This window comes from Crotalus tigris, unplaced genomic scaffold (genome assembly GCF_016545835.1).
Source record: "Crotalus tigris isolate CLP2741 ecotype Arizona unplaced genomic scaffold, ASM1654583v1 scf7180000024427.8105951120:4207309, whole genome shotgun sequence".
NCBI classification, from domain to species: domain Eukaryota; kingdom Metazoa; phylum Chordata; class Lepidosauria; order Squamata; family Viperidae; genus Crotalus; species Crotalus tigris.
The window spans coordinates 3,322,606-3,427,752 of NW_024100595.1; the positions used below are offsets into that span (position 1 = coordinate 3,322,606).

General features: G+C 43.9%; 1 protein-coding gene across 2 annotated transcripts; it reads left to right on the top strand.

Annotated features, from left to right (window-relative positions):
* The first annotated feature begins 2,912 nt into the window (after positions 1 to 2,912).
* STX1B (syntaxin 1B) lies at positions 2,913 to 74,014 on the top strand. 2 transcript variants are annotated; one of them, XM_039330489.1, is made up of 10 exons: positions 2,913 to 3,236; positions 50,663 to 50,737; positions 58,606 to 58,705; positions 59,988 to 60,062; positions 63,166 to 63,239; positions 65,495 to 65,603; positions 66,602 to 66,675; positions 67,615 to 67,752; positions 70,295 to 70,405; positions 73,720 to 74,014. In XM_039330489.1, exons 1-10 carry the CDS (start codon positions 3,207 to 3,209, stop codon positions 73,780 to 73,782), a joined length of 849 nt encoding a protein of 282 aa, XP_039186423.1. In that variant the 5' UTR covers positions 2,913 to 3,206; the 3' UTR covers positions 73,783 to 74,014. The 2 variants fall into 2 exon arrangements, with proteins under 2 accessions (XP_039186423.1, XP_039186422.1); XM_039330488.1 differs by lacking the exon at positions 73,720 to 74,014 and adding an exon at positions 71,287 to 71,886.
* Positions 74,015 to 105,147: the final 31,133 nt, after the last annotated feature.

Genomic DNA, 105,147 nt, shown 5'->3' on the forward strand with positions numbered 1-105,147 from the left:
AATAAACCCTGGAGGATGGGTTTACATCCTGAAACCTTTTGCTTGCTTTGATGAACAGGTTTGACAGGGAAGTCATTTTTGAAAGCCTTCAGAAAAAGGCAATCGGTCCTTCGCTGTTTGAAGCAGTGTATTTGAGTGGGGTTTTTTTTGCATTTCTGTCACTTTATTCTGGTCCCAAACTTACAATTTCGCTGTGCATTTTGAGAGGGAGATGGAAGAATGAGGCAAGCCGTCCCCTCCCTTTGGTCTGCATGTTTCTTTTATCATTTCTGTTTCCCCATCCATCTTCCCTGTGATTCCTTCGCACCACAAACCTCTATAGTGCCTTAAGATGAGCCAGGCTACAGGTAGTCCTCGACTTACATCCATAACTGAGCCCAAAGTTTATGTTGTTAAGTGAGACATTGGTTGAGTTTTGCCCAATTTTACAACCTTTCTTGCCACGGGCCGCACAAACAAGCAAAGCCCCATCCGTGGGATGCAGGCAGCACACAAAACTACACACCCTCCGGTCCGTGGGAAAATCTCTTCCAGGAACCGGTCCTTGGTGCTCAAAAGGTTGGGGACCTTTGATTTAAAACACATAAACCCATGGCCTTCAATATGTCTGCTATAAAGCATCCAATGCCAACATCAATAAAACTGTTTTTAGGGCATCTTTCAAATGCACAAAGTGTGACATAGTACAAGCTTCAGAAAGAGAGGGAATGGCTGCAGCTGTAGGAACATTCTTCTTTCTGGTTGGTTGATTATATGCTTCCATGTTGGGGGCAGCTCTTAAGAACCACATAGATGTTCTCTATGACAATCAACTGTTCCCGATCTGATGTCAACCTCAGATTAGTTAAAGCCATATTAATATACCACAGTCATAAACTTAACCTGGTAGAAATTAGGCGAAGTGCAACACTTTTAGCAAGGATGTTATACAGCTGTGAATTTTAAACCAGTTCCAGTTCCAGTTCATGCATAAGAGCATAGAACATGGAAGGGCAATTAATTTTCCCAAGGGGCCACATGAGAAACTGGAACTCTTATGGAGGGCTATGAAAGTGCATAGGCATGCATGCACATACATAAATTAAAAAATGTATATAGCAGTCTCCTTCAAAATAAAAGAAATACATTTGTATTGCATGCATGGTGTACACTTATTTACATTTAATTTCTAATTTCCAACTGACTTCACACAGGCTGGATATGGACAGCCAAAGGGCAGATGTGTCCCGAGGGTGATGAAAAGCCCAGGACTGGCACGGAGCAAATTATATAGTTGAGCAGTGAGGCTACCATGACTTAACCTGTGGCTAAACTATTTCGATGCAGAAATGGCTCTAACTGGCCTACTAAAACATAAGAGTAAGAAAATATTCATGATTAATTCCTTATAACCACATTAGCTTTAGGAGCACCAAGTAGCTACTTTTTCCTTGTAGTTGAAAGGAGGTGCAAGTAAGCTTGAGGTGTGATGTGTAGTATAATAGAATAATAGAATGACAGAGTTGGAAGGGACCTTAGAGGTCTTCTACTCCAACCCCCTGCTCAAGCAAGAGACCCTGTACCATTTCAGACAAATGGTCATCCAATCTCTTGTTAAAACGTCCAGTGTTGGAGCACCCACAATTTCTGGAGGCAAGTCGTTCCACTGATTAATTATTCTGTCAGGAAATTTCTCCTTAGTTCTAGGTTGGTTCTTTCCCTGATTAGTTTTCATCCAATGCTTCTTGTCCTGCTTTCAGATGCTTTGGAGAATAGGTTGACTCCCTCTTCTTTGTGGCAGCCCCTTAAATATTGGAACACTGCTATCGTGACACCCCTGGTCCTTCTTTTCATTAAAGTGGATATACCCAATTCCTGCAATCGTTCTTCATATGTTTTAGCCTCCAGTCCCCTAATCATCTTTGTTGCTCTTTTCTGTACTTTGTTGCTCTTTTCTGGGTTAGAACTCATCCTGTAAAATCGTTCTTTCCCCAAAAGTTTTGTCCAAAACAGTAAGGAATTGTATGCATCAGAGTCAGCCATTTTGTGGAAGAACAGGAGAAAACTTCGTTCCTTTTCTACCAGTTTTAAATGTATTTTTTTTGTGGACTAGAAGCTTGCAGGTGCATTTTCAAAGCTGCCATAACACTTGGAACCGAATACAGTACTTTTAATTACAACTTTCTTGGGTTTCAGATTTGCACTGGTTGCCACCAGTTCACTGTACCTTTTGGAAGTGGATAAAGTGGGAGTAACCAGTATTGCAGTCCCAGAGGAGATCAACCCCGACTGCTCTTTAGAAGGCCGGATCCTGAAGTTGAAACTCAAATACTTTGGCCACCTAATGAGAAGGAAGGACTCACTGGGGAAGGGCCTAATGCTGGGAAAGATTGAGGGCAATAGAAGAAGGGGATGACAGAGAATGAGGTGGCTGGATGGAGTCACGGAAGCAGTAGGCGTGAGCTTAAATGAACTCCAGAAGATGATAGAGGACAGGAAGACCTGGAGGAACGTTGTCCATGGGGTTGCGATGGGTCGGACACGACTTCACAATTAACAACAACAACCAATATTGCTTCTTCCCTCCCTCCCCCACTGATATTTACAGGCATCAGTTAATTACTTCCCCATTGCTGCTCTGTGGGACTCAAAGGGTTTCCTCACCCAAATTGGTTCTGCAACTTGGAAATTAACGGGCACGGTGTCATCTTGGGAGAAACCATTCAGAAATCTTCTCCAAAACAAGTACTGGCTCCTCCTGCCCGGGTGAGGTGATTCTTGAAATTTGTGGGAAAGCAAAGCAAACCCAGCTTACGATGCTTCCCCCCCCCCCTCCCTCACTTCTGTGACAGACTACAACTCCCATGGCCCCTTGAGTGGGAGGGAGCATGCTCAGCCTCTCGGCTCGGCTCCCCCTCCCTCCCTGCCTGCCTTTCTCTCTCCCTCTCTCTCTCTCTCTCTCCCTCTTTCCTGCATTCTCCCACCCTGCCTTGCTGCATCAGCATCAACCTTTCTTCATCCTTAGAGCCTCGTTGCCTTCCCAGCTTGGCTGAGCCGGGAAGCTCCGTGGATCCATCCCTGCAAGTCCCCGCAACCCCCTCCCGCTCCCTCCCCGCCGCCTTCTCCCCCCTCCGCCTCAGAGGGGCCCTTCCCCACCGCCGCGTCCGTTTGCCGTGCCACAGGGAGCCTGGGGGAGAAGAGCCCACCGACGACCCACAGGAATCGAAATGAAGGACCGCACTCAGGAGTTGAGAAGTGTAAGATGCAATTCCATTTCCACTCCCCCCTTACCTCTGGCTCCTATCTCCCCCCCTCCCCGTACCAAGATGGAAATGGGGGGTGCTAGTAACAGCTTCCAAGATCTGTCTCATCCCCAAATGCCCGACAGGAATCCTCCGATTGAACCTTCCCTAATAGTTGAGGGTGGTTTTTTTTGGGGGGGGGAGAAGGGGCCACTCGGCGCCTCTAGTGTGACGGCAAGGGGGGGGGAATTTAATGCTCCTCCGGGGGAGTTCAGCAGAGGCAGAAGTCTGCCTGGCGTCCAGCAGAGGGGGGGGGAGGGGAAGGCAGGGCTTGGGAACCAGGGATCATCTTGGAGGTAGCCAAGGGAAGGTGGCGGGTGGCATCTCTGCAGGGAGGAGGTCTCCGGGCGGGAAGAAGAACGCGGATCCTTTGTATATCCTCCAGAAACATCTCCGCCTGCCTCTGCTGCCGATTTGATTTCTTTCTCAGAAGTCAGGCAGACTCTGGATGGCGAAGTAGCTCCTTTGGAAAAAAAACAAAAAAAACCCCTGCCGCTTCCCAGCCAACAAATGTCTTTTTTGGGGGGGGGGCGCGAAGCGCAAAGGGTCTACAGCTAATTTTTATAGGTCATTCCATCTCCCCAAGAGGAGGGGTGCGGAAGAGAAATGAACAACCCTTTCCCCTCCCCCCCCGCAGGAAGTATGGGGAGGAAAATAACTTTCTCTCTCTTCCCTCCCACCCCCCCTCTATAGTCTTGCTGGGGAGAAGACTGAGACATCCTCTGCTCCTCCCCCCCCTCGCCCCCCTTCCCCAGGCTGAAGGTTGAAGCCAATTGGCAGTGATAGGTGAGGTTTTTGAAAGAGAGTCTTGAGAAGGGGCTGTTCTCCATCCTGGTCTGTTCTCCATCCTGGTCTGTTCTCCCTCCTGGCCATTTTTTTTTCTGATTAGCGTGGTTTGAAGGCTCGGTGATACCTCGGGAAGGACAGCCCTACCTTCAGTTTATGAGACAAACCTCGTCTACATGAACATCCCCCCCCCCCCCGCTGCCGCCTTAGCCTGCTTCCTCCCACCACCCATCCACCGATTTTTCAGGTTGGCTGTGAGGGGATTGCGGCTTGCATCTAAGGCAGGAGGTAGCTAGCTCTTTTCTGCCTTCAGCAGCAAACTGAGCAGATATAGAGTAATTCCTCCAAGACATTGCAGTCTGGGTTGTAAAGTAACACAACCTGGGGGTTGGGGGAGGGAAGGAAAGAAAAATGAAAGGCTACCTTATGATCGAGGCAGGCAGAGTGGGGTGACGGGGAAGATCCTTCGATCTCCCACTGGTTAGAGATCTGGAAAAACAGCAGAACCCTTCCTTTCATTTGCTCACTCCCCCCCCCCCAACATCAAAAGAAACTCTCAATCTGCTGCACCGCAAATTGAGATATTTTGGGTAGTGATGTATTCCGGATCTCTTTTAAGATCAGTTTAACTGTCTCTGGGTTTTTTTTTTTTCTTCTTTTTCTTTTGTGCACTGATGGAATATGTGCCTTTTTTTTTGGTCTGGGGGAATGGGTGCCAACAGAGAATGTATGTTTTTAACTCTCTGCAGAAGGTCTGCTTGCAGGAAATTAGGATTGCATACATTTTCCCCCTCCATGCGTTCATTAGCGCCTCTTTGCTTTTAAAAATCTAGCTATTTCCCCCCCCCCTCCCAAAAAAAAGGTAATTTGGAAGGTAAAGCCTCTTTCAAACAGTTTAAGCATTATTTTGTTTTGTCTTTGGAGATTAAGGGAGATTTTTGCAGACTGAGTCTGCCGGTCCCATTGATTTAAGGTTTGAAAAAGTGAGAGGGAGAGAGAGAGAGAGAGAGAGAGAGAGAGAGAGAGAGAGAGAGAGAGACTGAATTGCGAAACAATTCAGCTGCAACTCCTGTGACACGGTGTTTTTTTCCCCCTTACCCACACATGTGGGTAAAAATCTTTCCTTCACTTCCCCCCCCCTTGTACTTTTTCCCTCCCCCCCTCTAAATTTGTGCTAATCTCTTGAGTGAAAGAGAGGGAGGCTCACACATCCCTACGCACAGGCAGACAGACACACCGAAAGAGTAATCACCATGCCACATGCTTTTGTCTTCTGCAGAGGCAACAAGAGAAAGCACACTTTTCCACCCCCATTTCTTGTGTCTTGTTTAAACAATGGGGGGGGAGGGAAGAAGAGAAGAGAGAATTCAGGGCAGATGCTGCAACAATAAAAGAATCCTGGTGACTAATGTGTGTATGTGTGCGTGGAGAGTGGAGACACACATACACACATACAGTATCTAGGTAGGGCTCCTCCCTCCCGCTTTTTTTATTCTGGTTGGGTTACAAAAATGTTGATGCGCGTGTCAAAGCTCAGTTCTGGGGATCTCTTTTTGGGGGGGGTGCTCTTCTGTGGGGCGATGGGGGGCATGCCCCACTTCACATCGGCTGTGAGTAGCTAGAAAAAGAAGAGAAAAGCTGCTCTTCCTTCCCCCGTCCCTCAAATGCACCTCTCTGCCTTAGTCAGCCAGTGAGGAATCCCAGCGTTCCCGCCTAGCTGGGTGAGAAGAAATGGGGAGATTTGCTTTATCGTTGGTGCATTGTGCGTTGTGCAGTGGGGAGGTGATGATGGAGGAGATGGGTTTTGCTGCAGGAGCCAAAGGCTTATGTGCATGAGTATGTCTCTCTCTCTCTCTCTCTCTCTCTCTCTCTCTCTCTCTCTCTCTCTCTGTCTCCCCCCCACACTTACAACACTTTGTGTTAATAGTGTTGGCAGTCAAATGCAGTGGGAGAGAAAGCATGCCAAAATACACAAGAGACAGGAGACATGGGGAGTGGGAGAGAGGTTGCTCAAAGTGTGTGTGTTGGCAAACAAGAGGATACAATCTCCCCAGATCTTGTGGTGGTAGGGCACAGGGCATTGGAAGTGGGGGGGGGGAAAGATCCATATCCCCCCCCAACCAGCCAGAGAGTTTGAGTTTGTAAAAGTCTGAATATTTGAGACACCAAAGAGGGGCTTGCAGGCTTCCTTGTCCCCCCTCCCCCCGCTCTTTCAGACTCCCACAGGATGATAATGTTCCAAACAGAAGAAATTAGTTCTCCTTTCCCTAAAACAGCGGTTCTCAACCTATGGGTCGGGACCCCATTTGGGGTCGATCGACCATTTCACGGGGGTCGCCAAGCAAGGCTGTCCGCCATTTTTTCCCCCTTTTCCAGTGGGTGCCTTACCTCCCTTGGGCTGGGTCAGCTGGTGGCCCAGCCGCTGGTCGGCCTGCTCCATCTCTGCCACTTGCCAGCTACGTCTCAGCCGGCGCAGGGGGCGGCACCACGCATGCGCGGCGCTCCTGGGCAGGGAAAATCCTTGACTTAATGACCAGTTTAGTCCTCGACTTACGACCGGTTTAGTCCTCGACTTACGACCGGTTGGGGGTCGCGGCATTAAAAAGGTTGAGAACCACTGCCCTGAAAGGACCCCAGCCTGTAAAATCCAACTTGGCTTTTGTGTTATTTTTTTATTTTGTCTCTTCTGTTGCTTCATCAGAAAGTAGCAGGGCAGGGGCTCTTAAATGCTTCTGAAAGTCTCTCAGCTTTGAGCTCTGGTACGTCCCTTAGAAAAAGTAAACCCACATAATGGGGCAGCCGCAGGTTTATTTTCATAGGTGTACTTGCAGTGGACCAGACACGTCTTCCTGACCCTACTCTCCCTTCCCACCCTCCGGCAACCCCAGAAGTGACTTTCTCTGCCACTGTTTTATTTATTAAGGTCCAGCAATGTTCATGAGACCTTTGTCCCCAAGGTGTATCACCTTGAATGAGCACACCTGGGACAGCCGCCTTTGGAACCTGAAATGTGAGGAGCAAGGCCCAGGTGTGAGGGAGAATCAGGTGGCAGGTGGAGAGTGAAATGAGATCTTTTTTTCTGAGAGTCTTCAGGAAGGACTTGAAGGTGGGATGTTGGTGTCTGATGTGGCAAAAGGCTCAGAGAAGACAGTGTGGAGGAAGGAAACCAACTGGGGCCTGACTGGATGGGCTTACGTCAGTGGTTCTCAACCTTTTTAATGCCGCGACCTCCAACCGGTCGTAAGTCGAGGACTACTCAACCGGTCGTAAGTCGAGGACTACTCAACTGGTGCAGCACTGTTTGCAGAATGGGACTTTTGGCGGGCTCAGCAGGGCAGAGACAGCCTGGACAATTCCTATTGGCTTTTGAAAGCCAATAGAATTAGACTTATTCAAGAGAGTCTATTTTATTGGCTTTCAAAAGCCAATAGAATAAACGGGAGTAGCACAGCTAAGGAAAAGGGGAAAAGAAAATGGCGGACTGCGTTGTTTGGCGACCCCCATGAAATGGTCGTTCGACCCCAAATGGGGTCCTGACCCACAGGTTGAGAACCACTGGCTTAAGTGATGGAGAAGAAAGATGGGTGAAGGTGGAGTTGAAGCCAGATGACATGTGTGATGCGTGTGTTTTTCTTCCCTTTGTAAATGGCTGTCTGTGGAGTTTTATTGTCATTTTTTGATGCATACCATTCTCCTCAATCACAGCAACCATAAATAGGGTGGACTTTTGCCTTGCAATTGTCAGAGGCTCCTGTGAGATTGTTCAGGAGGCTACAAAGTTGATGGCACTGCCAGCAAGGCTGTGTTCCCAGCACCTTTCAAATCTCATCTGACAAGAAGGCTCAGGGCAAAATCTTTGAGGTTAAAGGAAGTATCTTCCTGGACACAAAGAGAAGAAGCCGTTTGAGGTCTTAAGGAACAGATCTATTGGTGAGAATTGAGCTTAGGGGCAAAGAGATAGCCAGCACTGATTTAGATAGGGGCAGTGTTGACTCCAGCTGGCCAGCTCCAGCCACTAATATGATGGTAATCTTTTTTTTTTTAAAGCAACCCTATTGATACAGTGATATAGTTTGGATGCGCTGTGGTACAAATGGCATCTGGCTTAGTGGGCCACCAACTGCAGCTGGTGAAGGGCCCTCCTATCTGTTCTGGTGTACTCCATCCAGACCTTTAGAATAAGTAGCTTGAAAGAGCCCTGAGTATGACGGAGAAAGCGAGAAGAGATTGGTATGGAATAAAACAGGGCTTTTCAACCAGTGGTACGGGTACCACCTGTGGTACATTGGCACCTGGCAGGTGGTGCACGACCATCCTAGAAAAGTGGTAGCAGGGGAGGGGAGGCAGCACCGCACAAGCCTGAGCGAGAGATGGCTGGAGCTGCAAGGCTGTCAGGGCTCAGCGGAAGTGCCAGGATCAGTGTCGCGTGCTTCTTTAGGGCTGTCAGGACTCAGTAGAAACGCCAGGATCAGCGCCAGGCTCTGCACTGATCCTGGTGCTTCTGCTGAGCCCTGAAGAAGCACCAATCAGCTGGAAAGCAGCACTGATTCTGACACTTTTGCTGAGCCCAGAAGAAGCGCCGATCAGCTGGAATGTTGCAGCATCTCCAGAGTCTTGTGATTTACATTCAGATGCTTGGCAACTGATTCATATTTATGATGGTCACAGTGTCCCAGGGTCACGTGAAGTGACCAAAACCTGCTGCAACCACCCAGTAGACGGGGGTAATAAAAACCAAACACCCCCCACCCCACCTCCGCTGCCAATCCTCAACAGAAATGCTCAGAACAATGAAAACCTCGGACAGGAGGAAGAGCGCCGCTGGGCACTGTCTTGCTCGGCTGTGGCTTGGGGGGCACTTTTTTCAGTGCCATTGTAACTTCGAACAGTCACTAAGCGAACTGTTGTAAGTCGAGGACTACCTGTACTTTATCACTTTTTTTTTTTTTTTTTTGGTCATCAAGTTTTTGACACCTTGCTAGGCGACTGGTGGCACTCAGATGTTGCCATATCCTAAAAGTGGTACAATGGGTGAAAAGGTTGAAAAGCCATGGAATAAAAGATAATGGTACCCAAAAGAAGGAAGAGTTAAAAATTGCAGGCATCTCTCTAGTTGACCAAGAGTTTTGTTCTGGGTAAAGTAAGTATTTAATTTTTAACTATAACAGATCAATTGTTATATGGACCATGGGTGTCTCTGAAGCAGTGATTGCTACTATATAAAATATGGTAACACACCATTAAGATGGGGAAATAACGAGACACACTCTTTGTCTGCCTCATTCTTGAGGCTCATCCATCACCCCAAGCACAGACAGATATTTTAATGAAACGTCTGTAACTTAGATCTGAAATGTAGTAATTCAAAATAAGCCCATCATCTGTCATTCCTTGAGAGTAGAGGAGCTGGATAATTTTGTTCAGACTGCATTTTTAGGAGCAAGAATCTCAATTGCAGGTTGGGATCAGTCAAATAGCATAGTTCTCCAATGGTCCAATTCCTTTTTCATAAAAGAATAAAAAAATGCATATTTTAGGAGGAAACATGTTCATACTGTGTGCCATGTTTAAAAATATACACCTGGGGGGGGGGACAATATAGTTATATCTGGATGCAAGCTTACCTGACATCAAATCCTATTATTGCACCCTTTCAAAGCAAGCCTTGTTAACTCAGATCTCAATAAACACACTAAGATTGTACTGCAAAAAAAAAAAAATCCATCTTTAAGACAAATTGAAATCCAATTAGTAAAACGGGTTTTTCTAAGGTAACAATGGCATGCTGGGCAAAATTCAGAGTTCCTTTGAAGAGGGGATATAACGAAGACCCAGCTGCTTTAAAAGGTAATTCAGGGTGTCCTAGGGATATGCCTGATGGAAGAATTTCTCTAACTGTGGCCACAGGATGGGCTGTATGAAGATAGGAGATGAAGGGCTACCTGTTGTGGCTACCTATTTTTCTCGCTGGGTAGGGAAAGCAAATCAAAATGTCTGAGCAAAGATTCTTGCATCAAGAATCTTTTTATTGGTACAAAGAGGGAGATTGTACCAACCCCCCCCCCCACAGATAATGTTACAGAGTTTCCTGTTTCCTTATTGTGGAACATCTTCCTAGTTCTTCAGGGACAAAGAGTCTAGGCCAGCGGTTCTCAACCTATGGGTCGCGAACCCATTTGGGGTCGATCGACCATTTTATGGGGGTCGCGAAACAACGCGATCCGCCATTTTCCCCCTCAGGGGGCGGCACCGCGCATGCGCACCGCGCATGGGGGGTGCCGCGCATGCGTGCCGTGACGGGGTCGCCGTCACACGAAGATTTAGAATCGCTGGTCTAGGCCAGGGGTAGGCAACCTTGGCTCTTTTATGACTCGTGGACTTCAACTCCCAGAATTCCTGAGCCAGCATGGCTCAGCTGGGAAACCTCTCCCTTTCCCCTCAGCATGGCTGGCTCAGGAATTCTGGGAGTTGAAGTCCACGAGTCGTAAAAGAGCCAAGGTTGCCTACCTCTGGTCTAGACTGAAAGACATTGAGTAGAAAAGCAGAGAAACTTCCTCAGCATATCTCCTCAGTTTGTAGGCCTCAGAAGCCCTCTCCTCAATTAAATCTTGTTTGGTTCTCTTCATCCATCAGAGCTATGCCATCCACTTCACAAAAAGCATTACCACCGCAGGGAATGTCCCCTTCTAGATCCCCATCAAAATACAATTTATCAGCAGTTTGAGGGATACTCCTAGCCTGAGATCCCAAGTGCTCTTGTTTATAAAATGAATACAGGCAGTCCTCTACTTACGATTGCAACTGAGCCCAAAATTTATTTATTGTTAAGTGAGACATTTATTAAGTGATATTTGCCCCGTTTTATGGCGTTTCTTGCCACAGTTGTTAAGTGAATCACTGCAGTTGATAAGTTAGCAACATGGCTGTTGTGAATCTGGTTTCTGCTTGTCAGAAGGTTGTAAATGGTGATCACATGACCTTAGGCACAGCAATGGCCATAAGTATGAGTCAGTTGCCAAGTGTCTGAAGTTTGATCACATGATCGTGGGGATGTTACAAAGGTTGTAAATGTGAAAAATGGTCATAAGTCACTTTTTTCAGTGCCGTTGTAACTTTGAATGGTCACTAAATGAACTGTTGTAAGTCAAGGACTACTTGTATGTGTCACTCAAATGGAATTTTTATTCCCCCTAGGTGACTGCCAACCCAATGGCTGTCCTGAAATTAAGCCAACAAATCCTGGGCTGTTTGTTTGTCACATCATAGATTATAATTCAACTTTAGGAAGATCAACCTATGTGAGATTTGAGCTCTCCTACTTACCTTTCTTTTTCTTTTTTACTGCATAATCATGGGTGGAAGCCTGAAAACATTTGTATTTATCACCCCCACCACCCAAAATGTGATTAACATAACTATTGTTATGAGATTCTGAGATGTTAGCTTGTTCTGAGAAGCCACTTTAAGGATCAGGTGTGATTTTTAAAACAGTTTTCAGTTAAAATGGAGTGAAGTTTCTAATCTTAGTGGTCTGTCTCGGAAAATGTAAGAAGCTGACTTTGGTCTATGGGTTTTCTTGTCAACCAATGGTGGAACACTAGATAGAAACCAAGATGATGGAAGGGTAGTGTGAGAAATGTAAAATAAGAATTGGAGAGAGGCAATGTAGTTAGTAAAAAGAAAAGAAAAAACACAGGAAGAGTTCATCCTGTAGGAAAGGTCCTCGACTTAATGACCACAGTTGAGTCCAAAATTTTCTGTTTTTAAGTGAGACATTTGTTAAGTGAGTTTTGCCCCGTTTGATGACTTTTCTTGCCACAGTTGTTAAGTGAATCACTGCAGTTGTTAAGTCAGTAACCCAGTTGTTAAGCGAAACTGGCTTCCCCATAGATTTTGCTCATTGGAAGGTCGGCAAAAGGGGATCACGCTATCTTGGGACTAAACGACATGTTGTAAGTCGAGGACTAACAAAAATGAGGTTCTGCGCTGTGGGTCTCATTTCTGACATGATTGACATCTGATTTTAACAGTTCCCTCCAGCTTTTGTTATCACCAGATGTTTATTTAAGCCAGAATTGGTGCAAGGCGGGGCAAGGCAAGGATACACAAAACTCAGTGTAGTTTGTGGGAATTCTTCAGAGCTTTTCTGAAGTGCACAGTTATTTTAGTTGTGTAAAAAAAAAAAAAAAGCAGTTGATGCCTTTTGATACAGACCAGGGTCAGGCTCAAGACTTGCATTTTCAGAATTTAGCTAGTTAAAAGGGAAAGAGTCGCTTGCTTGAGATTCTGAAAAACCGCTGCTCTTTTTTTGGGGGGGGAAACAGCTGGGGTGGGGGCAGTTCAGTGGTATAACCCAGACTCTGTTAAATGCAGCTTCATAAATTCCTAGCCTTTATAGCTCACCTGTTGCCCAGGATGAAAGTTAGGCTGCATCCGCAGACCTTTTTCAGGGGTAGGCAACCTTGGCTCTTTTATGACTCGTGGGCTTCAACTCCCAGAATTCCTGAGCCAGCCATGCTGAGGGGAAAGGGTGAGGTTTCCAAGCTGAGCCATGCTGGCTCAGGAATTCAGGGAGTTGAAGTCCACGAGTCATAAAAGAGCCACGGTTGCCTACCCCTCATCTAGGTGTTGATCCGATTTTGAGTCACTGGCTTCAGCAAGATTGCTGCTGCTGCTGCATCATGTGCCTTTTGTGCAATAGTGCACAAATGTTTGATCATTCTTTGCTCAAAATCTGGGAGAGTTACCAGGGTGATTGGAGAGCAGAGGATGTGGCCTGCAGCTTGCCATCTGGCCATCCCTGCTTGAGAAATCGGCGGGTCCTTCTCGAGGAGCATTGCCACCAGGCCTTTGTCTAACTGTAAACCAAGCAAAGAAAATTGCCCTCCCCCACAACTCCCCAGCAGAATTCTTTGACCAAAAGCCATGCGTGGCTATTTATTGCATATGAATCTGCTAAGAAGTCTTGGTCTCTGTGTCACTGATCTGAGGCAGCTTCTGTGGGCCAATGTCACGTTGTCACCGTGACTTTGCTGTCATCCTTGGTAATATGCCCAATTCCAAAATTCCTTATTTTGGAAAACTCTCGGCTTCCAGTCCTTTGTCCTTAAAGCAGACTGCCTCAACTTAACACAATCTAATCTTCCATCCACGTAGCCGTTGGCCGTCCTGGTTGCGAATCCTGAGAACCTCAGTCTCAGGGTATCTAAGAAAGCTGCCTTAAGGTTTGACACGTGTCTCAGTCCTCCGTGTCTTCCCTTCACAAACGCCTGCATATTTTTTGCAAATGCCGAAAGCTATGCCCCAGTGTCACGTGACCTAGCAGAAAAAACAAAGACTATAAGCAAGAATGCAATCCAAATAAGGGCAAGAAGAAAGTTATTTGAGGGAGAAGTAGCAGTCTCGTGCTTATGGTTATTTATAGCCGTATTTTCTTTCTTTCACTCTACCTAAATGCATGCAACAGTGTTAGTTGTACCTAGACAAGCCAACCTTTGCTCATGAACACGGATTTTTCTTTTCTGTAAAGAGTTATCTCCTCTGTTAATAAACTCACTGTATTTGTAAATACATTTCAAAGTCTGGGTTCACCAACCCCCTCAGAGTGTCATGAAATCTGCTTAAATATGAAGCAGTCAGGCTTTTCCAGGAGCAGGTATAATTTTAACTGGAGCTTCCAGCATTATCTGGAAGCTTTTTTTAAAAAAAGAAAGAAAGAGAAAATATGTGATTCACCATCATCTTTCCCTATTTCTCTGACTGTCTGAACTTCCCCTGAATTCCTGCTCTTGGGAAAGCAATAAAAGCTTAGTGATCCCTGAAAGACTAACAAATGCATACTAAAAATGAATAACGTGTGCCATGTTAGAGGTTGTGTTCAGTTGTGTAGATGCCCCAGCCGTCTCTGGTTTTGCTACAATACGCTGGAGAATCTTCGAATTTTTTTTTTCTTTTTCATTTGGCAAATGAAGTTTCTAGCTTTCTGGTCTCTCTAGCCCTCTGTCTTTTTTCTCCATGCCAACAATTCCTTCAAACTTGATTCTGGCCCTCAGATAAGGGCAGACTGCTTGATAAGCAAATGCAATGTGTCGTGGTACCAGCGCATCTGAGTGTAAGCTCTGTATAGGGCCATGTTGTACTCAGGAAAGTGGCAGACTCCAAACTAAGAATGAATATGGAACTGCCACCTGTCAGAGAAATTATGTGTCCTGAGCAAAGGGTGATGAATTGTAATGCTAAATTAAGGTTGCACTTTAACTTTTGCCTGAGGTTTTTCCCCCTCTTTCCATCCTCTGAGAAGCTGAGCATTATCTAACTAATATCTAACTATCTAACTAATATCTAACTATTATCTAACTAACTATCTAACTGAGCATTATCTAAACTAACCAAAGAGAGAAGCAACCTAGAACTAAGGAGAAACTTCCTGACAATTAGAACAATTAACCAGTGGAACAACCTGCCTCCAGAAGCAGTGAATGCTCCAACACTGGAAGTTTTTAAGAAGAGACCGGACAGCCATTTGTCCGAAATGATATAAGGGTTTCCTGCCTGAGCAGGGGGTTGGACTAGATGACCTCCAAGGTCCCTTCCAACTTTGCTGTTGTTGTTATTATCTTGTATTCATTAGACATGAACCTCAGTCAACTGAACATTCAAATTGGCTGACACTGATGGTTGACACGGGTTGCTGCCAGCATCCTAGGTATCAACCAGGTACCTCCTTAAAATGTAAGATGTTCTGAGTAGCACAGTTTTTTGTAACATTGCTGGAGTTATTGCAGAAGCTGCAGTTTCTTGATGTATTTTGCAAAGTTTTTGGACATAGTTCCCAGTGCCCCGATGACAATGGGTACCATTGTTATACGTTTTATCCATAATCGTGCAGTTTCGATGGCCAGGTCGTGATATTTTGTAATTTTTTCCAGTTCTTTTTCTACAAGTCTGACATCTCCTGGTACAGCTGTACGCTTTGGTTCTCTACAACTGCGATATCTGCTGTGTTGTGTTCCAAATGGCGATCTGTCTGTATTTGAAAGTCCCACAAGATCTTCACCCTCTCATTCTCAACAATATTGTTGTTGTTGCTGTTGTTGTTATTGTTGTTGTTGTTATTATTATTATTATCTTTTATTCCAGGGCTAGTCAGCCTGTTGAGGCTCCAAAGCCCTTAGCCCCTTTTTAACAGATCCCAGGGTCTTGGGAACCACACTTGGTTCATGTCATTGACTTTCAGTTCATTTATTTTTTAATAAAAAAGCAAACTAGATGAATTAACCCTGCCCTTCCAGTGAGATCATCCAGCATCATCAACACATCTACTGTTGGGTGGCTAACAAGGAACCCCTTCCAGAGAGATGGGGGATAGAAGTAAAGAAGCTCAAACAACAGAGTTGGACACCTGGCACGGACTCTTGACTAGCAGAATAAATTATGCAACGAAGGCCATTTGCATAATTTATGTAAGGGGTGCAATCGAACAGACTCCTTTGTGGAAACTCCTTGGCGGGATATGCACCCGGGCTTGCATAGCTCCTCACCAATACCGTAGGTTATTTTTTTGCTTCCTTCTTCCTCTCATCTCCAGAATCCCTCCGCTATCTTTTTATATCCCTTTAAAGTGGCCATCTTCCCATGCTTCAACAACATTGGCAGCCCCAGGTCCTTCAAGACGAGCCCAACAAGAACATTTTAAGAAAAAAATGGGGTGCGCTGCCACCTTCCCTTCCCCCCTTCCCATTTCAGTGGATAACATTGGATCAAGGCTGTTTTTGATATCACATTATGATTTCTGTGCTTTGCGGGCCAGTTCTTCCAAGCTGGCTTCTTCAGTTCCAAAGAGAGAGACTCTTCGTGTGTAGGATTACTTCTCACTCCCCACTCTCTTAAAAATAAGATACCTTATTTTAAAGAAATGAAGCTTTGGCTGTTGTTCAACGGAGGAAGTTAGAAGAACGAGGCACCCGTGGTGGCATTTCAGATATAATTGCTCCTCTTCTCTCCACCCCCCCTTCCCATCCTTGCAAAGGAGGCACAGGCACCCAAGATGGATATTATATTTGAAAGGAAGGAAGGAAGGGAGGGAGGGAAAGAATAGATAAATGTCCTTATGCCCTCTCCCCAAAACACTCCACATTTGGGTGACAGTATTTCTGTACTTCAGTCTTTCTGTCTGGAACTTATTTGTTTATTTGTTGGCAACTATGCAACTTTCAATACCGTGACTTGGGGAGGCTCACAAGGATTAAAAACATTATTGTAAACCATTCCAACCAGAATAAAAATGGCCCGTTGGGAGCGAGATGAGGGATAAATTAGAACAACAAATTAACACAGTCAGGTCAATATATCCTACTCGATATACAATCATGGGCAGAGGTAAAATCCTGGCACAGAGTCCGAGAAATGAGTCCGGTGTTGAAGGGCAGCAGGACTGGGGCTCCCTAGATTTCAGGGAGAGCGTTGTCCTAGTGCAGGGCTTTTCAACCTTTTCACCCATTGTATCACTTTTAGGATATGGCAACATCCGAGTACCACCAGTTGCCTAGCAAGGTGTCAAAAACTTGATGACCCCCCCCCCAAAAAGAAAAAAAGTAATAAAGTACAGGTAGTCCTCGACTTACAACAGTTTGTTTAATGACTGTTCAAAGTTACAATGGCTTTCCCCCCCCAGTTCGAAGTTACACCTGCCTGCCCACCCAGCGGCGCTCTTCCTCCTGTCTGAGGTTTTCATTGTTGTGAGCATTTCTGTTGGGGATTGGTAACGGGCGTGGGGTGGGGGAGTGTTTGGTTTTTATTCCACCCTGTCTGCTGGGTGGTTGCAGCAGGTTTTGGTCACTTCATGTGACCCTGGGACACTGTGACCGTCATAAATATGAATCAGTTGCCAAGCATCTGAATGTAAATCACAAGACCCTGGAGATGCTGCAACATTCCAGCTGATTGGCGCTTCTTCTGGGCTCAGCGGAAGCGCCAGGATCAGCGCCGAGCTCCAGCTGGGGCCTGGCACTGATCCTGGTGCTTCCGCTGAGTGAGCCCCGACAGCCCCAAAGAAGCGCCGATCAGCTAGAAAGCGGCACTGATCCTGGCGCTTCCGCTGAGTCCTGACAGCCCTGCAGCTCCAGCCGTCTCTTGCTCAGGCTTCTGCAGTGCAGCCACCGGTTCAGCTCATTCCCCACTACCACTTTTCTAGGATGGTCGCGTACCACCTGCCAGGTGTCAATGTACCACAGGTGGTACCCGTACCACTGGTTGAAAAGCCCTGTTCTAGAGGGCAGGTGCAACCTTCTGGGTCCCACAGGATGGCATTGCTTAATAGATAGGAAAAGCAGCCTGCCGAGCATATTGTTTCCTGTTTGGCTTGTTGTATGGAATTCTCTAGATATTGCCTAGTTTCTGTACACAACAATGTGAGGCAGGAAGTAGTTTGTTGTGAGTACAATATAGAGGGGAGAAAAAGCTACCACTAACAGTCTAACCAGAGAACCTCATCTTGTAATTATGCATGAGTTATGATAGTCTAAAGCAGGGTGTGCAAACTTGGCAGCTTTAAGTCTTGTGGACTTCAACTCCCAGAATTCCCCAGCCAGCATGCTTGGCTAGGGAAATCTGGAAGTTAAAAGTCCACAAGACTTAAAGCGGCCAAGGTTGCACATCCCTGGTCTAAAATATAAAGTAAATAACTTATGCTTCAAACACATGCACGCACACAAAATCTGGCATTTTAGGGATTTGATGCCAAAATAAAATAAAATAAAATTCTGTCCTTGCCTCTGTAATCTTGGACATTTATCCTTTGTAGCCATGGTTTAGAATATACGCCTCCCCTGCCTTTCCTGGAACAAATTTGCTCGTCTCCGATTATGTTCGAAAATAATATCCAGAGCAAACGTTCTTAAAACACAATGGTTTTATTTTGCTGCGGAAAGCTTGACCTTTGCTGCGAATCTTCTCCCACCTGCCAGCCCTGCACAGCAGTCTCTTCGCTCCATTGATTAAAATCTTGAAATTGGCTTGGTGGGAAGTTCTCCTTTGTCAGGCCGTTTGAAGGGAATGACCACTAAGGAAGAATGCCCGGTGGAGACCTTCCCCGTAGCCCCCTCGCCATCTAAGGTGTCTGATCCGAGCTTACTGTTTGGCACCATCTCATCTCGGATTGGAGGATGTCAGATATATTTAGGATTAAGATGCCCCAAAAGAGAATTTTGAATTTTGTGTGGTGGGCTGTTGAGGGCAGAGATAAATCAGCAGATGTGCCGTACATGGACAAAGCTGGAAAGGGAACCCATGTTTGGGGGTTGTCTGTCTGTGTCGGGTGTGTGAGTGGGGGAGTTGGCTGTCTGAGCTGTAGCTGTTATGCTGTAGAAGCAGATAGATTTTTATGTAACCATGATAGCTTAGCCACTCTATGCTCTGGACAATAGAGCTAGCTGGAGAAGCAGAATTATATAAAACAGTCTTTCCTACCTTGCATATTTTGAGGAATCTCGGTTTCTGCAGAAGGACCTGTTTGTAATCTGTTTCTCAAGATACAGAGAAATGGGGTGAGCTAATGTAATAAGCTATCGTAACCTTTGCCCTTGGTTTTCCGAAAATGTTTCCTGCAGCCTAAAAATTAATGAACTGGAACTGAGAGCAACCACAGACAGAAATATTTTATATATCAAGTCAGATTATTGAGCTCTCTCTCCCAAGGTTGTCATAGGCCTTTGTTGTCTAGGACAAGTTTTTAATCAATAGCCACAGGGGTTGAACCTGGAACTTTTCTGCAGAACGGCGTTGTTATGTCTGAGCTGCAGTTTGTTCTCTGAAATTCTAATAAACCACAGAAGGCACACAATTTGAGCCCAATTACATTAGACCAGGCAGCTCTAGATGTGAGAATGGGGGGGGGGGTTAGGAGTGGGGAATGAACCCCCCAAAATGTGAAATAGGGAGCAAAAGGAGGAACAGCACACACAGTGTGTCACCCACCTCGCTCTGTGCTGGGTGCCTGTTGCTGCCCTTTGTGTATCTGGCCTGATGCTAGGATTGTGACTTCCAGATCAAATTAGAATCGAAAAGAAATTAACCATAATTTTGAGGCATTTATCTACAGATGCTGATATGATTCGGATAGATTGCCTGATAGAGATATGGATTTAAATAAAGAGCATGCTATCTAAATACGATTAAGTCTAATTCATTAATGAGCAACTAATTGTTTTAGCTCTTCCAATTTCTTCCCTGATACACACAGACGTGTGCGCTCGCACACAGAACCTGGGAATTGTAATTTGGTGCAGGGGATCCTTATTATAGAACCCCAGCATCTCCCTTTGAAGCAGGGCTCCCTGGAGAGAAAGGATGACTATTAAAACCCATTTGTTGAAATATGTCTATGAAGTTAAATCTACATGGGAAATTATGGGATGAATGCATGTCTTCTTCTCCCAGACTATTTAAAACAAATGTCGCTTGAACATCCACGGGATTTTTTTCTTCCTTGTAAGAGATGTGAGAGGTAAGTCTTCATCCTGGTTCATCCAAGCCGGGAATAAATAGGCAACATGGAGACTGCTTTGGGAAGAAGGTTACAGTTTATTGAAGAAGCAGAAAGATGGTCCTTGCAGGAAGGAGCAGAGAGGAAAGAGCGAGAGCACATGGGCAGTAGGTTTTTTTATACCCTCTCTAGCCTTGTTTGGAATAGTTTCCTGTTCCTGTGACATGAACCTTGAGGCTGTTTCTGAGTGTTTGTCTAGGCCTTGATATCTGTGGTTTAATCCTATTATCATATCCTGCTTCCCAGGTGATGGGGCTTGGGTTTGGGTGGGGTATGCAGATGTTCTCTTTGTCTTCTTGAGTGCTCTGGCTCCAACTTTCTGATGGTTTTACATCTGCATTTGTATGGGGCTAAAGTCTTGCTTGGGGCAGAGAGATAGATTTGGGGCCAGGTTTGGTTTTAAAAAGTCCTTTTGAGGAAAAATATATTTTTCCGCCCTTTTAATATTTCCTTCTCTGGGCTAACTTCCCTCAGAGAGGTCTTTGCAGGTTCTGCAATTTGTGATCCATCCGTTGTTGGATTTAGAAGAAACAAGTGGAAAGGGGCATGGCAGATATCCTGCAAAAAGGATTTGAACTGTCCATTATAAGTTCATAAATCTGGGCCACCAGAGTGACTTTGATGGTTGTATTCACAAACAGACATTTGCACATTGGTCACCTTTCTGCATTAGGATAGAAACCAGGAGACAGGGAATTCTACCTCTGCTCTAGGCCTGAAAGCGGGCTGGGTGACTTTGGGCCAATCACCAGGAGGCAGTGAGTTCTAGTCCCGCCTTAGGCATGAAAGACAGCTGGGTGACTTTGGCCAAGTCTCTCTCTCAGCCCAACCTATCTCACAGGATTGCTGTTGTGGAGGAAATAGGACAGTGATGGCAAACCTTTTAGAGACCGAGTGCCCCAAAACTGGCCCGTGCTCTGCCCCTGCTCCGCCCCTGCTCTGCCCCCACTCCATCCCCTGCCCCGCCTGCCCTCAGGGCCACTCACTGCCTCCAGGGCCCGCCACAGATCGCCCAGGCAGCCCAGCAGCGCCATGGCGGCCACGCCCTCTGCCTGTGCCCCGCAGCATCAACTGTGTGTGATGGGGCGGGGGAGCAGAGTCTTGTCTACGTTGCCTGGCTGCCATGTCCTTGGTTGCGCTCCTTCGCGTGGGCCACACTTGGGGGCAACTCTCCTCTAGGGGGGGTTGCTGGTGAGGGGGTCACGGGGAGGCGAGGCTGGAGCAACAGCATGTGTGCCCACAGAGGGCTCCGAGTGCCACCTCTGGCACGTGTACCATAGGTTCGCCACCACTGAAATAAGAGAAGAACGGTATTAGCTATATTTGCTGAATTTTTTTTTAAAAAATCTAAAAACAGTCCAAATCTAGGCAATTTTCTGGATATGTACAATAAAGAGAACTATAGATGAACAGATTGAGGTGGGATTGCACAATGTGTTTTGACACAAAAAATAAGGCTTAATGTTACCAAGCTTAATATTTTCTGCCAAGCCATTCAGTCTTTGAATGCATTTTATAAGATCTGCAAACTGGCTCTTTGATCAAGACCTGTGTGGCTTTTCTCCTTCGCTTTAGCAAACATAAGCAGGGCTTTGTCTTAATATAAATTTATCACTATCTTTTGCTTCCACTTGAACGTGGTAACCATCTTTGTTGGAATCTGTGAATATGATAAAAAAAATAGCAGAGACTTGTAGCACCTTATAAATTAACACATTTATTATGACAAGTTTCATGAACCACCCAGCATGTCAACTGTTAGGGACACCATGCATGGAACTACTCATTTTTCTGTTACGATCCTGCTAAAGGAATAGTCAGTGGGAAATATTTTAGTATTTTCTTATAGTCCACAAAGAAAACATCCATTTTTCTCTCTCCCTTGGGGGATTTAATATGTAATACTTCTTCTTCATCTTAGAAAAATGTTTGGGGACAAAAAATAGTTTTATTCTTTTTATATTGATTGGCCTACTTATTATTTTCTTAATTTGTTGGCATTTTGATCATTACCAGATCTGGATGGAAACATCCAGACAAGCATTAGATGTAGCAAAGAGTAAAAACGGGTTTTCTATAGATTTTGATGCTAGGGATTTGCAACTCTGTTCAACTTTATCAAGAAATGAATAACAGAACAACAGAGTTGGAAGGGACCTTGGAGGTCTTCTAGTCCAACCCCCTGCTCAAGCAGGAAACCTATACTATTTCAGACAGATGGTCGTCCAATCTCTTCTTAAAAACCTCCAGTGTTCTGGAGGCAATTCATTCCCCTGATTGATTGTTCTAATTGTCAGGAAATTTCTCCTTAGTTCTAGGCTGGTTCTCTCCTTGATTAGTGTCCATCCATTGCTTCTTGTCCTGCCTTCAGGAGCTTTGGAAAATAAGTTCCTTCTTTGTGGCATCCCCTTAGATATTGGAACACTGCTATCATATCACCCCTAGTCCCTCTTTATATTAAACTAAACACCCAGTTCCTGCAATCATTTTTCATATATTTTATCCTCTATTTTTATCAATTTTTGTTGCTCTCCTCTGCACTCTTTCTAGAGTCTTGACATCTTTTTTATATCGTGGCGACCAAAACTGGATGCAATATTCTAAGTGTGGTCTTACTAAGGCCTTATAAAGCAGCATTAACACTTCACGTGATCTTGATTCTATCCCTCTTTTAATGCAGCCTAGCACTATGTTGGCTTTTTTGGCAGCTGCAGCACACTGCTGGCTCGTATTTAAGTGACTGTCCACTAAGACTCTGAGATCCCTCTCACAGTTGCTGCTATTGAGCTAGGCACCACCTGTGCATTTGATTTTTCTTGTCTACCGGTAAATGTAGAACCTTACTTTTCTCTAAATTGAATTTCATGTTGTTAGACAGGGCCCAGTGTTCAAGTCTATCAAGGTCCTTCTCTATCTTGAGCCTATCTGAATAGTAGCCCTTGGCTTTCTCCCTTCCCTCCCTTTTCTCATTTATCTCAGATTCATTCATTCATTCATTCATTCAATTTCTATAGCTGCCTAATTCGACCAAGTGTCTCTGTGTGACTTACAATTTAAAATTGATTCAATTGCGAGCCCATTATTTATTGCAGGAATGTCTCTGTTTGCATGTTGCACATTGTGCAATTTCAAAGACTGAACCAATACATGATAATTGTGCACAGGAAAGGATGGGTTCAAGGCTAGGCTCTGTGCCTAATGTGTTTGAAATTAAGGTGTCATGCCTGCTTCCAACAGTCTTCTTTAACCAGGTGCTGGAAGTTCATGTTGGACCTCAGTGCCTTTAATTCCTATTACAGCCATTAGAGAAGGTGAACTTCAACACGCCTGCAGTATAAGACATGGAATGGTGAATGGTGAATGCTTGCCTCCAGTGACATCAAGGGCCTGATGTTTAAGTCAGTTTTGATACACGTTTGTTTGTCCACTACTCTGAATGGCAGGATGCCTAGACTGGATTTGCAGAATCAGTGCCCTTCTGCGTGTCTGGATAAATCAATGGTAAGGCTTTAGAACAGCGGTTCTCAACTTGTGGGTCGCGACCCCTTTGGGGGTCGAACGATCCTTTCACAGGGGTCACCCAAGACCATCGGAAAACACATATTTCCGATGGTCTTAGGAACTGAGACACCGCTCCGCATCCGTCTCCGCACGGCTTCGAGCTGGGGGCCGTTGCAACGCCGGATTCGTTTCTGTCGAGCATCTCCTAAGGGAGGCTGTGCTGCTTTGCAGCCCTTTCCGCGGAGGAGGCTGAACAAAGCTCTGCCGGCGCTGTCACCCTCTTGGCTCTCTTGCTTGCTTGCTCGCTCTCTCCCTCTCCCCGCCTGGGTGCTTCTCCAACCAAGCTGGGCAGAGCCGGCGGAGCAGCTTTCCTGCCCCCCTCCCCGGCCAGCTGGAGCCGGGCAGGCCAGCGACCTTCAGAAGTGAGGCAAGGACAGACGAGGCGCGCTGAGCCCCGGCGAGGTGGGTGAGTGGGCGGTGTCGGTGCACGCTCGGAGAGCCCTTAGGGTTGGGGGTCACCACAACATGAGGAACTGTATTAAAGGGTCGCGGCATTAGGAAGGTTGAGAACCACTGCTTTAGAAGAAGCCCCTATCAACCTTCTTTAGCGTCCACATGACTATCTGGATGCTTTCTAGCAAGTTTGCTAACAATTCCCAAGTGCTCAACTCCAGGACCACCTTACAAAGACTTTACCTTCAGCCTCAAACTGTTGGCAGTCTCCTGCTACAGTCTGGTGGGGGTGTGAGTCATATGTTCCAGTGTGGCTTTTTCAATAGCATAATGGCCCATCAGTGACCACCACTAGTGACTAAGATCCAGCAAGGCTAGATGGTTTTTATTGTATTGTTTCGTTTTGAGTCACCTAGCTCAGTGGTTCTTAACCTGGGCGATATTGCCCCCCAGGGGGCGATTTCATTTTTCAGGGGGGCGAAGGAACGAAAAGGGGGCAATATGGGGATGATGGAGCGAGAAGTTTTGGGGACACTTTTGAGACTTTTTCGTACAGTGAATCGCTGTATATCTGTCGTACAAAAAACATCAGATCGCTCGCTCTTAGTGGATTGAATTGTGTTTTCAAATGTTCCTCCAGCTAGCTTCAGTACAGAATGCCGTACATATGTGAAGATGCATCACTTATCTTCATGCGCGTTGCGCAGTAGCCTCTACCCATACAGTGGCACGCCATTGGCCAGAATATGGGAGATATGGGGGAAAGACTGGAAATAAATTATTTACATCGATATGTCCTGACGACAATTTTAAAGAAAACAAAACAAGTGTTTGCATAAATTGAAGAATTATTTCCTATGTTGTGATAGAGAGGTTATGTTGGGGGAGGGGGGCGATGACAACTTCCTCATTGGCTCAAGGGGGCGATTCGTTCAAAAAGGTTAAGAACCACTGACCTAGCTCACAGTGTCTCACTGGAAGAGCAAAAGATCTCCAAGGCCTAGTAGATTTACAAGTCTATCCCAGCCCTTTTAATGTAACAGAGCACGGACCGAACCACGGGGTTTCCGAATGACGTCAGTTCCAAGAGGACAGTGGCATTCCAACATATTTTTAGCACATCCGTTTATTCTGAGCCTCAAATAACATGGTGGAAGGAAGGCATACAGTAGGTAATGAATGAAAATCATTTAGAGCCTTCACATGCTCTAAATGGCAAAATAACAGTACTAAAGTCTGCCAATATGTACAGACATATTCCTCTATCCAGCTGTCTCTTTAATTTGAAATCTTCCTTTTTCTTCGGTCCACCAAGTACCCCTTGAAGAGCTCTTTGCTTTCCAGACATCCTTGTGGTGGTAGCTTAGTCATATTCTCACATTTTCTATCCAGAGAGAGTTTTTATTGCAAGGGAAAGTAGATAATTTGTATATAAATATATAGCTGTAGTCAAACCAGTCAGTCCTAGAGGAGATCAACCCTGACTGCTCTTTAGAAGGCCAGATCCTGAAGTTGAAACTCAAGTACTTTGGCCACCTAAGGAGAAGGAAGGACTCACTGGAGAAGAGCCTGATGCTGGGAAAGATTGAGGGCAATAGAAGAAGGGGACGACAGAGAATGAGATGGGGTGGATGGAGTCACTGAAGCAGTAGGCGTGAGCTTAAATGGACTCCAGAAGATGGTAGAGGACAGGAAGGCCTGGAGGAACGTTGTCCACGGGGTCGCGATGGGTCGGACACAACTTCGCAACTAACAAGACATAGATATATAGTAGATACAGCTTTTTTTTTCTTTTTATGACCCTGTAATCCCTTGTTTTGGGGTGGGGTCGGGGTGACTGAGTGGAGCTGATCATTTACTGGCCAGATGCCCTTCCCGGCGCCTACGTGGAGTTTGCAGCAGATATTTTCTTTTGGTGCCCCGATAGAGAAGCATCTGTGGCTGCCTAGGATTGAACTCCCAACCTTCCGAGTGGGAGGTGAGAGTCTTCACCTCTATGCCACCACACCATTCATAGTAGATATAACTATAGCTATAGATAGATATAGATATTTCAAAATATTGGATCAGGCATTCTTCCCCCAATGGCCTTTCACAGAAAAATATGTGTACAATTTTGCCTTAAAGAAATTTATGGTTCTATATTTCTACATAAAGATTTATATGAAGACCTATTTTCTATATAAATCTGTGTGTCTAGTGCCATAGGATGCTGCTACTGATGGTATCCATTCAGTCGAATCTGACTCTTGGCGATTCTTTGGGCCAGGTCTCTCCACATCTTCTGATCTTGCACTACTTCTTTGAGCTTTTCTGTGCTTTGTATAGTAACATGTATTTACAGTCATTATATCTAAATTGTATAAAATGTATCATTATAATTTTTCTATGTAAATCTCAAGGATTCTGAGATGCAGTTGGTTCAATTGGTAGTTTATTAATCAGCTCAAGCTTTACTTGTTCAAAACTTACTCTCAGTTGAGTTTGTCAATGACTGCAAATTTTAATTGATCAGTCTATGATTTAAGACAGGGGTCCTCAACCTTGGTCACTTTAAGACTTGTGGACTTCAACTCCCAGAATTCCTCAGCCAGCAAAGCTGGCTGAGAAATTCTGGGAGTTGAAGTCCACAAGTCTTAATGTTGCCAAGGTTGGAGACCCTGATTTAAGGGCATCAGCTCATTTAGAGTTTCCTAGCTGTAGAAAGGACTGCAGCTGCGAGCTCTGAAAACAGTATTTTTCTCTTAACAAGTTATAACTGGCAATAATATTGGTTTTGTGGTGATGTTGGTGGTGATGTGCTGATTTGTTTCAATTTCTTCAAATTGGATTTATCCATCCAAGTGATGATTGACACCATAGAGATGATTTTTTATTGAACAAGAGTGCAAATTGCAGGCTCTAAATTTATTATAGGTGTGAGGTGCCTACTATTTTGGTTTATGCAATCTAGACTTATCAAATACCAATAGACAATTAGCTTTGTCTTTTGATCATCCTGCCGTAACTTGGCGTTCTGCAATTTCTATTGGGGGAAAAATAAGTCGAAGCCACAAGAATTATTTTCATTTGCACTGTCTGTCCTTAAAAGGAGTAAATATTCTTTTTGGCTGAAGTGCAAATGATAAATGTTTTAATTAAATATCCAAATAACCACCCACCTGGCTACCTCCATAGAGTACAGTCTGCCTTCATGTCTGTATACTAATAGCCATCTCTTGTTCTTTCTGTATCCAAACAACATCCTCCGCTCAGCACACCTGGAGAGAAGCATCCCAAGGTTTTAAAAAATACATCAACCTTGGGTAGTGAGATAGAGGGACCCTAAATACTGTTTTTCTCCCTGCCTATTGTGCTGGTCAGAGTATATAGCCATCTGGTCAGAGTATATAATAATAATAATAATAATAATAATAATAATAATAATAATAATAATAATAATAATAATAAAGTTGGAAGGGGACCTTGGAGGTCATCGAGTCCAACCCCCTGCTCAGGCAGGAAACCCTACACCATTTCGGACAAATGGCTGTCTAGTCTCTCCTTAAAAACTTCCAGTGTTGGAGCATTCACCGCTTCTGGTGGCAGGTTGTTCCCTTGGTTAATTGTTCTCACTGTCAGGAAGTTTCTCCTTAGTTCTAGGTTGCTTCTCTCCTTGATCAGTTTCCATCTGTTGCTTCTTGTCCTGCCTTCAGGTGCCTTGGAGAATAGCTTGACTCCCTCTTCTTTGTGGCAGCCCCTGAGATATTGGAACACTGCTATCATGTCCCCCCTTGTCCTTCTCTTCGTTAAACTAGACATACCCAATTCCAGCAACCGTTCCTTATATGCTTTAGCCTCCAGTCCCCTAATCATCTTTATTGCTCTTATCTGTACTCTTTCTAGAGTCTGAGCATCTTTTTTACATCGTGGTGACCAAAACTGGATGCAGTATTCCAAGTGTGGCCTTACCAAGGCATTGTAAAGTGGTATTAATACTTCACGTGATCTTGATTCTATCCCTCTGTTAATGCAGCCCAGCACTGTGTTGGCCTTTTTTCAGCTGCAGCACACTGCTGGCTCATATCTAAATGATTGTCCACTAGGACTCCGAGATCCCTCTCACAGTTACTACTATTGAGCAAAGTACCCCCTATACTATACCTGTGTATTTGTACATATAGCTAGCTTAGGAATTAAGAACTGTTCCCTTGAGGGATAGCCTTCTGGGTAATGTAGTTTATGTTACCCAGAAGGCTATCCCTTAAGGCAGGGGTAGGCAACCTTGGTTCTTTTATTGTTGCCCAACCGTGTGTGTATGCTTATTCAGAAGTTAAATTGGCCATGTTTGCAGCCCCCCTCCCGGACTCTTGTTCCTTCTGTTTCCTTTTCTTCCCTCCAAGCGTCCTTTCCCTGTGGGCCGCTACTCATTACTTAACACCTGTCTTCAGTACGAGCTACCTGCCAGTATTCTGATAAGTATCTCTTGCTCCATCTTTCGCCATAATAAGTCCCCTCGTCATCCCCAAATCTCCCCAGCTTTTATTCACCCTCTTGGCTCTGTCTGAATTCTTCCTCTTTGCATCTGCATGGGAGGATTCTCGCATTTTTTTTGTGTTGTTGGCTGCTTTTGCTGAAGAGCATCTCTCCCCCATCCCTTTCCTTCTTAGCCACGAATCTGAGGTAATTATATTTGGGTCCTTCTCAAGGTTTGGGGATCGTGTGTCTGCGTGGGGAGCCTTCCTTTTCTCTATATCTGCATTCCTTCCCCAAACAGCTGCAATGCAGGAACAGTCTTTGAGTGGTAGAGACAGACGTGGGCTTGCAATGTCTCTCTCTCTCTCTCTCTCTCTCTCTTTCAGTTCCCAACAAAAGCTATAAGTCATGTCATCTCAGGTAGTTTATGGGCTGCAGGCAGGAGGCTGGACTATAGTGGGGTGAGAGGTGACGGGGGCTGTGCCTGGCTGGCTGGCTTCAGAAGGCCAGATTTCTCCTGCGCGCACCTGAGGCTTTATTTAAACCAAGATGCATCTCCAAAGCCATTTCTCAGTAGTTAGCCTCTGTCACGCAACACCAGAATGATCATTGGCAATAATTAATCATCATAGGATACCATTATGTGCTTTTGCAAGCCTCTCTCTCTCTCCCTCCCTCCCTCCCTCCCTCCCTCCCTCCCTCCCTCTCTCTCTCTCTCTCTCTCTCTCTCTCTCTCTCTCTCTCTCTCTCTTTTTCCTGAACAGCTTTGTTTGGTGCTGGTGGGGACTTAATGCTGGAAAGAGATAATAGAGTAGGTTGCAGATTTCAGGGTAGTCGTCTCCTGTCCCCAGTGCTGTTTCTGTCCAGGAAATGAGCTGAGGAAGCTCAAAGGTTCAGAGTCTAAACCTTTAATTGATCCCCCTTCACATGGCTTGGGCATATTTTATTTATTTTATCGACTAAGGGACAACACAACGGTGACCCCGGTAATTAAGCTGCAAGCAGGAAGGCTGGAAATGATCAGCTTTTCCCTACCTTTGTCTACCTGGGAGGCAGTTTCCAAGCCAGCCCCCCCCCCCCCTGCTGAATGGTGGATATTCCCTAGCACAGTGGTTCTCAACCTTTTTAATGCCACGACCCCCAACCGGTCTTAAGTTGAGGACTACTCAACCGGTCATAAGTCGAGGACTACTCAACTGGTGCAGCACCGTTTGCAGAATGGGATTTTGGCGGGCTCAGCAGGGCAGAGACAGACTGGACAATTCCTATTGGCTTTTGAAAGCCAACAGAATTAGATTCTATTCAAGAGAGTCTATTCTATTGGCTTTCAAAAGCCAATAGAATAAAAGGGAGTAGCACAGCTAAGGAAAAGGGGGAAAAAATGGCGGACTGCGTTTTTTGGCGATCCCCGTGAAATGGTCGTTCGACCCCAAATGGGGTCCCGACCCACAGGTTGAGAACCACTGTTTTAGACAATGCACCATCTCTGGCCTGCTTCCTTTCTAGCCACAGCCCTGTTTAGTGGAAGACCTAGAAAGGAAAGCATTAACCTACCTCACCAGAGTGTTCACCTGTTTCCCCCCCCCCCCCATGTGCAATTTGTTGAGCATCAGATCAGATTCTATGTTAGGCACTCACAAATAATAAAAATGCTTCTTTCTCCAGCAGGATGACTGTAGAGTCCAAATGGATGGGTTCTATGACGGCCTTCCTGCCTGGCAGACTGGGTAAAAACTTCGGCCACACCCCTTCCTTTGGGCGTGACCCCAGTTTTGACTCAGTCTCGAAGCCTGGTAGAAGTGCGAGAAGCAGCTCTCAGAACAAAACTAACTTAACTTAAAAAAAAAAAAAAAAAAAAAAAGGGAATCCCCTCTTCCTCCAGTTGAACGAAAATTTGTCTGGCAGCGGATAGGACTCGAGAGAGGCAGCCGGGATCGGCGGATTCGTGAGTGGGGCGTCAGGGACTAACGGGAGGCTTGGAGCCGGACCGGATCGCTCGCCCGCCGATAACCGGCCCACCGAGCAGCTGTTGGGGCGGGGGTTTCACTACCGGATTGCTCGCCGCTCTCCGGGGCCGCCAAACAGCTGAGCGGTTCGGGCGATAGAACGAGGCGCCGCTCAGCGCCAAACAGCTGAGCCACGCGGAAAGCGTGATTGGGGCCGATAGAACGAGGCGCCGCTCAGCGCGAAACAGCTGAGCCGCGCGGAAAGCGGCTAAACCGCGGCGCCGCTCGGCATAGACCAGCGGAGCGGCGCGAGAGCCTCAGAGTCAAAGATCCGCCATTGTTTGAACCTCGTGGATTCCCGGGCTAACATTAGGAGGCGTGGTTTCTTCCCCATTCGCCATTTTGAGCGAACGGACCTTCCCGCCGTTTTCCCTTGGGGGCGGGGCCATCCGGACTCCATTCCCTTGCAGACAAAGGGGCAGCCCTTAAGCTAAAATCCGGGATTATCGCAAGAAACTGAGACAGGAGGAAGGAAGAGGGAAAAGGAAGAGAACCTTTTCTGATCGTGGTCTGCTGCCACAGCCACAGACTGGGGGAGAGAGAGGCATAAACTGCACTTTCTCTGGACTAAGTGAGGAGGTGAGGAGGAGTATTTTTCTCTGACTGTTCCTATAGTGACCTTTAGTCACTGCCTTGCAGGATCTTCTGTCCAAAGACTCCTGTCTGTCCGGCCATTGTTTGTATAGGCAGAGGAGGGCTCAGCCCCAAACATCTGCATCTGATCTGCGTATCCTGTCCCCCACTCCAGGCACTACCTACTCGGGGTGTCTGGCACAATGGCAGACAATGTCTCGTATTCAGTCACACAGGTCCCTCAATTGTCCCCCCCACAGCAACAACAAAAACGCAGATCTTCTGAATCTGAGGTGGGGGGGAAGAAGAAAGCTAAAACAAAACACCTTTCTCAGAAGGGACAGTCTAAAACGGCTGAGCGAGAGGCTTTGAGGAGACATTTGGCTTTAGAAAGACAAATTAGCAGGGCACAGAGAACCAATGCCAATGGGACAAATTCGGTTTCCCCTGTCCCAGCGGTGGCACCCAGCACAGACCCTACTGCCGAGGAAGTGCTTAAGACTTGGTCTCCTCCTGGGGAAACTGAACAGTTAGACTCCTCCAACCCCTCCTCACCAACTTCTTCACCCGACCGCACCCCAGCGCCTCACTCTAACGACAAAGCGCAGGAGGGCATTTGGTCGGCACAATTCCATGCATTCATGCAGGATGCATTCTCCCAGTTCATGGCTTCTAAGGGACAAGTGGCCTTTCACACACCCCGTAAGGGTCGGGCTAGGCCACCCCCTACCAGCACCTCTGAAACTTCCTCTCAACTGGGAGAGGGTGACTCAGTGGACCTCGACATGTCAGACATGCCCCTCTCGGAGGACGAGGAGACGGCACCTGAGCAGGCAACGAGCTCTGGACTCTTTAACCCAGCGCTCCTAAAATCACTCCTGGTAAAGGCTGTTTCCACAGTCAACCTAACATCAGTACAGGATGAGAAGCCCTCAACAAGGAAGGAGGCCAATCCTCTGTTTGCCAAAAAGGTTCCACAAGATAAGTACATCCCATGTGCGGAGGTCTTCATGACCACGCTGGAGGAACAATGGTCCTCACTTGCAAGCCCACCGGCACCAAACAGCGCGGAAAGAAAGCTTTTCAACCTATCTCCCTCCTTCTCTAACATGTTAGAGGTTCCCACTGTCGATAACCCATTAATCTCATTATTTTCTACCTCCGCGATTCCAGGAGACATGGCGGAGGTCTTGAGGCCTGAGGAGAAGAAATTTGAACACTCACTCCGGCGTTCCCATATGGCTGCAGCCTGGGCGGCCAGAGCAGCCACTTCCTCATCTTTCTTCGCGAGGGCCAGCATCATGTGGCTGAGGGAACTGCAAGGCACGGTGCCTCCAGACCAGGTCAGAATACACCAAACATTGGCCAAGCTCCTCGCGGCCTCGCAATTTGTCTCAGACGCTTCACTGTACGCAACAAAGTATGCGGCTAGATCCATTGCGGCCACAGTGGCCTCACGTAGGCTACTATGGCTCAAAAATTGGAAGACAGACCTGAGGTCCAAATGGCGTCTTTCGACGTCCAAATACAGTGGAGTAGACCTATTTGGTTCCATTCTGGACCCACATGTCAGCGAAGGCAGAGACAAGAAAAAAATCCTAGTACACCCATCAAAGAAGTTAGACAGGAGAGGCAGTCAGGACTTCCGGAGACAGGGTTCCCGCCCAGGAAGCCCCTGGGAATGGAGGCAGCCCTTTCGATCAGGGCAATCCTGGGACTGGCCCAGAGGCTCACGATCCTTCTATCCCAGACAGGATCGAACCCAGGATCGCCAGAGCCCGGGAGCCAGGGGCCAGTTCCAGTCCAGACGCCCATATAGGGGAGCGGGAGGCAGATCCTTTAAACGCACCAAGTGACGCCAAACAGGATACTCCCATTGGGGGTCGGTTAGGAAATTTCATCAGGGTCTGGGAGCAGACCACGACCGACTCCTGGGTCCTGGAAACGATCAGACATGGCCTGACCTTAGACTTCTGCTCTCCCCCACCAAACCGGTTCATCAGATGTCCCATCTCCAGAAGAGCACACAAGACGAGGCTGATAACTTCGGCTATAGTCCACCTCCTGTCAATTCAGGCCATAGAGAAGGTACCAAAGGAGGAGGAGGGAAGAGGATTTTACTCTATCCTCTTCGTCATCCCAAAGACATCAGGAGGGTGGAGAGCAATCTTGGACCTGAAGGGCCTGAACTATTTCATAAAGTACAGGAGGTTCAAGATGCACTCCTTAAAGTCCATACTAGCCAGCGTCAGGGAAGACGATCTACTATCCTCAATAGATCTCACAGAGGCGTACCTACACATCCCCATCCACCCCAGCTACCGGAAATTCCTCAGATTTACCTACGCGGGGCGACATTACCAATACAGGGCATTACCCTTCGGACTGTCGTCAGCACCAAGGGTATTCACAAAGATCTTAGCTGTACTAGCGGCCCATCTCAGGTTGATTCCGGTTCGCGTCCAGTTTTATCTGGACGACATCTTGATTCAGTCCAGATCTCGGGAACAAGCAAGGACAGATCTCAAGACCACAATCCGAACCCTACAGGGGCACGGATTTTCGGTCAATCTAAACAAGAGCCACCTCATTCCCTCAAGGAGACTGCAACACCTGGGCGCGGTGATAGACACGTCACAGTGCAGGGTATTCCTTTCCCAGGAGCGACTGATCAGCATATCCAAGCTAATCCACCAAATTCAAAAGATCAGGAGAGTGCCCTTGCTACAACTCTCGAAGCTCCTGGGAAAGATGATATCTTGCATGGGCATCATCCCATGGGCAAGGCTCCACTCGAGGGAGTTGCAGTGGTTCCTCCTACCCTACCAGAGGAGGAACCTCAGCACCTCCAACAGGAGTGTGCTGGTACCAGCACAGGTGATGAAATCACTAAAATGGTGGCTATCCCCCATGACACTCAAGGGGAGCATATTCAGGGAACCGAACAGGGTCACGCTCACGACAGATGCGAGCCTGTTCGGATGGGGAGCCCATCTGGGGACCCAGATAGCACAGGGCCAGTGGGGTCAAAAGGACCTGTCACACAGCATCAACTGGCTAGAGCTCCGGGCCATACACCTGGCCCTCCGTCATTTCTCACACCTAGTAACGAGGAGACACGTCCTCGTGCTTACAGACAATGTAGCAGCCAAGGCACATGTAAACAAGGAGGGAGGAACGAGATCAGTGGAACTAATGAAAGAAGCATTGGTTCTGGCTCGGTGGGCAGAAGCCAATGTGAGTTCCATCAGAGCGGAACACATCTCAGGGGAAACAAACACCCAGGCGGACTCCCTGAGCAGAGCCAAGGTGGACCAGTCGGAATGGCGTCTGGACCCGGCTCTCTTCGAGGAGATCTCCCGGAGGTTCGGACAACCGCACCTAGATCTATTTGCCAACCACAAGAACACACAACTCCCCAGGTTCTTCTCCAGATTCCCGTCCCCGGGATCGGAGGGAACGGATGCTCTCAGGTGCCGGTGGCCGGCGCAACTCCTGTACGCCTTCCCACCGCTGCCACTAATACCGGCAACCATACGCAAGACGATCCTGGAGGGCGCAGAAATGGTCTGCATTGCCCCTCACTGGCCACGGCGCCCGTGGTTTGCCGACCTCGTGGACCTTTCGATATCACCTCCGTGGAGGATTCCCCCGGACAGGGTAAAACTCAGTCAGGGCAAGCTTGTACACCCAGATCCCCAGTGGCTACAACTAGCCGCTTGGCATTTGAGCGGCAAAGCTTAACTAAACAATCTTATTCTGCAGGGGTGATATCGATCATACAGGCATCACGAAGGGCGTCCACCAATAGGATTTACGACGCTACATGGAAGGGATTCTGCAGGTGGTGCGCTTCGCTTCACCTAGACCCGACCGCAGTATCTATCCCCAATATCCTAGACTACCTATTGGAGGGTCTTAATAGGGGCCTGTCAGTCAATACCATCCGCAGACAGATATCGGCCCTCTCAACCGTACTCTCCTGCGACAACTTAACTTCCCTAGCACAACATCCAGCGATTAATGCCTTCTTAAAAGGGGCGTCTAACACAAAGCCCCCAGTCATACACAGGTACCCGTCCTGGAACCTGCCTAGGGTCCTTCTAGCCTTGACATCTGCACCCTTCGAACCTCTTGAAACATGCTCACTCCATCACCTATCACTGAAGGTAGCTTTCCTTGTGGCAATTACTTCGGCAAGGAGAATTTCAGAACTAGCAGCTCTGTCAGTAAGGAAGGATCTGTGTACCTTTTTCAAAGACAGGGTCGTTCTTAGACCAGACCCGACCTTCATCCCGAAGGTAAATAGCACCTTTCACAGATCTCAGGAACTTACGCTTCCTGATTTCTGTCCAAGACCCAAACATAAGCTAGAACACAGATGGCACAAGCTAGACGTACGGAGAGCACTGTGTTTCTACGTGAAACGCACCTCGGCTTTCCGAAAGACTGAAGCATTATTTGTGTCCTTTCAACCATCAACTATGGGAAAGAAGGTATCTTCTTCCACCATAGGCAGGTGGATCAGAGCCTGCATAGCGCAGGCCTACGTCTCACAGGATTTGCCAGCACCCACTCAGGTGACTGCCCACTCAACTCGGAGCGCAGCCACATCTGCGGCGTGGCTAACGCAAGCTCCGGTGGAAGAGATTTGCAGGGCCGCAACCTGGTCCTCACCTTCGGTTTTCATTCGACACTACCGTTTAGACTCCCTAGCAGCAGCAGACGCGGCTTTTGGCAGAAGAGTTCTTCAACAGGTCGTATCTGCTCAGAGTTCGGTAGCCTAGACATTCCCTCCCAGGGGGACATGAGGGCTTTGGTATGTCCCATCCATTTGGACTCTACAGTCATCCTGCTGGAGAAGGGGCGTTGTCTTACCTGAACGCCTTTTCTCAGCAGGATGATGTAGAGTCCAAGCCCACCCAGAGGATAGGTCTAGGCAGGGATATAATAAAGATATAATAAAGAGCTGCAAGGTTAATTCCAACAAAGTTTCTCGCCTAAGTCAAAACTGGGGTCACGCCCAAAGGAAGGGGTGTGGCCGAAGTTTTTACCCAGTCTGCCAGGCAGGAAGGCCGTCATAGAACCCATCCATTTGGACTCTACATCATCCTGCTGAGAAAAGGCGTTCAGGTAAGACAACGCCCCTTTTTTCAGTTTCAAGTTTTTTATTAATTTTACAATATTACATTTACATATTTGAAAAGTAGCGTGGCGGCTGAGCACAGTGATTCCGTTACATTTGAATATCATCAGTACAAATCTCAAATTATTACAACAAACTAATTCCCTCTCTTTCCCCCATGATATCTACTGTCATGTTCAAACCAATACAGTTCTTATTCTATTAATCAAACAAAAAATATCTTTCTAATATTCATCAATAATCTTCAGTCTATACATATCTTAATTAATTTGACATTCCACCTTTTAGACAATAACCTAGTAAGTTTTTCTTAACTTTAATTTGCCATTGATATTTAAGTTTAACGTTTAATCTTTATCATTTCCAGGTTTTAAATGATCCCAATTTCTAAGTCTCCTATCTCACATCTGGAGCTAATATTTTTTTTTCTTTTCTTCCTTTCACTTCCTTCCTTTCTTCCTTTCCAGAAAGAAAAAAAAATTAAAAATAAGCCACCAACATTTGTACCACAAACCCATATACAAATTTAATTATTAGTACTTATACTTTTAAGTTTTACCTAACTTTTGTCTCAACTCATAACAATATCTTAAATTCAAATCTTGATTATTTGTAGACATTCAGATTACATTTAATATTTAATTTTTCCAAATTTTTAATTAAACACAATTCCTTTATCCCAATTACTCATACATTCTAATATTTAAAATACACACCTTATGTATAAAATCTACCATCTATCTTACCTATCTAATGACAATATAATATTCTTATTTAAACATATTTCTAGATTTTATATGACCAAAATTTCTTTATCTCAAATTGTTACAATGTCTTGTGTTCAGAATACATATTCTATCTATTTAGATATATTCTATTTTAGATCTCATATATAGATCAGAACCCCGATCTTTTTCAATTTTATTCTAGCTTTTTTCCTCTGCCAGGTCATTTTTTGTATTTTTGCCTTTAAATCATCAAAAAAATCTCCTTGTATTGTTGTGGCTATTGTTTGATGTTGATAAGAACATCCAGTTGATGTTTTCTTAAGAGGACTAGTTGATTTAGCCGATAATCTCTTTATTTTTCCAGTTCGATGCAGTTGTCCCAAAGTATTTATCTTCTCTTTCATCTGTTTTTCTTTTTTTTCTTCAAATTCCTTCTAGTTTATAAGAAACACCATTTCCTTGTTCTCTATTATCAATTTCTTTTTTGTGTTTTCTATTGTCTGTATTTGTTGAGTATCTAAGTCTTCTGTCATAACATTTGGTTGATTCACTCTCTCTATAGACTTCTGTATAGATAATTCTTTGATTGAAGTCATAGTTTGAGTTTGTATATCCAGAGCTTGCATACGTAGAGTTTGGATCATCGCTTTTAACATACAAAGAATTTGTTCCTGTACTTCCTCTGTAAAAGAAATCCTTTCCTATTCTCCTTCCATTATAATATATTAAACTCAAGAAAAAGAAACTGACAGTCAGAAAGTCCACCAAATGGGGAGCTGAACTGAATTTTGCAGATGGTGTTTCAAGGTTATTTTATATCTTGTCTATTTTCAAAACTGTCAACAAGTCTCTTAGAGAATAGCAGGTTACGTCTTAGAATTAGTTGGATCTTTTTAGGGTTTTTTTTCCCACTCTATTTTAAGGGGAAACCCCCCCCCCAATCTTCAATAGTAATTAGAATAAAAATCAAGGAAGAAATATATATATAGAGAGCAGAAAGTTGCAAATCTTATAATCCACCAATTTTAGGAAATAGGATTCCAATTAAGATCTCAGTATTTTTCCAATGTTTTAAACTCCCAAGTGGTTGATAGCCACTCTTTCTGGAGGGAGGGCTAGAATCCCCCTTCCCTCACCACAGGGGGAAAGTACTTTAGCAGCTTATGCAGGTAATTAAGTAGTTAGGATGTAAGAGAGGCAAACCTCACCCAGTCCTGTCCATGCTGCTTTGAAGTTGCCAGATGGTAGTGTGACTTCGGCTGTTTGCAGCCTAGGGACGAGCCATATTTCTATGGCCAGTCCTTTCGTCCGCCGGTTTGGAGGAATCGCCTGGTCTGACGGGAAAGTTGCTGCTCTCCCGGGATCCAGCGAAAGCCCCTCCTTGCTGGTCGCCTCTTCAGGGTGACTTTTGGCCCTTTTCAGCCCCCCCCCAGCGATGCCAAACTGAACGGGGGGGGGGAGAGAGAGCAAGTCTCCCAACCGTCCATGGCGGCTATGTGACGAACCGGAAGGCACTCACAAATAATAAAAATGCTTCTTATTGTTATCTGCCAGCATTCCCAAACCTTTCTGGCTTTGCAAACTGGTGGGGTGCGCGCAAATGGAGCTGTGCATGGGTGGGCACTTGCCTGCCCTGTGTGCAAGTGAAGCTGTGTGTGTGTGTGTGTGCTTTCCCACTGCTTCCACGGCCCAGTTCCAAACTGACCCCCTGGCCCCGAGACATCGCAACCATCATAAATACATGCCAGTTGTCAAGCATCCAAATTTTATCACGTGACCCTGGGTATGCTGCAATGGTCATAAGTTGCTTTTTTCAGGGCCGTTCTAACTTCGAACGGTCACTAAACGAATGGTGGTAAGTTGAGGACTACCTGTGTCTCCCTCTTAAGAGTTTACTTTTGCTGTGACTGTGTTCTAGCTGAAGGGCAAAGAGGACTGGTTGGCCTTCCAAAAAGCTACTTTCCTACAGAAGTCCCTTAAATACATTTTGTACTGGAGGTACAGTGGGTGCCCTGCCTGCAGAGCACCAGGCAATCTTCCCCAACAAAGTCTTCTTACACTTCCATCCAATCACTGTTCAACCAGTGTGAACCCTGGAATCTAACCTCTCCAGTTGTACCAGTCTGGGGAAAGTTTTCAGTCATAAGTCTGAAAAACGGTAATGTGTCTTTCCCCCCCCCCCAATGCCATTCTAATTTCGAACGACCACTGAAGGGGCAGTTGTACGTCAAGGGCTATCTGTGTGATATCCTCCCCAAGGAACTAAGATAGTTAAAGATACCGTTAGAACCCATGCCCTGTTATACAGGTAATGCAATTTTTTGTATTTAATCAGTTGAGATTCTTATTACCGATAAGATTTTTGGTGCAGTGCCTTTTAAGGAAGGCTTCTGAGGATGCCTGACTTGAAGGATCCCCATTGCTGCTGTAACTGAGTCTCTTCACCTATTTACTCATTTATTACATTTATAGGCCAGCCATCTCACCTATTGCTGCTGGTTATCCTTCCTGTCATTTTTCCACCCGAGGGGATGGTAGAACATAGAATAGTAGAGTTGGAAGGGACCTTGAAAGTCTTCTAGTCCAGGGCTTTTCAACCAGTGGTACGGGTACCATCTGTGGTACATTGGCACCTGGCAGGTGGTATGTGACCATCCTAGAAAAGTGGTAGCGGGGGAGGGGAATGTGCTGAACCGGTGGCAGCACCGCACAAGCCTGAGCGAGAGATGGCTGGAGCTGCAGGGCTGTCAGGGTTCAGTGGAAACGCCAGGATCAATGCCAGGCTCCAGCTGGAGCTTGGCGCTGATCCTGGCGCTTCTGCTGAGCCCAGAAGAAGCGCCAACCCTGGAATGTTGCAGCATCTCCAGGGTCTTGTGATTTACATTCAGATGCTTGGCAACTGATTCATATTTATGATGGTCACAGTGTCCCAGGGTCTTGTGAAGTGACCAAAACCTGCTGCAACCACCCAGCAGACGGGGGGAATAAAAACCAAACACCCCCTCCACCCCACTCACGCTGCCAATCCTCAACAGAAATGCTCACAATAATGAAAACTCCGGACAGGAGGAAGAGCGCCACCGGGCAGGCAGGTGTCTTGCTCGGCTGTGGCTTGGGGGGCACTTTTTTCAGTGCCATTGTAACTTCAGTCACTAAGCGAACTGTTGTAAGTCGAGGACTACCTGTACTTTATCACTTTTTTCCTTTTTTGGGGGGGGTCATCAAGTTTTTGACACCTTGCTAGGCGACTGGTGGTACTCGGATGTTGCTATATCCTAAAAGTGGTACAATGGGTGAAAAGGTTGAAAAGTCCTGTTCTAGTCCCTTTTCAGACAAATGGTTGTCCAGTCTCTTTTTGAAAGCCTCCAGTGCTAGAGCACCCGTAACGTCTGAAGGAAAGCTATTCCATTGGTTGATTGCTCTCACCGTTAGCAATTTTCTCCTTAGTTCTAGGTTGCTTGTCCCCTTGGTTAGTTTCCATCCACTGTTTGTTGTGAAGAGTTCTGTAACTGGAACAAAAAGAAATGGTTTAGCCTAACTATTGCTATCTCGCTTTTGTAATCGGCTTTTGCATCAGGGACAAATTTCATGCAAACAGTGGGAAACATACATGTCCATGGATGGGATGTACTGAAGGAGGGAATAAGGGAGTGGACAGGAATAATTGACGTCTTCCTTACGATGTAATGGCTCTGTTGTCTGATTTTCATTGGCTAACAAAGTTTCTAAAGCAATGCTACTAACTTTCTAGGGCAGTGGTTCTCAACCTTTTTAATGCCGCGACCCCCAACCGGTCGTAAGTCGAGGACTACTCAACCGGTCATAAGTCAAAGACTACTCAACTGGTGCAGCACCGTTTGCAGAATGGGACTTTTGGCGGGCTCAGCAGGGCAGAGACAGCCTGGACAATTCCTATTGGCTTTTGAAAGCCAATAGAATTAGACTCTATTCAAGAGAGTCTATTCTATTGGCTTTCAAAAGCCAATAGAATAAAAGGGAGTAGCACAGCTAAGGAAAAGGGGGAAAAAATGGGGGACTGCGTTGTTTGGCGACCCCCGTGAAATGGTCGTTCGACCCCAAATGGGGTCCCGACCCACAGGTTGAGAACCACTGCTCTAAGGTGTGGCACTTCTGGACGTAAATCTGCCAGCGTTCCAGATTGTCTGCCACCCAGCCATCTTATTTGATCAACTGAAGCACTGTGTCCTCAAGAAGCCTCCGTTTGAGTTGCCTGGTTAGAGTTTTAATGGTATCTCAAATTTAAGTAAGGGCCAGGGACCTTACAGTTGTCTTACCTTTTGGTGCTTTGGAAATTAGGCTGATCCCTCTCATCTTTGTGGCAGCCCCCTTAGATATTGGAGGACTGCTATCATGTCACTCCTAGTCCTTCTTTTCATTAGAGTAGACCAGGGGTCTTCAAACTTGGCCCTTTTATGACTTGTGGACTTCAACTCCCAGAATTCTGGAAGTTGAAGTCCACAAGTCATAAAAGGGCCAAGTTTGAAGATCCCTGGAGTAGACCTTTCCATGACCTCTAACCCCTTCCATGACCTTTAGCCACCAGCCCCCTAATAATTCTTGTTGCTCTTCTCTGCACTCTTTCCAAGGTCTGTCCAGAGGTGTTTAATAAAAGAGGACACCTCTGAATACATTGTAGGAAGGAAGTAGAACTTTTGCTAGAAAGCATGACCTTTTAGCCTGAGATCAGCTGGCTAGAAGAACATTCTGAGTCTCCATGAGCTGTCTGGCAGAGGAAGAACGCTTTCCTTCTGCTTTCAGCCCCTGCTTTCGTCCTTTCTCTCTTCCGGGGAACCTTTTGGCATCTCTTGCTTGGCAGACTCCTTGCCTGTGTGATTAGAGACATTGTATGGGCATGGGTCGCTGGGGAATTTCAAGGATTCCTTTAAGGCGAATGCTCTGTACATTTAGAACGGGCCTTTGGGGGCTAACCATTGGGCACACGAGCAAAGTATGGGGAGAATCCTTGCAGCTGCAAACTGCAGGCAAAAACCAGCAGCAAGCTCTTCTTTTAAAAATTCAGGCTTGTCAAATTTATCTATGGTAAGGTGACCAACCGTCCTCCTTTAGGGAGGACAGTCCTCCTTTTGTAAGTTCTGTCCTCCCTCAAAAAGTGTCCTCCTACATGTCCTCCTTTTTGATATTTGAAGACTAATCTGCAGGGCTTTTTTTCTCATAGAACGCTCAGAATGGTGTTCCGGCACCTTTTTTTGATTGTTTTTTTTTTCAGCTTTTGCATGAGCTGTGCTACTCCCCCTCTTGCCTTTGAAAGCCAATAGGAATTGCTGCTGAGCGCGCCAAAATACCCAACTGGCGAACTTTGCACATGCAAGTTGTCTATATTTATTGTTGCAATGAAAAAAATGTTTCTTTTATTTACGATATTTTTTTCTTCAATTTATTTGTGTCCTCCTTTTCATTCTAAAAAAGTTGGTCACCTTATCTATGGCCATATGGTCTAGGTCAGGGGTAGGCAACCTTGGCTCTTTTATGACTCGTGGACTTCAACTCCCAGAATTCCTGAGCCAGCTAGGATCATAGAACACATTTAAGCAGGTTGATTAAAAGCTAAGCAGCTGATTTCCCCAATATGCTAAGTTTGCTTTGTTGTGCAGGGGGTCTCCAGACTTGGGAACTTTAAGACTTGTGGACTTTTAACTCCCACAATTCCTCAGCCAGCCATGTGGCTGAGGAATTCTGGGAGTTGAAGTCCACAAGTTTTGAACTTCCCAAGTATAGAAAGTCTTGCTTTGGACTGTTGTCCAAATCTGGTCATCGGTTAGTTTATGATGCAGTTTATGGTGCAAACGTAGAAAATGGGTGCATATTTTATATGGTAATTTATGAGGACCAAAATGGTTATTTTTATCTCCATCCAGGCTCCTATTTTTAAAATATTCTGAAAAGAAACATCGGGAAAGATTGTCATATGCGTTTTCATTTAAAAACATTTTGTTTAAAAAAGAGAAATAGATTGTTTAGGTCTCATTTGCTGAACCAAAGTCCTGTCTGTCTGTCTGTCTGTCTATCTATCTATCTATCTATCTTTAGTTAGTTAGGCTTCATGGTATTCGTAGCAGAACATCCAGATTCAGCCATAGTTTCGTTCCATACAGCATTAACCTTGTGAACTCTCAAGCTTCCTCCTTCCATTATATATTCAAGATGGACAGTATTTAATATTCATTTATTATGTATATGTAGGGGTGTGGGTCTATACATATGTTGTACATGGTATGTTTAGGTGTGTGTCATGTATGTGTTTCACTTTGAGAGCGGGCAACTAAATTTCATTTTTGATGTGTGCCGTTGTGACCACAGTTAAAAAAATGACAATAAAGGTTAGCTTAGCTTAGCTTAGCTTAACTTAGCTGTTAGTTAATGAGTGAGTGAGTGAGTGAGTGAGTGAGTGAGTGAGTTAGTTAGTAGATTTATAAAACTGCCCAACCCAAACAGTGTGACTCTGGGGGTCAAAACCTCCAATAAACTTCAGAAGAACATAGCATTTTTTTTTTAAAAAAAAAGCATTACAAAACCACTACAGATGAATACCCTGACTTTACTTTTTTAGCCATTTATTTGAAAATGTATTCCAGCATCAAGAATAGCCATTTCTCCTAAGCTTCGACCCTCCCGTTTGGGACAACGTTAAAACGCTGACAAATTGTCAATTATTTAATTTAATATTATTTTACCAACTGCTAAGAGGGGCCAGTTGGGTTTCCCGCTCACTGAAAGCACTTTGGCCTGCTCATTGATCATCTTTGATGATCTCGAAGTGATGATTTAACGAGAGGCGCAGCACTGCGGTGACTGAAGTTCGGAAGGCGTTTTGTTCCGAGCTGATTGGCCTTCGAGAGGTCAGTGAAAGGTATCTCAATGGAGTTTCTCAATCTCAGATACAGTACGCGGATGCTGGTTGGGGAATTCTGGGAGCTGGCATCCGTGCATCTTAAAATTGCCAAGGTTGAGAAACTCTGCTTTAGAAAATGCACCAATGGAAAATGGGGCAGGTTCCGCGATAGGCAGGCAAAGTCTTTTCAGTTCCTTCACAAGGGTGCAATTCACTTTCCTATCTCTTTGAATTCGATTCTCATCCCACTTTTCTTCTTTCTGTTCTGCAATTGGTTGCCAAGAGAGAACATGTTAAAGATCACATCACTGCTTCAATGTCACATCATTGGTTTTAATGGGACTATTTTGCCTACAAATATTGTATCTATTGCATTGGCCAATAAGGATCTAAATCAATCAATCAATCAATAATAGATAAATAAATCAGATGCGGGAAATAGTTTTGATGTGACTGATTTCTTTTAGAGCCGTCTACTGTCTACCCTAGCTGGGAAAGGCAAGTCCTTGTTTCTCCAGTTTCCATGTATTTTGCAGACACCCTATAGCAGTGATGGCGAACCTTTTAGAGACCGAGTGCCCAAAAACTGGTCCCGCCCCCGTTCCACCCCCTGTCCCGCCCCTGCTCTGCCCCCCATCTCCCACCCCGCCTGCCCACAGAACCTCTCACCACCTCCAGGGCCCCCCGCAGATCGCCCAGGCAGCCCAGCAGCACTATGGCAGCCACACCCTCTGCCCTCGCCCTGCAGCATCAACTGCATGATGGGCCATGAGGGCAGAGTGTTGTCTATGCTGCCTGGCTGCCATGTCTTTGGCTGCCCTGCTCCATGTGGGCCATGCTTGAGGACGACTCTCCTTCAGGGGGGCTACTGGAGAGGAGGGGGTCGTGGGGGGGAGGCAAGGCTGAGGCAACGGCATGTGTACCCACAGAGAGGGCTCCGAATGCTGCCTCTGGCACCCGTGCCCTATAGAGATGACCACGATTGTAAATGAGGAACAGGTCAGGCAGGATGGGAGGTGAGACAGGCCTCCAAAACCCTTGCGTTTCGCCTTCGGACCAGGTTGTGAGAGTCGATGAAGCTGGAGAGCCAGCGAGGAGATGGGAAGGAGCTATGCACAAGCCATTAAAGTAACTGCCTCAGCATTTGAGCGGCAACGTCTTTTTTTAGCCTGTTATTTTGTCACTGCTGTACTGATTTTCCTCAGCTAGAGGAGGAGAATAGAAGCCGGGGAATACCGGCTACCGCGGTTGCTTGTAGTCTGTGTGCTCTCTGCCTGCCATGTGCAAGATTAATGCTAATTGTAACAATCTCTCCAGATTCCAATTCATCCATTGCTGCTGTGCATCTTAAGGAGGGAACCAAGACGCCTGTTCTCCTCTGTTGGCTTCCCTGGTCTCAAGTCCCATTTCCTACGGCTGCGGCTGGGACCCTGGGATCCTGGCATTCAGCCATTTCACCTCTTAACCAACCAGACCATATTTAAAGAAAGAATGCATAGGAAGGGTGTCTGGCAGCAGATTATCTCTTTCCTCTTAACCCTTTCTCCTCTCTTCTGAGAATTTGGGGTAGCAAGACCCGGGAGATCCTCCCCCCCCCTCCACCCATTCCTGAATCTGAATGCTGACTACTGTATATAAACCTCAGAATTTTTTTTTTTTAGCTGCAATCATTCAGTTCCTCGCCAGATAGCATGTATTTTTAACTCAATCTGTCCCACAAGTTCTGTCCCTCTCTGTGACATTTTCTGTTCCAAGCCCATAACTTTGAGGTTTTATCAATTACGTGCCATTCAGTTGATGCTGCCTCCTGAGTGACCATATCAATTAAGCATGCTGAATTTCAGTTTGCATGCTGCAATTTCTTCCTTCCCTGCTCTTGTTCAGGCAGAAGGAGAGGCGCAAAAAAAAAGGGCAACCATAAATTACATAATTACCCCCCTCCCCCACCCCACCCCACCCCATTTAGTCAGCATTGGTACCAGTCTTGTACCCGACTTCTACTAGCATCTTCTTATTGGCTAGAAAACAGCTTAGTCACTCTGGATGGAGAGAACCGGATAGGCCAAATAGCCAGTCACTCTTGGAGGAACAAGGTGGTGTGAGGTTTTGAGTCATGCAAAGAAGGGAAATTGGAAGAAGTCAATCACATCGGAAGGGCAAACTGTAGGAGCATCCACGCGTGGAAATAAGGCAGAGTGGATTTTTAGGATGCACGAGAGTTTGCAAGGGATGTCTCGGGGGGGGCGAAGAGCGCTATAATCAAACCTGCAAGGGGGTCTCAGAGGAGAACTCCGTCCTGTATTATCGGTTGTCCCCACGTGCTCGTGTGTGCTTGTGCGTTTTTTTTAGTAACTTAATTGACTCAGGTCTATTTCCATCTGTGTTTGAAACCATTCACATCCAGGGAACCATCTCCCCCAAGACAGTCGTTCCAGACTAGCAAATCCTAGCCCCCTCTAGACTATCCGAGGAACGCTTGAGTAGCCTGATGGGAAATGCTGCTCAGATGTGGAATGCAAAGGGACATAAATCTATTTCTGTTATCTGCAGTTAGCACCCAAAGCTGGATCCTTAAATGAAAGAGATACAGCTTCAAATCCCTCCTTTCCCCGCCTCATTAGCAAATTGCATCTCATCCTCAAAGGGAAGGCCTCAACGCCTATCCTTCCTGGCAGAAGCGCGTTTTGGTATATAATCAGATTCCGTTTGGTCATCATCCCGGTAGCTTTTCTTAGCAGCATTCCTTGAATCCTTGAAACCTGAGAGAGATAGCATCATGAGCAGAGTGTTCTCAAACTTTTAGACTGCCAGCATTCACCCACTGATTGACAGCAGATAAATAGACTCATGTGCCCCCGGCTGCTTCTGAATCATCTGGCTCGGCCATTGTCAGAGATGGATGGTCTCTTTTGTCTGATCAGATAGGGTCACTCATCTGTTCCACAAGATGACCTTGGCCGGGTCTTGTCTCTCAGGCCAGGATGCAAATTAGCCAACGAAGCAACCAATAACTTGTGAGAATAAGAGGATGTCGGGGATCCAGACTTAAGGTAGCTTAATTACCGGAACCAGCCGAAAGTAACATAAAAGAGCGAATGCGAAAAGATCTGGAGAACCGCCAGTCGTGAATGAGACAGCCAACCATACGGTCTGGCAGAGAAATAATTGGAGGAGCCAATAGGCTTGCTGTAGAATTCTCATATGCAAATGGAGGGGATCATAAGTTAGGAAGGATCGGTTGAGGCGGGGCTTCCTGGCATACGATGCGGCAACCTTTGGCGTTGAAGGTGGCTTTCCTGGGTTTTACAAGACAGTGCTGGGATGTAGAATAAAGCAAATAAAGAATAAAATAAAACTAATAAGGCAAACAGAAAATGAAAGGCATTTATCATATAGCAATATCTAGCTACTGCCCGTAGCTGTAACTTTCAAGGTTCCTTCTCAGTTATTTCCCCCAAAGGACCCGTAACGATTCTAATGTTTTTTGCCAAGCACTGGTGGACAAGGAGAAAATGCCGATTAATAGAAAATGTGGCTATCACCTAGGCCAGGGGTAGGCAACCTTGGCTCTTTTCTGACTCGTGGACTTCAACTCCCAGAATTCCTCAGCCAGCACAGCTCAGCTTGGAAACCTCTCCCTTTCCCCTCAGCATGGCTGGCTCAGGAATTCTGGGAGTTGAAGTCCATGAGTCGTAAAAGAGCCAAAGTTGCCTACCCCTGACATAGGATGATTTTTACTTTTACTTTTATTTGGGGAGGGGTCAGCCTCAGCCTATATATTCTTGATGGGAGAGTAAACACAGGTGGTCCTCAACTTAAGGGCACAAATGAGTCCAAAATTTCTGTTGCTAAGCAAGACATTTGCTAAGCATTTTATGCGCTTTCTTGCCATAGTTGTTAAGTGAATCACTGCAGTTGTTCAATTAGTAACAGGGTTACTAACCAGTCAATCTGGTTTCCCTGTGGTCTTTGCATGTGAGAAGATCACAAAAGGTGATCATGTGACCCAAGACGCTGCAACTGAAATAAATACAAGTCAGTTGCCAGGCGTCTGCATTTTGATCACGTGACCATGGGGATGCTGCAATGGTTATAAAGTGTGAAAAATTATCATGTCGCTTTTTTTTCAGTACCGTTGTAACTTACAAACTGTTGTAAGTCGAGGATTACCCGTAGGTGCTGTTTAAATGATGCTGGAAAAGTCACCCCATTTGTGGTCTGAATAACCCTTTTCACCCCCTTTCTTCCTCCGTTCTACATTGTATTTGGAGGGTGACAGGCTACGCTGCTGGCTGCCACTCTATAAAATCCAGAGGGCTGTGAATGTCCACCTCTGGTAGCTGTACTTGGAAACGAACCCTCCAAAGTGAATTTCTTCAACTTAGCAGCTTTATGATGTTTCAGGATTATACGTTTTAGAATTCCTAGACAGAGTTCCGAATATTGTGATCCCAGCAGGTGGGCCTATCGCATAAAAAACAAATGGGACTTCAATCATCTCATTGTGGCACGACCTTGACCCCCTCAACATATCTGTTATAGTGAAATATATCTAATATGATTATTCTCTAGTCACAGCTATACGGTAATATTTCTCTCATTTTAGACCTGGGGTGTCAAACTCAATTTCATTGAGGGCCGCATCGGCATTGCGGTTGCCCTCAGGGGGCCGGGTGGGTGTGGTCAGGGTGGGTGTGGCCTCCTGGGTGGGCGTGGATAGAGTGGGTGTGGCCTCCTGGGTGGGCATGGCCAGCTGTACATTGTTCACATCAAGGTGCCTGTGGGAGCCTGGGCAGGAGTGGGACAGATCTGAGGGTCTCTGGCAGAAGGGGGTGGGACCGGGGCAAGCTCCAAGGCATGGTTCATTTCTTCATTCCTCACAAATGGTGACACCTCCCCAGCATGCACCCAGAGGGCGGGGCCAACACAGCAGGGACTAGTTCCTCACTGTTTCTAGACGGCCTTGTGGAACTAAGACTGAACGCGTTTCAGCATAGATGGCCACCACAAAATTGTACATTGGTTCCCGGCCGGCCTAGGCCAAGACCCAGGCAGTGGGGGCCGTTCCCTCACTGTTTCCAGGATGGCTTCGCGGGCCACATGAAACCATTTTGTGGGCTGCATCCGGCCCCCGGGCCTTGTGTTTGGCATGTCTTTTTTAGACTCATTAAAATGTCAGTTAGTGACCTTTTGAGAACTCTAGGTATAGGGAAACATTTGGCTTTTGGCCTTCATTTGCACACTTTTACTTCCCAAATCTGGCATTGGATTTGTTATAGCTATGAATTCAGTCCCAGGCTGGAAAAATGGAGGCAGCCAGGAGAACTCTAAGTGGTTTTTCCCCAACCAATTCCTAGAAGAGAAATGAAGCTTTGAAGGTTAGAACAAAGGAAAGGCAGAAGTGTGGACTCAATGTGTTTTCCTTATTAGAGAAGTAAGGAAGGAGTTGAGATACAAACTTTGTGCTCCTTGTAGCAGGAAGGCCTCTATGAACAGATCTGCTAATTCTCCCTCTTAAGGCTTCAGAGGATGCTTAATTTTCTAGAACATAAATTGTCAGGGATTAAGCCTACCTAGTGGTGTATGTGTGTATGGTGTATGTGTGTATGGTGTGTGTGTGTGTGTGTGTGTGTGTGTGTGTGTGTAGGTAATGGTGGATTTAATGTTTAAGCTCAAATATCTAAAGTTTTGCATATGCTCAGTTACAGACTTGTACTGATAGTTGCAGTAAGAGAAGAGCAGGCAGAGCTGGGGAAGGTGGAATTAAACGTGTCATCAGTTTGGAGTTGTTGCATTCCCACAAGTTCAACCCTCCCCAAATTCCATTGACACTTATCTGGTACCAATTTGGCGCTGAACTTGTTGTCAACCAGATTCTTGAGTAAATATTCTATGCTGCAACCTAACCAATGGTCCTGATTCTTTCATCTGACAATTACTGCATTTACTCTTGTTACGGCAATTGACTGGCTGCTTTGGAAACCCAAGGCAGGGTCAAACTTTGTGAGGACCTGGATGGGAGACCACTAGCAGATTTCAGGGATACAGGCTAGACTGGGGAATTCAGGAGCATTCTCTAAGAAAGCAATAGCCAACTTCTTCAGCACCGCGCTCTCCAATTTGAGCTCAACATGACGGAGAGTTTATTATGCTTAATCTTGGGCTGCATGTTGTCATTAAAAGGAGGCCATAAATAAGCTGTGACTAATATGAAACCAAAACATAAAATAATAACAACCTCTCCTCCTTGCTTTTTGGATGTTTTAGTATGAATGAATTTCTACCCTGTTTTGTAAATATGACTGGCTGCCTCCCGAGCCTCTATCTTTCTCATTGCAAAGTTTGTCTGGAAATATATTTTTATTGGATATATAGTACATTCCCATCTGCCTGTGTAGTTGAATGTGTTTTGATTTCCTGGCTGTTTTCCTAGGTTTCCCGCTGCCAATCATATTAATGCATCCAACTGGAGTCTGGATTGTCTTGGATTTCTGCTGTTAAAATGGAGCAGATTTCCTGTTACAAGCTTTTGTTAAGAACCATGAAAAATGCTTGTTTTCAGAAATTAGGTCTTTCAGTTGGGTGCTTTAACTATATGGGGGCAACAGCTAATTATAATAATATTTTCAGGTCACAAACACTTCAGTGTCATTTCACATGATGTGTGGGCACTAACATTTTCTTGAAAGAAATTTTGAAAAATAAAAGGCACCAAATTTCATGAGATTTATGCAGCAGTGGAAAAAAATCTCACAAGAACTCTTTTATCTCACAATATTTCTTCTTGCACGGCATCATTCATTATATTGCTTTTGGGTTTTTTTTGGGGGGGGGGTGCCATTCTTTTTGCATATACAAAGAATCATAAAGTCACCCTGAAGATGTTGCTAAAGTTAGAGAAATCAGCAGAGTCTAGAAGTGGTGTCTATGTGTGCAGTGAAGATTTGAAATACAGTAAAGAAAAGGAAAGCAGAAAATTGGAAATAGTAGCCACACATTCTTCACACATAACAGCACTCAGATTTAATTTCTTTATGATTCCTTGCAGGGAAAATAGAGAAAACACCTGAAACCTGCCAATTGTGTAATTCTAATTTGATCCAAAGGTTTAAATATTCTTCCTTCCTCCATGTTTCTGTTTAGAAAAATGGGTTTTTTTATTTATTATTCCCAAGAAGTGGCATTTGATTTCCTAACATTTATACTACCTCTATATTTACACTATTTCTGTTTGAAACAGGCAAGGGAGCGAGGGTCAGTGTTGTTTTAAAGATAGAGCCCAGTAACGATCTAATCTGTATCAATTTTGTTTCTTGGATAGGCCAAAGACAGTGACGATGAGGAAGAGGTGGTACATGTGGATCGAGACCATTTCATGGATGAATTCTTTGAGCAGGTAAGATGAGAGATAACCTTGAAGGTTTTTGCAAAAAAGATAAGGAACTCAGATTGTAAGGACTGAATCAAGATAGTCACATTGGGCATTGCAATTCGTACGTACTTTTATTTGCCAGAAATGTCTTTTTTCTAACAATAATTAATATTTAAGAAAATACTAATAAAATATCTACAGACCCCTCATATCCTGGACCTATTCTATTTCAACTACTCCCTGCCCCTCCCGGATGCCACTATAGAGCACTGCATGCCAAAACAACCAGACATAAAGATAGGTTTTTCCCCCTCATGCTATCCTTTTGCTGAACACTTAATTCCCACAGCATTGTCTCATTTCTCATTTTTTTTCAATCTTCTCATCTTTCCTACTATCTTCTCCTATTGGTTTCTTATGATTTATCCGTTGTTGTTTGTAACTTATGATTAATGATTGTAACTATGATTTATGATCTATGAATTATTACTTGCCATTTATATGTACACTGTGAGCTTATGCACCGGAGACAAATTCCTTGTATGTCTGATCACGTTTGGCCAATAGAGAATTCTGTTCTATAAAGCAGTGGTTCTCAACCTTCCTAATGCCGCGACCCTTTAATACAATTCCTCATGTTGTGGTGACCCCCAACCCTAAGGGCTCTCCAAGCACGCATCGACGCCGCCCACTCACCCACCGCGCCCAGGGCTCAGCGTGCCTCACCTGTCCTCGCCTCACTTCCCAAGATTGCTGGCCTGCCCGGCTCCAGCTGGCCAGGGAGGAGGGGCAGGAAGGCCGCTCCGCCCAGCCTGGTTGGAGAAGCGCCCAGGCGGGGGAGAGGGAGAGAGAGAGAGAGAGCCAAGAGGGCAACAGCGCCGGCAGAGCTTAGTTCAGCCTTCTCCATGGAAAGGGCCGCGAAGCAGTGCAGCCTCCCTTAGGAGATGCTTGACGGAAACGAATCCGGCGCTGCAACGGCCCCCAGCTCGAAGCCATGTGGAGACGGATGCGGAGCGGTGTCTTGGTTCCTAAGACCATCGGAAATATGTGTTTTCCGATGGTCTTAGGTGACCCCTGTGAAAGGGTTGTTCGACCCCCAAAGGGATTGCGACCCACAGGTTGAGAACCGCTGCTATAAAAAAATCTATTTCAGGAGAATGCCTGCCTGCCTGCCTGCCTGTCTGCCTGCCTGCCTGCCTGCCTGCCTGCCTGCCTGCCTGCCTGCCTGCCTGCCTGCCTGCCTATCTATCTATCTATCTATCTATCTATCTATCTATCTATCTATCTATCTATCTATCTTCTTTCTTTTATAATTACTAGTTCACTGTTCATTCAGTCTTATCAAAGGAAAAAGTTAATTCATTTTAGAGTCACAAATTTATTTTAGATTCATATCTCAAGAAAGCAAAAGGCAAAAATCAAACATTTGATCTGATTTGGATTTTACGACTTAGTAGATGGAACTTCTCTGTTCAGAAGCAGGTTTCTTTTGAACATAGATGAAGATAGGCTGTTCTGCAGGCGTTTTGACTAGTAGCCAAACAAAGGCTACTAGCTGGCCACTCTTAACAGATAAAATTCCAGGCTACCAAGATTTTAGTTGAATATTACAGATCTCTTTTGATCTTCCCAGGCTGTTATTTATCATTTATTTGGTTTGCATCAGAGACTGGCGTGGCTATGAAGGCCTGCCTCAGACATTAGGTCCAATTATGGCTTCTGAAATGAAACCTGGGTTTGGTCATATATTTTTCAACTTATCTGCATAAAGGTAGCCCTCAACGTATGACCAGTCACTTAATGACCAGTCGAAGTTACAACACACATCCCCAGAGCTACTTATGACCTGTTTTGAGGTTACGATTGCTGTACTTTTTCCCCAGTCATATGATCCTGTTTTGGGCACTTGGAAACTGCCTCACCTTTGAAGAGATTTGTAGCATCTCGTGGTCATATAACCATGATTTGTAATGTTTTTTGACAGTTTCCAGTATTTATTTCCAGTTGCTGGCAAAAAATACCCTTTGGGGAAAATCCATTTACTTAAGGACCATGCCATTTGTTTACCAGCCACCACAAAAAGGTCAAAAACTGTCAAGCCTCGACTTACGACCATAACAACTTACCGCCGTAATTCCGGACTCACAAGGTACAGAAACTGGCCTTGTGAGAAGTGGAAACCACAGCTGTCAGAATCCATAACTTTTGACTCTGGAGACCAAATTCTGTATTTGTAGCTTGTGACAGCAAGTGAAATAAATATTATCCTGCTAACTGGGTGCTGGTAGGGCAATGCATTGCAGAGAGCTGGCATGTCCTAATCCATATTTGATTCAATTTCCAAAAGAACCCTCGAAAGCATGAAGTCTCCCTGATCCTGGCAGCAGACCACTCTCCTTCTTGGACTGAGAAGAGGATGCCGCTGGAAGAGTTTTTCTTTATTATCTCAGGATTAGTTCAATCTTCAGACTGGAACTGGACTACAAAGCTAGGAGATAACATTTTTTAGGATGTTTGTTGGATGGAAGCAAGCTGGGTCCTTAAATCCAGACCAACACTGGATTTTTTTTTTTAATTAAAAAAACTCCCATATTGATAGAGGCTCAATTTTAAAGATGGGGAAATAATAGGGGATTATAGGTGAGAGAACCTGAATTTTGCCTGCAGCCCTTTCATTTCCCAAGGCACCTTTTCCTCGCCCTCATTAAGCCATCTTCAAATGGCAGGCATTTAATATGCAAGAGTATCTTTTAAAGTTACTGTGCAGCTTCTATAATGCACAGGTGCTGGATGTGGAGAAATGCAGGGTTAGGAATTGTGAAATTGGTGTTTGCATGTCTGGTCCTGTTCCCAAAGGACATCAGTGATTACAGTCTGGAGTCTTGCAGTCTGGAGAAATGTTGCTCTTTGAAATTACATCATAGGAGCAGCGGATTGATGACCTGGATTTAGGCAAACAGGCCTCTCAGTCTCATACGTTGCTCGTGTTAGGCTAACGTGTCAGCACTATAGTATGTGTCATGGGCAACATGGAAGGAAGCCCCTGTCGGTGCTGATGTGATGATTCAGTTGAAAGGTATTGAGAGTGCTGTGCGGTGTATGAGCCAAGGCTGAATGTTTCAGGACCTTGGACAGGGTTTCCTAGAATCAGCTCACAAACATGGTTCAAGTCCCTTTGCCTCACACCACCCTCTAGTGATGAGTTAAGGATATTGTCGCCCTCTAACAGAACAAACAATTTTGAGTTTTTCAATAATTCAGAGGTCCCAAAGATGCTTTTTCAAAAGGCGACTGGACTTTGTTTTTCTTTGAAGAAGTTTCACTTCTCATCCAAGAAGCCTCTTCAGTTCTGACTGAATGCTGAGGATGGAAGGATATATATTCCTTGCAGTAAATCCTTCCATCCTCCACCATTCAGTCAGAACTGAAGAAGCTTTTTGGATGAGAAGCAAAACGTCTTCAAGGAAAACAAAGTCCAGTTACCTTTTGAAAAAGCATCTCTGAAACAACCACGACCTGGATGACTGAGAATATCCATAGACCAGTGGTTCTCAACCTGTGGGTCGGGACCTCATTTGGGGTCGAACGACCATTTCACGGGGGTCGCCAAACAACACAGTCCGCCATTTTTTCCCCCTTTTCCTTAGCTGTGCTACTCCCTTTTATTCTATTGGCTTTTGAAAGCCAATAGAATAGACTCTCTTGAATAGTGTCTAATTCTATTGGCTTTCAAAAGCCAATAGGAATTGTCCAGGCTGACTCTGCCCTGCTGAGCCCGCCAAAAGTCCCATTCTGCAAACGGTGCTGCACCAGTTGAGTAGTCCTCGACTTAAGACCGGTTGAGTAGTCCTCGACTTACGACCGGTTGGGGGGTCACGGCATTAAAAAGGTTGAGAACCACTGCCATAGACAATAATTTGAAGGGAATCTGTAAACATGACCAACAGGTGTCTATGGAGATGCTCAATCATCCAGGTCATGGTTGTTCCAAAGATGCTTTTTCCAAAAGGCAGTTGGACTTTCTTGGGGTTGGGTTTTTTTTTTTTTTTTTTTTTTTTGCTTTGAAAACATTTTGCTTCTCATCCAAGAAGCTTCTGAACTGAAGAAGCTTCTTGGATGAGAAGCGAAACATTTTCAAAGGGAATAAAAAACCCCATGAAAGTCCAACTGCCTTTTGGAAAAAAACACCTTTGGGTTTACACCTTCTAGTTTTGTTTCTGAGTTTCTTCAAGTACGAAGAGAATTGTATGGATGGAAGGACGGATTGGTGTAAATGGGAAGGGGGAGGTTGATAATGGGGATGGATCCTTCGCACCAGAATATTACTTGCAAGGGAATGCAACCTTCACAATAACCCCCCCCCCAAATTCAACGGTTCCCTTTCTTTCCAAATGGTATAGAAAGAAAAATACAGGTAATCCTCGACTTTCACCCCACAACTGAGCCCAAAATTGATGTTGCTAAGCGAGACATTTGTTAAGTGAATTTTGCCCCCTTTGACGACCTTTCTTGACATACTTCTTAAGTGAATCACTGCAGTTGTTAAGTTAATAACGCGATTATTAAGTGAATCTGGCTTCCCCATTGACTTTGCTTGTCAGAGAGTCACAAAAAGGGATCGCATGATCCCCGGGACACTGCAACCGTCATAAATACGAGTCAGTTGCCAAGCATCCAAATTTCGATCACATGACCATGGGGATGCCGCAACGGTCGTAAGAGTGAAAAACAGTCATAACTCATTTTTTGCAATGGTGTTGTAACTTGGAACGGGTCACTAAACGAACTGTTGTGAGTCAAAGACTACCTGTACTTTGCAAAAACCCAATAGTTTATTCATATGGTGTCCACAGGGATGCTCAACAACGCAACCCTCTCTTGGAAAAGTTTTCCTTTTTTTAGTCAGATATTGATTTGAAGAATAGAAAACACTATTCCCCCCCCCCCCATCTTGCTAGTTTTAAGACCTGAGGGGGCTACAGATCAGAGTCCCCTATTGAACTGGAGCTCACATCTTTGGGGCATACACAGTGAGCATCTTTCACCAATAAACCTTCCTCCCAGTATGTATTTATGATGACACTGAGAATAAGGACCATGTCCTATAATATCTTCCTTCCTCCCCTGGATGTCGCCTTTTGATGACATCAGCAGTCAGCTTGCTTCAGCCTTCCTGCTTTTGGTTTCTCCAGGGTCCTGCTGCCCACTGCTCTTCTGAAGCAAGCACGGGGGGGGGGGTTTCTTATCCCAAGGCAGATGGCTTGCTCAGGTTAAGAAGAGCTCCTTAGTAAAAGGGCCTTTGCATTCCCAGCATGCACCGGGGGAATTATACTCTCCTTCATTTTCATCTCTTCCACTAGGCCAGGGGTAGGCAACCTTGGCTCTTTTATGACTCGTGGACTTCAATTCCCAGAATTCCTGAGCTAGCTGTGCTGAGGGTTTCCAAGCTGAGCCAAGCTGGCTCAGGAATTCTGGGAGTTGAAGTCCACGAGTCATAAAAGAGCCAAGGTTGCCTACCCCTGCACTAGGCCAAGGAAGGGATTTTGTGTGTGTGTGTGTGTGTGTGTCTGTGTGTAAATCTGCAGATGAGTCAAACAGCCTCCATAACTACAGATAGTCCTCTACTTATGACCACAACTGAGCCTCCAATTGCTATTGCTAAGCAAAACAGTTGTTAAGTGAATTTTTCCTTATTTTACAACCTTTCTTGCTATAGTTTGTTAATGAATCACTGCAGTTGTGAAGTTAGTAACACAGTTGTAAAGCGAATCTGGCTTCCTCATGTCAGGAGGTCACAAAACGGGATCATGTGACCCAGGGATACTGCAACCGTTGAAAATACATGCCAGTTGCCAAGTGTCTGAATTTGGATCAACGTGACCACTCTGCAACGGTCGTAAGTGTGAAAAATGGCCATAAGTCGCTTTTTTTCAGTGCCATTGTAACTTCAAACAGTCACTAAATGAACTGTTGTAAATCGAGGACTGCCTTTGTAGTTTCTTTGTCTGGGCTTTGGAATGTGGTCTGTGGGTAAAAAAAATGATCTCTGAGCAACTTATTTTAAATAATTGCCTATAAAAGAAATATCTCCCTATTGTGTTTCCTGCATGACTGCTTATGAGCAGTGAAGCAGCTCTTTTTGCAATTTAATCCTTTCTTACCTATCGGAGGAGCTTATGAAATCTTGTTCTTGGTGAGCTATCATCTGAAGGAACCAGGGAGATAACTTACAATAGTGGGCCGTGCTGCAGAGGAAGGGGGTCAATAGTTTACCCCAACCTAACACCTTTTAAAGATACCAGGACAGCAGTTTTATTTATTTATTTATTTATTTATTTATTTATTTATGAGACTTATATACCGCTTTAAGTGCAAGCACTCTCTATGCGGTGTACATCAGTAAGCAATGTATATATATATTTACATTGCCCCCAACAATCTGGGTCCTCATTTTACCTACCCCGGAAGGATGGAAGGCTGAGTCAACCTTGAGCCGGTGAGATTTGAACCGCTGACCTGCTGAACACAGTCAGCTAAAGTGGCCTGCAGTACTGCACTCTAACTGCTGCGCCACCTCGGCTCTTTAAGTTTTTCAAATTCCTAGCCAACACGGCTCACTCAGGCTTGAGAAGGTTGCAGTAAAGAGTGCCAATGATAGCTCCAATTGAGTGGACTGGGCCAGGGGTAAGCAACCTTGGCTCTTTTATGACTCATGGACTTCAACTGGCTCAGGAATTCTGGGAGTTGAAGTCCACGAGTCATAAAAGAGCCAAAGTTGCCTACCCCTGGACTGGGCCTCTCTTAGTCTTTTCATTTCCTACTCTGCAGTCAGCTTCAAGGATCTCTTCTAGCCTTGGATGACTCACTGGCTAGATCAGCGGTTCTCAACCTGTGGGTCGCGACCCCATTTGGGGTCGAACGACCATTTCACGGGGGTCGCCAAACAACGCGATCCGCCATTTTTTTGTCAGCCGGCGCAGGGGGCGGCGCCATGCATGCACGCCACGCAGGGGGCGGTGCATGGGGGCGGCGGCGCGCAGGGGGCGGCGCATGGGGCAGCACCACGCATGCGTGCTGCGCAGGGGGTGGCGCCGCACATGTGCGCCACCTGCTTATGACCGGGGTCGCCGTATAAAAAGGTTGAGAACCACTGGGCTAGATTCAGACCCTAATTTATGCCATAATGTACAGGTAATCCTCAAGTTACAGTCATTCCTTTTGTAATTGTTGAACGTTACAGGAGCACTGAAAAAAAAGTGACTTATGACAGGCCTTTGTACATATGGCGTTTATAGCATCCCCATGGTCACGTGATCAAAATTCGGGTGTTTGGCAACCAACATGTGTTTACAATGCTTGCAGCATCCCGGGGTCATGGAATGGCCATTTGTGACCTTCCCAGTTGGCTTCTGATAAGCAAAGTCAGTGGTGAAAGCAGACTTTGCTTAACAACCGCGTTGAGTCACTTAAATGCAGTGATTGGCTTACCAACTGTGGCAAAAAAAAGGTTCTAAAATTGGGCATGATTCACTTAACCACTGCCTTGTTTCCCTATAGAATTTCTTCCGGTCCCACAATTGTGGCCTTAAGTCAAGGACCACCTGTGGTCTGTTCAGTTTTATCTTAACAGTATTTTGCAAGTGCGGCTGTCGTGACTCTCATCTTATTATTTCTGTCTTTGGCTCCTGTGTGAACCCAAGCAAATGTTTATTGAACAAGGCACTGTGGAATGTAATGTGTGAACCTAGGCTCTGATTCTTCACAACCCCAAGGGAACTGGTCACTTAGGGACAGCGACAACTCTGAAAACCTCAGCCTATTTCCTAATTCCTGAGGTTTAAAGCAAGCCATATGAGTGAGAATTGATGCACGCCTCTGTGTTTCTTGTCCAGGTAGAGGAAATTCGTGGCTGCATCGAGAAGCTCTCAGAGGACGTGGAGCTGGTGAAGAAACAGCACAGCGCCATCTTGGCTGCCCCCAACCCAGATGAGAGTGAGTCAAAACATAGACCCGGCCTCTTTAGCGGCCCTTGCGTATGCATCCTCAGCCACTCATACATACACACTGGAGATGCCCAGTGCTCTCTCATCAGATCCTGTGGGAGGATGGAGGTAGGCACTGCATGTCAATTCAACCATCTCTCTAACCTGCTGGAAAAGTGGCATCAAAAGACAACTGGTGGGGTTAGAGATGTTCGGAACAAAGGCAGCAGGTCAGGTGAGACATTATGGAGGGGTATCCACATCATGCTGAATATGAGGGGGGGGAAAAGATTTTCCTCCTCTCCTCACAAGGCTAGCAATTGTGTCACTCACTGAAGCTTCAGGTTGGAGATTTAGAATCAGTAAAAAGGGCAGACCAATGTATAATAACATATACAAGTAGTCCTCAGTTAACAACCATGCATTCAGCAATCATTCATAGTTAGACTAGCACTGAAGAAGTGGTAGGTATGGCTGGTCCTCAAAGTTGCAGCTGTCTTAGCACCCCAGCAGTCATACGATCATGATCTGGATGCTTGGCACCCAGCTCACACTTATGACGGTTGCCGAGTGCCATGGTCACGTGATCAATATTTGTGATCTTCTTTGCCAGCTTCCTGGCATAGGGGAAGCCAGCAGGAAGATTGCAAGTCGCTCTGGTAAGTCTCCCCCGCCAGGCAGAAGTCACTCCAAGCCTTGACCTCCTTGCACACCCCTGTGCTCTCCCACCACTTGGAAGCAGCAACCTATCTGCCTGTCGGTCTCCTTGTGAGTTGCCTGGAACTTGCGTCTTCCTGCCAACTTTCTCATTGACTTTTGGTTGTTGGAATCTGGAACAAAGTTGCTTAAAAGCTTGTAAGCCTTACTTACCAAGCAGTGGGGATTGCCAGCATTGCTGTTACATGGTGATATAGTCACTTGATGTTGGACATTATGATTGCATCACTTAGCAGTGGAAATTCTGGCCCCAATTACCATCATTAGCCAAGAACTACCTATGCTTAAACTGGGTTTCTCTGCCATCAGGTATAGCGATGGCCACCAATTTAGGTGCTTTTAAAAAGAGACTATTTTAGAGGGTACTTGTTTTGATGGCTGTTTACTACCTCCAGCATCACCGGCCGCATATCTTAAATCCAGGTTTTTGGGATGTGTCAAGGAAAGAATTGAATGCACCTGATTGACCACTGTGGGACACGGAATGCTGGATTAAATGTCTTCTTGACCTGACTCAGCATAGTTTTCTTTGGTTTTTAAGCTTCAGCATCCTTTTATTGTTATTCATCTTGCAGAAACCAAGCAGGAATTGGAGGACCTCACAGCCGACATCAAGAAGACGGCCAACAAGGTGCGCTCCAAGTTAAAAGGTAAGGGCTGAAGCTGCAGCTTTATGTCTTGGTTTTTTTTGGGGGGGGGGTTAGCATAAAATGTATCTTTATTGGGGTTTCAATGGAGTGCATCACTTAACAGCATCGAGGTGATTCTTAAAATTGCCTTTTAAAATAAGCCACTTTTAGTCCTATCTTGAATTGTTGCAAAGAAAACTACCTGGATCTGTTAGTAAAGTCACAAGGAGTTGAATTCAACCTTCTTGTACTTACCCACCTGTGCTCCATAGGGCTTCGCTGTGGCACCTGCATACCTGCCCACCTTTCATAGCATCTGCCCACAGCACAATATACCCATCTGCACACCACAGCACCTGCCTGTGGCACCTGCTGCAGCCACTCACCCACCTGTGCCCCCCATAGCATCTGCCTGCAGCATCTACACACCTGCCCAGAGCACCTGCCCATATCACCTGCATGCTCATCTGTAGTTCTCTGCCAGCTTGCTTTCCTGGGACACCTATCTCTTTCCAAGTCATGGTCCCAGAAAGTTCTTGGTTAATGACTTATGCAGTCCTGGGGTTATGACAGCAATTATGACTGTTGGGATTGCTGTCGCTAAGTGAAGTGGGCATGTGATGTGTTTATGACCGCATCACTTAGCAATGGAAATTCCAGTCCCAACTGCCATTGTAACCAAAGTACTTCCTGTACACATTTCACTTTCTCCCACACACATACTTGTCCAGTTAATTAATTTGTTAGGTTTGTATATTGCTTTTCCTCTAAAAATTCAGGATAAAAATATGTCATATTCCCTCCTCTGATTTTTATTTCCACAATAATTGTGGAAAGTTGTTCTGAAAGGTGATCTGGCCCTAAATCAACGCAAAGCTTAGTTTAGATTTAATGTGGATTTTTGTGGCCGAAGTCCATCATCTTTCATCCAGGACATAAAATAGTTTGCAAAGTTTCAGTTATATTATCACAGCAAAGGATGATTAATCCTCAGGGAATGTTGGCGAAGAAGAGGCAGAGGTGGAGTCAAGAGAGGACGCAGCCTAGAATCCTTACATATCCACAAACACTTCAAGTCCAGCCCCCCCCCCCCGAATTCCATTGATTCTTATTTAATGCAAATTTAGTACTGACCGTTAGTTGATTGGATTCTTGTATATAGACTTGTGCAATAAATCTTCTTAACTGGAACTTAATTATGGTTCTGATTCTTTGTGCTTGCCTTGATCTAGAAACTTTCATGGCTCTCTTCATGAAGGGATCAGATAGGTGGAAACACTCTAAACTGCAGGAGAATGCCTTAGTGTGCATAGTAAGAAGATGACCTTGACAGAGATATGCAGACTCCATTACCTAGGCCAGGGCTTTTCAACAGTGGCACGGGTACCACCTGTGGTACATTGGCACCTGGCAGGTGGTACGCGACCATCCTAGAAAAGTGGTAGCAGGGGAGGGGAATGAGCTGAACCTGTGGCGGCACCGGCCAAGCCTGAGCGAGAGATGGCTGGAGCTGCAGGGCTGTCAGGGCTCAGCGGAAGCGCCAGGATCAGGGCCGCTTTCCAGCTGATCGATGCTTCTTCGGGGCTGTCACAGCTCAGTGGAAATGCCAGGATCAGCGCCAGGCTCCACCTGGAGCTCGGCGCTGATCCTGGTGCTTCTTCTGAGCCCTGAAGAAGCACCAATCAGCTGGAAAGCAGCACCGATCCTGGCACTTCTGCTGAACCCAGAAGAAGCGCCGATCAGCTGGAATGTTGCAGCATCTCCAGGGTCTTGTGATTTACATTCAGATGCTTGACAACTGATTCATATTTATGACGGTCACAGTGTCCCAGGGTCATGTGAAGTGACCAAAACCTGCTGCAACCACCCAGCAGACGGGGGGGAATAAAAACCAAACACCCCCCACCCCACCCCCGCTGCCAATCCTCAACAGAAATGCTCAGAACAATGAAAACGTTGGACAGGAGGAAGAGTGCCGCCAGGCGGGCAGGCAGGTGTCTTGCTCGGCTGTGGCTTGGGGGGCACTTTTTTCAGTGCCATTGTAACTTTAACAGTCACTAAACGAACCGTTGTAAGTCAAGGACTACCTGTACTTTATCACTCTTTTCCTTTTTTTGGGGTCATCAAATTTTTGATACCTTGCTAGGCGACTGGTGGTACTCGGATGTTGCCATATCCTAAAAGTAGTACAATGGTTGAAAAGGTTGAAAAGCCCTGACCTAGGAAAAACAGGCTAAAGTTTTTTAGGTTTAGAACATCCAGATAACACTGAGAAGTAACTCAGACAACACACTTCCCTAATTCAATAAACTATAAAAAGGAGGTGCAATACAATCAGACTTGTTATTCTGTTATTCTAGCCCAGGAGTAGGCAACCTTGGCTTTTTTACGACTTGTGGACTTCAACTCCCAGAATTCCTGAGCCAGCCATGCTGAGGAGAAAGGGAGAGTTTCCAAGTAGAGCCATGCTGGCTCAGGAATTCTGGGAGTTGAAGTCCACGAGTCATAAAAGAGTCAAGGTTGCCTACCCCTGTTCTAGCCAATCTCAATAAAAATAGTTACAGACATCCTAGGGAGTTGATTTCATGGTCTACTACTAGGTGGAAAAGACCTAGAGAGACAGGGGAAAGAGATGCTGTCCAGGGAGTGTTCAGATAAGAGACAGCTTAGCCTGCAGCTGCAAAAGAAGTAGGGCAAAAGAAGAAACCTTCCCTAGTTTTTCAGGCGGTAAAGGAGACTATGGGAGAATTATACTTTCAGATTTGCTAGGTTGATGTCAATCTTATCAGATAGACCAGACAGAAAGCAACCAAATAAACTAAGTTTACTATATTGTAAAGCTTCATTGACAAAATCTGTCCATTTTTCAGCTACGACCTACAGTATGTTGCCTCTTATCTGACTATTCTCTAAGTAGCATCTTTTCTCACTGTTTCACAAGGTCTTTCGCAATTACTATTGCAGCCCCTGTCTACTAGTGGGGCTGACACCTAGCCTGGGAGACTTCATCTGTAGCTCACCAGCTCACCATTAAGGGCAGCAATTCAGATGTCCGTTGCACTAACTCACTGGTTTTTCATTTCTATACTACAGCTCTGATTCCTCATCTATTTTGTTTCTCCAGCGATTGAGCAGGGAATTGAGCAGGAAGAGGTGCAGAACCGATCCTCCGCTGACTTGAGAATCCGGAAAACACAGGTACTCTGTCTTGGATCTCTTCTCCTATAGCTACTTCTCCCCTTTGCATTGTTTTCTTCATTTTCCAATGTTCTTTTGTTTTTTCCCTAATTTTGCTTGTGCTAGTTTCTTAATTGGGATTTAGCAATAATGTATGCTCCTATTTTCCTTTTGAAACAACTTCCGAATTGGACAGAATTCTTTTTTTAAAAAAGATTGAAATGAGGCAGTGATTGCATAATAGAGGCAAAGGAGGTATCGTATAAAAGCAGGGATATCCAACCTTAGCAATGATTAAGATCTGTGGACTTCAACTCCCAGAATTCCTCAGCTAGCCATACTAGCTGGGGAATTTTAAGAGTTAAAATCCAAAAGGATACCCCTACTATAAACCTAACCCCTTACAATGCTTAAATCAGGACCAAATGCAGAGCTAGCCCTGTCTCTTTCAGCTCTATGACTTTTGACATGCTGAGTGAAAGCGAGTGTGGTCCTCAAGACCACATAAGTTGGGTATCTCCTATGTTAGAAAGGACAAGGTCTATATTGCAGCTTTGACACTCCTTTGCCATCTCTTTTCCTTGTTTCACTCATGGACCTAATTATAGCTGCCACTCAATTAATAGCCAAAATTAATTCCTTAAGCTGAACTGAAAAGAGCTGGCTGAACTGAAAGGCAGAGTTAAATATGTCATTAGTTTGGAGTCGTTGCGTTGCTACAAGAGACCCAAATCCAGTTCCCCATGAATTCTGTTGATCTCTATCTAGCATCAATTTACCGTAGCTTTGACTGTTAGTTGACCAGATTCTTATATATAGATAGTGGTAATAAACACTTCTGTGGTTTGGACTCAACAAATTTGCCTGATTATTTGTCCCTGACAGATGACTTTTGTCAGTCAATCAAGCTTTATATATTTTTCCATCCGATTATTTTACTATTCTAAATTTCCTTGATTTTGAAAAATGTCCCCAGGGCATATTCTTCAAAGGTGCACTGTGCTTTCTTCTGTTCCACACTTAAGAGAATGTCTTATCTAAAACAACAGCTGCCTATAAAAAAGAATGACAATATTTTGGTTTTGTTTTTTTTTAGCAACACACATGCGAATCCCAAGTTACGATGCAGTTATCATCTGCATTTTTAATAATTAAAAACTGCAGTCAGGTTATTAAGATCCTCAGCAACAACACTCCTAATCAGCCGTTCTAGCCAATCTCTTTATGTCAGGGAATTGCACAGTGGCGTCCAAATGAAGTCAGAGACGCTGACACGAACTTGTAGTTTTATATAAATAAATACATTTGACATCTGTATTTATAGCAGACAAGGTAGTCAGGCACACACTAAGATCATGAGGTAAATTGTCAGGTAAACCACAGAACAGCATACAGAGTACACAGAAGAGAAAAGGCGGGAAAAAAGGGAAACCCTCTTCTCACCCAGCAACCAATCATAGTGCGGATTGCCTCATACAGGAATCCGCACTCTCCAACCAATGAACTACAACTGTGTGTTCTGGCCCACTATACACTTTACAGTTCCAACTATTATGTTAAATATCTTAACACTTTAACACTGAAACTCTAATCCTACACATGTGGTCTCTTTCGCCCCCCCCTCCCCTTTTCTGGATATTTTTTTTTTCTAGGAGAAATCTTCTTCTCCCTTGAAACTACTAAAGCTATATGTGAGTTTTGTATTGGTTGTTTGGGTTGCTTTTGTAATCCCTTCCTTTGCTTAGCTAAGACCAATTTCTACGCTTTGGCCCTATCCCCTTTCTTCCCTTAAAACACTATAGGTGCAACATTAAGATTTTTTTTAATCTAAAAAAACCTGATCACATGGTTACTGATTTATATCTTAATCCTGCTTTGAAGTATAGAATTTCAGTCAAAAAGATACACAATGGAAACCCCAGTTCCCTTCCTTAGGTTTCAATGGAATCAAATCTTTCTTGAAACAAGATGAGAGAGAAGGATTTCTTCAACCTTTGGCAGGGTTCTCTCTCTCTCTCTCTCTCTCTCTCTCTCTCTCTCTCTCTCTCTCTCTCTCTCTCTCTCTCTCTCTCTCTCTCTCTCTCTCTCTCTCTCTCTCTCTCTCTCTCTCTCTCTCTCTCTCTCTCTCTCTCTCTCCCTCCCTCCCTCCCTCTCCCTCCCTCTCACCCTCTCTCCTATCTATCTATCATCCATCCATCCATCCATCCATCCATCTATCTATCTATCTATCTATCTATGCTTTGCCTCTGTAACCATCTCCTCATTTTCTTCCTTAGCACTCCACCCTATCTCGCAAGTTTGTGGAGGTGATGACAGAATATAACACAACTCAGTCTAAATATCGAGATCGATGCAAAGATCGTATCCAGAGACAGCTGGAGATAAGTATGTCTGTTTATCTTTCTAAGTGTTTGGCTAAAAAAAGGGTCCAAATGCAGTTCCTTTAAAAAAAACAAACGAACCCTTCATTTTGTCCCTATATAGTAAAATATTAAATGCATTCCCCCAGAAGAGATGGATCGTACAGGCTGGAAATGGTGGTGGTGGGGAACCTCTGTGACATTAGTTGTAAGAAAGATGAGAGCAGTACATAAATGTTTCTGTTTCTGACATGAATAAATAAACAAAGAAGCACGTAAATAAGTGCAGAGTGGAACTTATAGAAGAGAATATTTATAGCTCAGGGTTGAATTGTGGGGTTCTTGGTCTTTTGGTCTTTTGTGGGGTTCTTGGTCTTTTCTGAGCTCAGTTGTTTTCTTGCAGATGTTTCATTGCCCAACTAGGTAACATCATCAGTGCTAGTAAGTATATAAGTGAGTGAGCCCCTCTTTGAGGGAGATGGGCAGTTTAGAAACATGAAATATAAATGCATAAAAATAAACATAAACAGGAATAAAACTCTACACTGACTAGCATTAATGATGTTACCTAGTCAGGTAATGAAATGTCTGCAACCCTGTTTTGAAACCCGACAGATTAGGCTTCACCTAGAGCTCAGAAGGTATGCTCCTCCAAAGAAGGTGGATGGCATTTGAACATGCCTCCTTCCAAGTCTTGCAGTTGGCAGAGTCCTTAGTGAAGGGATCTAAAGTGAGCCCCTTGCGCATGGTGATCCAAATGAGATCTGGTTCCTATGCCAATGCATAGCAGCATAACCTTGTACTAGCCATTGATGGGAAACTCCCTTTGAGGAATGAGAATTTTAAACATCTACGGTCTAGAAACAAGAAGAATGAAAAAACAAATTCAGGCATTTCCTCCTTAACCAGATTGGGAGGCAAGGCAGTTTGGGAATTAGCCCAGAAGCAAGCTGGATCCTGTGTGACAGTGCTTTTACCCTACCGTGCAATTGTTCGTCATGACTCTGATTTTCCTTCTTGCAGCTGGCAGGACAACAACCAATGAAGAGTTAGAAGACATGCTAGAGAGTGGCAAATTGGCGATTTTCACTGACGACGTATGTATCTAGGGCCTCAGTTGGCTTCCTTGTTCTCTTGGGGTTAGCAGAACAGGTAGAACGCAGCTTGGGAAGCATGTGAAGTTGCTGAACATTTCAAAGATGGATCTCACGTGGTTGAAAGGTGGCTGCAATAGCAAGAATTTGTAGACACTATGAGAATAGCTCTGCTGGATCAAGGCCATTGTATCCCAGGATTTTGTTCCTCTGTCAGTCAACCACAGGTCTTTACAAGCAGATGATGGGAGACATATCCTCTCCCATCCTTTTCCTCCTGCAATTTGGAGCCATTGTGTCCCTAATCCAGGGCTAGTGTTAAATCACTAAAACCAACAACCCTTGACTGACCTTTTCTCCATGACCTTACCCAGTCTTTGAAAGCCTCCCAAATTTGTGACCTTCACCACATCTTGTGTACTGACTCCCACAGGCAAATTACATGCTGTGGAAGAAGTGCTTTCTCTTGTCAGTTCTGTCACTCATTATCCTTGGATGTTTGAGGAATGGAAAGAAATCTTTTCTTTGACCATGTTCTCCGTCTGATTTCGTGGTTGAAATCCAGTTGCCAGAATCCAAGGAAGTAAGGGAGATCTTTAGTGGGGGGGGGGGCAGGGGCAGGGAGAGACCAGGGCAGAAATATCTCACCATCTCCTTATCAGAACTCCTCCTCCTCCTCCTCCTCCTCCTCCTCCTCCTCCTCCTCCTCCTCCTCTTTCTCTCTCTCTCTTTAAAGCTGTAATTCCTACCTTCAATCATCTATAAGAGGCACCTCTTGTTCTGTACTGGTGTCCATGTTAGCTTTCATTGTTCCAAATTACTAACCAAAGGATGGGCAGAAAGAGAGGATAGTAGGCTGGAGCAGTTGTTGGATTGATGCTCACTGCTAGATTCTCTCCTGTCTTCTAATCATGTGTCTTCTAACCGTGTGGCTTTCTTCAGATCAAAATGGACTCACAGATGACGAAGCAGGCCCTGAACGAGATCGAAACCCGGCACAACGAGATCATCAAACTGGAAACCAGCATTCGGGAGCTCCATGACATGTTTGTGGACATGGCTATGTTGGTCGAGAGTCAGGTATGGAAGACAAAGGTAGAAAGAGCTGGATGGCCGTGTCAGGTTATCTTTCAAGATTGCCTGGACTATTCAGTTTGTTCAGGTGGAAAGCTGGGAAGAGAGGACACAATGAAAGATTAGCCCAAATAACTTCAGAAACACTCCAGGAATTCTTTGTTCAATATAGGTCTCCTAATGCGAGGCTATTCCTTTAAAATCCTGCACAATGTCGCAGCCAGGTATCTCCTGCATTGCACTGAGGTCTGTTTCTAAGGCTAATGCCCCTTCTTGGAAGCCAGGTGTTGACCAATGGCGAGTCAGTGTTTATCATTAGTGGGATCTACCAATGACTTTCGTTTGCCACCAGGCCAAAAGCCAAAACGATCATCTTTACAGAAGCAACAGGTGGAAACTAAGCAAGGAGAGAAGCAACCTAGAACTAAGGAGAAACTTCCTGACATTAGAACAATTAACCAGTGGAGCAACCTGCCTCCAGAAGCAGTGAATGCTCCAACACTGGAAGTTTTTAAGAAGAGACTGGAGAGCCATTTGTCCAAAATGGTATAGGGTTTCCTGCCTAAGCAGGGGGTTGGACTAAATGACCTCCAAGGTCCCTTCCATTATTATTATTATTAGAGCCAAGTTCTTTAAAGAGCTAAGTTCACTTAATATGAACTTAGGTTATGTTGAAGCTCTTTAGGTACTGTTCCTTAACAATCATTTTAACGCTTTTGAAATATTGTTCTTGCTGATGCAGATTCTTTCTTCTCCTGTGCTATTGTTTCATTTAATTGTACCTCTTTGTAATCTAATTCATACTCATATTTTTAATTGTATGTTTTTGGTAAGCTGTCCCAGGAATGTAGGATATATACAGGTACTCTCTGACTTATGACCACAATTGAACCCAAATTTTTGTTGCTAAGTAAGGCAGTTGTTAAGTGAGTTCTGTCTCGTTTTTCTGCCGCAGTTGTTTAGTGAATCACCGCAGTTGTTAAACAAACTATGCAATCTTCAAGCAGATCTGGCTTCCCCCATTGACTTTGATTGTCTAAAGCCAAAGGGAAGGTTACAAATGGTGATTATAAGACCCAGGGACAGTGCAGTGGTCATAAATATATGCCAGTTGCCAAGCACACTAATGCTGATCATATGACCACGGGGATGCTACAGGTGTAAGTGTGAAAAATGGTGTAAATCACTTTTTTCAATGCCATTGTAACTTCAAACAGTTGCTAAATAAATGGTTGTAAGTTGAGGACTGCCTGTATTTCATATCATGTGTGAGGGATTGATATACTGACCACTCTTCTGTGGTCACTTCTAAGGGGGGGGGCAGTTTGCAAAAATTGCTGATCCTTAGGTATCCAAAATTTTATCATCTTGCACAAGGGGTGTTATTAGCAGATTTGGAGACATCAGAAAGTTTGTAGAACTCTCCCCCCCAAACAAAACACACACATACACATACACACACACAGAGAGAGAGAACTTAGTGAGGAGCAAGCACTGTAGATGGATACAGAATAAGCTGCCTCTGGTAGGCTGTGCAGTGGGGAAACCAGGAGTGCCAGGGAACAGATTGGAAGATTTTGAAGAAAGTTGCAGAACGACATTCACTTGCAGATTCCTCACACACGTGATGAAACAGAGAATGAAAATGGAGTCACTGGGGACTGCAGTCATCCCTCCTCCTCCGCCGCCCCTGTCAGCCAAAACCAGTGCAGAAAAAAATTTACTGTGGGATTGTGGTTTGGAATCATAACCATCAACATCTCTTCGCTTCCCAGAATTCAACCCTTCCTGGAAGCAACGCTTTCTTTCTCTCACACACACTCACACATGCTGGAAAGCTCTGCCCTCAATTCTCTGATGAGGGGAGGTCTGCAACTAGTCAGCGCTGAGAAGGAAAAGAGAGAGGGAGGGAGGGATGGAGAGAGACAGAGAGAGGGAGGGAGGGAGGGAGGGAGAGAGGGAGAGAAAGGGAGGGAGAGAGAGAAACAGAGAGAGACAGAGGGAGAGAGAGAGAGAGAGGGAGAGAGAGATTCCAGCACAAATGCCTGTGTCCTTTGGGGCTCAAATATAACATGTACGAAGCAAAGCCACTAAACCAGCATAATGGATGAATACTATGAATTACAACGTCTATGGAGATTCTCAATCATCCAGGTCACGATTGTCCCAAAAGTGGCAGAACTGAAGAAGCTTCTTAGGATGAGAAGCGAAACGTTTTCAGAGAAAAAAACAAGAAAATCCAGTTGCCTTTTGGAAAAAGCACCTTTGGGACAACCCTGAACTACAAATTAACTCTGTAAACTACAGTGTATTACAAATTAAATTTATTTATTCAGTGAATAAGTAAGAATAAATAACACTCAGTCTACAGAAAGGATTGGCCTTCCATAGTTTCAGATTCCCAGCTGGTTGTCAAGCTGAGGATGATATGCCACTAGTCCTTGCCCTTAGTGTCCTTAAGATAATATTTTGTAGGCTATTCCTACACTTGTCGAGGATATTGAGTGTACAGCTGGTCCTACCTTGACTTTTGTTCTCCTTATTTCAGGGGGAGATGATTGACCGCATCGAGTACAATGTTGAGCACTCCGTGGATTATGTGGAAAGAGCCGTCTCTGACACCAAGAAAGCTGTAAAATACCAGAGCAAGGCTCGAAGGGTGAGTAAGTGGACCTGGCTATCATCAGAAGCATGGGATTTGGGGATTTTGGTAGCCGGAAAGGGAACGATACTTTCACCTATTTACGAAGGTGTGATCTGAAGATAAGACAGGCAGGAGGGCTAAAAGTTAAGGAAAGAACAGGAGATCAAAGAAGGACAAGGAAATGGGGGAAAAAAAGGAATAATATGAAAAGCAAAGAGGCTTATGTGGTTATCCATTGGACCTAGGTGTGGAACACATACAGGGAGAAACACTCACTTTTTATGTTTTGGGACTGAATTGCAGACCACTAGATCAGGGACCCCCCAATACCTGGTCCATGGACCGGTACTGGGCCGCAGCATGCCAGCAACTGGTCCACACAAACAAGCAAAGCCCCATCCATGGGATGCAGGCAGCTCACAAAACCACACACTCTCCGGTCCGTGGAAAAACCTTTCTCCACAGAACTGGTCCCTGGTGCTCACAAGGCTGGGGACCTCTGCACTAGATCACTAAGCAAAGCAAGGCGAGGAGAAGGAGAATGGGTTGGTATGTTGTTTGCTTACTGAGCCATTTTTAAATCAAAATTAAATAAAAAAAATTGTAGTTGATAAAATACAAGGCAGGAATCTGCTCCAATGAAAGTGTTTTTTCCCCTATGGTTTACTTTTATGTGCCAACCCGTAGGTTTTAAATGGTGAATCTGTCATAGTAGCATGATGGAACACCTTTTGGAGGTCAAGCTTCATAGATTTTATCCAATGCATTACTAATACTTCTTTGTCTTTTTTCTCTTTTGTCTCTCTCTCTCTGTCCCTCCCTGTCCCTCTCTCTCTCTCTCTCTCCTTCTGTTCTCTTTCTCTATCTTGCTCCGTGGATTTTCTTGGGTAATGTAGAAGAAAATAATGATTATAATTTGTTGTGTGGTTCTTGGTATAGTACTGGCCTCCTCCATTGGGGGCACTCTTGGGTTGTAAATTAAAGCAAAAAAATATTAATAATAATATAATAATAATTTAAAAATTGTACATGCAGTGGATATAACAGCACATGTTCCAGCTACCTATAGATAAAAACAACTTTATTGGGTCAGCAAATCTAAGTTTGTTGTTCGGCATCCATCTCTTCATCCATTTTTACTCATTTGCTGGGCACCAGGCTACCACCCAGAATATTCAGGTATTCTGGGCCTCATCCGGGGGCCTTGTTGTCACACTGTCCTTCCCACAGCACCATGGTCCCAACCGTGTGATTCTTGCCTGCTCCACAGACTTTTCTCCCCTTTCATTCATCTCAGCGGTGAACCCCCTGGGAAGGAATGGCTCATGGCCTTCTTTTCCTACATGGCACGGGAGAGAGCATAGCCATGAACCCAGCATTCATCTTTGTCAGGCCATCATTTACAATACACAGAGGTAGGAGAAAATGTGAAATACTTTAGTACTCACGCTTGGTATATCAAGAACTAGCTTAAGGCCACAATCTAGTACATTCCCCCCCCCCCCCCGTCATTTAATGTCACACAGCAGTAGCCAGTTGCTCAGATCACCAGTCCTTGCTGAAGGAAAAGAAACGTTTATACATACCATCAACCAATGCTGATCTTTCTCTTTCCATAAATGAAATGGGAATAGCCATGTGCTGTCGGTCCTTAGGGCAACATAGCACATGATTTCCAGGAAGAGGTGTTTTTTAAAAAAAAAAAATCAGATTTTTCAGAAATGTGAAAATTTTCATTCTTAGGTACCTGGAAAAAAAATTAAGTCAGTTCTCAGGGCACAATCTACTCACCTGCTGCACCTTCCTTCATATGCAGACCTTGCAACCCTGGTATAACCAGCCTCATTGCCTTCCCTTGGCAGAAATCTGCATTAGCTCCAGGGCTAGCTAAGCCTGATGACACACTGAAGGGACCAACTCAATTCCTCAGCTATCAAGGGACGCCAGCATCCTTGAGAACTCTTGGGACTCAATTTCCCAGGCGCTCTCAGTGATGGCTCCTGTGATACACAAGGTGGGATGCAACTCTGGGAGACAGTGGGTACACCAACACAGTTCCGTTTTCCAAAAGAGCGTGCTTGAGCACCATTTGCAAGATTTAGCAAATAGATGACTACGGTGTTCATCTCGACGTGACACTGTTAAGCAATACTACAACCATCTGGTTTATTGTGACTGAAGGAATGGAAATTTCAGCAGTTCGTCACCAAGTCCTCTCAGGATAGCAAGAGCATGATTTCCAATCTTATCCAGAACTCTAGAGACTCATGTATTTAAAAATTAAGAAATAGTGATCATGGCATCCAGTCAAACCATGTACATACTGGTATAAAATTCTGAATTTCTGCTAGTTCAGAATAATTTTGCAAGGCTGCATTGTCCTCATTGCAGCTTTTGCACCTAGGGGCCAAGGAATAATTTGTTTCACTGGCTATCCAACAATTGTAAGAAATTAAACAGAAATTAAATCCAAATACAGCCTTCAATATAGATCCAAACCAGATGTGATGTCACTCACTTAGGTTGACCTGGTATGCATGTTTTTTTTTTTTTACACCAATAGAAGGCTGGGGTGAACTAGGTTAGATTAGGACTGGGAGGAGGGTGGGGTGGAATTGACATTTAGAGTATTTGATATTGTTAGACTGCCAGAAGGAATTATGACCTGGGCTCCATTTAGGAGGAAAGGACTTTCCATTTCAAAAGCCAAGTGTGAGGATTCTTATGAAGGTTGGATGTCTTCTGCCCTCTTGAATAGACCCAGTTCAGTTCACACTACCCTCTCTGCCTTTAATCTTTTTTAAAAAACCTGTATATACCAGGGTCAACCATACAACTAACTTCAGATCCAGTTTGGTTTCTTGAGGACCAAAAGAAGTAGCTCCGGGCTATGATACATCTTCAGAAATATGACGCACAGGAATGACTTATAACTTTATGTTTTGGATTTTTCTAAAAAAAAATTTTTTAAAAAAAAAAACTTCTTCGCACATCAAGAAGTATTAGCCTTCAGCTAATTTTCTCCTAGTTGGAGCAATTCATTCTCTAGAGGCCCCACGTCGTGTGGTATTTTTGAGGCTACCATTAATTCCAGAGTAACTGAGAAATAGCTCAGGCCTCTTGGGATTCTGATGCCAGAAATCAATGAACAGTTTAGGAAAACTATTTGTTTTCTGATAACTCACTAAACTTGACAGTGTATGATTGCTATGTGTTCTTTTGTAAACCGAGAGAGGAAGGAAAGCCTGCAGCCTCTGTTGCTTTCACAGCAAAATATGATGGCCACTAATGTAGAGAAGTGATCCATTGATTCCACCCCTTGTAAATAGATCCCAGTGAATCATCTAGAAGGTGCTGCTTCATACATTATGACAACTACTTGGCACCATTAGGAACCATTCCTGATAGCCTGGGTGCTGGTAAGACGCCATTTTTCTTTTATTTTTACTGTGTGTGTCTCTTCCTCTCTCTCTCTCTCTCTCTCTCTGTGTGTGTATGTGTGTGTGCGCGCGTGCCTTGACAGACTTTACATCCAGCCTAATGAGGTAAATGTTCACATTTCCACTTTCCAAGATAGAAAAGAAAGAATGCATATTTGAATCAGGCAGAGGAAGGAAGGAAAGAAGGAAGGGAGGGGGGGAGGGAAGGAAGGAGGAAAGAAGAAAGAAAAAGGAAGGGAAGGAAGGAAAAAGAAAGAGAAAGAGAGGAAAGAAAGAAAGAAAGAAAGAAAGAAAGAAAGAAAGAAAGAAAGATAGAAAGAAAGAAAGAAAGAAAGAAAGGAAATATGTTCTCTTCAAGATGGTTAGCATGTTGGGGGGGAAACCTTGGCCTGCCTCCCACCCCGCCACTCCCGATATGCTAGTCTCCTGTGGAATTTTTGTTTTTCATCCCACTCTCTCCCACCTCCTTCTCAATTTGGTACAGTCCATGAAGTGTTTTGCCCCTTAAATCAACTAAATGCCAAAGTTGGCTCTTAATTCCAAATACATGTGCTTATCCACACAGGTTTAAAATCTGTTGTGCCTATTTCTCCACCCATCCCCGCCCATGTAGTCTTCCCTCCATGTTCCTTTTTCATGGATGGAGCAACATTAGCTCCACAGAGCAGCTCTTCTATGCAAGCAACCTGGTAGGGCAGTCTTCTCCTGACCTGAGGCCACCAATTTGGGAGTGGACTGTGCCACGGGATTTTGCTGCCTGTGGAAAATGTGAACCCTTGCTTGACCTTTCCTTCATGAAAACAAGAACAGTTCTGACTTCCGGCTAGGAAAAGGGGATCTTGGACCATCTTCAGGTCTTCTTGTGCTCTTACAAAATGTAGCTGATGTAGGAATAGACCCAACGCCCATCCACATCTGATTGCAAGTCCACATGCACCTCAAATCCATATGCACCTCAAAGCACCCTGCACAATACAAACATATACATTAACTCAATGTATTAGTCAACTATTGCTAGCTATGCTATGGCATTGGGCCTCACCCCAAACAAAAAACAGAGTCAGGTATGTTTATCCAAAGGAACCTCTGTGCTTTAACACAGGGCCCCATGCGAAACCTCACTCTATTACTAGAACAGGGGTCTCCAAACTGGGCAACTTTAAGACTTGTGGACTTCAACTCCCAGAAGTCCCCAGCCAGTATGGCTGGCTGAGGAATTTTGGGAGTTGAAGTCCACAAGTCTTAAAGTTGCTAAGTTTGGAGACCCTGTACCAGAGTAGCCTAAGGTGGCCCTCCCCAACCGGGTGCTCTTCAAACACTTTGGACTTTAATTCCTACAATATTCAAGATTGGACTACGCTGCATGGGGTTGAGAGATGCTGAAGTTCAATATGCTTGAAGGCATCAGGTTTGAGTTAGGCTGTATAGAGTGAATGTACTATGAAAGAAGGAAACAATCAAAGCAAACGTAACTGATCCTTGGTAAGTAATCTGCAGTGGTAGGAAATGAAGCCCCTTCCCACTGGCCAAAGGCATTACTGCAGTCATTTATTGTGCCCCTTTGTGACATTTAGTGAAAAGAGATATTTGTCATTCCAAGATGACACAAGGTGTGATGCAAATCTGCCAGCAACCTTAACACCTGTATAACTATGCACTTATTTCATAGAGCATGCTTATTCCTCTCTTTATAAATGTCAAGAGTCATTCTTAAATTGTTTAGCGATGACTTAAACACCGGTCATTTCCAGACTGAAATGTAAGGCGTGTCTGTATTTTAATGCAATATGTTCAGTCGCCACCAGCTATTGTTTAATATAAGCAGTGGATATGTTAAGGAATTGTCATTTTGAAATTTCTGTGTAACAACAAAACAATCATGCTAGCACAATCATAGCAACTTGGAGATGTGTTTGTACAGAATACTCCATTTTTAAAAAAGCTTGTAGAGCAATTCCAGTGCATGCTGTTTTCCTACTTTTGTAAAATTTTCTTGGAGAATAGCTAAGCATGAGGAAGACCCAGAGGACTATTTGTCCAGCGTGAATTACTGTTCTGGACAAGTCTTCTTGGTGGTTAGTTAACTCTACAGAGTTTCAGTATTGGCAGTCTAAATAAACTCAGTGCAGAGATGAGGTTGAAATTATTTATTTTTAGTATAAGGTTATTTGGGCAGAGAAAAGCTGAGGCTATTAAAACACACAGAGTTCCCATGGACAACTACTTTGAAGCTCAGTAACAGTGCCCACTAATTACGTTAAGTCATTTCTAACAGCACATTAAGATGTTCCTAGTTCAGAAAGTGGTCTTTTTGAGGAATTCCTCAACAATAATCAAAAACATAACCCAGCTAAGTCAAAAGAGAGCCCGTCTTCATCAGATGTCTTTCGTTTTGCATAGTCTCGTGCTTGGCGAAGCTTGTGCTGTTTCATGAGGCAGTTGACCCTTAAATTGACACACACAGCTCAAGATAAGGTGGTTCCCTTATCTTTTTTTTTTGACCAGTTCACTCAAGACACTGAATTTCCTATAAAGAATGACTGGGCATTCCTGTCTAATAGATACCCCCCAAACATTTCCTTCTAGTTTTAGGACCTCTAGCTACACAGAGGACTGATGCTGCTGGCCCCCAAAACTTTAGCTGTGGATGAATCAGCATTCCATTCGTTAGTATGAAAACCAAAAAAAGTGAAAAATTAAGGTCTCGGAGTCCAAAATCAGAACTGGTGAGGAGCTAGCAAGGAAGACCTGTAGAAAATCTTCTTGAGTATGGAAGGTCACCTTTAGCAAGCTGTGGTTCCAGACTAGTTAGAGAGCAGAATGAAGTCTTAGAGCAGGGGTTTGCAAACCTGGTGACTTTAAGACCTGTGGACTTCAACACCCAGAATTCCCCAGCCAGCTGAAGTAGCTGAAGTCCACAAGTCTTAAAGCCGCCAGGTTTGGAGATCCCTGTCTTAGCGGGACATTGGCCAGCTATTCCATAGAAATTCTTCTTCAATTCTATTATGATTGAACTTTGTACTTCCCATCCTAAAATTCCTCCTTGAAATGTGGCCGCTCCAAATCTCTTCCAAAAAGGGTTCCCACCATTGGTGCCCTAAGCATAAGACCCTGTTTACACACTCACCCTTTTCTCCTGTGGTGGTGCCTGACTTCAAAACCCTCCATTTGCTATTTCTGCTCCCATCTTTAATTCTGACTTTGTAAAATCAGTGAGGGTGTGTGTATGTGTGCCTGCATGCATGTCCTACATATGTGATAAGGAATATGTGTAGAGCACATATATTCAGTGTGGGTGTATATTGGTGCTCATATATAAATGAACTGCTGGCAACATAGGTATGAATACGCAAACACACAGGTCAAGATTATTTCAAGCAATAGGCAAGTACGTAGGACTTTTCTGTCTCTGCTGCTGGCCTTGCGCATGGTGTGGAAGCAAACACATTTTGCCCCGGTCACACCAGAGCAAAGTCAATTCACTGCAGCTGGAATTGCAAAAAAACGACTTCCTAATTTTGGTTTGGAAATCCCCAAAACATTTACATTATTCTTGTTATTACGCTGTATAAGAAGAGCTTTCATGCCAGACTTTCTTTCTGGACACGGACCCGATCCCTAGATCTGAATGAATGTGCTGCAAAAGAAGCAGCAAAGCTGTCTCTTCCAAAGAGTGTTTGGAAGGCCGTTTTAAGGATCATAGGTAATTGGCAATGAAACTTATTGAAAATGAGCCAGAAATAAAGTGCATAGGTGTGAAAATAAGGGGGCTTTACAGAAGCATGTTTTGAAGAAAAAGAGGGGGAAAAAAATTCACTCCCTCTCTATCTTGTCTTAAACTACCCAGTGGGTGGTTAGAAAATGCTGAAATGTAATAAATACATTCTACGACATCTAGAAATCATGCACCTATAATATTAACTATTGTGTTGAAAACAGACTTTAGAAGGAAAGCTGTATATAATCTGGGCTGGATCACCAATATGAAGAAATGTGGTTGCCTGCTTACCAGTTAAAGCTTCTACCATACTACCATGCCCAGAATTTTCAGGTGTGAATGCAAGGCTGGGTGATGAATTATTCCACCTAATGGAAAGTCAGGTTAAGATGGCCCTCCGTAGAGCCAACCCCCTCTTTGAATGAGTGCTTAGAAATCCACTACCCAAATCTTTGGGCTCACGTGCCATACCTTTCATTGAATAATGCTAATTTAGATTAGAGGCAGGGGATCAGACTTCAGAATTGGGGATCCCGTTTTACAAATTTCACTCACATTAACAGTAGGTGTGAACTCCTGGAAGATGACGCTGTATGCAAGGGAATGTTCAGTCAGCTCTCCCTGGTGGTACATTGCCACCACTGGAGTCCAGTATTTTTCAAACCTGGCCACTTGAAGTCAATGAAACTTCAACTCCCAGAATTCCCCATTGCTGGTGTGGAATTCTGGGAGTTGAAGTCCACCCTTCTTCAAGTGGGTGAAAGTTTGAAAAACACCGATTTGTGAAAGCAGTCTGATATATAATAAAGTTATCAGTCAAATTCATAGCAAAGTTAAAAAAGGTCAGTTGCTGTAGGCCCTGGGGAAATAGGATCAGAATGCACGATGTGGCAAATGTCTATTCTGTGTTGTTGGCATGAGTCAGTATACCTACTTGCCTATGTGGTCCCGTTGATGCCTATGTGTAGCTTTTAATGTGCCTAAATATTATGCAAACTAACTCAGCGTCTTTGTATGCATGTGTGACTAGCTTGTTGGTTCTCAGAGAGTGAGATGGGTCTAATTGAATGGTTGCTGGGACAGATGGATTCCCTCTGGGGTGCCTCTCAGTCTTTTTTCCAATTGGGTGTGAAGGTCCCACTTTTCTGTTTTTTCCTTCAGAAAAATTCCCTTTGCCTTCCTGCTTTAACGAATCCGCAATTGGACAATCAGTCTCTGGTATCAATCGATAGACCTATATTTATCTCTGTTATATTTTGGAGAACAAGTTAATGGCTTATATATATACAGTATACTGGTATATGCACGAGTTTGATCTGCAGCAGATTAGTAAAATGCAATGGGCATTTAGGGGCCTGTTTTTGCCTTTCACAATTATGAGCAGAAGGTGAGATTCAAAAGACTTAATACAGCAGTGGTTTCCAAAGTGATTTAGTTATAAATTATAAAAACTTAATTTTAAAATCGGCCTGTTGTAGAAATAAATCCGTCTGTTGGGACACATATACGCTATTGTAAATTCAGAACCTCCACTACATCAGTATATTAATATGTAGGCACAGTAGTAGTGTATAGATTGAACACACAAGAGTGCTCTGTTGAGGTGAGAACGCCATTCATCTTTATTTGAGCATAATACGTGTTTGCATTCAAACACACACACATAGATACAACTAAGGAAGCACATACACTTGGGATATAATTTAGCTCATGTATACATACATATTCATACTTTCTTAAAATGTGACCTGTAATTACCCTCAACCAGGAGAAACACATGGTTCATGGGGTGGGCTTATCCAATTCATATCTGGCTGGACAGGAAGAGACATAACTGAGATAGGACCTCTTCTCAAAGGCTACCATCTGTGAACTGACTATTTTTCCACATTGCTTTGGAAAACATTATTTTTAAATGATGTCTTAGAGCAGTGGTTCTCAACCTATGGGTCGGGACCCCATTTGGGGTCGAACGACCATTTCACGGGGGTCGCCAAACAACGCAGTCCGCCATTTTTTCCCCTTTTCTTAGCTGTGCTACTCCCTTTTATTCTATTGGCTTCTGAAAGCCAATAGAATAGACTCTCTTGAATAGAGTCTAATTCTATTGGCTTTCAAAAGCCCATAGGAATTGTCCAGGCTGTCTCTGCCCTGCTGAGCCCGCCAAAAGTCCCCTTCTGCAAACGGTGCTGCACCAGTTGAGTAGTCCTCGACTTACGACCAGTTGAGTAGTCCTCGACTTACGACCGGTTGGGGGTCGCGGCATTAAAAAGATTGAGAACCACTGCCTTAGACACACTTTCAGGAGTTATCTGTAGGTTCAGATCCATCTTTCCATTTGCCATGAATTGTTTTTTGTTTTATTAATGGTTTCGTATTAACTTTAAGGATTATCTTGGAGGGGGTAGATGCAACAATGACTTCAGACCCATTCAGCTTTGTGATTTTCTTTTCTTTTTCTTTTTCGTGTGTGTGTGTGTATATATATATGTACATACGTTTCTTATGTTTCTTTTTATAAAGTCTTCATTCTGTCATCTCTGCATAAGAGATCAAATTCCAGAAAAGAAAGAACAAAAAAAACTTAGATTTTTTGATCTTTTTTACAAAACGTATCCAATATCACACACAAACCGACAAAAGCAACTGTTCTAAAAACAAAACAAAAAAAGTTAACTGCATCGCAAAGACGAAAGACAAATCCTACAAACCTGTTGAAATCCCCTCGATTCTCCATTTTTGGGTATTGATCTGTGTATTGTTTCAATGTAGGCGGTTTATTGTAGTCTGTGGCGTATTTGCTAAAATGACAACTTTTCACAACATTTTCTTTATAAAAAAATCATTCTTTTTTTAAATTGACATATCTTTCTTTTCCCTTACTCTTCCATTCCCCTTCAGTTGTTGTTGTTGTTGTTTTGACTCAAGTTTACAATATTAAGAAGAAGAAAAAACCAAACAAAATAGGGGGAAAAACTCAAGCGTATTTTTTTCCCCGTATTCTCACTTAACTATTTTATGGGCAGAAAATATATATATAATTATTTTATCAATAGAGTTCTCTTTCTTGTTCCCCCTTATCTAAAAATCACACAATGATAGCTTTTAGTTTTGGATCAAGGGTGTTTAACAAGCAAAAGTCCTTTTAGGGGAACTTTGTCCATTTCAAAAGAACGTTACCATTAGCCTATGTTTTCCACCTGTCAGAAATTAGCAGGACATTTTCTGTAGATGAAGCCACTCTGAAGCTTCTCATTCTCTGGAGATTTTCCTCTCTGGAGGCAAAAAAAACCAAAAAAACCAAAAAACAAAAACCCACCCTTTAAATGGTGAATAACTGGCTTTGTGCCGGGATGAACTATCTGGAGCACTGGAGTCACGTGTAACTCCAATTGCATTCTGAAGCTCCTCTGAAAATATTGCTGAAAATCGTTTAGTGCAATTTCCCATCTTTCTTCAACATAAAATGCATAGAAACCCTAATGTAATCCTGTTAGGGTTAACAGAATTGGAAAAAAAACAAGATAGTCTCCAAACTAACCCAAAACTTTGCTAATTGCTCTGCACATTCCAGTTCCTAAGCTTCCCAAAAATACTAAATGTAACTCCTGGGCCTGAGAAAAGTTCCCACTCCCTGATTTGAGGAGATCTAATGATCTTGCCAATAGGAACTGATTCACCAACTGGGATTAGGGTGTTCCACATTAAGCCGTCCATGGTTATGCTGACACTCTATAAAACGGTCAAGAGGATGTTTCTAACATGTCTAAAACCAAGCTGCTTGAGGGACAAAATTGACTACAGGGGCCTCTGATGGAGTAAACACTGGCTGACTTTCTTTCTGAAATCAACAGTAGAGTAGACTTTAGACTCCACAGTCCATTCTTGTTTAAGCATGCCGTTGGACATGCTCAGCACTGAACCCAGAGGCTTGTACGCATCAAGATAATGCCATTCCTAATACGACTCCTCAACGCTTCATGAGTTTGTCCCATCAATATGAGGGAAAGCTTTATCAAGCTTTACCAGATGGGGCCAAAGCTGTGGCATTCTATTGGTTTGGCATGATTGGTGTCCTTCTCCTCTCCCTCCCTAGCCAATTTGAGGTTCTCTGGGACAAAACTCTGAAAAGAAACTAAAAAAAGGATGGGTGTCCTGGAAAATACCATCTGCCTACAATGATCTCAGGAGTTTCTTATTCGCGCTTTAAAGATAAACCTTCATATTTCCAACTCATGACTTGTTCCTCTGGTAAATGTGTGGCCTACCTACTCTTCCATGAAGGTTTCTTTTTGGCAACCCTGCCTGGGAGCATTTGTTTGAAGTTTCCCTTTTGTAAAGATACCCAATTATGTTTCCAGCATGCAAGAATCCCTCTGTGAAGCATCTTCCTGGAGTTACTCTTGATCATTGTGCCCTGCACCTACCAGAGATGGCTGTCTAGACATCTCAAGTGATGGCTTTTTGAAGAGACCTTAGACCTTTTGTGGAACTAGGCGTAACATTGCCACTCCGTGATGCAAGCCACACTTCAGCCTTAACGTTGGAACACCCTTCTCCCAGTCAAGAAAGTTGAACAACATCACGCAGAAAAAGCTTCAGCTACAGAAGAATTAACGCATAAAAAACTAGACAGGGATACGGTAAAGCAGTGTTTCTCAACCTGAGCAATTTTAAGAGATGTGGACTTCAACTCCCAGAATTCCCCAAGCAGCTTTTGCTTTTCATCTACATATCTTAAAGGGGCCAAGGTTGAAAAACACTGGGGTAAAGATATAACACAGGATATAACGTGTAGTTTATTAATCCATTAAAACATTGTGGTCAACTAAAATTAGTGCCCCAAACGATGAGACAGCAGTGTTAAAAGCTCCCTCCCTCCACCAATGTAATGTAAATATTTATTGACAACATAATCCAACGCAGTATAAAACGCGTACACTTAAGAGAGATGAAAACCCTAATATGCATCTCTTGCAGCATGTTTATAGATAGTTGCTTCCTTGACTTAGGAATGGTGTGAAAGTAGAAAACGGACAGCTGTGCTCAAAGAGCACCTTTCCAAATCAGGAGTTGTGCTCCCATTCCAGCTGACTCTGAAATATATTTAATAACACAGGGTTGGATCTGGTTAAAAAAAAAAAGTATCTTAAAACAGTTCCATTAACTGTAATCTAAATACGATCTACTCTGGACTAGAAAAAAAATAATCAGTTTCTGCCTTCTTGTGTTTTTCTTTTGGCATCTAGAAGATCTCCCTCGATCCAAAGAAAAGGGGAATTATATATAATTTTTTTTAAAAAAAGAGAAATATATATTCATCTCCTAGTTAAAATATTTTCTCTCTCCCCCTCCTTCTTTTTCCTCTCACGTGATGCTTTCAAGAAACAGAAGGCCTTGAGGCTCTTCAGTTGCACAGAGATTTGTGGGGATATTTAACTTGAAAGAGAGAATCTGGGCTTAAAACTCTTTGCAAGGCCCTTTGGAAAAGCCCTTAGCCCAAGTCAGCCTTATTTAGAAACTCGTTTAGCCACAGAGAAAGCGAGGGAAAGAAATTGTGCGTTGTTTAGCAGGGATCCCGTCGAAATGTATGGAGGCAGCATAAGAGCTTGTATTTTTGGACAAGGCATGTGCCCATCCTTCCAGCAACGAATTATACTAAAAAAAAAAAAAAACCTGTATCCCCCATTTATGCAAAAAGTAGACTTGTAGTGCACAAATAATGTAAGAACATAAATTATCCCACTATTATGTGAGGAATATATCAATATATCCTTGGACAGACAGATTCCCAAACAATTTCAGGGTCTCCCAATCTGAACCAGAAGAAAGATCTGCCACATTTCCCCAAACTGCTTTATATTTTTAAATGACAAAAGCGGGGGGGGGGGGGCGGAAGTCATCTGAGCATCATGAATTTTAAAAGACTTCCCTGGTAGTCTTTTAAAATATTAACTGCCTCTTGTAATCCATGCATCTTTCAAGGACAGAGTCCTCTGGGCATTTTAAGGTTTCGAATTAGCTTCTTGCTTTCCATGCAAAGCATCCTGGGGATTGTAGTTTGACGTGGCATAGATCATGCTGAAAACTCCCCATTAGAGAATCCGGTTCCCCTTTGCAGGGTTACAGTTTGAAAAATGTCTTTGTAGTTGGAAGGAACAGCTTTCGATTTGCAGTGTACATCTGAGGCAAAAAGAAAAGAAAAGCCAAGTTTTTAAACAGGGCTGACATGGCTTTAAAGGCTAAGCATTTTTTGCAATAAACAGAAGAACATCCATGCTCAAAACACAGGGTTTTTAGAGATCTGTGTGCTGGTATATGTGTGCTGGTTCCAGTGAATGTCAACCATGTGGTAGTGGTACTACTCCATGTGGGCACAGAATTTCTCTCTGTCCAGCCTACCCTTGCCTGGGTCATTAGTGAATTTGGCTTATGGCAGAAGGATCAGTGCTGAATTTAATCCAAGTTAGATTCCCACATGAATCTTAGAAGTATTCGGAGCCCAAATATATAAAGGAAACATTTCCCCACCTCATATCTTTAGTTTCTCCTCCTCCTCCTCCTCTTTTTCAAGATTTTTTTTCCCTTTCACACTTTAATTCCTTCCCTTCCTCCGTGTGTAAATACCAGCTGCTGTGTGTAACGGGTGATTACTTCCTTCTTCTTTCTCTTCTTCCCCTGTTTTCTGTGGAAAATTTTTTTTGTGTTTGTTTTGTTCTGAATGCGCTTTAACTGGCTGACTTTGGAAGGTCTGAGTGTTTTTCCCCCGCCTGGGGAATTTTTCTTTCTGAATTTGTTTGTATAGCAATTTATTAATTTTCTCATTTAAAAAAAAAGTATTTATTATTATTATTTTTTAAGAAAAGGTCTGTTCCACTTTTTTTCTTTCCGAAAGGTAACTCTTCGTTTCTGGGTTTATTTTTTCAATGTCTGTCCAAATGTGCTTAGTTAAAGCCAGTGACTAAATGCTAAATCTTTCCAAATGCTCGATGGCTTGCACGCTCTCTTGCCAACACAGGTTGGTCTAATAAAAAGGTATCACCTTTTGTCTCTCTGTGTGTGTGTTGAACCAACCATCTCTGTATCCCTCTGTATCTTGGGCAGAATCCTCCCTCTCTTCTTTCTGAGGGTTGTAACATAATTAAAAGTTGAATGCTGAAGTTTGAATATCTCTCTTGTAATCTGGGAAAACAGGAAGAGGTAGGAGAATTGGTGGGGTAAATTAACAACGTTTTCACCCTTAATATGTTCTGCGATCTTGATAAGGACCAGAGCCAGCAATTCCTTTCCCCATAAGACCATTTAAAGAGCAGGATTTTAGTTTCTTAAGAAAATTGAGCTAGAGAATCCTAAACCCTTAAAGGAAACTTTAGGTTTACTTTTCTTTCTTTTTTTTAACATTTTCTTTTGCTTTTTTCCAATACACCTTTAGTCTCTCTCTCTTCTTTTATCCTTTAAGAGCCGAGATGGCACAGCAGTTAGAGTGCAGTACTGCAGGCCACTTTAGGTGACTGTGTTCAGCAGATCAGCGGTTCAAATCTCACCGGCTCAAGGTTGACTCAGCCTTCCATCCTCCCGGGGTAGGTAAAATGAGGACCCAGATTGTTGGGGACAATGTAAATATATATATACATTGCTTACTGGTGTACACCGCTTAGAGAGTGCTTGCACTTAAAGCGGTGTATAAGTCTCATAAATAAAAATAAATAAATAAATCCTCAGAAACAGAGCAAGATAAATTGACCTGAGTGCTAACTGCTTCCCTAAATGGGGTCCCAAAAATCTTCCTTTCAGGCTTTTGTGCAAAATTTTTCAAAATCACCCTGTTTTGGGTCCAGCACCATTTTTGTGAACTTGTCCAGGCTGTCTCAATAAGTTTGAAAGTCTTCTGAGCTTCAAACTACCACAAATTGAGAGAAACAGGTCCTGCTGAGGTTGTGAGCAAATCAGCTGAAATAAGACCGTCAAACTAATAAGCCCCCTAAACTCAAGTAAGACTCTTGCTTAGGCATTTTCAAATGCTGGCTCACAAGATATTTTAAATCGGCAAAGGTACAGTATTTTTAGATGGAAACCAAAAAGTAATTAACCAGAAAAACTGATCACTATCAACCACCTTATTATTCTCATCTCTTTATAAACTAAAACTCTAACCCCTATTATGATAAATGTTTGACATCATTATTGGTCAGCATTTATTATATGCATATAGAAAGGTTGTTTGTATTCACTTTTGGTGGATTTTCCCTAGTACTGTTTGAATAAACTTGGCTCAAGCAGATTATGGAGTCTCCACTTGTACATTGGGTCTAGTGATTTTTTCAGCTTCCTTTGAAACCACCCTCAAATGACAGATGTCTCATTTTGAAAGTGAACTGTTTTGGAACTCAAAACAGGATGTTCCAAATTTGAAAAGGTTTGATTTAAAAAAGAAAAAAAAAGCTACATATGTGATCATTAGACATAGTAAGCCTGAATTCAACTCTTCGGCTCCCAACCCAAGTAAAGTCACCTCCAGATGTTTTGGTTTTACTTGACAAATGAAGTCCAACACATCTGGAGGGCACAAAGTTGAAGAAAACCGCTCCATATTGGGCTGGTTTTGCAAATGTCTTACAGTTTTGTCTTACAGACATGATGATGTTTTATTTTTGCTATTTTTCATAAAGATAACCTTGGATATAATTAATTGCCTGAAAGGGTCAGGCAAATAGCCAAGTTCTGTAATTTAACTGGAGTGTCAACCCAAAAAGGAACATAAACGCAAGGACTCCAAAGCCAAATCAGATCACAGGATAGAACTGGTTAAGATTTGCACAGGGCAGATCGGTGATGCAAAGAAGCGGCTTGCATTTGGATGCTGCAACTTAGAGGAAGCTTCTCAGGAGCATGAGCAGTGAAGAGAAGAAAGAACATCAGACTGGAGGAAGAAAGATTGGAGTACAAATGGAGTCTGGGAATTGGTGAGATGCCTTGTATCCTTTTCAGCTGCTATGAAAAACATTTCTCCTTCGTTCCAGGTTGGATCTCTCTTTAAGGAGCTTCCACCCAGGTGCTTTGGAGAATAAGTCAACCCCTCTCTTTTCTGTGACAGCTCCTCAAGCACTGGAAGACAACTGTCATGTCCTCCTAATCCTTCTCTTTGTTAGGCTAGACCAGGGGTAGGCAACCTTGGCTCTTTTATAACTCGTGGACTTCAACTCCCAGAATTCCTGAGCCAGCCATGCTGAGGGGAAAGAGAGAGGTTTCCATGCTGAGCCATGCTGGCTCAGGAATTCTGGGAGTTGAAGTCCACGAGTCATAAAAAAGCCAAGGTTGCCTATCCCTGGGCTAGACATACCTGTTTCCCTTAACTGTTCAACATACTTTTTAGCCTCCAGACTCTTTGTCATCTTTGTTACCTTTCAGAATACGATAATATGCTAATATTATATGGTAGGTGTTGAGACTGACTTTTGATCAGATTAAAAGTAGACTCTTCTCTGAGTCAATCTCAACCATCTTTTTATTTGTGATGTATCAGTTGTATGGATCACAGCTAGTGAATCCTTAAACAATAGCTGAGGATTAATTGCCCCAGGGAGGATGGGCCTTAAAGACACACCCTCCTGAAGGTAGCCAATACCTCTATAATTCTGTTCTCTGTCATTCCAGGTCCCTAAATTTCGCTATGCGAATGTGGTATTTTCCTCTGGTTGCTGTCCGTGGTGCTGATTTCATAAGGAACTCCCCAGTCTTTATAGAGTTCCATATTTCCTACATGATAATTAACATAAGTTACAGTACAGGTAATCCTCTGCTCGCAACCATAATTGGGACCAGAATTTCCACTGCTAAGCAAAGTGGTTATTAAGTGAATTACACCCGATTTTACGATCTTTTTTTGCCATGGTTGTTAATCGAATCACTGCAGTTGTTAAGTGAATCACATGGCTGTTAAACGAATCCTGCTTCCCCCACTGACTTTGCTTGTCGCCCGGGAAAGGTGTAAACGTCCACCACATGGCTGGGGATGCTGCAACCGTTGTAAATAAATGCTGGCTGCCAAGCTCCTGATTGTTGATCCCGTGATCAACAATGCTGTGATGGTCGTAAGTGGAGGACCAGTTGTAAGACACTTTTTTTCATTGCCATTGTAACTTTGAATGGCCGCTAAACAAATGCTTGTGAATACCTATACAACACTTGGAGGATCTCAGCTACTTTACCATTGGACAGTGAAGTGTATTATATTTGCTAAAGTGCAGAGCACAAGCTGATTTTAGAAGAGAATTGAGTACATTTAGGAAGCAATTTTAACTTAAAATGCCCATAGAAGACAACCTTTTTGAATATTTGAAGAGCTCATTCTATCCACAAATTATTTCCCCCTTACACATATTTTAGGACTTAGTCCCAGATTAACCATAAGATGCATTTTCTGCTTTTGTTTCTTAATATGTTGGGGATGTGGGAGGAGAATATGTGCACATTTCAATTAAAATAAAATAAAAATTTAAAAGCGTCTCTGTGTGTTGGTGGATCTGGGTAGAATAACAGATTGTTCACTTTCTTTCTCTGTCACTGGAAAACAAACAGAAATAGCACATCTAAAGGGGGCTAAAGCATTTCTGAAATGGAACTGCCATCCTTGGCAATTGTTTTTAGTGGTTTCCTTGCTTTGGTGACCTCCCGTTCCCTTATTCTGGCATTCACACATTCTCGCCCTGACCCAAGCACCCTCAGGGACAAGGACCTCTCATTCCTTCTTGAATTACAATGGTGGCTCTTTCCTGACATCTGCATCATACAAAAAGCACCTTCCATTCACTTTAAACCAGGGGAAGCCTATAATGATGAGAGAGCCGCCATGCACGTGGAAGAAGCCAACCGTGGCTTGATAGGAACCTAGTTACTTCCTGGCCAGCAGTAAGGAGTGTCGCAGGGAGCACAATTCAGTGAATTCTCGTTGGAGCCCTCCTGTAGCAGAATTGCCAGTACTTGGCTAACCAGGCTTGACCGATTAGGGATCTAATCGGATTGTCCACTAATCGGGTGGGGCAGATAATCCTGGATTGTGATTGGGAAATCTTGTTATTCTGATCTCATTTCAGATGTTCATAACAGCTGGATGAGGCCTAGGCCGTGCCCTGCCATCTCTGCAGGGGATTTGGAGGTTGGCCTTTATCACCCTGCTTTCTTGATGACCTGTTCTGTTCTCTTTATGCTCGCAAAGCTGCCAATTTCATTCCTCTCTCTAATATTCCTCAAGAAAGGTTTTTAGACCTTTTTAAGGCCTGTTTGTTTATTTGTTACCCTGTAATCAGCTCTGGGAAGTGGAGGAGGGGTGGGATTGGGTGGGAGGTGTTTATATTGTAATTTGTAAAACTTTTAATTAAAAAAAAAGAAAAGTTTTTAGGCCTTGAAGAGACACATAATACACTGAAAGCTGAAAAGTGACACATTTCCCCTCGTAAATAAACGCAGTAATCCACACATTTGCACAATTACACTGTTAGCTGGCATACATGGCAGAGGGATCATACTGAGAGAGAGGGCAAGAAGGAAGTCAAATCCCTTGCCATGATCCAGCTTCTTTTACTTCAACTCTGTAGTTTACAGACAGTCTCAGTTGTCAATCACTTTGTTGAGACAGCTTCTTTTTAATATAATTCAGAAATTATTTCCATGTGGCTTCTGTGAACAAAAATTCATGCACAGTTTTGCATGCTTTCCTTCCCCATCCCCATCCACCCCTGTTCAGAAATTTTTGGATTTGGTGTTCTCAGATACTTAATTTTGGGGGCATTTTCTTTACAGCAAATAGCTGTATTTTTGCACACTGTTTGCTGACTTCCTTTTTTTAAAAAAAAACACTGGAGAACTGTGTTGTATTGGAAGGGAAAGATGAAGGGGAAAAAAGTTGGTAAGTGAAACATATACAGGTTGTGTGTATCCTCAATTTACAAGTTCATTTAGTCACTGTTCAAAGTTACAAAGTCATTGACATGATCATTTTTTTCACATTTACAACTGTTATAACATTCCCACAGTCATGTGATCAAAATTCAGATGCTTGACATCCTTATTCTATTCCTTATTCTATTCTATCCTATCCTATTATATTATATTATATTGCAGTGATTCATTTAATGACTGTGGCAAGAAAGTTTGTAAAATGGGGCAAAACTCACTTAACAAATGTATCACTTTGCAACAGAAATTTGGGGCTCAATTGAGGTCCTAAGTCAAGGACTACCTACACACACAGAGAGATACACATACACACACATACACACACACAGATGCAAAAATGTCTCTTCGGTTCTTCCAGCCCTGTTAGTTGTCATTCTAATTCCCAAAGTGGTCTATTTCTAAAACATCATAATTTGGCCAAATCTTGTTGAATGTTAGGGTCCCCGATGCCACCCTCTGCATTTCTAACCATCATGCTGTCAGATCCTGAATAGACACCTTTTTTTTAAAAAAAAAAAAATCTTATCTAAATAGCACATTTTCTCATCAGATGAAATGGTCACCAGTGATTTCTTTCTACAACGGCCTTGCTTTGATTTTTCACTTTTCCCTTCCGGGTTGAAATCTACCTAAACCCAAATGAAAATGGAGATGAGGCAGGTGCGTTATCCGTGAGAAGATTTTCCCCCCATTTGTTTCCCAAAAAGGCCACCACCTGGGCAGTTCTTTAAAAGAGTCACATGACACACACGCTGCCTTGGTCATTCCGACCTGTCAGATCTCCCGTTGTATGCAGGCGGTGCTCTGTCCGTTCCCATCTATTTTGACTTAAATCAGGTTTAAAAATATTCTTCCTTCCTCCTTCCTTGCAAACTGTTTTATTTTTAGGCTCCAAGGTCTGGAAACTGTTTTTTAGTATATACTAAAATACTAAATACAGTATTTCGGTGCTATTTTACTGCCCTCTGGTGGTCATGAGCAGTCAAATACAGTCAAATACAGTATGCTAAAATAATGTTTTTGTGAAATGAAGTCTCTCTGGGGGTGGCCAGTCTTCAAAATAAGCGCTGCATTTTTAATCTTTTACTTACGTAAATGACCAGGGTCTGCTTTGAAAAAGGAGAAACAGCAGCATTCTACGGGAAAGCACCAGGGTGAAGTAACTTTTGCATACATTCAGGTCCACGATCAAACTGACCTAGACTGATTGCAGACAGACCCCATTATTATTTGAGTGGGAGACCACAAAGAAATCCCGAGCCTGAATTTTCTAGACTACTTTGAAAAGTTGAAAAAAATATATCCTGGAAACAGGAAGTGTATCCCAAGTGTGGCCAGTGCATGTAACATAGATGTGTGTGTGGACAAGAACATCAACCTTGCTGTTAAGCAAAATCAAGCTTTTAATAGCGAGTGCCACACAAAGTGCACTAACCAAACAGGTGGTAAGACCATAGGGGAACTCAGGCACCACACAGGTTATGTAGAAAGTAAACACAGGGCTGGTCATAAAGGACTCAAATGTCTATACACCAATGCACGGAGTATGAACAGCAAACAGGGTGAACTAGAAATTCAGGTTAATGAGGGCAGATATGATATTGTTGCCATTACGGAAACATGGTGGGATGAAACCCACACATGGAACACACAGCTAGAGGGATTTAAATTATTTAAGAGAAACAGACCAAATAAAAGAGGAGGTGGAGTTGCTCTCTATATAACAAATAACTACATCTCTACAGAAATAGAGCACAAAAATGATGAAAACTGTCTTGAATGCATTTAGGTCAATATAAAAGGGGGGGAAATGACATTGCCATAGGTGTATACTATAGGCCACCCAACCAAACAGAGGAAATAGATGAACTTTTTGCTAGTCAGCTAACTAAGGCATGTAAGAAGATATCACAATAGTAATGGAGGACTTTAACTACCCTGACATCAACTGGGAGACAAACTCTGCACCAAGTGGAAGATCAAACAGATTCCTGACAAACCTAGCAGACAACTTTGTCTCCCCAAAAGTAGAGAAGGGAACTAGGGGATCAGCCATTTTGGATCTAATTCTCACTAACAGAGATGAAATGATAGAAGCTGTTGAAGCCACAGGAACCTTGGGAGGAAGTGATCATGCAATATTGGAATTCAGGAATTCTGGGAGTTGAAGTCCACGAGTCATAAAAGAGCCAAGGTTGCCTACCCCTGTCCTAGGTAATAGGATAAAAGCAACCACATACAGAACCAGTTGGTCTAATAGTTAAGGCTCCACACTAGAAAATAGGAGACTATGAGTTTTAGTGCTGCCTTAGCCATGAGAGCCAACTGGGTGACTTTGGGCCAGTCACTTTCTATCAACCCTATCCACCTTGCAGGATTGTTGTGGAGAAAATAACAGGAGGAAAGTGTTTTGGATATGTTTCCCCCCTTGTGAGTTATTTGTAAAGATAACGAAGGCGGGATACAAAAAAATAATGACTCACAAAATAGTCTCTAAAATAGACATCCTGGTTTGCATAGAAAAAACCACTTGGGGTAAACAGGCACTGGTGGTGCTGATAAGATACGGGCCAGCTTATTTCAAAATTGGCAACCAGTATATTTTTACCATTAATAGGGGAGATTTCACAAGGCACAGATGTGATAAGGATTTATTTATGTACATTTCTATGTACAGTACACTGCTATTTTGTCCTGGACTATAGGACTGGTGAAACTGTCAGCATTTTTTATTTTGCTCTTTTTTTAAAAAAAAAATCAGTCAATTTATGAAATGGTAGCTCTCTGTCTCTCTCTGCCCCCCCCTTTTTTTTTTTCTTTCAAATTGATCCCATGGGGGAAAAAATCTACAAGTGGGAAAATGGTGGAGTGACAGGAAGACCTGATAGTGACTAATGAGGGGAAGATCAAGAAGAAAAATGGATGGGGGAAAGAAGATCTCTCTTGTGGCTGTATGCCTGTGCATGTGTGTCTGTCTGTGTGTGTGTGCGTGCGTGCATGCACATGGATTTGCTCGTATAGAAGGATACAACAAGGAAGCAAGCAAATCTCACATGTCTTCCTGGCAAGGACATTATGAAGAGGGTCGAAAAACTCACTTCTCCCTGTCAATTCTCTCTCAACATAAATGTGCCTCCCTGTTCTCTGCGCTGGAATCCAGCAACATTTTGGAAGCTAAGAGGAGAGGACATTTCCTTGGACCAAGCACAAGAGCTAGTGTGATATTGACAAGAATAGAATGGAATGGAATAGAATGGAATGGAATAGAATGGAATGGAATGGAATAGAATAGAATAGAATGGAAACAGAAGAATGGAATAGAATAGAATAGAATAGAATAGAATAGAATAGAATAGAATAGAATAGAATAGAATAGAATAGAATAGAATAGAATAGAATAGAATAGAAACAGAAGAATGGAATGGAATAGAATAGAATAGAGCTGGAAGGGACCTTGAGGTCTTATAGTCCAGCCCCCTGCTTGAGCAGGAGAGCTATACCATTTCAGACAAGGGGCTGTCCAATCTCTTCTTAAAAACCTTCAGTGATGGAGCGCCCACAATTTCTGGAGGCAACTTCTATTCTACTGGATAATTGTCCTCACTGTTAGGAAGTTTCTCCTTAATTCCAGGTTGCTTCTCTCTTTGGTCAATTTCCAACCATTGTTTCTTGTCCTGCCCTCTGTTGCTTTGGAGAATAGTTTGACGCCCTCTTCTTTGTGGCAGCCCCTCAAATACTGGAATACTGCTGTCATGTCACCCCTGTTTCTTCTTTTCTTTAGACTAACCAAACCCAAGTCCTGCAGCCCTTCTTCATATGTTTTAATCTCCAGGCCTTTGATCATCTTAGTTGCTCTTCTCTGAACTTTTTCCAAGGTCTCAACCTCTTTTTTGTAGTATGGTAACCAAAATTGGCTGCAGCATTCCAGGTGTGGTCTTACTAGGGTTTTATAAAGTGGTACTAATACTTTGCATGATCTTGATTCTATGCCTCTGTTTAATACAACCCAGGATTGTATTAGCTGTTTTGGTGGCTGCTCCACACTGCTGGCTCATGGTCAAGTGATCGTCCACTAGAACTCCAAGGTCCCTCTCACAGTTGCTGTTTTTGAACCAGGTCTCACCTAATCTGTACTTAAACCTTTGATTTTTCCTGCCTAAATGTAAAACTTTGCTTTTCTCCACATTAAAACTCATTTTGTTGGATAGGGCCCATTGTTCAAGTTTGTCAAGATCTTTTTGGATCCTGAGTTTGTCTTCTGGAGTGTTGGCTACTCCTGTCAATTTGGTGTCATCTGCAAATTCGATGAGTTCCCCTTCAATTCCCTCATCTAAGTCCTTGACGAAGACATTGAAGAGTACTGGGCCTAAGACGGAGCCTCGTGGTACCGCTTACTTCTCTCCATGTGGATGTAGTACCATTGAGGACTACTCGCTGAGTACAGTTTGTCAGCCAACTACAGATCCTTCTGATGGTGGTGTTGTCTATCCCATCTTTTTCCAGCTTACCAAGCGGCAGATTGTGGTCTATTTTGTCAAATGCCTTATTGAAGTCTAAGTATACTATGTCCACAGTGTTTTGCTGGTCTACTAATTTTGTCACTAAATTAGTTTGCTAGCTTCCTCTTCTGGTGGAGGTTCCAGCAAGAAGGGTGATTCCCACCCATCCAATGGTTCACAGATGGATGGGCGAAATGCTTCTCATGAGCAAGCAACTCCTACACTGAGAAGGAGTTGAACTAGATGTCTTCAAGACATTTCCCACTGTATGATTCTATGATTATTGGAGGTTGTAAATAGAAAGTGCATCTTTTCAAGGACAGATCTAAGGAAATGAAAGTGATTGGCACTCCCTTTCCCAGCAAGGGTGGGAGGAGTAAAGCAGGGGACAAAAAGCCATTGTAGATTTTCTACAAGTTAAATACAGTAACAGATTGTTAACAGAGGGCTTTGAAGTTTAAATTTGCTGTTGATTTACCAGTTAACTACTTGCTTTTTACATAGAGTAGAAATAGCAATAGCCCTTAGACCAGGGGTGTCAAACTCAATTTCATTGAGGGCCTCATCAGCATTGTGGTTGCCCTGGGGGGGGGCTACTGGGTGGGCGTGGATGGAGTGGGTGTGGCCTGCTGAGTGGGCGTGGCCAGCTCTACATCGTTCGTGTCAAAGGTGCCAGTGGGGGCCTGGGCAGGAGTGGGACAGATCTGAGGGTCTCTGGCAGAAGGGGGTGGGACCGGGGCAAGTGCCAAGGCATAGTCCACTGGAGGAGCCTCACTGTTCCTCTCAGGCCATGCCGGGGGGGGGGGCTTATGGAGCTAAGACTGAATGCGTTTCAGCATAGATGGCCACCACAAAATTGTACATTGGCTCCCAGCTGGCCTGGGCCAGGGCCAGGGCCAAGGCAACAGGGGCTGTTCCCTCACTGTTTCCAGGATGGCTTCGCGGGCCGCATGAAACCACTTCACGGGCCGCATCCGGCCCCCGGGCCCTGTGTTTCACATGTCTGCCTTAGACTTATAGACTACTTCACAATGCTTTATGTATATGTGGTTTTTTTCCCCCTTTGTCCTTTTTAATGCACATTTTTAATGTTTTGTCTAGTTTTGCTTCTTTTTTGTTGATAATTTTTGGGGAGATTTTTTTTTTGAATTTGTATTTTAACTTTCTGAATAAAATAATAAAATAAAATACGGGAGGGGGAAGAGCAGGAGTCTACAGCAGTGAGGGGCCATGGTGAAAATATGTATGGCCCATTTTGTTGCCATCCAGAAAGTGATTTCTTAAGTCCACTTCCTTTTGAGATAAGATCAGCTTCAGGTTCCCTTGCAGAATAGCCATAAGGACTGTTCTGCAAGGGATTGCAATTTATATCTTAACTATCTGTGAAAAGCATTAATTGACTAAAGCCTTGGCAATAGAACCTTATGGGTCCGTCTAGAAACGGCCAGGATAGATGGGAGTCTGCAAGTTGGAATGTAAGAGGATTACAGGCAGTGCTCAACTTCAAGCCACAATTGTCGTATCTGATTTTATGATAATATTTTACAGCAATCATTAAATGACTCACATGGTTGTTAAGTGAATCCAGCTTTCCCAATTGGTGTTTGTGGCCAGAAATTATATATATATATATAAAAAGGTCTTAAATCACAAACACGTGACGACAAAACACTGCAACCTGCGGTAAATGCAAGCCTGTTGCCAAGTGTCCAAAATACAATGATGTGACCGTGGATGCAAAAGCTGTAAATGCAAATACAGGTTGTGAGTCATTTTTTCCAAAGCCACCGTAATTTTGAATCGCCATTAAATGAGTGGTCATAAAATGAGGACTACCTGTAAAAGGAAAAGGAGCATGAAATAGGTACTTAAGTACAAAAATAATAGCAGGTGTATTGTATGTCTGGAGCTAAAACATAAGGAACGGCTGCTGGAATTGGGTATGTATAGTCTAATGAAGAGAAGGACGAGGGGTGACATGATAGCAGTGTTCCAATATCTCAGGGGCTGCCACAAAGGAGTCAAGCTTTTTCCAAAGTGCCTGAAGGCAGGACAAGAAGCAACGGGTGGAAACTGATCAAGGAGAGAAGCAACCTAAAACTAAGGAGAAACTTCCAGACAGTTAGAACAATTAACCAGTGGAACAACGTGCCGCCAGAAGCGGTAAATGCTCCAACACTGGAAGTCTTTAAGAAGAGACTGGACAGCCATTTGTCTGAAATGGTGTAAGGTTTCCTGCCTGAGCAGGGGGTTGGACTCGATGACCTCCAAGGTCCCTTCCAACATTATTATTATTATTGATCATTGCACAGTCAGCCAGATGTTCAGACTGGATTTGGCATTTTGTCTACCTATCAAGTCCTTACCCAGGACCTGGGATAGGCAGATGTGGATGTTTGATGGTATTACAGATATCATCGCAGGATGGAAGCAGTTCCTAGTAAGGCCGCCTTTTGCAATTGACTAATAGCGAATTTGTCAATGCCAGTGGTGTTCAAGTGGTGCTCCAGTTGTTTTGAGATTGCACCCAAGGCGCCTATGACTATTGGTACTACCCTTGCTTGCTTTTGCCACAGTCTTTCTATTTCTATTTGTAGGTCTTTGTATTTTGTTATCTTCTCCAGTTCTTTCTCTTCTATTCTGCTATCTCAGGCACTGCCACATCCACTATCCAGACTTTTTTGTCTTTCTTATCGACAATTGTTAAGTCTGGGGTGTTATGTTGCAGGTGCTTGTCTGTTTGAATTCTGAAGTCCCAGAGCAGTTTAATTTTATCATTTCTATGACTTTCTCTATTTTATGATCCCACCAGTTTTTGCTTACAAGCAAATGATATTTTTTGCAGATCTTCCAATGCACCATTGTTGCTACTTTGTCATGCCGCTGCTTGTAGTCAGTCTGTGCAATCTTCTTGCAACAGCTTACCAGGTGGTCCACTATTTCTTCAGCTTCTTTGCATAGGCGGCACTTACTGTCTGTTGCTGTCTTCTCAATTTTGACTTTATATGCATTTGTCCTTAAGGCTTGGTCTTGTGCAGCCAGAATTAGTCCCTCGGTCTCTTTCTTCAATTTTCCTGCTCTTAGCCATTGCCAAGTCTTACTATTATCTGCTTTCCCAGCTATTTTTTTCATGTATTGGCCATGTAGTGCTTTGTCTTCCCATGCCTCTATTCTGTTCTTCATTTGGTCTTTCTTGTAGGCCAGTTTGGTCTCTCCAGTAGTCAGTAAGCTTTCCTGATATACTAATTTCAGTGCATCTTCATCATTGTTCTTCAGATATTCTTCCAAAGCCATTTTTTCTTCTTCAACCATCTGATGTACTTGTAGCATTCCACGCCCACCTATTTGCCTTGGTAGATAAAGTCTATCAATGTCACTGCGTGGATGAAGGGCATGATTCATTGTCATTATTTTTCTGGTCTGCCTATCCATTGCTTTTAGTTCTGCTTGAGTCCAGTCCACTATTCCAGCTGTGTACCTAATGACTGGGATTGCCCAGGTGTTGATTGCCTTTATGGTATTTCCTCCATTGAGTTTGGACTTTAAGATCTTCTTCACTCTCTTGATGTATTCACCTCTAATCTTTTTCTTGACTTCAGTGTGCTTGATGTTGTCAGCTTGAAGGATACCCAAGTATTTGTAGTACTCTTCCTCATCCAGACTCTTAATGTTATTTTCGTGGGGCATCTTGATTCCTTCAGTTTTCACTACTTTTCCTTGTTTGATAGTAAGTGTGGCACATTTGTCCAAGCCAAACTCCATAACAATATCTTGGCTATATATACGGACAGACATTATTATTATTATTGTTGTTGTTGTTGTTGTTGTTGTTGTTGTTGTTGTTGTTAGTGACTTCTCCCTCTCTTCAGCTCTCATCAAGCTTGTCTCCCTGCATGAAAAAAAGAATTCTCACGTTTTTTGAGTTTATTTTGTTTGAAAGCCACAAGGCCAATTGAACTTTGTTCTGTAGTTCAGAAGCTTTTTTTGGTTCAGGCAATTTCGTCTGAGGGATCCTTGGTGCTTGTTTTCTTGCAGACCTTTCATTACCCTCACTAGATAACATCATCAGTGCTAGTAAGGAGTGGGGATTGCTATCAGTTTATATTCTGGTGTCTTGCCTGTTTGGGTGGCTGGGTAGTCTTAAGGATTCTTTGATTGGGGCTGTTTACTAATGGCTCTTTTGGCAGTTTCTTGACTGGAGTATTGCTTACTTGATTGTTGGTCTGAAGCTGACCTTGGATTAATCTATGCCTGATTTCATCTGAAATTTCATCAGAGTTGGAAGAAAAGCTGAGTGGAGTCACCGTCATGTTCTCTGAATGAGCCCAGGAGACCCAAGCCTGTTGGAGCTTTCTTAAAGGCACACCTACTCTCCTCACTTTGGCAATGAAGCACATGGAACAGCGCCATTTTAATCTTGGGCGAGGTTAATCTCCAGGCATTCAAAATTTCACACCTTGCCAACTACTGCTTATTATGACATTCTGTAGATTGTTCCTCAATGCCAGTCTTTACTGTTTATACGTTGGTCGAAAATAAGGGCCGAGAAACCCTCTAGCCCGGGGTTAGGCAACCTTGGCTCTTTTATGACTCGTGGACTTCAACTCCCAGAATTCCTGAGCCAGCCATGCTGAGGGGAAAGGGAGAGGTTTCCAAGCTGAGCCATGCTGGCTCAGGAATTCTGGGAGTTGAAGTCCACGAGTCATAAAAGAGCCAAGGTTGCCTACCCCTGCATCTAACCAGTACATAGCATTAAGCCGTCATGAAGTGGCTTGGGTGGTACATATCCAAACCGTTGCAGCTTGTAAAGTATGATATGTAAAATTAGCCCGTTCCGAGTTATTCATTTATAATTCCAGTCTTGGCATCTATTTTCTTTGTTTAAAAGAGGAATGGTATAGTCCTCAACTTACAGCCATTTGCTTAGTGACTGTTGCAAGTTACAAGGGAACTGAAAAAAAAGTGACCATTTTCACAGTTATGACCATTGCAGCATCCCCAGGGTCATGTGATCAAAATATGGACAGTTGGCAATGGGCACATATTTATGATGGTTGCAGTGTCCCGAGGTCACGTGATCCCCTTCTGCAAACTTCTAACAAGCAAAGTCAGTGGGGAAGCCAGATTCACTTAACAACCGTGTTACTGACTTGACAGTTGCAGTGATTCACTTAATGACTGTGGCAAGAAAGGTCATAAAATGGGGCAAAACTCACTCAACAACTTCTTGCTTAGCAACAGAAATTTTGAGCTCAGTTGGGCTCAAAATAAGAAGCTGAGGACTGCCAATACAAAAGTTTGAGGCAATGTTGGCTGACTGAGCACAAACAAAATACATAGAATTTGGCGATTTAGAAGTTTCTAGCCCTCATGCTTTTGAAAGTAAGGTTGAAGTTCTGGTCGCACTGGCTTTTAAATAATCCTGTGTACACTCACAAATGGTTATCTGGGGCAATTTCCCCACAAGATTGTATGAGGAAAAGCTACTCCCACCATGGATGGTTTGACATCTTGTTTAGCAGATTGGCCTGTTCTTTAAGCTGGGAAACTTTTTTGAAGCCTGAATTTTGTGCGTGGACAGAGTTAAATGTTCTGTATATATTCTGAGCAGAAAGAGGCAACTGGTTATGTGCAATTTACTTTTAAGTAAACAGATACAGGAGAGGCTGCTGGATTCTTTACATTACAGCTTCAACCCAAGGAAGAGTTAGCAAGTTACCGACAGCCTGACTTCATATGGTCTAGAAGAGTGGTTCTCAACCTGTGGGTCGGGACCCCATTTGGGGTCGAACGACCATTTCACGGGGGTTGCCAAAGAACACAGTCCGCCATTTTTTTCCCCTTTTCCTTAGCTGTGCTACTCCCTTTTATTCTGTTCCTTTTGAAAGCCAATAGAATAGACTCTCTTGAATAGAGTCTAATTCTATTGGCTTTCAAAAGCCAATAGGAATTGTCCAGGCTGTCTCTGCCCTGCTGAGCCCGCCAAAAGTCCCATTCTGCAAATGGTGCTGCACCAGTTGAGTAGTCCTCGACTTACGACCGGTTGAGTAGTCCTCGACTTACGATCGGTTGGGGGTCGCGGCATTAAAAAGGTTGAGAACCACTGGTCTAGAAACTGGACTCCTGTACTTAATCAAACCAAGTGAGCCAGAGGACCATTTTTTTCCAAGCTAAATTTTGCAAATAAGCCCAGATATTTCCCATATGGCCCTTTAGCTGGCCATGCTAAAGGGTCCCCAAGCTGCCCGCATGGGTGGAGAAAAGAAAAAACATGTGGAGACCACACCAAACATAACATTTCACCGTTAAGACATCTTACTTGATTGCCGGCCAAAAGTAACTCTCATTTATTGGGTTACACCTTACTGGCAGTCCACTTGACATTTGTTTGCCTTGGATGTTAAGCCAACACTGTAGCTGTCAGGACATGATTGTTCCTCTCTGTGGAGTGGAACATGTGTTAGAAGTAAGGTCTTCATCCTGGTTCATCCAAGCCGGGAATAAATAAACAAACATGGCGACTGCTTTGGGAAGAAGGTTACAGTTTATTGCAGAAAGATGGTTCTTCAGGAAAGTGCAGAGGAGAGAAGGGCTGAGCACATGGTGTAGTAGATTTTTATACCCTCTCTAGCCTTTTGTTTGGAATAGTTTCCTGTTCCTGTGGCATGAACCTTGAGGCTGTTTCTGAGTGTTTGTCTAGGCCTTGATATCTGTGGTTTAATTCTATTATCATATCCTGCTTCCCGGGTGATGGGGCTGACTCCTAGAGTTTGGGTGGGGTATGCAGATTTTCTCTTTGTCTTCTTGAGTGCTCTGGCTTCAACTTTCTGATGGTTTTACATCTGCATTTGTATGGGCCTAGCTCTTGCTTGGGGCAGAGAGATAGATTTGGGGCCAGGTTTTAAAAAGTCCTTTTGAGGAAAAATATATTTTTCTGCCCTTTTTAATATTTCTTTCTCTGGGCTACCTTCCCTCACATGTCATCCCCAAATCACCAGCTGCAAATAAAATGGGGAAACTAGACCCCTAGGAGAAGAGTGTGTTTACATCACAACGGCCTTGCTAAACTAGAGCCAGTGTCCTGGGATATTTTTCCCCAAGGTTCCAGGAAAATGAATTCTCTGAACAGGTCATCCAGAGGCTCCCATATTATGTAGAATCATAGAGTTGGAAGGGACCTTGGAGGTCTTCTAGTCTAGGCCCTTGCTCATGGAGGAGACCCCATACCACTCTGGACAAATGACTGTCCAGTCTTTTCTTGAAAATCGCTAGTGATGGAGCACCCACAACCTCTGGAGGCAAGCTGTCTGACTGATTAATTGTTCTGTCAGGAAATTTCTCCTTAGCTCTCGGTTGGCTCTCTCTTTAATCATCTTCCACCTGTTGCTTCTTGTCCTGCCCTCCTGCTTTGGACAATATGTCCACCCCCTCTTCTTTTTGATAGCCACTCAAGTACTGGAAGCCTTCTAGACCTTTCTGGTGTCATCAATGCAGTAGAAAGCAGAACTATCACTTCACATGATTGTGAAATTGTTGGTGCAACCTAGGACTGCATTAGCTTTTTTGGCAGCTGCAGCACACTGTTGGCTCATACACTGGGCACTATCTAACAAAATGAAATTCAATGGTGAAAAAAGCAAGGTTCTACATTTAGGCAAGAAAAAACAAATGCACAGGTATAGTATAGGGGGTACCTTGCTCAATAGCAGTAACTGTGAGAGGGACCTCGGAGTCCTAGTGGACAATCACATAAATATGAGCCAGCCGTGTGCTGCAGCTGCCCAAAAGGCCAACACAGTGCTAGGCTGCATTAACAGAGGGATAGAATCAAGATCACGTGAAGTGTTAATACCACTTCACAATGCCTTGGTAAGGCTACACTTGGAATACTGCATTCAGTTTTGGTCACCACGATGCAAAAAAGATGCTGAGACTCTAGAAAGAGTGCAGAGAAGAGCAACAAAGATGGTTAGGGGACTGGAGGCTAAAGCATATAAGGAACGGTTGCTGGAATTGGGTATGTCTGGTCTAATGAAGAGAAGGACGAGTGGGGACATAATAGCAGTGTTCCAATATCTCAGGGGCTGCCACAAAGAAGAGGAAGTCAAGCTATTCTCCAAAGCGCCTGAAGGCAGGACAAGAAGCAACGGATGGAAACTAATCAAGGAGAGAAGAAACCTAGAACTAAGGAGAAACTTCCTGACAGTTAGAACAATTAACCAGTGGAACAGAAGCAGTGAATGCTCCAACACTGGAAGTTTTCAAGAAGAGACTGGACAGACATTTGTCTGAAATGTTATAAAGGTTTCCTGCCTGAGCAGGGGGTTGGACTAGATGACCTCCAAGATCCCTTCCAACTTTATTATTATTATTATGGATCATCGCACAGTCAGCCAGATGTTCAGACTGGATTTGGCATTTTGTCTACCTATCGAGTCCTTACCCAGGTTGTTGTTGTTGTTGTGGTTGTTGTTGTTGTTATTATTATTATTATTATTATTATTATTACTAGGACACCTAGATCCTTCTCACAGTTGCTGCTGTTGAACCAGGTGCCACCTATTCTATATGCATTTGTTTTTTCTTGTCCATGTGTAGGACCTTACTGTTTTCACTACTGAATTGCATTTTGTAAGATGGGGCCCAAGGTTCAAGTCTGTCAAAGTCCTTGTCCATGTGTCAGATGAGGCAGAGATTGGTCCTTAGCACACCATTCCTCCCTTCCTACCACGTGAATGACAGAATAACAGAGTTGGAAGGGACCTTGGAGGTCTTCTAGTCCAACCCCCTGCTGAAGCAGGAGACCCTATACCATTCCAGACAAGTGGCTGTCCAGTCTCTTCTTAAAAGCCTCCAGTGATGGAGCACCCACCACTTCTGAAGGCAAGACGTTCCACTGATTAATTGTTCCAACTGTCGGGAAATTTCTCCTTAGTTCTAGGTTGGTTCTCTCCTTGATAAATTTCCATCCATTGATTCTTGTCCTGTGTTCAAGTGCTTTGGAAAATAGGTTGTTCCTCTCTTTTTGTGGCAGCTCCTCAAATATTGAAACACTGCTATCATGTTGCCCCTAGTCCTTCTTTTCTCTAGACTGGCCATACCCAATTCCTGCAGCCGTTCTTCATGTTTTAGCCTCCAATCCCTTAATCATCTTCATTGCTCTTTTCTGCACTCTTTCCACTGGTCAATAGTGTGGCCTCATCCAACTGGCCAGCCTCGGACATCCTCCCGATTCAGAACTAGATGAGTTATTATATAACCAGAGACCAATAAAATGGCCTTCCTGTTTGTGAAACAGCCCCCAGATTATTTGAAAGGAGGAAACTCCCAGAAATATCTTTTCCAGAAAAGGAAAAAAAGAAATCCGGTACAGTATATTGGAATAACTCAAATAATACTGGCTGCCCTTTGGGGATGAACAAAGCCAAATCAGCTACTTCCCTTCACCAGCTGATAGAGTTGGATTTCGCCGCAGTGCCCTGAAGTGACGGAAATGGGCAACGTCCTGGAAAACAGGATGTTTGTGCTACAGTTGAAAGAAGAAGAAGAAAAAAATCAAAATGGAAAATACAACAGGATGTATGGTATCAGAGAAAACTATTGTCACGGACTTCCTTTCTCGCATCTGAAAAACATCTGCCATAAGAATTTTTTTTTTCCTTGCCGGCTGGAAAAAAAAATGTAAAAATTAGCTTGTGAGCTTGGAAATCAAGTTGGGTTATCACTTTATGGAACAATCACAAGGTCTGAGCTATTCGCAGGCATCCTGCTATGCATTTAGTCAAATGTATGTACCTTTTCCTCTTCTCTGTGGAATTTGGAAAATATGAATCCAGGAGAAGGTATACCTAAGATTTATTCAGATAAATCAACGCACCCTCCCACTGTTCCTAATCCCCAGAGCATTTTAGCACAACATTATACCAATTAAAGGCAAGGCATGCTTCTAAGAATTCCACTTTGCTCTGTGTTGGTTATTATTTATTATTTAGCACATGATGAGAACATGACAAAGAGAAGTAAACACATGCACACAATCCACACAGTTATATACAAAACTATACAGTTGGCCTCATAACTGGATGCCCAGTTCAGCCATCCAAGCGGTTGCCTCTGGTGTTGCTTCATGCAGAACTTCTAAGGAACCACAGAACAACACACATCATGGGCAGACTTGCACAATATGTCACAGCCACAGCAAAGGGAACCTTTTCAGCCCCATTGACACAGGGCAGAGGCAATTCTTCCAGTATCACATCTACTTCTGTTCAGTTTCATCCAGACAGAGCGAAGCAGATTAAAATTGGCTGATTTGGGAGAGAGATCAGTAATAGCCAGGCCACAAGAAGGTAACTTGGAGCATTCCAAGTAATTTTGTACGCCGCCCTGAGTCCCTAGGGATTGGGCGGCATATAAATTTTATTAATAAATAAATAAATAAATTCTTCTCGCTAAATTTATTCTCAGCTGTCATTACTCACCTTGAATGGTGTGTCCAGTTCTGGACATATGACATTAAGGAAGGAATCAGGCATTCTGAAAGCGATTCAGATAACGCTAAAGGAAAATATGAGCCAGCAGTGTGCTGCAGCTGCCAAAAAAGCCAACACAGTGCTAGGCTGCATTAACAGAGGGACAGAATCAAGATCACGTGAAGTATTAATACCACTTTGCAATGCTTTGGTAAGGCCACACTTGGAATACTGCATCCAGTTTTGGTCACCACGATGTAAAAAAGATGTTGAGACTCCAGAAAGAATACAGAGAAGAGCAACAAAGGTGATTAGGGACTGGAGGCTAAAACATATAAGGAACGGTTGCTGGAATTGGGTATGTCTAGTTTAACGAAGAGAAGGACGAGGGGGGACATGATAGCAGTCTCAGGGGCTGCCACAAAGAAGAGGGAGTCAAACTATTCTCCAAAGTGCCTGAAGGCAGGACAAGAAGCAACGGATGGAAACTAATCAAGGAGAGAAGCAACCTAGAACTAAGGAGAAACTTCCTAACCAGTGGAACAGAAGCAGTGAATGCTCCAACACTGGAAGTTTTCAAGAAGAGACTGGACAGACATTTGTCTGAAATGTTATAAAGGTTTCCTGCCTGAGCAGTGGGTTGGACTAGATGACCTGCAAGGTCCCTTCCAAC

Excerpts from the sequence above, each read along its gene's own strand:
- STX1B (XM_039330488.1), top strand. The coding sequence starts at position 3,207 with ATGAAGGACCGCACTCAGGAGTTGAGAAGT. Across the intron at positions 63,240-65,494 it reads TGAGAATCCGGAAAACACAG|CACTCCACCCTATCTCGCAA; the intron begins GTACTCTGTCTT and ends TTTCTTCCTTAG. Across the intron at positions 65,604-66,601 it reads CCAGAGACAGCTGGAGATAA|CTGGCAGGACAACAACCAAT; the intron begins GTATGTCTGTTT and ends TCCTTCTTGCAG.